Below are 144146 nucleotides of genomic sequence, written 5' to 3'. Positions count from 1 at the left end.
TGAGCACTGCTGTATATCCAAAATGTTAAATGACGCTTTACTAACACTAATGTGTCCGTCATTTTCTCCATAGCATCAGTGATAATACAGTATTAGACTGGATTATATACAATGTAATCTTAGTATTTGACACTTATAATACATCAACTAAAACCATCAAAACTACAACTGCTTTAATAATAATAATAGTAAGTCATGCTGTGATTTGACATAAAAAACGTAATTCATGATCCACTTACTTGATTTTTTAATCATCACTTTTCTTTGGCACTACATTTATTCAACCGCTGAACTACAGTATTCCTACGCACAAGCGCACCTGTATTACGTACACGTATTACGTCCTCACACAACAACACGTCAAAACAGCCGAACTGTCCCTTTAAATCTGGTTCGTATGTGTCAGTTTAGTCAATTTAAAAGCTTAACTTGAAAAGAAACATGAAAATGGAAGCAGGAAACAAGCAAAAAAACATTAAATTTGAGCCACCACAACAAAGAGCCTGGTAATTAACCAGCTTTTTAATTCTCTGGAGAAACTAGAGTGGATGCTTAACATTCATTTGTTTGTGGAATCTGATCAGAAGCCGGTTCAGATCAATTATATGATAAACATATATAAAACAAAACGTCTTCATGAACTGTATTAATCTTGATGACAGCAACTGTTCCCTGTCTGATTTCTCACCCTGAGGCTTAGCTCTCGCTGAACACACTAGAGGATCTACTCAACATAAAGCCCTGAAAACTGCCCAGAGTAACGGTTGAGGTTATTTGATTTCTATCACAATAAAACCACTGGCAAAAATAACATCAAACCAGACGAGAGTGGGAGAACAATTAAAACGGCGTCGGCCAAACGTCCTGTGTAATGATCATGTGTCAGCCCTGAAAAACCACTGGTCCTGTTGTCGGCTGACTTCACAGTGTGGGGGCAGCGCGAGGGTGAAGTGTCAGTGCAGTAAATGTATTAACAGGTTGTTCAGACTGAAAACAGCATTATGTCACAACATCAGAACAAGCTGCTTTGTTGGGACGGTTGTTGCATCAGGTCCCATTGAGACGATGAAATACAATTCAGGAAGTCCAGCTGGAGTAAATAAACCAGTCCCTGCACTGAAGTGAATGAGGGGCAGTTCTGATGTCTGTCTGAACACACACAGACAGACAGACAGACAGACAGACAGACAGACAGACGGAGAATCAGCGACACTGAAAAAAAGCACACACACCTCCACATGTTCGTTACCAGCGTCTGGAAACAACAAGTGGTTTTGGTGCGAAACAGTTGAGACAGACCTGTGACGAGTTTCAGAGCGATGACACAGAGAACGAGGAAAAAACAAGGATCTGTGAGGTTGAACGTTAGACTGGTGATTGGATGACAGATTACAAATACATGTTTTATGAGCTGAGAAACCTCTCTGACGTCAGTGCATCATTTCATACAGTTTCATCTGTTTTTAGCCAAAGCCCAAGAACAGCGAAGCTAATTTGAAAAACATGAAATGTTTGACTAATTAAACTGTAATTAAATGTCTTTGTTTAATAAACAGCTGCTCCACAAACTCTTCATTATTTAAGTCATATTGCTTTTATGGACTTTGTCATATATGTTTTATTGCTTTTATAAAAACACTGTATATTGCTTATTCGTGCAGAATTGTTTTTACACTTTTATTATTGTTTCTTGTATTTTGTGTATTGTGGCCTTTCCTGTATAAATAAAAGTTTGCTGAATAAGTGCGTTCATTCTTTAATTCTATTAATATTTTATACATCCTCCTTTATTTTTGATGACAGATTTGATCATCGTGGATGACACTAGAGATGTTCTGTTTCTTCACAGATGATTCTCTCCAGCTGCTCTTCGCTGGACGGGGGTTTTGCTGCTTTACCTGGTTTTAAAATACCGCGCTCTGACACCTTCAGTACGGTGGCTGACGAGGGAAAACACGCTGCAAACGGCCCAAAACACCAGAAACAAACTGCAAATTCATAAACGATTCAAAAACACATACGAAAATACAAAAGAAATACAACAACAACGGGAACGTGCTGCAAATGAAAAAGCGTGCCGCATAAAACCAAAAGCAAGACAGTAACAGCAAACACACTGCAAATACAGAAACGATGCAACAACAAAAACACACGAACCCCTAAAACAAATGCAATGAAAAGTGCTCCAGGCCTCTAGAGGGAGTTGACGTGGCATCGATGGCGTGTTTTTCTATTATAATGTATTTATTAATATAAACACAATGTAATGTTTTAAAGCAATACATATTCATTTATGACATTTAATGTATTTTTAATAAGTTGCAACAGTTCCTGATCCGTGTTGCAACTCACCCCGAGGACGTCTTTTGGGTTCTTCCATTCAAGTAAATACTGTGAATGATAAGTGATATGTAATCATCTTTAAATAGTATATATATATATGTAGTTTAGAGTTTTAATATAGTTTAGTTGGTCGAGTCTAAACTGTCTCTGAGTAACTGAGAGGAATGCAGAATGTGTTGCAACCGTTCCTCGTGCCAGATGACAGAATGGCGGCGAGAGGCCTCAACCAACAAGTGAATCATAAATGTGGGAATTCTTTCTGGATATGTTTCTGTATGAGGAGGTAAGATGATACAGGGGGAAATGAATGACTCTGCTGATAAGCCCGGGCCCTCCGATGACAGGCTGCGTAAACATACAAACGGCTGATAAATTAACCTTCGGCCCAGTTATCCATCAAAGAGGACGTGAGGAGGAGAGAGTCAGTTGATGGTTTCCTCCTGAGACTCCCTTTTCTTCCATCACTTTTCCCGTCTTCTTTTTCTTCTTCTCCTGCCATAATAACGCCTCTCATTGTTCCCCCCGGCCCACTTCTTCCTCCTCCTTCTATTTCTTGCTTGTTCTCGTCTTGTTCATGGTGAAATTATTACCTGGAACCAGCTGCGGCTCAAGAACAGCCACTCCGCGAATTGCAATATATTCCTTTGATCAAATCACTGGACACAGTATGATACCAATTATAACTTCTCCTTGTGATTAGCTGCAGTGGGCTGAACGAGGAGTAGATGAAGTGGTTCTGTTGGCGAGATACTGTGTGTTGTGTAATGTGTAATGGGTCTGTAAACCGATCAGACACTGAGACTTTCCCACAGCAAACTGTCCACCGAGGTTTCACTGGCACTTTTACCAAACATGACGTGAGATCTGCATCTGTTTGGTCCGATCACTGTCAGCTGTTACTTCTGTAGGTGGCACACAGAGGACGACACGTCATCACATCATCACCATCAGTCTGATTGTGACGCATTCACACGCTTCATGTGCACAACGGACACTGAGACAAAGCTGCAGTAGTAGGTTTTAGTTTGAAACACGCTGACAGACACAGGCCTGACGTGCTGCTTTCAGACGACTGATGAGCTGAAAAGAAAAATGACAAATCAAGTCAGAAAGCTGAGAATGTGATACAATGAAATACATTTAAAAAGCAAAGAAAAAGAAATAAGAAAATTGATAATAAAAGATAAAATATAATAAAGTGACTAATGACTGAAATCCATAGTTTACGTTTAAATATTTCAACACCTAAAAGTGCTGCCAGATGACTCTCAATTAAACTACAGTGAATTAGTGGTTTGTGTTATTTAAAAATGTGCTAAACAACAAGACTAAGAGTTTACAGCCACGCCACAGTAACATGTCTGTGAAGCTGCACTTGTAAATGTTGACATCCGCATGCTAACACCTTGATGTTTAGTGGGTAGCATTTGCTAAACAGCAATAAACATTAAACACAAAGTACAGACTTTTTAAGGTAATTTTTTGTTCTGACAGTGAAGTGAGAGAAAGAGGGGACGACATGCAGCAAAGGGCCGGAGGTCGGACTCGACTCGGACTAAGCCTATGTGGTACATGCTCTACCAGGTGAGCCACCGAGACGCACCTTTCTGGATTTCTGTTGGGTCAAGCATGTTCCCTCACGTCTGGAGAACATGATTTATGATTTATCTGTAGCACCACAAAGCTTCATTTGTTGTGACATATTTTACCTTTATTAAAACAAAGTGCAGCTCCTGCGATTTGAACATTGCTAAATTACTATTTCAATAACATTTCCATCAATTGTTCAGCCCTACATGAGTCATGTGAGAAGGTGTAAATCAATGTGAAACTGCCAATGTGTGGTAGCATACAGTTGGTAGTTGATGGCTGATGTCACAGTACTCCCCCTCCCCAGTCATAAATCCTATGCTTCACATACGTTTGAAACCATTTCCTCAAAAATGTTGAGGTGAGGCACTGATGGGTCCTGTCATGAGATATGGGCCTGAGTGGTTGTTTAGTCTCCCACCTTTCAGCAGACCTCGCAGAACTTCTCAGATGAATGATGAAATGTCTTCAAGCCTTGAACATGCTCATGTTTTATCATGCTCAAGAGATATCACATAACATGGACGACTGACAACCTAAAGGTACCAGCGACATAGTGTTTCTCATCGTGAAATCCACTGTCCTCTTAGAGCCTGTGTCTCTATTGTTACAAACAGAACATTGTTCCTTGCTCTCGTTAGCTTGAGGCTTCTCGCTGCCTGCGCTGAACATGATGTTGGAAGTAATTTTACATCAGCATCTGTTTTGTGCCACGAGACCAGCCAGCACTGTGTGATTAATCCTCGTCGCCATGATGCTTCCCACCGCTCAGCCTGTGAAGTGTTGCCTGCTGGCGGCTTTAACTGTAGCAACAAGGAGGGAAAATGTTGCCATTTATGAAAGCAGGAGGATGTCCCAGCTTTTCCAGTTATGTATTATCTTTCATCTTTGAGTGCTCAGCTTTGACATGTTGCAACAGGAGAACTGCAAGTACCTTTTTCCTATATAGAAGATAATGTTTTCCATTGTTTTCCATCAAGTGTTTTCTTACCTGATATTTTTGCAGGATATAAATTCACTTAACTTCTCTTAGGTGACAGATTCCGTCCGACCTTTTCCTAATATTCCAGTTCTCCATTAACACCCTACAACTCAATTTCGCTCAAAATAAGAATTTTTACAAATATTTCTTACATTGCTATGTAAAGTTTATTATTATTTCAATATTAATAATAAAATTTTGACATTATGTAAACACTAAACACCACAATGAACTGCTATTTGGCATTCGCAGGAAGTCCCCATCCAATATGTATCACTTATTAAGTGATATTTGATAGATTTACAATGCTTGGTAATTTTGGGTAGCAACATGTTCCAGTCGGGAACCGAACCGGCGACCTTTGGATCCGCAGCTTCCTATGCCATACTCTAGTTAAGTGTCTTGTTTGGTCAAGTGTGTCCAATAACTTGTGATGGGCAGCAGAGACACTAGACACTATCAGTTCACTTAATTTCCCTCAATTTATCAAATTTTCCTCTCTTTTCCTTCATACTTCTCCATATATAAAACATATTTATATAAAAATGGACGTAGTCTCCGGGGCTGAAAAGTGAAGCCAAGGCGGAAGTGCTTTAATGTGCAACACCACCGAGGTTCCGCTGGGGGCGGGCTCCAAAAAACTCTGGTTCCAACACACACTCATTATAAAAACACCAACTTCTCTCATGAAATACTCAGTCGATTAATTTTTTCCGGAACTCATTACTGTCTGACGGGCTAAATTCACACTTCTTGTTCAGTGTTCTGGTGGTCCATCTGAAAATAATCACCAAATTAATTAAATATTAGGCCTTAAAAACAGTTATTTAGGGGGCGTGGCTGTTTGATTGATATACCTGGTCTGCAGTGATTGATCGGATGACGCGGCAGGCCGGGAGGTCGATCACCGGAGGATCAGTCACCGGAGGAGAGCTTGTGTTGTGAGCGTTTCGTATTGAATATTATTTTCCCAATATTTGTCCGTGGAAGAATAATTTAGCACCGACAGTTTTGCTGTTAGTTATTTAGTTTTAAAGAGTTTTCTGTTCACAGTAATTATGGCTCATTCTTCGTCACTAACAAACTGGAGAGATGATGATGATATACAGTTTTTTTCGGTAAGTAAATGTTTATTTTCTGAACGTCCTACAGTTTTAATGTGTATGATGCTAGTAAAAAAAGCTAGTTCGTTTATTCCCTACGTGCTTCGACCGGAGAACAGGAGACAGTTAACACTTTGCTAACCTAGCTAGCTAGCTAGCTAACCTAGCTAGCTAGCTAGCTAGGTTAGGGACACACATATAATCCTGACTGAATAATAAAGATTTGATAAGAAACATTACATTTATTGGTGATATGTTAGATACAAATGTCAAGTTGTTTCATATGGACATGTGAAAATTGCCATGTTCTAAGGAAAAATGGCTAAAAATAGTATGTTAATCTTTGTAAGTAGTATTTTCTCATTTAACATCATGGCAAGAGTACTTGACTTAATGGTTTTAAGATTTGGAAACACTTTTGCACATTTTTGTGCCATATGCATCTCATCTAATGTTGCAGACCCAAATGGCACCTGCTTCACAGAATGACTCAGCTATTGTCTATATGGGGAAATAGTGGTATAGCTTTATTGCAGATCAATTTCTGTAAGTGCATGTACATGTGTGTATACATGTCTTGCTATGATTGGGACAAATTTGTGTTTGAAACCATCAGTGTGAGGTTATTGTGGCCAGTTGTGACAGCTTCAAAAGGCTTTTTGAGGGACACCTGCAGTGACTGAGGTCACTGTCGGGATGAGTCTCTAGACATGAATGAAACTGAAAGTAACGTCTTTTGTTCAGATTGAAACATGAGGAATGAAGTACACACACTGAGCAGCAGGCACATTCAAAAGTTCTCCAGGAATGTTCAAGTACTTTTAATGTTATCCTCTACCGGCGGAATCTTCCGTAATTATGTCATCAGTTCTGCTCTTGTTTAACTTTCTGCATGATATAAAAATATGTTCACCTGAATTTTAAAGTGTGTTTTGTCTACGCTAATCAGTCTGCACGAACTTCGTAACGGGATTGGTCGGAGGAGAGAGGAGGAGCCTCCAACTCCACAGTTGGCTTCTCCTATTGGTGCAGCAATGATCCTTCCAGTCGTCACCACAGCTGCGGCCGTTTAAGCATCAGAGGAAGAGAGTTTAAGAGCCGGGCCGCACATCATTAGTGGCGGCTGACGATAGGCAGCTTGCCTCTACCGCCTTTGTGAACATTTGTGTGTAATTTGTGATTTGGTTTTTGATGCTGGTAGTGATTGTTGGGGACTGGGCTAGGTTTAAAATTCTGATTGTTAACACCTGGTTTTATGTTGCTTCTCCTTTCCCCTGGCTGGATCATAACCTAAAGACTGGGAAGACGTTGTGCCATGACTACTTTTATATGCAGACGCTGTGAACTGAAACCTGGCTCTGTGAGCAGTCAGTAAGTGAAATACTCTAAGTAAAATTTCCCGGGCTGTTTTATCTTCTTTTCTTGCAGAAATCAACTGCCTGATACCGGATGTGAGTCCCACAGTGTCGGAGGTTTTACTTTCTCAGCAAAGTGGTTCTACAAAGCATTTATATCTTGATGCTTCATGTGAACAGTGCCACATCTACTGGCCTGAATGCAAAATGAGCAAAATACAAATGTTTTTACATCACAAATTGAATGTAAGTATAAGGGAAAAGCATGATTGTATTTTATATTCCAGGCAAAGATTTATATACTGTCAAAGCAAATCAAAATGTTTTGTATGCGTCAATATGAGTCAAGTTCAGCTCAATGTCTTTGTTTTAACTTAAGTGTCAAAACTAAGTTAGTTTGCAATGTGGGCAAAGAACATGTAGCTTTTACTTTTTTAAATGTCATCTTTGGTGATTGTGCTGTAAAGGTGCAATATAAGATGTGGCCAGAACTTTAGTTTAAAAAGTTCAAAAATGAATTAACACTATCAACAGCGTGTGAAGCAGCCACAGTGACGATGTCATGATCAAGACCTCCATCTGTTGTATTTCAGTTTTCTACTGAAATGAACATGGTCACCAGCCAGCACCGATCTGTCCTGTGTTGTAATACCACTTTGTGACACTAGAGGCTGTGTGAATCAGCGGCGCCTCAAGTCTGCCCTCAGTCCCACGAAGAACAACTTCCGGCAGAGCTTGAAGTTAGCATCACAGAGACACAGGAATCGCTGAACCTCCTAAAAGGCGATATTCATCTGCATCCCGAAGGACCGCTCCCAACAAGAAACCACGTTCAACGACGAAGAAAAGAAGCAACATGAGTAAATCTGGATGTGGGTTTCGGCCGCTGGAGAAGCTCCTGAGAGGAAAGAGATGCGGTTTGATGCCGAGCTCGCAACTTTCCTGTTAGCCCGGTGAGTAGCATCAATGTTAGCTCTTTAAGCTAAAAGTATAATCGGTGCAACGACTGACAAACCGTACCGACAAACATTTCAGGTGGTGATATTGACGTTGTCGACAGACGTTTTAGCGGCTAGTAGGATTGTGTCTGTTGCTCTCGGCTGTTGTCCAGCTAGTGACGTCAGTGACTTTAGGCTCAACTTGTAACTGACTGTAACTTGAGATTGTATGGAGCCAGTAGACCGGGTGAATACACGTTGATCGGTTCACCATGTTGTAACCACTTAAATTACTGTTAGGAGATCAGCCATGATTGAAAGTGCACTAGGTCTTTACATTTCTCAGGAGATTTCAGCATCCCTCTGTCTTTATCAGGACCTGAGCCAGTACAGGTGCAATACCGCCTCCACCTGTCTCTCCAACACAGTGAGGAGGGTCCAGGTGAGTAACATGCTGTCATTCACTACTAAAAGAGACTTTGTCTATACCACTGTGATTAAATCAGGCCCCCATTGTATACATGTTCATATTGGTTATGTATTTTACAGTATATCCATATTTGTATTACTCAGTTTGTTGGTTATATTTTGTGTACATTGAATTGTTATCACACCTCTAGTTGTTTACCCTTTTCCTTGCATTTACATTTTATAATATTCATACTGTTTTTGCATATTCATATCTATCTTCACGATTTAATATACTCACACAACAGACCTCACATGTTTGAATATAAAGAACTTGTATGATCTAAAGGAATTGTCCTATCACATGTTTCTGTCTCAGGACCAGAAGTCCAGTCTAATCACCAGTGATGGACCAGCACCAGCCTTTTCTTCTGCATCTGGCCTCTTCAATCAACAACATTACATCAACACCTTGAGGTATTATCCCTCACATGGCAGATATTGTCTATACTGTGATCTTTTGCACATCCCCTAATCAATACCTTTTGCACATCTTGCCCAGCAGGAGTTTTGTCATTCTAAAACACTTCTGTACATAGTTGTGTAGTATCATTTTCATTGTTTTATTTTTTTTAATATTTGAATGTTGCAGTATTTCACTTTGAGCACCAAGTTTTACAGTTTTGTGCTTTGTATGTGTACACGGACGTTGACAGAAGCTTTTCCTCTTCCAGTGTCTTTGTGTTGCCTCACCACTAATGTTTATTTATTTATATATGAATATCTTCTACTAACTCTTCACATGTACATGTATCATTTGTTCAAATTTATTCAGTCTTTTTATTACAGTATATGCTAAATGAGTTTTAAGTGGATGATTATATCTATGTTCTGAAGTCCTTGGACTGCCTCAAACATTTCATAGTCAAAACAGGAGCTGCTTGACATGTCCTTATTTTTCCTTTTGTGTTTTCATAGGGATCCAGAATCCACCTCGGGCCAGAAACCAGCAAGAAACGGTAAGTCGTGCACATGACTCCACCCCATACATGTGTATATAGGCTCAAATTAGGGTCAAAACGACTGAAGTTGTGAAGTGACCATAAGAAATAATTCCAATGTTTGTAGCTGCAAATCAACATTTAAATCTGCATGAAAAATTCAAGGTTAAAAGTCAAAAGTAGTTTGTGAAATTGCATTTCCACACAGATCATAGTCTAACATTCAAGATGAGCTAAAATGATATTCTGATTATTACATTTAAGTTGTTGTCATATCGAATGCATCAGAAAACAATGTGGATGTGATTATTGGCTTGAATAATACAATTAAAATACTTGTTCGAGCTGTTCGACATTATTTGTGCTTTTGAGAGCGGTGGAAACAGATTGTGAACAGAATCTTGAAACATCATCAACTCTTATGTTTACTCTTTACACATCCAGCTGTTACAGAGCAACATTACCATTCACTTAGAGTCGTGTTCCCGGTCATCGGATCAATCCAGGGTCAATATTCCCGCTCTTTTAGCTCTGTTTTTGGTCTCTTTAGCTGCTAAATGCTTCACTATGTTTGCTAACTGTGTGTGTCTGCGGTTTGCTGCTGAGCAGGTGTTATACAGCAGGTTTTTAGAGATTTTTTTTTTTCTGAGAACAGCTGGCTGCTGTTTTCACACTGACAGAGAGAGAGCGAACCGAAACAGTACAGCCACACAAACACCTCATTGAAAAGCTCCGTTAAACCAAGGGGAGGTGTGGGCGATGATTCTCTGTAGGTTCATCAATACCAGTCCTTTCACCTTGTCACATGAGAGGCATCATAATACATGATGTATAAAAATACTCAAATATCAAGCTTGTTAGATCATCCGACTGAACTTTCTTTTTCTTTCTTTCACATTTCAGATGTGCAGAGGTCTGACAACAACTTACACTTTAAAGTTCTTTCTCAAGTTCTCTTTTATCATTCTTCACAACAGCTCCTGTATTTCTGTCAGTTTACATGTGAACAACAACATGCAAAATCATGCACATTAAACATAAAACACGTTCACTTTTATAAATAAATGTAGAGACTGAAGAAATAAGACTTAACCTACAGAGACATGTCATTTGTTTGTGCTGGATATCACTTGAACCCAGATCTTTATCTCTTTCTTCATGTGCTGCGTGTCTTTGTGACTCTCCTGTGCAAAAGCAAACAGACGCCGGATCACAGTGAACCGGCACTATTTTCTCCGGGCAATAATCATCACATATCGTAGAAACAAATTTACAAATCTACAGTGTTTTTGTAGAAGTAGTAATACCTTACAATACAGTTACAAGATTTTTTTTTTTTAGAAGCTACTAAAGTGTGTGTGCAGCACTGTGACACAAACCTTGGAGATATATTAAAGACGTGACCGGAGAAAAACTTTCGCTCAGGAAACATTTTCCGAGATGAAATTTGTGTCATTGTTAAGGTTGCAACAATAAGTCATGTTATTTGGTCCCTGACAACCACAAGAGCAGCAGCAGCTGGTCTCTGAAGTCCTCACAGCTATTGCCTCACTCATGTGATGACTCAACCACAATAAACCAGATAATAACCGAGAGGATTTAGGGCTGAAGGAGGAGAGGAATGATGAGAGAGGAGAAAGGATTGGGTGGGGTAAAGAGGAACAGACTCAGAGGTGGATGACGATACAGCTGTAAAACAAGAAAAGAGGAAGAGACATGACAGTGTATGTGTCAGTGTAATCTTTTTACCAGAAACACGGGGAGGAACAGGTGGAAAACAGCCAAACAGCCAAACAGCCAGACTTTCTGACTTTACATTTGATTATTACACCGTTCAACACAGATGCAAATGAAAAGAGAAATAATTTCAGCTTTCCTCACAGAAACACAGACGCCATCGTGCAGGATTGAGCTGAAAGAGGTTCAGACATTTCAGTTAAAGGGTGTATGTGGCATTTTCTATATTTTTCTTTTCAACAAATCCCATGAAAAGTCCAGAAGCAGGAATGTTTTTATTCGTCTCTTGATACTGTCTGACTTTCTACCCCGCCTCTGGTCTGCAGCCTACATTTTTTTTCCCCCCAAGCACAAATATACAGTTAAGAAAAAAAAAAGGGCTAAATATTTCCCTAAAACAACTGGGCACTGTAGTTTTTATCAGGCCTTAAATGGTGAATTTGTCGGAGTCTATTTTAAGCTGCAGACTAACACACATTTGCTAAAAGAGTGAGCTAACAAACACGTTTGATGGTATGAATCATATAACAGATACTAAGGTTCAGGTGTAGATGGAAGTTTCATTGACATCAACAACGTGGATGCACCAAAGTAGAAGAAGAGTAGAAGTAGTGGCATGATTTCCATGTCTGCCTTCCTCTTTTAATCACATTGTTTTTGTCAAAACACCCTTTGAACTCCAGTTCGTCCGTCTTTTCCATCTGGTTTGCCGTTTCCCGTATCTCCCACCTCGAGTGTGACTTACATCAAACAGGCAGTCATGTGAGCGGAGGTCAGTGACATTACTCAGTGACACAGTAACGTGGGGTCAGTGAGCATGATGCTGTGAGGCTGGTAGACACATGCCAAGGCCACTGAGAGGGACTGAGCCGACAGCCCACAATTACTATGGATAAATCATCAACAGAAGTTCTGGGGCTCATTATATAACTGAATATAATATATAACTGAACAGACCAAACAACAACAAAACTGACCTGATCAGACCACGTCAGAAACAACGACACAAACACACCGACTAAACTATAAATACAACAAAACAGAGGGATCAGAGAATGAATATATTCTAAAGAAACAAACTCTTTGTTTAGTTTTACTTCCTGTCTCAGTCTTGTGTTTCCCTCCTTGTAAATTGTTTTCTGTCTTTAACTGCTCTTCTGCTCAGGCCTCACATTTACATTTACATTTACCAAACTTGTGAGACGCTGTCATCCAAAGCGACTTGCGAGTCTCTGCAGTCCCCGGGCAGGTGAACACAATACAACAACATATACAACAAGAGAAACACAAACATCATTGATTTCTCTCTGTAGCAACTGTTGTCGTGCATGAACATGTTTTCTGTTCAATAAGTTTGACCTCAGAATAAAGTGAGAAAAAGTGTCTTACACTAACGCTTCACTGCAGCAGGAGACCTTGGTGTAAATACTAGAAATAAATCTGTTCAGTAAGGTGAAGTGCCAGGACATCAGGTGAGGAAGTGCACCCATGTTGGGGTGTGAGAGGTGTTAGGAGAGGAGGTGCTCTTTGAGAGCATGGAGTAGCTTGTTCCACCGTCAGGGAACCACAGACGAGAAACGTCTGGACTGAGACTTCCTTGTGTGCAGCGATGGTGATGGAGGACCACAGTGGCTGAGAAGGAGTTTAAGTAGATGGTGCAGAAGGCAGCGTTAGTGAATCCAGTTTGATTCAGGTGGAACATGGGTAGCCAGTGGAGGCCGATGAGTAGCGGAGTGACCTGTCCCCTTTTAGGCTGATCGAAGACCAGATGTGCCGTTGCATTCATGGCCACCTGTACGGGTTTCACTGTGCGTGAAGAGAGGTCCGCCAGAAAAGCATCGCAGTAGTCGAGTCGGTCTGGACTCTCACAAGAGTCTCACAGGACGTCCCTCCGTCCGGCGGCAGCAGCACTCTGAGAACTGGTGACTGAGAAGACACTGAATTAGAAAAACTTAAAGCAAACTTAACTAAAGACCATCAGTACTAGAGAAACTGAGTACGATGTATGATACAAGCGTTAGGTGTTTGTGCATAAGATAAAAACAACTAAATGAGGAGAAAATGAACAATTTAGTGTCAAACCATAAAGAAAAACTAAGGTGTGTGATGGAAAACGCCGTGTATGGAGATTAAAGTTTTTAAGAAGTCAGTGGGTTTGTATGAGCTAATTTTAACAACGGTTTATGTAAAATATAATTGGGGCTAAAAGGGGAAACAATTGCTTCGGACAGGTTTTTAAAAATAACGAATTGCTCTAATATACCTGCTATGAAGAATCTGATCCTGAGCAGAGGGAGAAGTGCATTTACTCCGGAGTGACATGATGCAGTGTATTCAAATATTCGTGTTCATGGTGGAGGGGATGCAAGTTTTTTCTTTTCCAGAGGCTGAAGTTTGCCAGAAGATAGTTTCATAATAGCAGCATATTTCTGTGGCTTTGTGATCCTACAGTTCTCCAGTACAACATGCAGGGGTGAGAAAATTAGAGGCAAGCGAGAACCCTTTACTTTTTTCTTTTTAGGAGTAGATTTAATTAGAAATCTTGTGAAGTATGCAGGTCATCCATCAGAGGCTGTCGAGGCCCGGGCCTCCCCTCTTCTCCTTCTCCTCCCTGACGCTCACACATTGTACATGTGGAATCTGAGAATGACAAATGGAGCTGGAAACTGTGAGGCAGTCAAACACCCCTGTCACGCCCACACGTCTTAATCTCAGCTCCTCACAGCATCCTCACAACCCTGGTTTCTGTCTTTCAACTGCTACAAGAGGCAGCTGTTAGAGAGAGGGATTAAAATGACTTTTTCTTCTTCTTAAATAAACTTTGGTTTTTGTGTTTTGCTAATATTTGGATGTACATGGCAACAAATCGACGAAGGCCAAACCTCCACTTCTTGTGAGCAGGGCGGTGGGAATATGCATTACTCAAAGATACTGTGATAAGAGACTGTTACGTTAGAGACTTCTGTTTTCCACATTGTGTTCCACCAAAAAAAAACCCTTAAAAGAAAATTTGATGTAATGTCAGCCTGGTGCAGTCCCCATCGATGTGGTCATCATGACTTAATGGGTCAAACCAACTTTGCACTTGCATCCTCTTTTATAGAGATTTTGGGAAATGAACACATACGTATTACAATTCCTCACTGAAAATACTGTCTAACGTGTAATCACACAATCTCCAGGACTGCAAAGCTGAACGCAGCTTCGTCGTAACTTAGTAAAACCACTGGGATCTTTCTCACCTGTGGACTCATCTAGATATTTACAGTTTGATTGATACTGGGCCTGTACTGGTAAGATTCTGCTTCCAGGAAATAGCCAGAGGCTTGCAAGCTAAAGCTCTCAGCTCTGCTTTTATATGTTGCTAAGCTAACTACCTGCCATATAAATGGAAGCACATACCTTAAATACTGTTACAAACTCAAGCAGTACTGTATGACAGTATGTACTGTAAGTTTTGCTAATGCTACATAGCTAACGTTAGCATTAATGGCTGGTTACTTGCCAGTGTTGCAGCTAGCTTCAGCCATTGTTTACAATACAAGAGGTTATAATACGTCCTCTGAGCAGGGTTTCTTCTTCAGGGCAGCCTGGATGTTACAGCGACTTGGTATCGGAAAATGACGGCATGCGCTGACAGGGCCGGGGCTAGCTGGTTAGCATGCTAACCTCAGTAGAAGAAAAGAAGGTATCGAAGTAGAAGCAAAACAAAAGGGTTGCTCTCAGTGACTAGGAATGAAAGTTTGATACTGAACTTGCTGCGTTTCTTCTTGACTGGCAAATAAACTGTTTACGATTTCATTGTGCTCCGGCAGAATAGTTTGGACAGCACATCTGGAAACACCTGTGTGCTGTGAGATTCCTGCCAGTGAAAGACCTTGCTGGAGCGGGATGATTCTTGTCCTGGTGTAAATGTTTAGGTGAAACTGTCACTTCCTCAGCAACCTCAAAGAGCCTTTTGCATTGTACTGTACAGATCTCTACAACAGAGGTTGCAAAGTTAGCATAACCCATATAGTCACATTTATTATAATCACAGCAGGTTGAAATGTCCTGTAATCAGCCACGGCTTGAAGTAGCAAACATCCTCTCTCCACTAAAACCTCACTGACTGTCCAGAAAAGGAAGGATTTCAGATCCTACATTAGATTAAGAGTCTTAATGCGATTACACACAGCCTTTACTCTAAAAGTAGTGTTTCCAGGACCTCCTCCAACACGGCCTGAATCATCGTGTCACAACAGCCCAAGAGAGGTCTGATAAACTACTCCCAAGTGGCCTTCATGGAGGTATTTCCACATTACAGCCGATGTAGCTGATGGATTAGAGGCTGCGAGCTGTCGATGAAGGCCGTCTGACGGATGTCCAGCTCAGCCATTACTGTTGTTTAAGTGAGGCTCCAGTCTGGAAATGTAAATGGATTGATCATCTTACACTGGAAAAGAGCTAGGGTCAATAGTGATTCAGTGATTTTTGTCTCTTTGATGGGACTGCTTGTCTATAAACTGTGATGGATTGTCGCTAACCAGTTAGAGATTACCCATTATTAGAAAATAAATAGATGCTCTTAAGACTGGGTAAATAAGTCTTCAGAGTGGAACCCAGAGGAATCAGTAGCTGTGCTCCAGCTCCATACTACAAGTACACAACATGTACTATGTCTTTATAGTATTGACAACTTACATTACAACACATCTAACCGATACAACTCATAACCTTCAGATGTCTAAGTGTCTAATGCTACCGTCAGTTAAACTTCACAAAGCTACAGCACGACGCCTTTGTAAAGGTTGAACACTTTTTGTTTTTGTTTTCCTGTCTCAGCACGATTTATACGTTATTTTCATTCTGTTTCTCTTCTATGAGTGGAGCATTTCCTTTGAGCATTGCATTGTGGTACAATGGCGCATATCAAGAGCGCACTCAAGGAAAGGTTTTTTGCCAGTATGCACACTGAACTTTATTAGCCCTAGATGACAGTAAGTGCCAGAAGTCTTGAGTATTATTGTCCCTCTGTATGTACCAACTGTGGTATTTTGAGTTTTGAGTGATAAGTGGCTTTTGATTCGATTTGTATTAAATTGGCAAACGTTGCAGTAGAAAATATTTGATTGTTCATTTTTGGTCAGCACTAACAGGAATTTCGCTCAGTTGGTCCTCGCTTTTGGTTCAGACTAAAATAGGCCAACAACTACTGTATTGGTTGGATTGCCATACAGTCCAACCAAGAGGCATTCATGGTCCACAGAGGAAGAAGCCTTCACATGAAGATGACATTGTTTTTTTTAATTTATTTTTGCTATTGCTTTTACATTGTTATCTTCTGTTTTTAACTATGCAGTTCTTAAAGTTTTCACTGTACAGCACCTTATAACCCAGGTTTTGAAAGGTGCTCTCTAAAATAAAATTATTTATTCAGTGAAATAAACCAAAGTCTGCCACATGGATTCGCACAAAAGTCGTACGGATATTCACAGTGCTCCCCCGACTTCTCTTGTGCCACCATGAGGTTGACTTGTGGTTCTGAGTGACATATAACCCCCATCAAAAGATTCATGTTCCCCACAGGATGAATCATAGTCCCTTTGTCGATCTCTCTTCTCCGTCATCCCTCTTTTATCTAACACCATCATCAGATCAGCGTTTCTATTCGTCCGGATCGAACAGTCACCCTCCTCCAACAAAATGCATCATGATGGGAAATAGGACGAACTGTTCAGTTGGAAAACTTACAATTTTCCAGACAGCATGTGGTAGATATGTGTGTTAAACTGAATTATAAACTCTATCCATGATAAATCCAAAGTCTCATACCTTTGCAGATGAGCATGGCCTCATTTGGTTGCCTGCATTTTTTTTTTTTTTTAATGAACCTCTATTTCCTTATTGAGTTACACTTACATGGATGACTGTTAGATGATATCATAAAAGCGGGCTGCACCAGATGTTTAGCATGGCATCTGCACAGGCATTTCTGTGGCTTTACTTCACACAGAACAAATAATGGATCGGGTCTGGCTTTCGTCCGGCGCAGCAGTGAGGTGGGTTATTTTCATCCCCATCTCACCTCGATCTTTCACAGGCATCAAACCTGCGCCAGCTCAACCTCTCACCTGGTGCAAGTGTGTAACTGAACTCCAAAATCCTTGCTCCCAACTCTTCTAGCGTCCTCTCTAGTTTTTGATTCTTGGGTAGTTTGAGGTTTAAGTTTTCACATGACAGAGGGTGTTTAATTTGACGGCAGCACCCATTCTGCAGAGAAATGCAGTCATTGGTCAGTGAGGTATTCTGGATGAAGGCCCTGTGAAACACTTCATTCTGTTCTCATTCTCAGTTTTGTAATTTTGGCAAAGAGGTGGCGCAAATTCAAACATATTACACTTTTCAACACAGTATTTCATAACACTGACATTTATGGCACAGCTATTTCCACCCGTTGTCAAAGTGACGAACAGTGAACAATGATATATAAAGCTAACCGACTGTACAGTGCATGTGAAAGCTGTTTTCACTTTCCGCCACAAAAGACCAGGCGAAGTTTGACTGCCATGGGTTGTTCCAGAGATCTGAGTCCTCTCATAACAGAGAGGCACATGAGGAAAGTGTGAGAGACCAAATTCAACCGTGGCGTCTAAAAAAAAAAAATAATGGGCAGCAGAATAGAATTTGCAAATGCTTGATTTCTACTGCAAAGCAAAAATCAGAGACACCCATTCCTCTGAGAGACTTTTAAGGACTTAAATGTCTCATTGTGATGTTGTACTTTATCTATGTATTTTGTGTTCTGGGCTCCGAGCAGCTCTGTCGTTCTACAAAGAGTTTACAGGCTATTTGAATGTTGGATTTCTTTTCATTTTAAATTAATTTCTTATTTATTCTTGACAGAAAACATCAGTAAAGTGCCACTGTCTCCACATGCAGCTGCTAAAATGGTTAAAGATATTTGTATTTTCTCATTTAGTTTCAGCCTAGACATAGACAACAGACTGACGAATAATTTAATTCAATATCTAATTGTACATACTATATTATTATATTATTTAGCTTTTTTAAGTACTTGATATTGTGTTTTTGCAGTTTTCCTTTCTTTGTGCTGCCACTTTGTTGCTGTAAGTAGAAGGTGTCAGTTTAATGTAATAGTTGCTGGTATAATTTAGATATGACAACCAACAGGTGTTTTCTCTGTCTGGTTTTGCAGGCAGATGTGCATCATGCGTGAAAAATAGGCGAGACGCCGACTCTGTAGATCATAAGAGAGCGTCCGTGGGTCTCACGCAGGCGGTGTGTCCGCTCTGAGTCGTTTACAAAGCCGCCAAAATGAAAGATGTTCCGCAGCCTCCTCACAGCCAGTGTTCCCGAAAGGAATTGAAGCATTTTGAGAACTACGCTCATTTGCTTTCTCTCAAAACAAGAACAACATCACTTTCTCTGTGCAGTACCGAGTCGGGACATGGCTAGGCTAGCTAGCATAAAGTCTGGAAGCAGGTGGAAACTATGAGCTCAAATTAGGGTCAAAAAGATGTTGAGCTTGTAAAGTGTTCACAAGTAATTCCAATGTTTGAGGTTGTAAATGTGGTTTGTACACCTGTAGAATAAATAAAAGTCTGTACCTGTCTAGAAATGTTGACCTTGTCTTTACATCTGAATCTGATTGGACAAAGGCAGTCCAATCACAAAGCGGAGTAAAACTGTCCAATCAGAGAGCAAATGGTTCGTTACTTACATCTCTGCCGCAGGTCCTGAAAGGTGTGGTCATTTTCAAGATGGCCGCTGACCTCTCCTCGCCTGGTAGCTCTATGAAGTTGCCCATGTCCTGCTAAAGACCGAATTTTGAAAAGTCAGTATTTATGCTAAGCTAGGCTAACCGCCCACCTCTGTATGTAACACAGCGGTATTAATATTCTCATCTCACTCTCATTAAGGAAGAGAATAAGTGTACTTCCCACAATAATTAACTATAACGAACTGTTACATTCCAATAACAATAAAAAGAAACACATTTCTAAGGATGGATTCAAACAGAGATTTGTGAGCACCATAGTTTGGAATTGGTAAATTTAATAGAGAGTGTATATCAGTGCAAACAGTTGGCCACTGGAAGCTTTAGTTTGAAACTATTTGCATGTGTTTTCAAAAACTCACATCAATCAAACGCTAGTTGACACAACAGCATCAGTTTCCATATTCAGTGTTTTGTCTTTTGGCAGAGCCTCAGAAAAAAAAAAAACCAAAAACCTTCAAATGTTACATCTTCACATAAATGTCCGTACGCAATATGTGGTCAAACATGATTCCCAGAAACGTCTGGCTGACAGGACAGGAGGGAGGTTGCATGTGAATCTGAAAGCATCACCTGTAACAGATTAACTTCCCTGGCGAATGTGATCGATGCATAATCTTTACTGAAGAGGAACAAAGCTCTTCACAAAATGTATTGAATGTCAGTGAACAATGAAATGATGAGCTTCAGTCTCTTTATTAGTTCATAATTTAGACTATGACAAACATCACAAAGGAGAAATTAATTATCAATCAGAACTGAATTTGTACCTGCAGCCACAAATTATATTTTACTTATATTTGCAACAGTTCATGCATTTTGCTGCATGCCCACAGAAAAAAACTAATATCAGTTTAAGTGTTCACTTTATTTTGAATATTTTCATCACTTCATCATCATTGCCATCAAACTGTGAACTTTGTGAATCGTTAAATTACCGCATCACTACGTACACTAAGCGTAAGTGCGCCTTCTCCTTCCTCTTGTAATTTTTACTAGCTGTTAGCATAAGTTCCCACTGCCCCCTTTCCCCAATCTCCCTTCTTCTCTTCTCCTGTGCACCAGCATGAACGCCCCTTGTTGCTGATTGGCTGGAAGTGTTGCGTTACTCGGCCCGAGCCGCTTTGTTTATTTCTCATTCACAAAGCCGGGGTTGTGTACAGACGGCTAGCAGACCACGAGGAGATACGGATTAGCTTCGCTTACCACATCTTTAATTAATATCCACTATGAACACGTGTCCCAGTAACGACTGTGCAGGAGATGATTGTTGTCTCCCGCAGCCTGATGATGAGACCCCCAGAGAAGCTATGAAATCACTGTCAGGCCTGAATTACATTTTCATTAGTGAATAATGTTCTTGGATTGACTCGCTAACATTACAAAAGAGAAATGTATTTCCAAAACACATTAATGACTTTGACTGTCAGGTGTTGTGTGAACTGAGGTCGCGGGTTAATTCTTATCCGTAATTACCTCTCACGTCTCTCTCTCTCTGTGTTGGACCATCGTCTGTCCTGGACCCTCTCTCCTTCTCCTGCCTCGTTCCAGATGTTTTGGATCTGGATCTTCGTCCTCCAGGAGTCTCAGCCTCGTCCTTGTCTCTCTCCCTCTGTGTGTGTTTGTTTTCTTCTCCTGCCCGTGTGAATGATGTGCTTGGATTTGCCTCTTGTATGTTTGTGTAGTTTGTGTGGCGGAGAGGAGGTCGTCTGTCTCTCCCTGTAGTTTCTTCCATTTTTAATCCAGTTTTTTTCAGACTTCTTTTAGGGAGTATTTCCTCGTCTGATTCGAGAGTGTCATAACGTTGATCGTAAAACCCCTTGATTTGTGATATTGAGCTTTATAAAGAAATTGCGAGGACTCCCACAGCACCGCAGTGAGGCCTCCAGAGATGAGCTGCCATAGAGACTGCTGCTTGGAAAATATCAGCAGACAAAGATCCATTAAACCTCGTGCTGAGTGGAATCCTTGGAGAGGATCAGGTTCTCTCTGCAAGTGATGATAAGTGAGTCAACTGAAAAAGCCTCGTCTAATACCACATGTGTTGCACAAGATTGTGCAACGGTTATTAGTAATTTAGATTGGAAGAAATATCGCAGGACACACTGTATGGAAGTTTGTTTTAGTTATGAAAATGTGCAGCAGCTGCTCATCTCAGCTTCTACTAATGTACAGTATGTCTGTACTATATGGATAATGTGATCAATATAAGTTAGAACTCCATGTTTCAATGAGGAACCGTATCTCAAACGTGCGTAGGATTTCTGCCTCAGCAAACAAACTGATAACATGTCCCCCACTTATTCCAACAGGCTTTTTCAGCATGAAGATCTACAGTAAACGGCGCTGTGCACAACATCGTGCTATCATGTTAAAGTGAGTCCTGTCAGACTAAACTATTTGGAACGAGGCTACATTTGCCGTGACAGTGATATATTGCAGAATGTGGTGGAATGATGAGGGGGTAACTTGAGATTTCCCACACATGCAGACAGACGTGCATTCACATGCACTGCTCACACACACACACACACACACACACACACACACACACACCCGTACTACCTCCATGTTTAATACCACATGCATTAGGTAATCCCGTGTGCCAGGCCTCTGGGGGACGTTGCAGTTAACATAATATTGGTCGGCGGGCGTATTGACAACCCGACGAAGTCTGTGAAGAAATGGCAAAGTGAAGCTGAAGGCTCACGACCTCCTCTCATTATCAATTAGAGCAGATACAGCTCAGAGAACAGACAGTCGCATCGTGAACAGTGTCTCTGGGGTTTGTGTGCAGGGGCTGAGGGGAGTGAGGGGTTTCATGTTGACAGCCATGACTTCATCCTTTAGAGTTTGGCCCCGTCTGCATCTCCAGTCAGTGTGAAAGAGCTTGGAGGAGGAACTGCATTTCTCTGCCGGCGCTTAAGAATGCAGCGGTGTTGAGCTCATCCAAAGTTAATAAAAAGAAGAGAAAAGAAAAGTCATATGTGAAACTTTCTGCTGCTCGTAGTCGAAGGAAACCTCGGAGGAGAGACGGGGGAATGTGGTGCAGCACATTGCTGTAGAAATCTGAGCTAACTGAGTGAAAACTCTCCTTTCCTGGAAAAGTCTTGGTCAAGTGCCTGTTGAGAGTCGGTCTCACCTGCCATTCGAGCTTCACCTGCTGGATTTGGATCTTAGTGCCAAATTAACCCATTAAGACTGAGTGTGACGTACACGTGTAGCATATGATGTCGTCGTTTTTTAACACATGTGACTGATGAAATGTGGTTCTGCAAAAGTCGGGTCAGGAAGGTGAAATCTATTATGGGAAACAACCTGAGCGAAGCCTGAACCTGAAACCTTTGGCTTATATTTTAAATCATTGCCTTTACCTTAATATTCATTGACGTTTTTAAAAAAATCAATAAACTTTTAAAAAGGTTTAACTGAACTGAGAAAATGTTGACAATTGCGGGGTTTTTATTTTTCAGCCATAACCAGTTTCAAAGGCAAAGGCAATGATTTACAATAAAAGTCAAAGGTTTAAGGTCTTAAATGGTTTTTATTTATTGTTTCTATCTGTTTCCGAGGCTGAACAATAAAAGTTTTTACTGAACAGAAAACCCTCAGGTTTTAGGAGGTTGTGTTTAAACAGTGCTTCGGTTTAAATGAGTTAAAATCTTCATTGTGGTGAGATTATACTCCAAGAGAAGTGACAATAGCAAGTATTATAACTCACAACTTTAAACTGGTGTTTGGCCTCTGATTTAAAACAGAACAGACTCGATGCAGCTCACTCAGCACTTCACAAACCCGCCGATCAACAAACACTAAGTTTAATCGTGTAAGAGAATCGTTTCTGTGCTTCTGCTGCAGCAGCTTTGCCACCATATGAAATCTGAGTTCTGCTGTGGTCAGCGGAGTGGTTTCCATGATTTGGGGCCCCGGCTTTTGCCCATTTCTTTAGAGCCACAACCACTTGTTCCTGCGTTCACTTCTTGCTTTAGAAGTTGTCTTTGTGGTTCACCATAACCCCGGACTACAAATCCCCGGCTCCTTGAATAAACTACTGCTGAAATACGTCCATAAGACATGTTTGGTGTTGGGCTTCACCTCGGTGGAAGCTTTTCTCTAACGTGCTTCATTTACTACGTCTGCAACCAAATAACATGTTCCCATATGACACAAGAGTTTGATTCTTTAGCTTTGATCAGCAATTTGTTGATGATACTGGAGTGGATCCAGATGCTTGTTCACTCACACTTGATGCAGTCTGGCAGAGTTCATGTGAAGAACCTTTAAACAAGGAGACCCCGTTATTGGCTCCAGCGCCTGGGAACACACTGTTCACAGATTCCTAAAGTGTGAAGGTTTGAAATCTTAACTAAATATTAAATATAAATACTGAATATAAATGTTAAATATAATCCTAAATCTTGGACTAATACCTAACCCTTTCTAAATGTTAACTCTAAATATTTTATTAAACGCTTTATCTAAATCTAAATGTTTAATGTTAAAATATTTACATTTAGGATCTACAGTATGTTTAACACTTAGGTTTGACTTCAAAAGTCAACATTTAGGATTTAGCTAAAATATTTACATTTAGAATTTATATTAATCTAAATCCTAAATGTAAATATTTTACCACGTAGTTTGTCTAAATGTTGAATCTAAATCGTAAATGTGATGCTTGTGGAAACCAATATTTATGTATGCAAATTAATGTTAAAAAATAAAAATAAAAACACTGGGAAGCGTCATCTAATTGCCATTCTTTGGCACAGTGTAGTACCCAGGCTTAATTATAATAGTTGGTAGATATGTTTAAATAATGCTCAACTCATTGATGATCAGTTACGATTGTGACCTCCTTTAAGATCTGCAGAAGAAACGAGGAGATTTCCAACGGGTCTCCGTACAAACAGTTCAGAAGTATTATACCAGCTCTCAGCAGCTAGCTTAGCCCCGCTAACTGCACACAGCGCTCCACAGGTCCTGTCCACTACAGGATACAAACCCTCCGACTCCAAACAAAACCAGGGGACTCCTAGATGTGGGATTATTAGTGCGTAGCTCGTTGGATAAAAAAGAGATTTAAATGAGACAACTTTTGAGTTAACCTAAACGCCCACAGCCGCTGTGCCAAGCTAACCTGTCCCCAAACAGTCTGACACGTACAAGAGTTCCCAGAAATTACAATATAATCTTCACGCCCCTGGACATTAATCCTAACAATAACTTTTCTTCTTTTTCTTTCTTTCCTTTGCAGGGTTGGCTCAACACTGTCGGGGTCAGGCATTTCATTCCAGTCAAGTTCCGACTCCTCCTTTACATGTGGTTTACATCTTTTTTTTAACCATGAAATGTAAAAAATTCGATTAAAACTTGTGCAACAATTTAAGTACAGTATAGAAAGAAAATAAAAAAAGCTGAACCTGCCACGGCCAAAAGTGCCGGTATATGGTTTTACTTTGGATCCAGTTCAGTTCCCATCCCAGTTGAGTAAGTGGTCCAGTGTGTGGCATGAGGCGGCTTTGAAGACGTTAGTGATTAATGGTCTGTGTGAAAGTCCTCTGCTGAGCCGCTTACATCACTCTCTGTTTCTCTCTCCAACACGACACCTGATACCTTGTCAAACCAAAAAGATCATGTCACCAGCATCAGAGTCTAGTGTTTCATATGTTTCAGATCTTTGATCCGATGCTGTCACACTGAAAACAGACTCTGTGGATAGCATGAGAACACCCGTCATAAAAACAGCCTTTTACTGCTCGTGCGTATGCAGGCTTGACCACATGTTTTCCTTGCTCCACCGTGTTGTTAAAATGCTGTGACACACACACACACACACACACACACACACACACACACACTCATGGTATGAGCATTGCTGTACTGTGTGCGCACATTTCCTCTAGAAAGCATTACGTAATACAATCAGCCCTGTGATTTAGGTAGTCAAACCAAAATGTTCTCAGTTTTTGGCAAAGCAGAGAAAAAGAGGTCACTATAAATGTGATTGATACTAACCATAACAATACCTAAATAAACGGCCGAGGTTTGGCTGTAGACGGTTGTCTGAACCGAAGATAGATGAGGTTTAATCCTGCTGAGTGATAATGGAGCGGAGGAGTGGGAGGAGCAGACTGGTTAGAGAGCTCAGACAGCCAAGACAAGGAATTCATCTTCACTAAGTGAAGTACAAGAGTTTGTGGTGTTACATTAAAAAGTTTGATACTATCAAGGCTTTAAAAATTTCAAGGAGTAGTATTGAAGATCAAAAAATCATTGTCATTTGATGCCAAGTTTCGATACCTAATGAGTAAATCTCATCAGTGTCAGTGAGCCAATCAGCACGCAGCGTGCTTGGACCAACATCTAATAATACTGGTTAAATTCCGAGTTAAACAGGTATGTAAAGCAAGTAGGTATTGGAATGAAATAATAGCCTCATCTTCCATGTCTTCTGCGTGGATCATCGACGGGTGAAGCTGCAGCTTTAGCCTCAGTCGTTAAGCACATCAACTTGATGATGCTAAAGACCCATTTTGCAAGATTTGTGTTTTTAATTGAGTTGATTAGGTCGAAACAAGGACAGCATTTTTAAGCCAGCACTGAAAGTGCCAAAAAACTACAGTTCCTCTAATGGCCACTAGAGTCTGGCTCCAACAGTGAGTCGATCCCCATAGACTCCCATGTTAAAGTCCAACTTTACAGCTGAAATAAACATGTTTAGCCTGGTACAAAGAACTGTTTTGGTCTCTAGAGTTAATTTTTATTAAAGTTAGTATTAAAGTTATGTATAATTGAGGGTGTGGCCTCTTTGGGTGAGCGTACCCTGTACCCATTTTTGAATTAGCTGGGAGTTACGGGCAGAGTGAGGCACTGCCAAGATGGCGACGGCGGAGCAGCTCACTCTGAGCAGCTCACTCTGAGCTTCAAAACCACTTTGATAGAAACCTGTGGATAATGTCACAAAGGCTACGTCCATCTTTTTTTTTTTTTATTTTACAGTCTATTGCTAACTCTAATGTTAGCTTAATTAGCTAGTTAGCTACAGCTGATCAAAAACGGTTGTGACAGTTTATGTAGGCGGGCTAGAAATGAGCAGTTTGCTTTTGTTGACCTCTGTCTCATATTATTGTGACATTCAAACTTAAGTGCTAAGTGTTTCAGTTTAAGTGGTTATCATTTTAAACTGTCAATGTGCTGTGAGAAAAGACGTAGGAATGGAAAGAAAGAAGACATTTTATGGCTTAATTTCTGTCAGTGTCTTCTGTGTGTGTGTGTGTGTGTGTGTGTGTGTGTGTGTGTGTGTGTGTGCGTGCTTCTGCTCCACCTGGCTGACTTTGCTGTGAGACCGTCCTCTGAGGCGCTGCCTCCCCTCCGAGAGGTTCATCAGCGTGAGCTGAGGCGAACCACTCTAGTGTAAACTTGTTAAGCAAACACAGTGTGTTGTGATTAAAACCATGCTGTCTCACTCCACGCCTGTAGAGGATAACAACAGTCAGCGTTATTACAGCTGAGGAGCAGCTCTCGCTCTCCTGATTCCCTCTTCTTTTTTTTTTTTTTACTCCTTTAACTTTTAATAATAATTTCTCACAATTTCCTCTTCACTCACTTCTCTCTCCAGTACGCCTGGTTCACAGTTTGACGAGGCTGTGGCTGCGGGCCAGAGCAGAGGCCGCTCTCTGGGATCAAAGCCTATTGGCATCTTCAACGGATTCCTGCCATCCATTGATTCCATCTCCTTCAGATAACAAAAGGCGTTTCTGTTGTGCAAGAGCAAGCAAGCATTTAAAATGTGCAAAGTCTCGGCGGGCAAGTGAATCACTCATTGTTGGTGTCTTCGGCAGGACAGCAGGCCGGATCCCCAAAGATGCTGCTCTCACTTTTTCATCAACTTGACCTTTTCTAAGCAGCTGGGATTTGGTGTAGCATTGCTGAATATATATATGTGTGTGTGTGTGTGTGTGTTCAGCAGCTACATGAATACGATAGTTTATCCTTGTGGTATTCACAACATTTTAATAGAGATTGTAAAACTGTTACTACAGACATGAAAACTATAAAACCAAGAGCAGTGGACTGTAAAGAACCGCTGCCGCTGTCAGTTTTTTTTAAACATGCTGCTTTTCATTACAGCCAAGACGATTGCTGAAACATTAGGTGAGCAGCTAACTAAGCCCAGCCCTTATTTTGCAAAGTTTCCATGGCAACTTAAATCTACGTTGGCCCTGGAAAAACCCCAATTTAGTCCTCATTACAATTTTTTTTTCTTTGAGGGGAGGAAAGAGAAGGAAGAAGTGAGAGGAGAAGGATACATAGGGACTAATGTCTCTTTAGATGATCTTGAAGACAGATCAGATTGGAAAGGATAAGTTAAACTGAGACATACTGACAACTGTATTATGCAGTCTGCATGGCCTTATGTAAAAGACTCATGATTTCATATGTGTTTGAAGTGTGTGTGTGTGTGTGTGTGTGTGTGTGTGTGTGTGTGTGTGTGTGTGTGTTTGTGTGTGTGACTGGCAGCGGCTGCCTCACTACATCCTGTGATAAGACATAATTAAAACCACACACTGCTGAAATCACGCAGGCTGTGGTCTGAGTGTATATTACAGAACCTAATCTCCGGTTGAAGACTCTCAATCCTTCACTTTGAAACAAGATTGGTCCAGGGACGTGACACTGCCCATAAATTCTTGCGGCTGGAATCTTCACTGTTAACCCCACATTGACAGCCCTGATCCTCTAGATTTATTGATTTAAACCACGGCCTCTCTGCCTCCGGAGGAAGGACTCCTGTCTGACCGGGGGCCGAGGTTTAGATACGACGACACGAGGCGCCACAGAGATGAGCTAAAGCTGTTTGTGTTGACTTTGAAGCCTCACATGCAAGCCTCACTGTACCATGTAAGGTTGTAATTAGCGATAGAGAGGAGATAAATCACAAGCAAATATCCAAGTGAAATATCTGAATCAATCTTGTGAAACATATGGCTCTTCTACCACAAACTGACTTGGAGTAAATATCAGCCACCATTAGCTGTAAGACCTTTTGACCCCATTCATACCTAAGCTGGAATTATGCCTCTTAAATACACCTAAATGTCTGCGAAGAGACAGGTGCCAGGTCACAGAGAAGCCACCACACAACAGCATCTCATGCAGACCAGTGCATATTGTAAAGAAAGCTGATGTGTTGATATAATGGATATGAAAAAAATGTATCATAATAAAAGTTTTATGTTCATGTATAAAAGTAACAGCCACGGGAAAATCTCCAAACAGCCACTGTTCACATTCACATATGTGCAGCCTGTAGAAGCACGTTTCAGCTGTTAGCCACTTCATGGATCAGGCAGCTATCCGATGAAATGAAATCTGATTGCTCATTTTCATTCCAGGTGTTGTAAAAGTGTAAATGCATCCGACTCTCTCGGATGAATGAGAAGTCTTTATTCCTCCCACAGGAGCCACGGTCTGAACACTGAAATAAGTCCTGTCACCATGTTAGCATGCTAACATTAGCAGTTAGCTCTAAGCACCTCTGTGTCAAAGAGTTGCTCGTATGGCTGTAGACTCTTAGTCTTCTTTTTTAATAATAATGACAATGATAACTTTATTTATATTGCACTTTTCAAAAGCAAGTAAAAAGTCAAATAAAAAGTGCTTTACTTAGACACAAAACAAAAAATCCCAGATCAATGTTAAATAAATAAGAAATAAACACAGTTACACTAAAACTACTAGTATTGGTATTAGAAATGCAGATACTGCCTAAAATACTGTATCGGTTATTGATGAGTACATAAGGCAGTTTTTCCCCAGGAATAAATTCTTCCCTGCTTTAAAGCAGTGGCCTACACAGAAAGTTGTGCTGTGCAGCAACTGGCAACTACTGTTTTAGAGCAGCGCAGAAGAATTGATGTTCCTGTGAATACTGTTACAGTAGCCATTAGCATAGTGTCAGCAATTTGTCAACACTTTACTCTGGAAAGTCCAGTTAAAATGCAACATGTTCAGTATGAAAGGCTTTAATTTTGAGGGGTGGCACTATAGTGGTAGGACAACTAATGTAACGCAATGGTATTGGATCAGTACTTGGTATCGGCCGATACACAAGTTCAGGTATAACATCTCTAACTAAAACACACAAAAAAGCATAGAACAATAAAACAGTTCAAAAGAATTAAACTCTAAAATAATAAGTTTTGAGGAGAGATTTAAAGACAATGCTCCTGCCTCATTCTGGCGTTCTCGGCAAGATACCGTTTTCTATGGCAACTCAAAAAGCTAAATGTACTGGTGGGTTATTTCATGTACTATTACAGAGACAATCATGAGTCTTTTCACTTTGGTAAAAAATAAAATAAACAAATGTACAATTGCAGATGCCAGCGTTAGATGCAATGTTGGCACTGGGAAGCAGAAAGAAGTTTGCCACATGTGCATTACCACCGTCTGGACTGGAGTGGAGCTTACACCCATTTGCATGCAGCCTGGGTAAACTAATATGGCTGCAATTCTGTTTGTACTCTGGCTAACAGAGACATATGTGGTGTGTAAAAAAAGCTGTATCTGCATCTAAACTTGGATTTATATTCCTCTTTACCAAAAAAGGTAGTAGAGATGAATTCTCTAATACTGTATATATATATATATATATATATGTTTTTTTTATATGCTTCTTCTTTCCATTTTGGGCATAATTATCTGTTTTTCTCTTTCATTGCTTTGCTGTCTCTCCATCACCTTCTCTTACAGCCCCAGTGAGATTGTCATTCTACCACTAAACTAACACTGCATTTACATTGACATTATTTACTTTACTAAAGACATAAACAGGACATATGTTGCTGGGACTGAACCTGAGACTTAGCAGGTATAGTATTGGACAGTTTCTGTAAATTCACATGTACACTGCCTAGCACCGCCATTTGTCGGAATAACACATTAACACATGAAACGCCCGACCCCTAAAAGCACCAGGCGTCAAACAATTCCCATTCCCAGCTTGGAAAAATCTGTCTCTTGCTGCTCATAATGGAATAACTTCAAGGGAATGGGGGTTGCTAACAGGAGCTATAGGTACTCGGAAAAAGCCCAGAATCATTTGTCACCCCAGGGATCCTCTCAAAGACCTCTGAGCTGTAGCTGCTTAGCCTAAAATGGTGTTGGTGGAAAGGCTGTGGTCAAGATTAACATGAATCCATATGGCAAGTTTCATTCCCTGGAGATGGCTCTGGAAATGTGACCATGTTGAAGAAGAACATGGTGCATTGGAAACATAGAGTCCATCTTGTTCTATTGTATCTTATACTGCATACTTTAGTGAATGGAAGTTCATTTCCATTCTTTCTTGAATTGAGTGCATTTCCACAAAGAGCCTCTGTTAAACAGGTGGTGATCTGGATGTATTTTCTGATGCTTGGCTTTGCAGATGAACTTCACACTCAGTTGTTTTCAGCCCTCCACATGCATTTAATTCTGCAACGCTGGTCATTCTGACTTTGCGGCTCAGTCAATGTAAAGAAAGGCCAACTTAAAGCCTCAGAGATTCCCATGGACTGAGAAACATTAACCCTTCATGCTCATTAGCCTCGTGAGTGGGGTCTGAATAGGTGGAGAAGGGGGGCCAGGGGGGAAGGGGGTGCAGGGAGGTCGAAATCCACTCAGCTCTTGGCACAGGTTAGTGTCAACTGCTGTGTTGTTGTGTAAATCAGATAATGTGATTTCTGGACAAGAGCTCTCTTCACACAGTGGCAGCCCACTGTGAGGTAAAACTCTTTAAGATGGACTCCAAGAGTGTGATTTTCTAAATACACTGGACCGGATCTCCCATTCAATAGAGACCTGGTCCATTCAGGATGCGTCCAAGTCCATTAAAAACTCAAACACTGATGACACAGGAAGACACTGCAGGTCCCTGCTCCTTTACTCTCTAATGTAATGAAATGTGTGGAGGAGCTGTGCAGGCCGGTGGAACAGAATAGTAATGGCTGACTTAACTTGGTTGATATAATTTCCAGACTCATTCACATCAATCATTTTATTAATGCAGTGTCGCATACATCGTGTCACGCCTTTCCATGAACTAGTCCAGACTGCACACTAATTGTTTTTTTTATTAGGATTATTTCAAACCACTTGTGTGAATCATGACTCTTTAAAGCTACTGCACCTTTCCACACTCGTCATTATAAACACGTTACATAGATAAATGTTGTCCAAACTATAACAATATGCAGACATGAATGATTTTTCCAATAAGTGCAATGGTCCAACTATAAAGAAAAATCATCTTGTGTTATTTTGAATATTTATGTGGTGAATGTGTCAATAGAGAACATTAGACAGACATTGTTGGCAAGAGTTTAAAAGTTTTGGAAATTAGATTTTTAACATTAATATAGCAGCAGATAGCAGATATAGTTTAGTAATGGTGTCCTCAGCAGAGAAAAAGTCACAACCTCTCTGTGTGCATTGTAATCTGAGCTTCTCTGTTCTTTGTTTTGGTAGCATATATAAATTAAAAAAAATTAACAATAAAGTAATATATTTACAATACAAATGTGAAGAAATGTAATAGAAAAATACAAATACATTCAAACTATTAAATATAGATTAAATTAAAAAAAAATATATATATATAATGCTTTTTTTTAAGTAAGCTATCACTAGCTGGTTTATGTGACAAGTTAAAAGATTAATTCACTGTTGGTCTGTTTTAAGTTTAAAAATATAGTGAATTCATGTTCTGAGATTAAAATTCTGCGATAAGGTTAAAAAGATGCTAAAGATGAAAAATGCTGAAAAAGTATTTAATTAATTCAATGTTTATTTCATTCTTTATTGTTAAAAGTTAATATATAATAGTATTATTGGTGATCCACAAAGTGGTCTTAATTTGCTAGTCTGACATCGATTGCTTTTGTCTCCTCCCACATTGGTTACCAAGGGAACAGCGGTGTTTTCCTCACTCCAGTAAACATTCTCATCCAGGGAACAGTAATCTATCAATCGTGGGATTATTTCTCGTCGTTTCTCAGGTATGTTGTCGGTAATTTAATCTTCTTAAATCGTAGCCATAATTTCCTTATTCGAGTTCAAGTGTCGAGATAAGGTGTTGGCGATGTTTTGCGTAAGTTAGCGTGACGTATTACAGAGCTGGATAAAGTGTGTGTGTTAGCCAAGTTAGCTAACACACACACACTTGTTAGCTTGTTAGCTAAATTCAACCCCTAACTGCGCCTAGTTCTTCTGCCGTTTTGTACACAAATGTGAATGTTTTTTTACACAGTTGTTTATATATATTGTGTAGTTTTTATATATTGTGTGAGAGTTGCTGAGTTGTAGCTATATGTTGTTTACAAGTAACGCCAGAGAAAATGAGAATTATGTCTCACAGAAATACACTATGCTGTTATAATGTTAATGAGGCTGTGTACTCAACTCAAACCAACCTGCTTGTAGATGTGTTTGTTTGTAAATTGTGTACATATTCGATTATTCATTCGAGTAAATGCTCTCATAGAGGAAACATTATCCTATCACTCATGATTATTTCTTCCTGTTTATCAGGGGCTCAACACTGTCAGCATTGATGTGCACGACCGGTCCTCAGGGTGCCAGTGAGCTACGGTGCTGCTGGTGATGTAATACATACATATTATTATTCAGTCATTATTTTAGTCGCTCAATGACAGTTCTCTCTCTAAATGTAATGATTAAATTATTTTTTAATATTAATATCTTCTAAATTTCATTTCATTTGGTTCAGTAGAAAAATATTGTGTATGTTTTTTGCACTTTGTTAAAAAAAATATGATTGTGATGTACACAAAGGAGAATTATATAAGAACTGAATGAATTACATATTATATAAAAATTTTTTATGATGCACTTAAAATTTTCAATAAGAATTAAGAATCCTACTGGTAATTATTGTAGAGAGGAAAGAACATAAATAAGAATATTAGTAAGGTAGATCCAATAGTAAATATATATTTCCAATAGGACTGAAAATTCAAATGAAAAAATATAAATTTCCAAAGGACTGGGAAAATTCTTATAGAATCAAACATATTTCCTATTGCGTGGATAGAATACCCTGTAGGATCCTAAAGTATTCTATTGGGAGAGGTGCAGAGTTTTTGACTAGGGCTTCTCACGGCAATGCTAGCATGGGCTAATGGTTGTGGCTGGTTTGTTTTTTTGTTGGCTCTTGTGTACACAAGATAACTTTATTCAGTTGAGCTTCTTGTTGTGTGTTTAGTGTCCGCTGTCTCTTGGCTTCGTGACACCTTGCTGACTGAGAACATGAAGGGACGGGAGGAGGGGGTGTTGTGGCTGAACGGAGGTCGGAGGTGTGTCTGACTGAAGCATTTGTTTTGGTGTGAGATGCTGTTGGTCTAGTGTGAAATCTAGTAGCAGTGACGATCATTTACAGAACCTTTAAAATGCACAATGTAACTTTGAAATAATTTAATGTAAAATGTGTTATTTTAACATAAACATTTGAGGCTAATTAGTGAGTAATGCAGTGTTATATATTATGAAATAAACATCCAGAGTGTCTTAGCAACAACTTTGCTTCTGGCTGTTTTCCATGTCTGGTGTTTACTGACTGAACAAATTAGGCAGTGAAAGACTTTTGCAAGTTAGCCTCTTAATTACTAAAACACTGCGCTGAACCTCAAACTTGAGCAAATGATAATTTTCCTGTCAACAGTTCAGATCATAACTCAGTGTAACCTGGACACTCCCATACAAAACCATATAAATACACTCAATCCTCCCAGCTTGTATGTTTCTCCACCCAACTCCTCCAGTTTTCCATCCACCTAATTTAGGAGCCAATGAGAGAGACAGGAGGCTGTACCTTTGGTTATTTGTTCAAACAGTTATAATGAAATATGTTTATATATTTTTCTTAAAAGCAGTTGCCTGTGCTCATAATAGTTTATAGGATTAGTGTATTATGTATTATGTACTTAATCCCCTTGGTGTGTTCTTGTGGATCTCTCCCTCCCTCTCTGGTGAATTTACTGTGTGTGTGTGTGTGTGTGTGTGTGTGTGTGTGTGTGTGTGTGTGTGTGTGTGTGTGTGTAATGAGCTGCATGTGAGCCTCTATTTGGCTGAGTGAATGATTGTGTGATTGAGTGTGTTGATTGTTCCAGGGAGCTGATTGGTGCCAGACTGACAGCTACAGTTTTAAAGGCCAGCATGCTGTGGCTAACACTTTTCAAAAACTTAATAACTTACAGTATCATGCACATATTTGTAGGAGGAAGTTGTGTGTTGATGCCACATAACACCACAAGAATGTTTTAGTGGAGAGGTTTAAAGGAGGTATTTGTAAGTTTTGCTATTGCTACATAGCTAACATTAGCATTAACAGCTGTTTACTTACCAGTCTAGACAACAACTCCTCCAACCTGAACAACCAGACAGGTCATTTGTTCCAACCCTCTAATACGACCCTTAGGAGTGTCGCCCGAAATAGGACTCCTACGGTGGCAAGTGTACCAGACCTTGGTTGTCATGGTTACAATAATAAACACACGGACTGTACCGACAGCAGTGTACCTACATTCATCGCCATGGTTACGATAATAAACGCTCCTGGCCAGGTTAGGTTTAGGAAAAGATCGTAATTTGGGTTAAAATAAATGCTCCCTCAACATTAGACAATCTTTGTCGTCATGGTTACAATAATAACAACATGTCGAACTGTCATGGATAATAGAAACAACATTAACTGTTACCTTTACTACTGCTACTTTTCTTCTGTGTCATATTCCTGTTTGGTCACATCCATCCGCCACAACCTCCTCCAACCGAGAATCTCTCCTTATACTACGTCACTGGACTTTTTCCTTTGCTCCTGTCATAAGTACTACAGCCACTAGATGTCGCCTAACAACAAATCATAGTAATAATTATAATAATAATGGCTCATAATGACCTGCAGCACAAACGACCCGTCGGCATATTTTTTACAGGCCAGTCTAGAAGAAACGTTGTGAGTTCAGCATCAAACTTCATCCCTTTATTCACCAACAGCTGTCTCCAGAGGTGGAAAACAGCACCAATGTTAAATCTTGTCTCTATCATGTCTTTTCTTCTACTGAAGTTAGCACGCTAACCAGCTAGTCCCGGCCAATTTCGTCATTTAAAGTTGTAGCACTGCTCAAAGGGCGTATTATAACCTTTTGTCTTTTAAACGCAACGATGACCAAGTTCTTGTCAGGCGACAAGCACCACCACCTGCTCCTGGCAAGAAGCCATGTTTGGTGGCCGAGAATACTTACAAATAGATGGATCGGTTCAGCAAAGTATATGATAGCAGCATGAATGATAATGGTTCACATCCCATCTTCTACCAACATGACAGTAATGTTTTCAAAACATTAACCTGCAGTTAATCTTTTAAGTAACCTTAACTAAGTATATTTAGTTGCCTGATCTCCTTTGAGTTGCTTTTGGAAAACACTGAAAAGTAATGTTCATTTTATTAAGAGAGACCGAACACCCATCCAAGTCTTTCCCAGCCTAGGTTCATTAATCTCTATCCATCCCCCCTCCCTGCTTGTTTAACCAATCCACCCAAGATGTCATCATGTAACTTCATCTTTTCAACTTCCCCCAGAAAGATGCGCCAACAAATCACTGAACCCATCGCACAAGGTCTGCTCTTTTATCTTTCACTCAGCAACCAGGAGTTATAGGATGTGTCATCATTAAAGTGCACACAGCCATCCTCATATTTATTAACCCAGCCTGTCTGTGTTGCCTCATCCCAGAGGACACCACAGGGAAGCCAAAAGAAAGATCTAACACTGATGAGTCACTGCTGCCGTTTGTGCGCACATACAATTTCATTTATGCAAATCTACAGCATCTCATTTAGCAGAGATTAGATTCTCTTCTCTTTGTGTTTCAGGCTGACAACTGTGTTTTGGATATTTATCATGATGACGAGAGAATTGTGTTCGTGTTTTCAGCAAACTGCCCTCACAGGCTGCACTGACTGACTGGATATTATAGATTTCTTTTAAAGAAAAAGGGGCACAAAACAACAAAACACATCTGGTTTACAGGTTTAGTGGTTTTGGCTTTTCAGGTGAAATGGAATTCAGAGCATCTGGATATTTCGTTTAGTTGAATATTTACAGAGCAAGACACCATAAACTTCTACAAACTCACATGCTGATAAATATTTACAAAGTGCTAGTGAGCTTGAGACAGAGCATCCTAATGAACGGAAAAGGCTGGAGAGTCTGTATTTTGTTTATTGTCAGCAAATCACAAGAAAAGACCAAAAACCAACAGTATGCAGGTTTGTGTCTCGCCCAGGGTTTGTTTACACAGATTAAACTAAAATTATCCTTTGAGCTGCCATTAGAATAATATTAACCGCATCAAAACTACAAAGAGCAAAATTAACATTGTGCAAAATCATTTTTTGCTAAGGTTAAAATCTTGAAAACACCTACTGAGAATGTGTCAGATTCACCAGACATTTGTCAGAAATGGGAATGAAAAAGGACTTTTCTTGACTCACATCAACTGTACAGAAAATCGGCTAATTTGGATAAATATCTGGCTAGAGTACCTCGAATACTTCCTCTGTATGTATGGTTAATCCGATGTGGAGACAGCTCTTGGTGAGTAAAGGAAATCGCAACATTTCTTCTAAACTTGTAAGTCTTACAGCTGCTAATGCGAAAGTTGACAGTGTAGGGATAGCAAAACTTACAAATAGCTCCTTTTTAAACTTTTTCTTCCACAGGGAAATAGTCTTGGATCTTACTTTGTTTTCAGAACTGTGACCTTTTTCATCCCACTTGAGTTTTAGGCCTAATCTGTTTATCTTACTGTAAATCAGCAGATAACAGGGATGTAAACAGGGTGATGTTTTACAAAATGTTTAATTTTGCAAATACGTGGCCTTCGAATCACCTCTCACCTGGGGTTAATAAAGTTAAAGAGGCACTCCATCGATTTTATATAGGACCATCAGTTAACTAGTAATGGTTAGTTCTCTTTACCTTGTGGAAACAGTTTCATGTCGTGACTCATCCACATTTTCCAACCACAAATATTGATTTTAGTACCTTCAAACCTGCACGTAGGTCAAATCCTCGGGGTGAGGGCGTCCAAATCTGAAAGACATCTGTCCAACAATGCGTCAGGTTCACTGGGCAGGCGCTGGCCAAGCTGGGTGTGTTATTACAGTACAGCTGCGATAACAGAGCTTGAATCAGCAGAATACCAAAGTGGATGAATGACTGTTCATCGGTCATGCTTCAGCTGGAGAAGACTGTCTCATCTAATGTAAAGAGAGACTGCAGGCGCAGCAGAAATCTTATGTAACAGATACTGCAGGAGCACAGGGAGACGTTCAGGAGACAACAGATATCCGTAACGTCCTTATTGTCTTAATGTAAAAGATCTGAATAATAGAAACTTTCACAGACAGATCATCAATCATGATTCAGCATATGGGTATAATCTCATATATATACTTTATTTTATACTGCTAGATGAATGTATACATAGTATACAATACAAAAGACAACTGATGAAAATAACATTATCTGTACATGATGTAAAAGAAAAAAAACTGTACAAAACCATCTTTTAGATGGTATAACTGCTGGTCCCTCTGAACCAAAACAAACTGGGGATTAAGACTGAAGGGTTTTCTGTTAAATGTTAAGACTCATCACCTTTAAGTACAAAGAGTTATCTATCATCATTTTGTGATGTCTGATGGATTTTTACCAAATATTTTTAAGACTGTCGATTAATTTGAACTCCACATATTTCCAGGTGTGTTGGAGATGTTCATCAAAACAACAAAATGCAACGCCAGGATGTAAAGTACAACAATATCTGTTTGGTGGTTGATTGTGTTTTAAAGTGGATTTTACCTTTAATTTCACTATGGGTATGTTTCATGGGGAATACCTACTGAGCATATAGATATTTGGTAAAGTGGTTTTATGCTGCTAAGAGTGGTTTGAGAAATCTATACGGATATTTTGATACTTCCTGGTCGAGAAAACTAGTGAGAAATGTTGGTCACATTTAGGGCTGGCCATCGTTCGTAAATATTGGATATTGGTACTGACACCAATTCCAGTTCTTAATCATATTTAACATACTCAATTTTATCAACTCCTTTTTACAAAAAGAAAATTACACACTCAAACGTTTGTAGTGTTCGTGTAAATAAACAACCAATCACCAGCGTTATTAGATCTAGGTCCAAGCATGCTTCATGCTCATTGGCTCACTGACGCTGATGAGATTTACTCATTTATTCCTTAGGTATCAGATGACAAGACATTTTTTGATTCTTAATAGTATGAAACTAATTTGGTTGGGCATAAAAGTATTAAAGTTCGTTATACAGCGCTAATCACAATTTACCACACCTCGTCATGACGTCTTCAAATTGCTTCTTTTGTCCAACAAACAGTTCAAAACCCAAAGATATTCAATTAACCATCACATCAAAGAGACACAAGCAGCAAAACCTTCACAGTTCAGAAGCTGGAACCAGTGAAGTTTTGACTTGAACATTACTCACTAAAGCCACCCTTTGATTATCATTCATTTCCTGTTGACAGATTAATCGATTGGTGGACTAACTTTTTACAGCCATCTTTAAAGCCTCCAGCCGCAGGAGGTGGGAGCTTTAACAGTCAGGAGAACATTTGAAGGTGATGACAGAAATGTAGCGCAATGGTTCTTTGAGTAAAGCCATACTTCTGTCCAGCTCATGCAGAGACGTGTCTCTCACAAAACTAAGGCTTTGTAGAAGGTTATAACTCTTTGGCAACACAGAACAAACAGTTGAGCAGAACGGGCAAAGACGCATTAGGATTGCACCATAACAACAGCCTACATTTACTGTAAAGACGATGCTAACATCTTAATTCTGACTCAACTAATTTACCTTTTATAAAAAAATATTTTAAGATTTTTGGTCTCTAGTAAAATTCAGGGATTCTTTGTTATTGATCCAATTGATAAAGACTGTTTCAAGTGTGTAGGATATAATGTTGACTGTCATGTTGGAAGCTTGTAAAGCCATTTTTTTTTAAGATGAACTGACTCTGAATGGCAGACCTCAGCCGATAGCACCGAATCAAGAAAAATAAACAAAGAAAGATGCAAGAACTGCAATCAGGTCTTGAACATGGCAGATACAGTACTGTGTTTCACATATCGATTAGTTCCCCAGTGAAATGAGAAAAATGTCAGTTCACAGATATCAGCACAGTGTGAGTCTCACAGACTTTCATCCATCCTTAACTTGGAATTTCATCCTCTGCATGTGTAGAAATGATGTTTGTGTGCAGATGTGTGTGATCACTGTCTCTGCATCTTTCTGCTCTGTGTACACTTCACACAGGCATCATGTCGTCGTTCCTGGTCGAGGTAGACTAACCGAAAGTCAAACCTGCCACAGATGGTTTGACAGTTTACGAGCAGACAGCTTTTCGTCTTTATTTTCATGTAAACATGATGGGGGAGGATCCTCTCTATCTCCACTGGGTTTCCCCTGCAACTACAGTCAGACTGAAGTTGAGAGTATTTCTACCCAACACAGCGAAACAATCACTGTTACGCTGATTTGGGCTAAAGGTCGTGTCAAATCATCAGTTTGACTTCCAAAGATAAGTCCATGGGCCGCTTAAGTTCTGCTCTAACATGGTTTTAGGTTGCACAGGTCCAGTTCCTGAGGCTTCCTCCTTCCAGAGCAGTGCTCTCTGGGTAGATTCCCACCATTCTCGGTCATGCAGCGCACTGGCCGCCTTTTAAAGCCCCTTCCACAGGACTTGGAGCAGTGAGACCAGGTGCCAACATCCCACATGGGGCATGGATCCCCACATGCTCTGACTGCTGCAGGCCTGTCAGCACTGTCGCAATCCACTGCAGGACGCCCCTCCATGCTCTGGCACTGCACCAGCCTCTTCTGGAGACCGCTGCCACAAGTCACCGTGCATAATTCCCAACTTCCTGTCACCCAGTGACTAACTGGCCTCTTACCCATCACCTGCTTCTTCGCTTCTACTTTGTTGCTATCAACTAAGACGCTGTTCTGCGCTTTGATGCTTCTCTCCTCTTTCTGCAGAGTTTTCTCCTCCTTGCTCTCCTTGGAGATGTAGAAAGAGTAGCGCACCCTGGGTGGAGTCATCTTCCCCACAGAGAGCACCTCCACAGTCAGAGGCTCCTGCAGGGGTCTGGTGGCCTGCAGAATCTCCACGGACGTGGAGGTGCCGCTGTACCGCAGCAGGCTGCCCTTCACCAGCAGGTCGCGCTCCACAGCCGACACCACGTAGTTGCCGTTCAGGAGGTACTTCCCGTAGCGATTCTTCACAGCTAAGTAGTTTTCATCACTGACCATTCCTCGATAGCCGCGCTGACGGATGTCAATGTTGGAGGCTCCTGCTGGCAGCATCACCACGAAGTTGTAGCCATGACTGGAGAGGAAGAGTGGAGATGTAAAATATTAATTATGCTATACATTATACATCAACACCAATGCATTAAGGCAAAGTAATAGTAGATATTATCCCTTCAGGATGTAAAATCTTGCCAGTATCACTTTGCATTGTGTAATGCAACAAAGTAATGAAGATGATTTCCTGCCAAATCCAGGATGTTTTGGTGGGAAACATGAAATTGATTTTACATGAGTGTTCTGTACTAAAAAAACACTGTGACATTTTGGTCCAGATATGGTCATATCATATATCACATATGGTTGACTCATGAACAGAGATGTTCATGCTCCAGTGATTCCTTTATGCATTTAGCTTTTACTCTGGGCTTCATTTTTACCTCACTGATCTTTCTTAGTTGTGTCTTTGAGTGATCTTAGCTGGGCGCCCACTTCTAGGGAGAGTAGCCACAGAAGTAAATCATCTCCATTTATAGACAATGATTTGGAAGAGCCAGAATAGCTTCGGCCTTCCTAAGAGCATGCTGATTATAAATGACAAAAGTCTTTTACTGGACAGGCTGAGCTTTTAATACCACACTACAATGCAAAAAGATGAAACAGATCCAGTCTGCTGTCCCGAAATGTTTGTAAGTATCTACCCGGGAGATTTCAGAGCCTAGCTGATGTAGGACAGTGGGGGATTTCCTGAAATCAACAATCATGTTCTTTGTTTTGGTAACATTAAGCTGAAGGAATGACTGTTGGCACCATGAAGTGCACCATGACCCTGTTTCTGCTCCTGTAAGACGCTGACGATCTCTGTATCCTCAGCAACTTTTATAATGTTCGAAACTCTGCGGAGAACCAGATATACATTGTATATCTGTGGAAGTGAGGTCTAAACGTAAATACCAATATACAGGCGCTCTTATATTCCCAGAGAGGACAGACATCGGCCTGTAGTTCCTCATCTTTGTTTCAGTGACTGCAAATTTGCCAAGACAATAGCAGGGAGAGGAGTACGATTTCTTCACTGTAGTTTCTTTACGTGTCGCTGCACGCCTCCCCTCTGGCCCTGTCTCCTGTTTGAAGGCCCTTGATCGTTGCGTCCTGCTTTAAAACTCTGGTCGTCCCGAGGATGAAATATGTTTTAAATTTACTTCTTCAATCTTGTCATTATCATTACTTTGTTCATTTAACAAAAAGAAAACCCCTAAACATAAACCTAATAATAAAATATAGTCGACCTCCACATTGACCTTTTCCAGCGCTTGAAATGTGCCGATGGACTTACACAGGTTTGGTGAACATCCCTGAGACCTTCTTGCAGCCCTGGTTGTCTCCACCACACACACCACACTTGTCAAACTTCTTGTTGGAGTCCAGCTTGCCATCGCAGCCCGCCTTGATGCATTTTCCCTGAACACATACGGCTGAGGTGTCAGGAGAGCAGGGCGTCCCATCCACAACCTGCAGGGTGTGAGGTTTTAGAGATTACATCATGCTGGGCTGATGTCATTGGGTTATATGTGAGTAGGAGCAACAGTAAGAGAGTAGAAAGAGAGAGCAAGACAGACGTTTTTTACTCCCAGTCTCCAAAAAAACAGTTAGAGCAGAGAGAGTGTGCAGTGTCCATGAGTGTAAACGAGATATGGCCTTGTGTTGCTGCTACATACTTGTTTTCATGCTGGTTGCATAAATAGTAGCTGACTAGCCACAGCTGTGAAGTGATACTATCCCTGCATGTTTCCCTTTCTCACCACTCCATCCATCCTGCAGCAGCAGCCACCAACACAGCACCACTCACCGCTGTGCCGCCGATGGATCTAGCTGTTACTTATTGCATTGTGGATAAGAGCCAAATCACACTAGGCAAATAGTTACTGTAAACACAGAGCGCCTCAATAAATGCTTCAATTTCACCTCCCATGAGGCTTTGACTCACGACGGGGTGTTCAATGACAAGGAGTTCAGATTTCATTAGCGAGCACAAAAGCAGCTCAGAATATTGAGAGAATTTCCCAAAGTCACGTCTCATGTTTTTAGGCAGACCTAAGGACATTTTTATTCGTAGCAGCATGATGGAAGCTGACAGAGCTGCTGTCTACAGGCCACATGCAGCCACATTCACAACACAGCCAGCAATTACCAGGCTCAAATGAGCCTCGGGTAATTATGATTGGCTGGTAATTTGAAAGCAGTGAATAGATTTGCCTTTCTCTACTTTATGAACACATCCCGTCTACAGGGTTATCTAGTAAACTTAATTTATGTTCTTGAACTTGTTGCACTTTTTCAGTGATTAGAAAAAGTGAACTATGATTGAGCCTACGTCCCACTACCTTGTGTTTATTTTAAAAAACAAAAATGACCTCCGTCCAGATGACCGGTTTAGTTCCGCATCAGAAACTATGACCATCCACGTACACGGGGTATGCATGAGCTGATGTAAACAGGAAGCAGATTATCTACTCTGCAGTTGATTAGTTGCACAAAATACAACAAATGAGAAACAGCAAAAACAGTTTTAGCAGTAAAATGCAGAATTTAACTGCACAACAGCTGCTAGCAAAGACAAGTAACTCTTGTATTTCATTATTCATGTTGCTTTCATGACTCGTAGTCAAAGCTGATAACCGGGGGTGTCTTCAAGTTCAAACAGGGACAGCAGCATTTCCAAAAGACTCAGTTTTAGGGCCTGGAAAACTAGCGAAAATGTAGCAAAACTAATGCGTATTGAAACTAAAACGTAGTAGCCTGTATGTAGCCTCAAACGGATACAATCTGATGTTTGATATCAGAAATGATTAAGTGTAAATAGTAAGTCGGACACACCTTCGGAGCGAGGACGTAGAAGTACCCAGTCCCGTTAGCGCGGCAGATGAGCTTGCATTTGTCCTTGGGAGAGATGCCTGAATACTTGGGTACCCAGACCACAGATGACCCCAGCCGGTTGGTGTTCAGGTTTAAGCCATTGAACGCCTCACATTGCTCCTCACGGAAACTCTTACCTGGAGGTGGAGAAAAACAACCATAGAGTAGATTGACAACTCCTCGAGGGATCGTGATTAGTTAGCATGTCTAAGCTAATCAGGCTTTCTGTTCTTGTATATGCATTTTACAATAATAATAACACGGGCAATTAAAAGGCGTCTTATTGGGTGTGTTTTGCAAATGTAATGTAATCAATTTTCCAAAAAACCAATGTAGCATGTAAGTCGACCATTTAATTTGAGACATTTTGAAAACTTATAGCTTTCCATTAAAGTGACAAAAACAAGCTTAACTAAGAGACCGACTAATATAGTTTGCAGGTCTTTTAAACTGAGAACAAATAAACTGACTTCTCTATAGATCTAATCCATGTTGCAAGTAAATTTGTATGATGAATTTAAACTTTTCATAACATTGTGAAACATTGTGCTCCCTCAAAAATCTGAATGAATGATGCCCTTTGTGTGTCTTCCTGTGTGAACACACTCAAACAGAGATGAGTGTACCTGTGTCAGGGCAGGGGTTGAGGTTACAGGAGCGATATTTGATGCGAAGGCCGTAGCAGTATTTGCCTCCGTTCTCAGGGACCGGGTTGTCGCACTGTCTCTTGGCGAGCTGAACTCCTCCACCACAGCTTCGGGAACACTCTCCAAACGCACCCCACTTCCCCCACCGGCCGTCCACCTGCGAGGGACAGTGGTCCATCAGTTGTGCTCATAAAAAGTGACCAAGAAGGACTGATGGGTCAACACTCACCTTGATGTGCATGGTAGTGTTCTTGTCAGTGCAGGCTCCTCGGTAGCAGACCTTGCTGTTGCCACAGCTGGTGCCGTCCGCCCAGGGAAAGTGTCGGGTCTGACAGACCAGTTGTCCACGGGCCTTCCCAGTGCACCACAGTTTGGAGCAGGGCTGCATGTACGGGCAGGGTTTGGAGGCGTGACCAAAGGCTAGCTCACACTGACGGTGCAGGCTGTAGCTGGAGCCAGGCAGATTATCAGGGAGAGACAGCTGCCTCTGAGGCTGGTCCAGCAGGCAGTCTCCTGTGAAACAAACCAACAGCACGGCCATAAATCAGACTGCAGCTGCATTCCCTCATATGGATATTAAAATCGAGGTGACTTAATGACTAAAATCTGGAAGTGTGTTCAAATATCCTTCCATCTGAAGCCACCATGACCAGAGTTTTCTGAGGCCTTTGGTTGCAGCCTTTTTAATCATTGACTGTTTTGATTTCCAGCATCATCCCTGTTTCCAGCAGCAGCTGTTTTCAGTTTATAGAACAAAAGCTCTAACAAACCGACTGTATGCTACCAGTCAGCAGACAGACAACGTTAGTGACTAGCTGGTGAACATTTAGAAACGTAAAAGCAAGAAACTTCCCTCAGGAAATAAATAAAGAACAGATTAATATTGACACAAGCTACACAGTCCAGACAAAAGCCAAACAAATAGTTATGTTTAGTCATATGCATATACATGATTACTCATGTGCATACGTTTTCTCTGCTGGCAAATGTGGTTTCTTGCCAGGAGCAGGTGGTGGTGATTGTTGCTTGACAAGAGCTTTAGGTGTCATTGTGTTCACAAGATAAGAGGTTATAATACGTCCTGTGAGCAGCGCTACATCGTCAGGGTAGATAGAAAAGTGACAAGATGGGCGGGGCTAACTGGTTAGTGTGCTAATTAAGAAAAGATGTGATAGAGACAACAGTTAACATTGGCGTTGCTTTCCACCTCTGGAGACAGATGTTGGTGAGTAAAGGAATAAAGTTTGATACTGAACTCACAATGTTTCTTCCAGACTCGTATGTAAACAGCTGTTAATGCTAACGTTAGCTATGTAGCAATAGCAAAAACTTACAAATAGCTCCTTTAAAGTTGGTATTTAAGTTTCTCTTTACACGCACACACACAAAATTTGATGATGAACAAATTTATATGAACTTTATACATTATTTGTGCAGTACTATAATCTATCAGATCATGAAATTTTAAAAGAGCAAGTTCAGCATCAAACTTGATTCCTTTACTCACCAACAGCTGTCTACAGAGGTGGAAGGCAACTCTCTTGATTAGCTTTTATTTGTATCACATCTAATGAAGTTAGAATGCTAGCCAGTTAGCTACAGCCAGGCTGCCCTGTCTTGTCACTTTCCGATAGGGAGTCACTGTAGCGTCCACTCTACCCTGAAGAAGTCGCGCTGCTCACAGGACGTATTATAACCTCTTGTACTGTAAACACAACAATGGCGGAAGCTCTTGGACTGGTCACTAAACAGCTGTTAATGCTAATGTTGGCTAAATTAAAACTTACAAATAGCTCCTGTTATGTCCACTTATGATCTGATGTGATGATATTTCTTCCTGTAGTATAAGAACTGGATTTTTTTACATTTTGTTTGTATTTCGTCATATTTCTAAGCAATAGATGATGTACGGAACAATAACTGAGCAGTACAGGACCACTCCTATCAATCTAATTGGTTAGATTTTTTTGCTGATCTCTTCCTCTTCGGTGTTTGATTTTTCTCTGGTGGTATCTTCAGTAATTTTAAAAGGTTTAGAGCCATTAGTGTTCCTTGATCTGCACCATGTCCAGTCCATCAATATGAAAATAATATGAATCAACTAAAAGGGTAACGCGAACTTGTTATCATCTTGTGGGAAGAACATGAACTGTATCATCTTCCTGATATCACGTCTCAAAATCAATTTTGCTCTTTAAAAATATTCATTGCAAGGATGGTCAGGGAAGTTCATGTAAGGTAATGACTGCAGGTTTTACAAGTCTGTATGATTTATAGTATTAAAGCAATATTCAAAAATAACTGTACAATATGAACAACGACAGATATCATTTGATCATATAAATAATGCATGAATGAGTTTAAAGCAGTTAATGCTATATGATCAATAACTTTGTCTTCAGTCTGTAGAAAAAGCAGAGATAGCTCCATGTGAGAGAGGACAGGCACCTGTTTAGATTAAGCAAATTACTCATGTAGCAGAGACAGTGGTGTTGCTTTCTGAAGTGAGAGGTCTGTTTTAGTGGAGGTGATGAACTGGTGTGTTTAATTCCGTCTATTACACACAATCCACTTGCAGTCACTTATGGGAGTTTACACTCAGGCAGGAAAAACTTGGCGAAAAGGAGCTACTGAGGAGATGATATATTAAAACATTTATTAATGTTGATAGTAGAAGAAGGAAAAGTACTAGGATATACGCAGTTCTTTTCCTTTTCAAGTGTATTTGTGTATTATTCATTGCAGTCGATTCCATTAATATAACAAATACTTTCCTAGTCCCATCCACTGATGCAGATGCTGGATATCTGGAAACAACATCACAGTAAGGCAGAATATACCCAGATATTCAACAATCTGACCAGCAGACAACATAATCCACTTTATTAGTTTTTCATTCTCCAACACTTCACAAAGCTTTGCTGTAATCTTCTCTGAGAAGCTGAGAGCTGCGTCACTTTGAGTTTACTGGATTGGAAACAGGATTTCTGGAGACGGATCCAGAGCTCTGATCCCATGTGAGGTATTTTAGCAACAGTATCAGAAGTTTTAATGTGTTTTAGATCGATTATTCCATCATTGTACCGTGAACAATATGCCCTTTCGTTCAACATGACATGGCAACTGCTGTACAGATGCCTACTAACCAAAATTTCCTGATTTTCCAGGGGAAATATCCTCAACTAAATGTATGAAACCTCCGAGAAGCAACAAGCTTGTTGCAATTTCCCTTGAAATCTTGCAAAGCCCCTTTCATGTGAGACAAAGCTCAAACGGATACATGAACATTTAGCAAGATATAAACAGTATCCTGATTCAAGAGACATTGCTTGTTTCAATTCCCTTTGGATGTTAGCAGAGCTTTAGTAATCTGAGATGCAACTAAGTATTAATTATAACTCTCAGATGAACGTACCTAAAGATGCTAATGGGATCTTAATACAAGAGAAATCTTACAGCCAAAATCACCAGCCACAACCAAGTTTGAGTTAAATATTCTTCAGTTCAATATCCTGCAAAAAACAGCGTCCAACAACTTCAAACCCTGACATAGTGGACCACCGAGGAAGTGGGCAGCAGCAGATGCATGAAACGCCATGATCGCTTACTCCTTAATAAGTTGTCCGAAATTAGATGCACCAGCGACGTCAGGTCAGAGTAGCAGTGAGGAAGGGTCAGAATGTAATGTGATGTACACCTGAATGATTATGACTGGCTGTTATTAGCTACACAGCTGTGACTGTAAAGGATACTTCAAAGCCAGTCAGTCAATTCAAGAGTGACTTTAGTGCTCTATGCTTCATTTTCTTCATACAAGAGAAATATTTTTGTCCTTCAGTCATACTACTGAAATAATCAGTATAACTGTGATAAATTAGAGCCAAGGTCTGTTTCTTGTGGGTTAGATTACTACCAGCTGACAGCGTGAAGCCTGGACAGAATTAGTGGTCCATCTGAGTCCAGAGACATATACAGGAAGTGTTTACTAACCGTGACCTCTGTCCAGGAACTCGGTAATGATGGCGGCGCTGCACACAGACCAGGGTCGGCTCCTGTCAATCTGAATCAGCGTGGGAGACATCATGTGGTTGTCCTTTAGTTTCCCAAATACCTCCTCACATGCTTTCACATTGTCGTGGGGCATGTTGAAGACGTGGCCTGGGGTGGGGGGGGGTGGTGGGAACAGAGACAAGAAGGTCACGGCTGTTGTTAGAGTCAAGTAGGTCTATTTACAGTCACACCGTGATTTAAAACACGATAAGGAGTTAGTAACAATTGCCTGGTAGACGCAGTGAAGTTTCTGTGGTGATGACACTGAAATATGCATCTGTTAACTCTGTGTTAGGCAAAGTGGACTCAAATTGGACTGGTTTGAAGCTAATATCATAGCAGACAGGAATGCATGTATGCATGGGAATATACAGCGTGGCATACGTCCATGTTCTAAAGCTGGACTGATGGTGGGGGGGGGGATTTGGTTCCCAAGGAATTTGTGTCCTTCCCTAAATATGAACATGAAGTACTTTCCAAAAGAAAAAAAAACAGACTGTTCAATCATGGGGACAGGATCATGTTGAGGGGAAATTGTGTAATTACTTAACATACATGAGGTTAGTGTAAACCAATGCCTCTCTTGGGGCCTCAAGAGTTACTTGTGCATCTGGTCTGAGGCAGGAGTCCTGCTTCTTTTACAGACCCCACAACCGCTGATTATTAAAAATGTGAAAGAACAAGTCACTTGTATTATTAACAGGGTTAGCATTAGCAGTGAGTAAAACTACATGTATTTTAATGCTATCTATTAAACTGCATCAGAAAACAGGTTAGCAGTGTTCAACTTTAGCTCTTTTTCCATTTTAAAATCTCACATATATATCAGACTAAATCACAAACTCCTGAGGAATAAAAAAGTATGTATTGTCAGTTAAGTTGCTGTAAATTCATTACTTTAAGCTGTACTGGACACACAAATCAAATCAGTATAATCTCATAATTCAGGTCCATGAAACAGCTAATGTAATATCAATCATCAGTTATCAGTCTCTTGTCTGTGGGGCTCAGTTAGAAGAAAAACTATAACATAACAGTTTCAATGCAGTTATATGGTTTTTTTCTTGAAAAATAACAGTTTGTTCATCTGTTTATCCTGTTATATCCTATTATGGCATCTTTTTGGTTTTGGTTTCTGACACGTTGGAGCCAAACCTGGCAACCTCACTGGGACATCAGGACTTGATAAAACTTGATAATCTGCACACAGTTACCAGACATAGCTGTTGATTCTCAGGCAAAACTCAAGGCATGTAACTTCCCCTAAAACCACAAACAATCATTTTACATTTCTCTTTCTGCACATAAAAAGATGCACCATATAAATGAGTTGGCTTTTAAAGACGTTATAAACTTTGGATAAAGCAGGGTAACTGTTAAGCTAAGCTAACCATGTCCTTGCTCCAGCTCCTTAATTAATACACAGACATGAGAGTGGTATCAAACTTCCCATTTCACTCTTGGAAATCTAAACTTTCGTTTGGAAGACCCAGAGATCTGCTAGTTTTGATTCTGCTCGCCTGATTAGGGGCTGATTTACAAATGAACATCAGGTAAATGTAATTAAATAGCTGGTAGGACTGAAACCCTGCAGTGTTCTGGGATCAGGACTGAGAACCACAGCCGTATAGATCACAAGAAAGTTGCAAAGCCCTCCAGGCAGGCCGGTTTGCACACTGATTATGTGTGTATACGTCCGTCAAAGCAGACTGCATAATTCCTCTGACACTTTAAGTTAAGGTTATATGCAGCTCTTGCCTTGAGCGCATCTCACTCTGAGGCCTGCTACAGCTCAGGTGTGTATTAGCATAAATCCAGAATGCATAGTATGAAAGTTCAGCCCCTGCCAATCAACTGACCGAGTTCGTGGGCCGTCGTGAAAGCGGAGGGCAAGCCGTCGTCCTCGATGACAGAGCAGCTCCTCTTCGGGTCACACATGGTCCCGACGTCAGCCATCCCAAGTGTATCACAGGTTGTGGACCCACAAAGATCCTGGTGACACACAGAGAGATAAGGGTTAATTTTTTCTTTATTGTCATAGGAAGCATGAAAAATCAGATCGGACTCATGTTCCAAACATGCTTTGTGTGGTTGCAGCATTAATAGACCATAGAAGGCACTAATACAAAGCACATGGCACATGGGTTTGCTTATTGCTGCTCTGCTCTCAAAATATATTGCGGCACAAGGTCAGGGGAGATAGCCCATTACAGATTTCCCCTCGGTGTTTGGATAAGGGGTAAGACGTAAGGAGATAGTTTGGGAGGTCTAGATGAGTCCCACCTGCAGCTCAGGGTAAAGGGAAACCATGTCAACTCCACTCTGCACTACAGCTTAGTCTTTATGACTTAATGGCTAATTCTTGCTGTTTACTCTTTTCCCCTTGGGGTACTTCCACTTTTGCTAATTTTCCTGGCCTTGTCAGACATAAACTTCAAAACGCCTTAAAAAAACATCCATACTTGTCATGTCATGGTGCTGTGGTTATTTTTTAAGCCTCCCCAGCAATAGCAATGGCTGTTGGGACCGGTCGGTCGGTCGGTCGGTCGGTCGGTCGGTCGGTTGGTCCACCACTTTGGTACAGACTGAAATACCTCAGCAGATGTTGGATGGGATCCAAGGAAATTTTGTACATTTTCTTCAATGATGAATCCCATTGACTACAGTGATCTCTTGACTTTTCCTCTAGCGCCATCATGATGTTTGTGGTTTTGAGTGAATTGTTGAATTTGTTTAGACATCAGGAGGAATTGTAATAACTTCGGTGGTCCCTTAGCTTATTATCTAGCACCACCTACCTACATGACATTATCCTCAGCTGTACTTTGTGTTTTGTGCAAATTAACAAATGTTAGCGTTTTTACACTCTAAACTGATAAGGTAAACATTACACATGCTAAAGGTTAGCATGTTACCATTGTTTTTGTGATCATGTTAGCATTAAGCTCAAAGCAGCAGTGGTCCTCAGTACATCACATACAGCTAACATAGCTGTAGACTCTTAGCATGTTAGCATTTTACACACTAAACTAATATGGTGAACACTAGAGCATGTTGGCATTGTTTTTTCTGAGCATGTTAGCATGCTGACATTAGCATTTAGCTCAAAGCCCCAGTGGTCCTAAGTAGATGTGCAGCCTCACAAGCAGCTAGCATAACTGTAACCTCATAGTCTTGTCACTCAACATCATAGGAAAAGTTACAAGCCTTTTCCCTCTCACACAAGTCATTATTAATGGAATATTGGCCACGGCTCATTGGTTTTAAGGACGACTGATGCTTTGCTGCATCCCGTGGCTCTCTGGGTGTATCTAACATTTATTTTATTTCTGTTTGGATCTTTCTGGTCAGGGACTGTGTTATTATGTTTCATCAAAAATAACTTTCTTGTTCTTTTGTAGTGTTCAAAGTAAATCAGAAAACACTGTGGTTGATGAACTTGTTAACCCAGTGTTTCAGTGAGGCCCTGGGATGCCAGAAGCGATTTCTGCCAGCCATGTGTATTCCACACCACTTGCTCTCCGTAACCTATTACAAGATTTTTTCCAACGCAGCAGCTGCGCTCATTGTGCCCTACAAGGACAACAACACTGGACATGGACTTTCCTATATATAAGTGGCTTCAGTGTAAATGAGGGATCTTTCCCGTCACTGGGATGATTGTTCAGTCGTTCTGACCTTGAAGTGTTTTTATATGTTGCTGTGCAGTGAAGGAGAGAGGTTGTGTATCAGATGGCCAGCCGGAGCCAAAAACTGGACCTAATTGAAAGCAGGCAGCAACAGCGAGACGTCAGAGAGAAGTTAGTGACTGTGGAGAAAGATTTACTCGTCAGCGGTCACAGCTCTGGTGGCCACATGGGATTATCTCACAGTTGTGGCTATGCTGAGAGCTTCAGATAGTGTCAGCTCACATCAGCTCGAATGAAGGAGAAATTTGGATTCTAGTATTTTTATAAAACGCTTTGGTCTTTATGAAGGTTCTTTATGAAGGCAGACAATGACCCAGTTATTATTCTGTAGAGGCAGAGGTGAGGTCTTTCATGGAAAGAACTGGCTCAGTTGATCTTTTCCAGTGACTCATTGAAGCAGCTAACACAGAACTAAATGAAGGGCATTGAACAGCTGTGATAGATAACACACTGGTTCACAGATGGATCAGTGAATGGGTGCAACGGTCACAGGTCAAGTGGAGAAAGTGACCACAAAGATGCAAAACGACTGCAAAGAGACACAAAATGAACCCAAAAAGATGCACAATGAACACAAAACGACAACAATGATCACAGTGTAAACACAAAGAGATGCCAGATGAGTTGTTTCTGCATGGCTGAGTCTTGTGGTTCACCTGTACAGACTACAAATGTCATTTTGTGTCCCTTTCAGTCTGGCTGTCTTTCTCATATCTCTGTGCCCAGGACCCTTTATCTTATAATCTGTCTGTGCACATGTATGAGTGCAGCATGTCTGTTCTCTTCCTTGTACCAGCCACTGTATTAGATGAGTTCAGAGTTTGATGGAGCTCCCTCCTCCTCCCCTGCTGCTGCTGCTGCTTACCTGCTTGGTGAAGAGTATGGCCGTGTCCCAGTACTCAGGATGCTTGTCATTGTGTTTGTTCAGCTTCTTCTGCCAGGAGCAGAAGTTGCGCAGAGTCAGAGCGGCATTAGTGGAAACCTTGGGTACCTTGTCGGCTTCATTCAGCACCATGAAGCCCACCACCACTATGTTTATGGAGTTGAAAATGCTGGGGTGTTTGTACAGCCTGGCTGCCACTGACATCAGGGTCAGGAGGTAATGCTTCAGGTCGTCCCCGTGAAATTTAGCCATAGACTCATCCGCCACCACGAGCACCTCCACAAATCTGGGGATGGAGGCAAACCTCTTGGATCTCCCCAAGGTTTTCAGCACAGTTTCAGTTAAGCCATCGTTATCCAGTTCACTCATGTACTTGTATTTCTCCAGGGAAGCGGTGGAGCTGGTGTCAGGTGCAACTCCACACCTGCTGGTGAAGTTGCCTCCTGAGTGCGCAGCGCGTCTCCTGCGGCGGATGACATGCGTCCTGTCCAAAGAGTTTCTAAATCCTGCTGCGTCTTCAGTCCTGTCCTGGCTGATGAAATACTCCATGCCTTTATAGTAGAACCCCCCGTGGAGACCTTTGCACAGGCTGAGCGCGGCAAAGGAGTCTGGATCTGTGTTGACATCACCGGAGTAGAAGCATTCCCTGAGGTCGGAGGTGTTGGATGCTAAGGAGCCGCTCTCAGGAGGGAAGGTTCCCAGTGCAAGGAAGCTAGAATCCGGCGCGAGGTGCAGGTAAAATTCCTCTTTGAACGCATTTAGTTTAATAACGATCTGTCTTTCATTCACCTGCTCCGCGCGCCGGTGCAGATGCTTTTCATCCTCTTGGTGATCCACGCGAACAGGTGTGAAGAAATCTACCTCCATGCAAAATGTTAGTTTCAGATAAAGAATGAATTTTATAAAAACAATGAAATAATGAATTAGTGCAGCCATCTCTGCTCCTGCACGGGAAAAGTCCTGACTGGAACTCAGCTGCGGTGCGTTCGCGTGCAGTGAGAAGTTGTGCGCAATGGCAGCGCCGCTTGTGCGTCCTCACAGAACTAAGCACCTTCACTGGCGTCCAGCTGCTGTCCCATCCTGCACCGTCTCCACTCTGGACACCAACTTCTCTGAGCAGCTGCGCTTTAAAGTCGCGCACAAACACTGACGGTGATCACTGATGTCAACTGAGACCTGAACGTGTGCGCGCGCGCGCGCTAGAGAGAGAGGGAGCTCATTGGTCATAGCGTCTCGGTTTGCGCTGCAGACTGCAGCCACTTGTAACTCTCCAAATATTATTGTTGCTGTACAGCATGTGTGACAGGAACTGGAGCATCAGCCCCCCTCCCACCGCCCAGCCTCACTGAGAGGGGGACACACAAGCAGCAAAAGGCAACACGCACGCGCGCGCGCACATACACAGACTGGTTTAATTTGGAGGTTTTAAGATAAGATAGTCTTTTATTAGTCCCACACAGGGGAAATTACTGTGTCACAGCAACAAGAAACAAAAACAATACAAGAAACAACAACTGCAAAATGTCAATAATAAATACTTCGAAAGATGAATGATAGATAATAATACAATATTTACATTTCGTCATTCATTTCAAACGAATGTGTCTGCACCATAAACTTAAACCTCATAACTGTAAACTTAATGAAGGAACACATCTCCACAAATCTCTCATGTCCTTTTATTTATGTGGATATTTCTTCTTTTCATTTTCTTTCCTTTTCAAAACATCAAATTTTACCTTCTTATCAAACTCAACATAAACACTGTCATGCAAACGCAAATGTAATTTTCTCTGCGCATCGTCCTGCAGAGGACAGAGACAAAGAGGGAAACGCAAACTTAAAGCAAAGGCAAAGAGCGACACCTGTTTGCGCCTGAAATCTGCTGGAGCATCATCGTGTCTGTGCGCGCGGATAAGTTCGTAATGTTCTGGCGCCATCTGCCGGTTAATGCGCTAAACTGCGTCTCCAGGATCATTTTTATTGATGAAAGTTCTCACATTCCTCGCGCACAGGCTCAATAAAAGTCATTTACATTGCGCCGGACAGAACATGAGTCCAGTCTTCAGCCTGTTAGAATAATCTTCTGTAGCACCGTGAATGTAATGCAGCTTTTATTGTACAAAGAAATATTTATAAATATAAAAATGTTTCATATCTGCAGCATTTAATTTTACTCACATTTGGTTCTTTGATTTTATTGAACTTTTGATTAAAGAAAGAGGTTTATTGGAGGCATTGCTCCTTTATAAGTGAAGTGTGATTTTAACAAATTCACTGAAAATTATTCAAATGTTTTTGGGTAAAGAGCACGTGAAGAAAATAGATCTTATAGGTTTCTCCATGTTGAGCAAAAACACACAATTAAATGATAATATTCTTCTTATTGTCTGGCTCTAATGTGATTATACCTTTCTCACACACAGCGCCTGTCAGTGTCAAACGGGGGTCTTTTGTGCAGGGATAAAGCAGAACACCCAGTGTGTGTGTGTGTGTGTGTGTGTGTGTGTGTGTGTGTGTGTGTGTGTGTGTGTGTGTGTGTGTGTGTGTCCGAAATAACTCGGAGTAGCGGACTTCCAGCTATGCATAGTATTGATGTCCTGCCGCTGCTATATAGCCCGCTGGGTTAATAATAGGAACGCGGTTGTCAGGCTATTTCGGAAGGGGGGAGTGTCGACCTATTCTCATTGGATCCGTTTTATCCGCCAGTTTCTCCTGAAGTGCGAGTGGGAGGAGAATTTCCAGGATATCAAAAATAAACCCCCTCATGTCCAAGGAAGAGCAGAAAGTATAAATACCACCGATATGTCCAGACTGCAGCGGTGCTGGTGAGTGGTACAACAAGACTTGAGCTTGGCTCTGGGAATTAGAAACGACTCAGACAGACTGAAATTAAATACCAGACACATTTGACTGAGACTGGTTTTATGTTTTTACAGCACCGGAAAATCTCTTTTAATTTGAAGAGATCTCTGATTTTGAGAAGTTTCTCTTTCGCCCGGGGAAGACGCGCCACTTTCCAGAGATAAAGGACTTAATAACATTGTGATCAACTCCCTCTGCAGAAGATGTGTCCCACTGTGCGTTTGATCGTTTTATCCATGTGCGTAATGAACGCGGCGCTTTCCGCTCCGTTTGAATCAGAGGATGTTGTACCTGTGCGGATTAGAGTCAGTGGCCGCTTTTGGAAAAGAAGCGAGGAGCTGCCGAGGTTTGTCCTCAGCGCGTTTGGCAAGGACTTGACTCTAAATCTTATACCGGACACCAGCTTCATCGCTCCTTCCTTCACCATACAGCGTATCAGAGCCAGAGATGTTGGCGCTTTACGCAGCGCCTCAGGTGCCAAACCTGTCCCGGACACAGATCTCCAGAAACTCATGAGCCAGACAGAGGACAGTGAAGGCCAGCTGAGGGGCTGCTTTTACTCTGGGAACGTAGATAACGATCAGAACTCGGTTGTGGCAGTCAGTTTGTGCTCCGGCATCTTTGGCTCCTTCATCACGGAGGGCAAAGAGTATTTGATTGAGCCCAAACTCAGCGGCAGCCTGGGGCCAGACTCCGCCGAGCAGCTGCATGTCATCAGGAGGAGGACATTCACCAGAAGCCCCAGTGTTTCCCTCCTGTTTGATCATGCGGCGGAGAAGCACAATGGGGAAAGTTTTACGCACGGGGACGGTGACGCACAGAGGGAACCTCGCCGGAGACGCTTTGTTTCCGCGCCACGGTTCATAGAGACCCTGGTGGTAGCTGACTCAACCATGACCCACTTCTATGGAGATGAAATAAAGGTCAGACACGATGAAATCATTCTTTCCTGCACACACAGTTGATAGGAACCTAAACACACCTTAGTTTAATTTCGCAACTGTCCCATAAACAAAATCCAGCAGACGTCATCTGTTTTTTTTTCTCCTTCTTTATTTCCACCATCCCTCCCGCTCAGTCAGGATTCACAGCCTAGGAAATATAAGGCAGGGATTTGTTTTTCCTTGCTGCTTCATAAAAATGTTGGGAGCTGGGGAGGAAACCGGTGGGCTCCCTGTTTTCCACAGGCTGAGAAAGAGGTCAGGGAACAGAAATGCAAGCAATGCTGAACCACATTCCTCAGGACTTGGTCATGATTTGGCAGCAAATCTTCAGCATCATCCAGGGAAGATTCACAGGGCTTACAATATCTGTTATGCTCCGTCTTATAAATCCATTAAATCCTGCTGCAAACATTCAATATTTAAATTCAGCAGAATCTAATGGATGGTGTCTTTAAATGACAGATCTCCTGAAATAATCTTCCATAACAATATCAATCCTTTGGTTGTGACCAAAGACATTTATTTACTTTAAAAAAGTAGGACAATCTGTGATCCTGCCACAATCTGCAGCAGCCAGATTCTAGTCTGTTTGTGCTTAAAAAGCTCCTCAGCTGCCAAACACTCAGCCTCAAACCACAGTCAGTCACAGGCAACCAGGCACCAGAGACAAGTGGACGAAAGTTACGGACAGGTTCATTTTAACATTCATTCATGTCACCCTGGTTCGTCTATGATGCAAGGATGGTTTGTGAGTGCTTCGGATAGAGAAAACAAACACGTCGGGTGTGTTTACAGCACATGTGGAAAATCTGTTTATGTGAGAATATCATCCCCCTCTGGATGTTCTCTAGATAAAATATCAAGAGGACATTCATTATGATTTACAAGCTGTCCACTAAGACACAAACCCTGCCCATCCCAACCTCCCACAACACAATCATCCCCAACTAAACTATTTGGAGGCAGCTCTTTATAAACAAAGGGATTCTTACTGAATTCTTCACATAGAAGAAGACATTAAGGTATAAAATAACACTTTTTTAACAGTTTAGTCAGAAAACTGTTCTCCAACAGCAGCAGCAGAGACACAAGGCACAAATACACATAATAATAACAAATAATTACAATACAAGACAGAAATATGCAGCACTCCATGCTTTAAGTTCCAATGACGTCTCTTTTTGAGTCAAGTTTCCATTTTAAGAGGCACAGTAATTCCTGTACATGAGTAATGATGCACACGGTTATTTCTGTAAGAAAATTTTATTCATGCTCTCGTACTATGACTAATGCTTCAGTTAGCCACTGCTGTAGCGCAGTGTAATGCAGTTTCTTAATTACTTAGTCATCTTTATTTTGTTTAAAACACAGTCAAAATCAAATCAAAACAAAACAAAACAAAACAAAACAACAACCTTAAAGAGGAACCTCAGCCAATGTAAGCCATGGAAATTGCTCTTTTCATTTGCATGTGTGAGAAGAGGTGGTGTGTGATGGAGCCCAGCTGAAACATCAGCGGTATTGGCCACTTCTAGCTCATTGCAGATACTGTATATATTTGTCGGCCAAGAGATTGCAGCACATGATAAGATCACAGCTATGTTTTGAATTATTTAGAAACACTGTCAGCGGCAGAAAGGTCCTGTTTAGTACATATCTCAGTCACAGCTCTTTAATAACCAATTCTACATGTCCCCTAAAAAATGTTTATGTAACACTGGTCTCAAAAAATATAATTCAGTTTGGTTCTAGTTTGTGCAGAGATGGAGTTGCCCAGATATTTCAAACTATGACCTCAAATATAATGAAAATCTGGACTGCACATGCTCCAATCACGGCATTGTAAGATGTCATATTTAAAAAATGTTCCAGATTCTTTCAAGAGCCTAACATAGATACAGTATCTTTTGATTCTTGGTGTTGTGGTGCGGTACATTTGGCTTTAACTATGCCCTCAAGTTCTTTAAATGGCTTGTGAGTAAAAGTTTTTGTTCATGGAGGTTTCAAGTTTTTAAATGTCCTGGTTCTCCTCTTTCTCAGCACTACATTCTGACCCTGATGTCCATGGCAGCCCAGCTGTACAAGCACCCCAGCATAAAGAACTCAGTGAACATAGTGGTGGTGAAGATGTTGGTGGTGGAGGACGAGGATGTTGGCCCGGAGGTCTCCAGTAACGGAGGCGTGGCTCTGAGGAATTTTTGCTCCTGGCAGCAGCTCTTCAATCCACCGAGCCAGAGACACCCAGAGCACTACGACACGGCCATGCTGTTCACTAGAGAGGTGAGGGATGAGTACAGATGTGGTTTACAGCTGCAGGACGGTTGTCGAGGCCTCTGCAATAAAACCCAGCATCATCTGCATAAAACGTTGTAAATATATGATGTATATATATGACGTGGTGATAAGAATGTGATGACCTTTGCCTGAGTTTCAGCTTGAAGGTTCAGCTAGACAAAAAGCTTTCAACTCAAGGTCCACTTATTAGCTTCTTTCTGGAGCTTTCATCTGCGACCCACAGTCTTCTTGGATGGAGTTTGCTCAGTTATCACAGAGACTTCATCACTGAAACAACAGTGACCCTAACCCTAACCTTGGACAAGAGACTGAATTAACACTGGAAACATCAACTTATCTGAATACCGGACCAAACCCAAACCCAGTTCCAATACCTGGGTCACGTGATAACAACTGAGCCATCTCAGTTTTAAAGAGCAAACTTCATCTACAGAGGAAGACTGTGAGATGTAGTTGAAATCGCTGGGGGAAAAAAGCTAATAAAAGGATCTTGTGTTAAATTTGATGGAATATTCATGCAGATTTAAAACAGCCGTGGCCCGAGAACGGATCCCTGGGGGACACCACATTTATGGAAAGTTTTATTGTAGAGTTTTGGCTCCTGGAAATGCTGAATTCTTATAATATTTGGGCATGAACTGTAATTTAGAGCTGCATTAATGAATCTTTTTATATAAACAATGGGTCATGAAGAAAGAAGACACTTTTTTGGTTATGCCTTTCCACTCTCAGCAGCTGCAGGAACCTCTTTTTAGCGAGAAAACTCTATAAAACATAAACTGGCTGTTTGTCCAGCACCAAATGGAAAACAAGTTAGTAAGTAACTAGCTCTCAAACATTTGGGAGGGGCAGATATATTTCAAGAACTAAAAGAAGAGTGAATATTGGACTTATGTTTGTCAGCTCACCAGAAACACAGTTCAAAATTAATATTAATGTTTCTCTGTGTCGGGCGCAACAGTCAGTTTAGTTTGGCTAACACATAAGCTGTAAAAATCTTAAGCTTATTGTGGAGCTCTGCCCCCAAGTGGCAGAAAAAACAAAGAAAATAAGATGAATGCAGCTTGAAAACACAAGTATTAACAACAAAATATCTAAACACTGGAATCAAGCTACAAGAGGGACGGTGATCATGATAGATAACAGTGATCAGGTTTCTCTTCAAAGCATCGAACAGTACATACAATGTTGTGAGCTATTTACAATATATTACTAGAATGTAAAATCAATTCACCCACGATATTCTGGAATATTTTGTTCTCCAACCCAGCAAGGATGAGTCATGAATTAAACCCTGGTGGAATTCAGTGTCGGGCCAGCTGCGGCGCATGCTGCGGTATTAGAGGCATCACCCTCCACCACACAACCATTCCTTAAAACCAGATGTGTTTTATAGCAACACAGGTGAATTTTTGAGGCAATTTACTTGTAATGTGGAGGAGGTCCCAGCTGAAATGGGCAGGTTCTTGTCATATAGTATATTGCTCTTAACACGTGTGAGACTAGAAACAAGATGAGGTCAAGAAAATGGATTGTAGAGATGGAGTTAGCTGTAATCTTTTCCAAGCAGTTCACAAGTCCTTGGGGTTTGATATGTGATTGGCTTGTTCTGCTGTATTTGGCTGCTGTCTTTCATCTGGTGCGAGCATGTGGACAAGGTGTTAGCAGACAATACATCAGGGGAGTGCCCTGGTTGCAGCTTGATATTTATTGGTTTACTGAATGACGTTAGCGTGTAAGTCTGACCCCGGATCAGGGGAAATGATGATGAGAACATATGGGATTCTGCAGTCTTGTTGAAGCAGCATTCGATCTGAGGGGAAAAAAAAAAACCACCGTTCAAGCCAAACCTGCTTTGTGTTTGTTTTTCCATTTCCGCGGAGATATGCTTTGAAATGTAGAAGATGGAAGGATGAGCTAACTTTAGTGCCCCCACAAATCAGCCCAGACACGATGACGACACTCTAAACGGTCAGGGGTTGAGTGTGCAGCCGGGTAAAGAGTTGAAACCAACAGTCAGTGGAGAGAGCTGCCACTGGTGCTGGATGCTGTGAAAGTCAGAATCTACCCTCCGCTGTGTGTAGTGGAAACATTTTTCTCATGGATTTTTGTGGTTTTATACTGTATGTGTGTGTTTGTATGTCTGTCTGCTTTGACCCACACATCTCGCTTTGTGTGTGTGAGTGCGAGTGTGTTTGTACATGAGTGACAGATGCTGTTGTGGAACGTGATGTACAAACACACGCTGGGCTGCATTCAACTGCTGCTCCAAGTCCAGATGTGTTTTGAATCACAGAGGGCTCTGCCTTGTGGGGTTTTTTTTTTTGTTTTTTTTTGTGGGGGGGCTGAGGCGAAGCCACGGACGCGTCGGTCTCCGTCCTCCACAGCCAGACGTCTTCTCGAACAGGGGAAAGTTTCTGATAGACCACACTATTCTTTTTCCCACACCACAGCTCCGGACAGCTGCGAGCTGCAGATATTTATTTGCTGTGTTTTACGACGGAAACACTGAGCAACGTGTTTTTGATTTGTTTCTTTAAAAATGGCAGAAAAAACAACTGGACATACAGTAAATAGACGGTGAAGGCTCACCATCCTGCGTGATTAATATACCAGTCTCTCAGAGCTGCCCAAACACTTACTATATTTATTATATGACAGAATAATGTCTTTAACTCCTCAATCGTCCAGTCTGCCAGATGTTTCTGAGCAAACAGTCACTGTGCTTCCTTTTAACAACATTGTCCATGTATGAAACCCCAGATAAAGTCTGTTCTCCACAGTGTCGTTGTCACAAATTGTTTGATTACAGCTGATTCTACATGACGAGAACTAAACCTGAATTGATTTGAATGAAATAGTTTGATTGGATCCGCTACAAGTATGCATTTTTTTTTTTTTTTTTTTTATTAGTTTCAGTGGAAAAATCTTGGTGTTCCATGACATTAAAGCTGTTTGGCAGCAGCGCAGAGATTGAGAAGAGGCTGAGTGAACGCAGCTCTTGTTTCTGAGTGGTGTGTCACTGCTGATCATTAAGGTGGCGCATGGCTTTTACGGTTAATGGTGGGTTGTGTCTCATGTTCCCCTGGTGTTCCACAGGTAGATACCAATTGTATGTCAATATATAATATATATAGATACATATTACGTTAAATATACAAATAAATACATAACTAATAAATAAAAATAGCATTTTCTAACACACATTAGCATCAATCAAATTTTGTCGAAGGCCAACTCCCTGAGCTAGCCGTGCACGGCTAATGCATAGATGAAATAAAGAATAAGAAATCTAAAGACTATAAAATAAAGCAGTTTGCTCATAGAATGACTGTCCAGAGGCAGATTTGTCTGCAGCACACATTCTAGCATTGCACGCCGCTTTTATTTTTAACCACATCCCATCTTTGACTTCTGTCAGCTGGCTAGCTAATGTGAGAAGGTAATCTCGTAGCAATGATAAATGCTAAACAAGCATATACACAAAGCTAGCTCCACAGGCAGCAAGAAAGGACCTAGAAACAACCAACATCACTGGTTGATAATCCAGCAGCCTCCTCACACAGTGAAGTTTAGCATTACAAGAATTGTATTTGTAATATTAGCTTGTATGAAAATCCTGCTCGTTCCTCATGATATAGCAGTGACTGGATACCTGCCAGGTGCGTGATATTAAAGTTAGAGCGGACAGCAGTGTAAACTCCTGACACGGGATTTAATCAGGATCATCGATCAGCCGCGCAGGATCACACAAAGAGACTGCACGTCGTTTTAAACTGTGGAAAGTTACAGCCGTAACAACATGATAAATTTTCCATCCAAAGCAATAAGTCTGCTCCTCTGTCAGCTGTCACAAACTGAAACACATCAGACGCAGAGCGGCTGGAAAACATTAGCAACATTCATTAAACAGCTTTAAACACACAATGAGCTGTTTTACATTAGAATTGGAATTTTGTTTCAGTGCAAAACCGTCACTGGAGTCAATAACCAGTGATATACCATGAGTGTGATGCATGTAAGAATCATCATGTGTAGGTGGGGATGGCGTGTTGCACTATAACACCAGCGCTAAACTGATTTCATGCGCCGTATTCCAGTCAATCAGCAGAGATATACCACTAGTCAAAGAGCCATACTACTAAGAACTGACCACCTTTTGACCTCGTGCTCCATTTTCTTCAGTGTTTGCTGTGTTTGTGTTGCAGGACATCTGCGGACAGAAGAGCTGCGACACGCTGGGCGTGGCCGACGTCGGGACGATGTGCGACCCCAAGAGAAGCTGCTCAGTCATCGAAGACAACGGCCTCCAAGCCGCCTTCACAGCTGCACATGAGCTCGGTTAGATCGAGTTTTATTGCTGTGTGTTTGTGTGTGTGTGTGTGTGTGTGTGTGTGTGTGTGTGTGTGTGTGTGTGTGTGTGTGTGTGGGTGGGCTTTATGGAAAAAACAAAACATCACATCCTTATCACCACGTCCTCTCCCACTGCAGGTCACGTGTTGAGCATGCCTCACGACGACTCCAAGACCTGCGAGAGGCTGTTCGGGGACCTGGGAGGACATCACCTGATGGCCCCTCTGTTTGTCAGCCTCAACAAGACGGCGCCGTGGTCGCCCTGCAGCGCTCTCTACATCACAGAGTTCTTCGACAACGGACACGGTAGGAAATATTTCAGGACACTGCGGCTCTGTTACCAGTTGAATAAAACATGCTCTTCTTCCTCTCCTGCTCCGACTACAGCTTCCCTGCTCAAACATGTCACTCCCTTCAAATTATGGGTTTATCTTGCCCGGGATTTCCACCTCTTCTCTTTCCACATCCTCCTCTTCTCACTCTTTCCCTTTTGTGTTCCTCTCTCTCTCTCCCCGCCTCGTGCCGTGCATCTTGTATTGTTTGTATCCTTGCTAGACCTATCAGTGAACCTTCTTTCCCACTGAGTCATACTATGGACCTCTTCCTGTTCTCCACCTCCGCAGCCAAAAGCAACAGCTGGTGTCAGCAAAATATGCTCTTTATCAGTTGGAAAATGTCTCCAACGAAAACTCATGTGGCTGAGAATGTTCATACCGAACTGTGCATGTCATTGACAACTCCAGACAAGAGCTTATTGAATGTAATAAAGAATCATTAGTGGAACAATGAATAAATTCAGATTTAGAATAGCTGTCAAATGTCCAGATTCAGAGCACTGGCCTGCCTATAAAAAAATTTAAATTACTTGTTTTTATATTCGGGACACAACTTTCCCTGAATGTTTTTCCACTGGTGTCACGCCACACACAAAGAGCAACACATTCACCATTGTCCCACTGCTGCCATTGTCGAGTTCAGACTCTCCATAAATCACAATATCATTAGTCTCATACAGTGTTGCTTTGTGTTGCGAGCGCAGGGGACTGTCTGCTGGACGTCCCAGAGAGCACCATGCCTTTACCAAGAGAGCTTCCGGGCACCAAGTACAGCCTGGACCAGCAGTGCCAGCAGACCTTCGGAGAGGAGTTCATCCACTGCCCCAACACGTCAGACAGTGAAGTCTGCAGCCAGCTGTGGTGTCAGGAGGACGGGACGCCGCAGTGCACCACCAAGAACGGCAGCCTGCCCTGGGCTGACGGCACTTCCTGTGGCCTCAACGGGACCTGTCTCCATGGAGCCTGCATGGCAACCCAAGAGGTGATGAAGCCACTGGTAAGAAAATTGTGTTTTTCTTCCACTGTGTTCATTTTGAAGGAAAAAATAAAAAATTATGTTGGTAATAAAACCACCCACTGTTCAACTCGTTGGTCCGGTATGACCAGTAGCTTATGGTGGCTAGTGCTAGCTAATGTTAGCAAACGTAGCTGCGTAACTGACATTAATGAGACAGTTCACTGACTTTATGACTCTTCACTTCTTGAATTGTCAATTATGAAAACAGTTTCCACCGTTGCTCAAAAGTTACATGGTCTTTACATCTGCAAGAGTCAATATTGGTTTGAACGACAAACCTACAGAGATTGATCAGCTGATTTTGCAGCGATTTAGAATATTTTCTAATGAAGTGTTGGAAACAAAATCGATCTAGAAGGAGAGAGAATATACACTGGACTTACATTCATCAGATATCCAGAAACACGACTCCAGAATAATGCTAATGTTGCTACTTCCCTTTTGATGCAACGACCATATCAAGCTCATAACGCCGTAATGTGATGTGTAGTAACGTGTACATAAAGATGGACGACGTGTCTCCACTTCCTCCCGCTGTGCAAAAATGAAGGTTAGCAGGAGTTCAGACCAATGAACAGCCCTCTGCTGAAGCAGTGCAGGCGGCTGCGTTGATGGCGGCGTGTTGTTTAAAAAGGTTCCAACAGGGACAAATACGATCTCTTGAGTCAAGTTGCAGTAAGAGATTATGTGTTTAAACACTTATCAGACTCCAAAACACTGCACAGCGGTTTGTTATACTTACTGACAGGATTTCATAAATGGAAAGTTGCCACGGTGCCAACTTCACAATCGCAAGGTAAATACAATTCAACCAGGAACCAAATCCAGGCAATGACAGAGAGACTGTGTATTAAAAGGGAGGTAGCTTTGGAAAATACACTGCTGAGACCTTGTATTAGCTTTACACAGAGCGAGGACTGTGGACTTTGTCACAGAAAGAGCAGGACGAATCATCACATCAACCAAAAACTGTTTCAGTTGTTTTCAGAGCAACTTGAAGAGCTGTGAAGTCACAACAACACGTTGCTCTTCCAGAGTAGCTGTCAATCATTTCTGACCACATTAACCTTGAACGCATGTAACACGATGTCGATGCATTCACACTCTGCGGACTTCATGTACATGCTGTTTGGTGCTGCGTGCTGATGGTGTGTGTTTTGCTCGCTGCTGAGAACCAACTGCAGGTTTTGATGAGTCACTTCCTTTGAAGTTCAAACCTCATTTTTCTCAGAAACAGTGTGAACGAACTTGTAGTCGTGAAACTCGTGAGTCAGCAACTTTTGAAACAATCTCCCACCACAGATATAATCATAATTAGATCTGTGATTTCTTTAGGCCTGATAGAGTTTCATGTTTTGTGTTACAACATTAATGACACCGGTTATTATCTTAAATTAACTGTGAGCTAATTTGCGTTCTGCCCAGATCAATATCTGGTTTAAAATTATAATTGTAAATTTGAACTTAATCAAAGTTCTTTCTTGACCTTGAAAACAGCAGCTGGAGAAGTTGTGTAATATTGTTGAAAGGGACCTTGAGGTAAAACTGTTTGGTCATCTGTTTTTTTCTGAGGTAAAGACTGAACGTTCATGCTCGACTTTTAAGCCAATCGTGATGAGAAGTCCCGAAAGCGCCAAGAAAAATGGAAATTTAAACGTCTACAATTGCAAAAACAATTGGGCAGAAGAAAACTGTGTGACACAACTGAAAGCTGCAGTTTAACAATCTCAACAATTTGTTTGATTCAGACTTTATTTTCCTTTTTAACCAACAACCCAAAGAACTAATGCAAAAAGCTGCTTTAAAAATCTTGTGTTTTAGGAGAAGACTTTCAGCTTAAACTACTAAAAAGTAATAAATACAAAGAACTTTTCAGTACTGCAGCTTTGTGCAGTTTTAAGTAGAAATACATGAATGAAAGTTCAGGCTGAAAGAACATATTACAGCATTAAATCCAGCTGCTTCCTTTAAAGAACGTTTTTACGTCTCAGAGTTTTATTTTAGCTTGATTGCCTTGATATCTTCTCCTCGTGTTTATAATGACACATCTGTTTATGAATTGTGATGTTAGCTGCTCCAAACTCAGAAAACATCTGGAAAGGACACCCATGATAGCAAACACACGCCCATATATCCTGCACACACACACACACACACACACACACTTACTTTCATACTTTAGCCTCACAAAGCTGCAGCATGGCAGGTTCCCCCAGCGGTGAGTGACACATGTGGCGGGAACATGGGTCGAGGCAGACAGCAGGCGCGTGCCGAACTCCAGCTCAGATCTGGGCTGGAGGCGCGGCACGCCAACACACTGTGCGGCCTCAAACCCAGAAGCCCAGACTGTGGTTTTGGACCGAGCAGCTGAGATTGCCTTTGGCACCGAGCTCTAACCAAATACTCTGAATGCTCTTTTTTTTTTTTTCCCCCTCTTTTCTCGCTCGTGTTGTACCGCAGGTGGTTGTGGACGGCGGCTGGAGCTCGTGGGGACCGTGGCAGCAGTGCTCCAGAACATGTGGAGGCGGGGTGGAGTTCTCCTACAGGGAGTGCACCGACCCCGTGCCTCAGAACGGAGGGAAGTACTGTGAGGGCCAGAGGGTCCAGTACCAGTCCTGCAACACGCTGCCCTGCCACAACAGTGAAGGTGAGGATCAGCACACACCTGAGGCTGCTGATAGTCTATATGATATAAACTGATCCTTTGTAATATTTTGCTATTTTATAATAATGATATTAATAATCTTTATTTATACAGAAACTACGTTACAAAGTGCTTGAAAAAGAGCAGATAAAACTATAAAAACAATCAGGTGTAATTTTAAATAAATGTAACAAACGTTTTTGAACCAAATACAAACATTCAGTGTTTTGACCAGACTTTTATTCATTTGACAAAGTAGAAATAATGACAAAAATCATCATTCACCAATCATCATCATCCTCGTCATCATCATGCTCATGGAATCAATTTACCTCCCACCTTCAGGCAGACAGTATAATATTACATTTCTCACAACTGAAACTAATTAGTGGTATTTTTGTTTGATTAATGACTTAGCAGTTGAATTTTATCAATATATTTTCTGATTAAATTTGTATTGTTCAACTAATTGACTTATTGTTTCGGCTCTTAGACCGGAACACATCCAGTATATCAGCCTGATATACAGGTTACTGCAAACAATCAATCATAACATCATTCAAATATTTGACCAATATTGAAATATAAATACAGACTTATTCACTTATATTATTAACATATATTAATTATATTATATATAATAAAAGTTTTATTATTAACTTAGTTGATTGTAGGGTTATTTTATAGTTCTGGTAGGTAGAGATTTTACTTTGAAAATGATTTGTTATTATATTTTGAAGAGCTTCCTGTTATCTGATCTGTTGTACACGACCTCGTGTTTGACCCCCAGGGAAGAGTTTCAGAGAGGAGCAGTGTGAGAAGTACAACAGCCTCCACTACCTGGACTTCAACGGCAACATGAAACAGTGGATACCCAAGTACGCCGGCGTTTCCCCCAGAGACAGGTGTAAGCTGTTCTGCAGGGCCAGAGGCAGCAGCGAGTTTAAGGTGTTCGAATCCAAGGTACAGTGTCTGCGCTCGACGCCACAGCTCCAACACAACCATGTTACACATGACGTGTTCCAGCTCTGATACGATCTGATGCTTTCCCATCAAAGTGAAACTATTTCTTCAAATTCAGTTTTGTTTGTCAGTGACATGTAGATCTTACATGGCACAGCAGGAGTCTGGCAGTTTGTTTAGGTGTTTTCAGTTGCATCTCATGGTCTTCATCAGTGGGTGGAGCTTTAAAATCAGGTCTTGCACAATCAGGATGTTTCCTAATTGTATCCTGTAACCTTTCATCCACTGATGAAAACTGTAACCTGTTATTGAAAGCTCTGGAAAAAGCTTGTAAAAACTTTAAGTTAAACCTTTTTGCAGTTGTCCTTGTGACAACGTTGCACCTGTATGTGTAGAATCAACACCCTCTTGTTGTGTCGACGCAGGTGATCGATGGGACGACCTGCGGCCCAGACACCACATCGGTGTGTGTGCAAGGCCAGTGTGTGAAGGCGGGCTGCGACCAGGTGATCGGATCCAACAGGAGAGTGGATAAGTGTGGAGTGTGTGGAGGAAGCGGGCTCACCTGCAGAAAGATCACAGGCTCCTACAACAAAGCAACGTAAGTGGTGTAAAAATAGAAAAATGTAGTTACACTGAATATTCACTGAAGTGCACGTCTTCATTTCCTTGCTCTACAGTTGCAGAGCAGGAGAGTGCAGAGAGGGTTTTGATATCAAGTTGTGAGAGTGTTGATCTCTGAGTGAATCAAGACTGTGGCAGAGAAACCATCACTTCCTCTTGCTTGCTTATCTTGATGTTAATATTTTGAAGCTATGAGAGCATAAACATATTACGGCCTGGTTCTGTCTATAAGTGTATCTTCCATATGACAGAACTAGGCTAACTGTTTTCTTTATGCTAAGCTAGGCTAACTTCCTCCCAGTTCCAGCCATGCACTTAAAGCTCCATATTTTCCTCTTCCCATGTGTTTTATTTAAGTGTTGATCCATAAGAAGATATATTTGTGGTTTTTTGTGACATCACAAAGTTCCAGAAGTCCTGACGGCTGGTTTTAAGGTTCAGTTTCTGAATACAGGCTGTGTGCATTTCTCTGTGGACTGAGGCTTTGATACTTTCACAGTATTAATATAGAACCTAGACCTGCTTTTATCCATTTTCTATTCTGTCTCTTGAAAGAAAACATTTTCCAAAAATTTTAAATCAGTTTAAGGCAAAACAAAGTCTATTCATGATCAAAACAAAGTTCTGTCTTTTCTCTACCAGATACGGATACAGTGACATTGTGACAATTCCCATTGGCGCCACAAACATCGACATCAAGCAGCGGAGCCACAGAGGGATCAAACATGACGGGAACTACCTGGCGATAAAGAGAGAGAGCGGTGGTTACATCCTCAACGGTAACTTCTCTGTGTCCACGGTGGAGCAGGACATCCCTGTGCTCGGTGCCGTGCTGAAGTACAGCGGCTCCTCCACCACGCTGGAGAGGATCCAGAGCTTCAGGCAGCTGAAGGAAACCATCACCGTCCAACTCCTGGCCACCGCTGGCGACGCCAACCTGCCTAAGGTCAAATACACCTTTTTCATCCCGAGAGATGTGACCTTCAATAAATCCAAGGAGAGGAAGGGCTCGTCGCTGTCGTTGCATATGATTCAGCCCTTCGGCGTGCCTGACTGGGTGCTGGGGGAGTGGTCTGAGTGCTCCAAGAGCTGCGGCTCCGGGTGGTCCAGGAGGAACGTTGAATGCCGAGACAGTGCAGGCATCCTCTCCAGCCAGTGCGACAAAGACCTGAAACCTGTGGACATCAGGGCTTGTGGGGACGCGCCGTGTCCCATGTGGCAGTTGGGACCTTGGTCCGCCTGCTCACGAACTTGTGGCCAGGGCGAGCGCCGCCGCAGCGTCCTCTGCATAGACTACACTGGGAAGACTGCTGAGCCAGAGAAGTGCGACCCGAACAAAATCCCAGAGCCGGTCTACGGAGAATGTCTCAACCAGGAGTGCTTATGAAGAACATGAGTACAGTGAACTCTCCCGCTTTGGTCTGACTGCACTTACCAACCATGGATGGATTACTGAGCAGTCATGCTGGGCTCAGGCACCGGGGCCCCCGGGGCCCCCGGGGGTCAGGGGACATAATGACTACAGAGAGACACGAAATGACCACAAACAAATATAAAACAAACTATCTGCAGAGTTGCAAAACAACCACAAAGAGACACAGGATGAGTACGAACAGATATTAAATGACAACAAAGAGATGCAAAACAACCACAAAGAAGCAAAATGACAAACAACATCTCTGAGTCGTTCTTTTGTGTCAGTGGCCCACTGTCTCATAATCCGTCCATGTTACCAACTGGTCACATCGAGTCACATCAAGGGCATTTGCCTGAATTTTTTGCTTTGTCATCTTTTGTTGACATTTGACAACCACTATAAACAATGGAAATCTACCTCATGTGATGTTTGTATAGATGCTAGATGAAGGTGCTGTGTGTGTGTTTTCTCCAGAATGAGAAGTTTTTCTAGTTCCGCTTTCAACACAAACGCCCTGTTGGGATAACGTTTGGTAACACCTGCAGTTTGTCTTGGTGAGTTAGCTGTCTGTTTAAAGTGGGGCTAGAACAACGGCACGAAACCTGCTGTCAAACACCAGCACAGTGTAAATATACCTCCATTCAATCCCCTATAAAGCTTTGATCAAGCCATTTACCTGTTATTGAGGTAGGTCCATATGATTGAGGCGCTGGGATTCAAGCCTTGTGGAAATGTGCTTCTGTTTTGATTCCTTATCTTTTATGCACACATACCAAGATGTGACTGTGATGAAGATGTCATGTTTTTATCCTGAAACTTAGCATTGTTGAAATATGCAAAAAAAACAAACATCCACTGACGCTAAAACCTGACAATATTTTGGACTTTAAAATGAGGCCTAAATCACAATAAACAGTTTGAATTGGAGAACTGCACGTGTAGAATTTATAGAAATGAACAGAATTTGAGTTTTACATGATGTGTAAAGATTTTAGTTTAGATACCGACTGGTCGTTCCCGACCAGAACAACCCACGACAGAGACTTTCCCTCTGCCCTGTAGTTGAACTTTAGCCTTTTCCCAGGTGCATTATGATGCAGTGGAGACGAATAGCGGTACAAACAATTTGCAATGCAACAAATGTTCCTTTGGAGGAGTTATTACTAAGTTAAATTATTAGCTTACTATCTATCGTGTATATGAAAAAATAACATTGATTTTATTCATTTTCAGACTTTTATTTGTTAAACCCTCACAGTTGTTTTCAGACTCTGGTATGTATATTTGATTTCTTCATTCCTGTTGTTAATTTACAGTATGTTATAAAACAAAAGAGATGAAGTATTAGGCCTATATCCCTTCAGTGAAGGACCATACTATTTTATTATTACAGCTTCCTTTTTAAGCTATTTATTTTTGTAAAGTTTTTACCTTGGACATGTAATTAAAATGGCAAATGCTGCTGTCTTTGAGATTTTTGTCATAAAAATGGTCAAATAAACACATTTATGTCAGTACGTTGCTCTCCTTTACTGATCCTTATCCTCAGTGACAAACAAGAGGCAACAGTTCCTCAAACGTCTGCATCCAAAACTGTAAAAACCAGATTGTTGTTTCCAGAACGGTGAGTACACATACTTGAAAATGTCCCATAAATTCCAAACAAACATTGAAGTTTTCCATGTTTTCCACAGCGCTCGTTTAGACCGTTACGGGACACTAAACCCGACCGCCGAAGACCAGACTAATGGAATTCTTTTACGTAGGTGGGTCGACTGCTTTTAACAGCTGGGTGCGGCAGATTTCATTGCACGTTTTACTAACTCAAACCCCTTAAGATGCTCAGTAAAATCCTCCCACATTGGAATAGTTTCTCTGCTCAGACATCTGAAATAAAGGGAGAAAATACTCAGTAGCTGTGGTTAGGGAGGAACCTCCGTTTAACAGGCAACAGCTGTAACTTAACAATGTCCTATTTTTGATGTCAGTCGTGTTCTATTCGCAGCTGTCTGAGCTCGGCGGACGTGAAAATCATGATGGGTTACAAATACCGGAGTGGCCGTAATATCATTCACAGAATTTGGTTTGGTTTGGATCGTTGACAACGTACCAATGTATTTATAAAATACAACATATCAGACTTTAAATCTGTTTCCATCCTGGTGTTCTCACAGTTCAACAAGCTTCATGGAAATGGAAAAAATGAGTTTGATGTCTGACATTAAGAAATATTAGAAAATAGAAACAGCTATTAAATCTTTCATTGCCACTTCCACCTGCCCTGCAGTGACCCCACCCCTTCCTGTCTTTCCAGTCGCCTGATTCCCCCACACCCACCCGCTGACCTTTTCCCCTTTCCCTCATCAGCTCCCTGGTGAACACCGATCAGACACAACAGTGAATAACGCTGATTATCTTGCTACAGCGGCACCTGTCAATGGGGTGGGATGTATTAAGCCTCAATTAAACATGAACAGCTGCAGACAGCGCGGACACATAGTTGTTCTTATTATACTACTCTCTAGTCCACTTGGAGGACGCTCGCACAGTCGGTGCCCTTGTAGTGTAGCGTACACGTACGTGCACACAGAGCCTTGTTTACACCCTCTAACGATGACATATTTGTCACTCAAACCTTCGCGTACTTGCGGATGAAGAAAGTATAACACTATCCTTTTTATAGGACTCTCTCGTCTGCTTGGAGGACACATTAACAGTCGGTGCCCTTGTACTATAACAGCCACAAATGTCCACACACAGCCTTGTGTACACTCTCTGATGACGCACTTCACGTCACTCAGACCCTAACAGACTCTTGTGTGCTTGCGGATGCAGATAGTACAACACCAGCCTTCAGCAGCACGTCAGCAGTCAGTTCTTGAGCTTGACTTGTTGGAATCAGGAAAGACGACCGGGTTGGAACATCTCCAAAACTGCAGGTGTGCAGTGGTTGGTACCTACCAAAAGTGGTCCAAGGAGGGACGACTGTTAAACTGGCGTTAGGGTAATGGGCCCCCGAGGGGAGTGAAGGCTGGCCCGTCTGGCCCGAATCCCACAGAGCTGGAACTGGAGCAGTGGAGGAAAGTGTCCTGGTCTGATGAATCACGTTTTCTGTTCATGTGGACGGACGGGTGCATGTGCGTCATTTACCTGAAGAACAGATGGCACCAGGATGTTCTGCTCGTCTAACAAAAGAAAGCCTGGGATAATAAACAAACTGGCTACCCTGACATCACGGTAATGTCTCTGATGTCACGAAGAAAACAAATCCATGTGTTTTGATGAAGGTAGCCTATCAGTGATAACTCCAGATGTTTGTGCCTGAACTGACAGCTGTCAAATTCAATGGGCTCCATTAAAGCAGTGAAGGAGCGACCTGCTGAGTCATCATACATACTGTTATGTGCTCTGAATGTTGTGTAATGGTATATGTGAAAGGCTCATATTAAAAACAGATATTAACTGACAGATGATGGCGACATGACACAGAACAGAAGTTGAATAAAGTTAAAGTAATAATAATTATTCTAAAATTATTATTATTTTCTATAAATATTATATGGCGAAATCTGACCCTACAGGGGCGGCAGCAAACGTCTTACCTAGAGCACTGGTTCTCGAACTTTTGAGGCGACTAAAACTGACACAAATGAGACTACAGACCCCAGTTTGATAAGATTTTTGCTTTTAGATGTTTTATCACAGAAAGTGTTTGAAACCCATGAACCAAAATACTCATGCATTCTTTCATTATGTTAATTAGGGACAGAATTATAGTGAAAATAATCAATTCCCCTTTTTGCTGGGAATCCCTAGGAACCCCCTCAAGGATCCCTGGGGGTTCCCAGACTCATGAAGTCTCATGGCCTTTTATTCAGGTGTCAAAGAGTTGAGTAAGTTGAAAAAAATGTATATTAAATTCAGAATCCATTTGAAAATATAAGTAAATGATAATATGAGGGAAAAATGTATGGACAGCACATATAACAGATCTGCAGTTCTGATTAGATTAACATGTCTATAGAAAGTCATATTGGTGCATGTGAATTAATATAAACTGTGGGAATTCCTGAGCAGCATGTGAGTTGTGTTGTACATGTCGCTAAATGTGACACTTCCTGTTTCTTACAGTACAGTACAGTGGAGGGGTGCGCGTTGCATTGTGGGGATACAAATACAGCGCAGAAAGAACAGCGGGGAGCACAAAGGAATTAAAACACAGCACCTCGAAAACTTTAAATGCCCGCGCGGTGTGATGTGAATTCGTGCGAGCGTTGTTTAAACTGTGAGGTTTGGCGGATGGCAGGCGGACAACTGCCCGAGAAACACAAGGAATGTGAGTGAGCGGAGGGGAGCAGCAGGGCGAACCGCTGTCTCCGACTATCGCTGCTTTTTGTCAGCTGAGCTGTTCGCATCCCGAGGCCCAGCCGTTACCTCAGGCCTCAACTCAGAAGGTAAATTCCCTTCATACAGTCTGTGTGATTACGGTAACCCCACGTTGTACGCTCGTATCGGGCTGCTTTGTCGTCTAAGCATCGATAAGAGCAAACGGAGCGACTATTAGCGCCGTGTTGCGTTGGCTAGCGCTAGCTTGATAGCTAACGGCGGTTAGCTAATGTGCAGCAGCTGCGTCGATGTGTGCGGGGTTATCCACGGTCAAACCCGGAATGTGGCTGAACCGGCTTCAAAATAAATGGGGTAAAAAAAAAGATTTATTTCTGCCACTTGGTCATAAAACTTTTCTTTTGAATTGTGTATTGTAATGTTGTATTTATGTACAAATGAACCGGAATGGAAAAATGCTGAACACAATACAGGATAAGAATAGAGCTGTTTTTAAGATAACGTACGGGTCTAATCAGGTGATGAGAATAAATAATGGGTTTTATTTTCTTATTTTAATTTATACTACAGAAATTGTAACTACATCTTAATATGTGTAGGTAATAAAAGTATCTGATTAAAAAAAGAAAATGATTTAAATGTAATATTGAGATAAAAGATGTTGCAGGATTCATCTGTCTTTTATTTTGACAGTTGAAATCGGATGTGCTTTTCATCTCCTGGCTGCCTTGACCTATTAACTTGACACTGTTAGCTAGTGCTAAACTGTGATTGTAGGAAACATATTTGTTTAGCAGATACTTTCCCCCCTCTTCCTTACATACACACATGCTTTCTTGTTTTCTGTCAGCTCTCTGCAGTCTCTTCCTGTCAAGTGTCTGTGGTCACTTTTTCATATGTGATGTAAACAGAGTGAAAGTAACACAGGCCTGCACCACGGAGCGAGATAAGTGGGTTATCCAGATGTGTTTGGGCTTAACTCGGGCTTCAACGGAGGAGATCACCATGGTGACCTGTGATGGAGCAGGTTAACTTCAGTCAATCAGATTAACACCTGTCAATAGCCCGACTGTTGACCAATCAGATCACTGGAAAACCTGATTTAACATTCCCACAGGATCCTGACAAAGATGTTTACAAAAAAGTATTAAACAATAAAAACTTCTAACAAGCAAAATACAAAATGACAGTTATAGCAGCATTTTAATTGCACAAAGATTCTTCCACTCCTGTCATAATTCTTACAATAAACATGATTTTACATTCATATTCTACAACTGAAGCTCTTAATAACACAAGGAGACGTTGTGATAATAATTGGAAATAAAAACTTTGCCTTCTTGTATTTTTTTTTTAGAAAAATATTCCACACACTTAAATATTGCGATTTATGTGCATCACATATTCATAAAAGTTTGTTTATTACCAGACAAAAAATACTCACACTATATTAAATATATATTATATAAAAATTCACTTAACTAAATGAAATAGCCTTAACCTTACTTTGATAATTTGAAATTATTTCTAGTGTTGCATGAATGCACTTGTAACTAAATAGGTAAACCTGGAGTTAACTGAGCCAGTTGATAACTAGCTTCATGATACAGGTGATCCAGGCTTAGTGAAGCCAGGTGACCCAAAGAGAGCCAGACCAATATGAACTCGCTTTGTGGTACAGGCCCTGAGGATGCGTATCCTCCAACCTGACACTGCTGTGATGTAAATAGTTACCGTCTTTGCCGATCCGCTGCAGGTCAGCTGACGATCTTAAAGCGACTCTAGAGATCAAATCTACGAGAGTGACAGACTGAAAAAAGACTGCTCATGAAGCTGTGGGATTCTACTTTATTCAATCTGTCCCTGCCCGGTAGATAACGCTAAGCTAGCCAGCTGTGTGCAGATGTCTGGCTGACGTCTCTTCAATACAAACAGTGGAGATGAATTAGTGAGCAGACTTTCAGTTCCTGACCTGTCTGTTCTCAAAGCGACCATTAAAGTGAATGTGGTGTACTTGGTTTAAGCATCTGCTGACAGTCCACGCGCAGCTGTAGCGTTTATTTTTGAAAATGTGCATAACGATGACGCCCTTGTAAGTGGTGCAGGTCTTTTTTTATATTCTTGCTCAGCTGTTTTTCACTGAACTAGTCTAAACGTATCATGTTTTAGTTGTTTTGCATTTGCCAAGGAAAATAAATTCTTGTTCCACAGTTTTATAACCGGGAAATTTGTGCACTTTACACAGTTTTATATTCAAGCAAGCAACAGTGTAGTTCACCTGTTGAACAATGGGAAGATCAGTGAAGATATCCAGCCCTGAAAACTAGAATACACTGTAGAAACACAAATTATTTCCAAATATCAGCGTAAAACTCAGGACATATTATAAAGGAAAACTATCGGGAATGAAAGAATCTTTGTGCAGTGAAAATTCAATAATTCAATAATCGTCTTTATGAATTCATTTAGTGAGATAAACTAAAACCAGAGTGAATTTATTTATATAAAATAACTATTGCCTTTTATTAATATTATTTGTAAACTCTTTTGTCCCTGTTGGGATACCATAGGAATTATTACTCCTGTTTGTCTGGTGATCTGATCGGTCATTAATTGGGCTGTTGACAGGTTCTGATTCTCTGAAGTTCCCTACAGCAGCGTAGGTTACCATGGCGATCTGCCTCGGTTAAAAGTGAGCCAGCTACGTGATACCAGATAACCAGAGATAAGCCCAAAGACAGCTGGATAACACAATAAATCCTGCTCTGTGGTTCAGGCTCCTGCTCTATCACCATCATAAATATTTTTGTGGCAAATTTTTTATTTTATTTTTTAGCGTTGCTGATTTTTAGTTACATAACTGTTGATCTATCAGTTGATCTATGAGCGTATAAAATGTCCCAGTTGTGTCTTCAAATGGCTTATTTTGTCTGACAAAGCAAAATGCTCAGTGCACAGTGAAGTGAAAGTGAAAGAGCCAACAAATCCTCACATTTGTGAAGCTTCAGCCAAGAAAAGGTTTTATATTTATCGATGAAAATATCATGAAATAGTCACTGTCAGGATTTTCTGTCCATTGAATCTATTGATGAAGCTTTGCAGTGAGGCACGTAGGAGATAAATGTAATCATACAGGTGTATTTGATGCACTGCATGACCTTTAAGATGTAAAATGGTCTTTAATTTGACCAAGGACTTATCAACAAGTTATAAGACATTAATTTAGATCATTAGATAAAGTAAAATGTTTTTGGTTTTACTTTTTTCTTCACTGAAGAATTGTCGAATCTTCTCTTAAAGATGTAATTTGTATCAGAGGTCAAAGTTTTATTGAAATCATTGTGACATTTGATTTTTAAACATCACCTCTTTGTCAAGTTCATCTACTCTTACATCAGGAAGAAGTTGATAGAGATAATGTAGACGAAAAATTTCCTTCAGGAGACAGTGTGGCCGTATGAAAACCCCTTGGTGGACTCTTTTCTATTAGCGCTGTTTGCTGGTTCAGACTAGGAACTCTCTTGTTGCACCACCGAAGCCCAGGTCTATAATTCACTTTGCCTTCACTGGGCCAACATAGCCCAAGAGTATTTTCCTTTGGTGTGTGTGTGTCTGTGTGTGTTTGTGTGTGTGTGTGTGTGTGTGTGTGTGTGTGTGAGAGAGAGAGAAGGGGAGTGCGCTCTCCCTGCGAGAGCCCCTTCACTTGAGCTTTTGTTTGATGGAAAATCTCATGCCTCAAAGAATCCACATGTCTCACAGACAGCTGCTGAGCATCCTGTAGTGCACTGGCCTCCACATGGGTCTGGCTCGCATCGCTGCGCATCTGCTTTGATTGTTGTTACATAACTTGGCATTTTGTCCCCCATGCCCCCACCTTTCCTTCCCCCCAGAGCTCAGAGAGCACCGTAGTATTTCTCCCTTACCTACACCCACTGCCTTCCACAGTGAAACTGACTTTTTTCACACTTTATTTACTGTGGATCTGGTGTTTTGTGTCGTGTGACATCTGAGTTTTCTCTCTGAACTTGGTGATTTCTGATGAAGTGTTAGTTAGGTAATCATTGGACACATAGGTATTGTTATATACACTAACGATGACACTTTTCCCACCAGAAATAGATCTTTGACTCCTGAAATACTTTTACAAACTGAAGTCGGTTTTTTTTTTTCACCTCTCCCTGCAGGACGCATTTCCTGTACAGAGTCAGGACCTGACTCCAACATGGGGGTCAAGACCTTCACCCACAGCTCGACCTCCCACAGCCAGGAGATGCTGGAGAAGCTCAACGCTTTACGCAACGAGGGTCACTTGTGTGATGTCACCATCCGCGTCCAAGACAAGCTCTTCTTGGCTCACAAAGTGGTGCTCGCCTGCTGCAGTGAATTCTTCCGCTCCAAACTGGTGGGCCGGCCGGAGGAGGAGGACAAGTTTGTGTTGGACCTCCATCATGTGACTGTTAGCGGCTTCGCGCCTCTGTTGGAGTACGCCTACACGTCGACCCTCTCCATCAGCACGGAGAACATCATCGACGTCTTGGCGGCTGCAAGCTACATGCAGATGTTTGCTGTGGCGAGCACGTGTTCCGAGTTCATGAAGTCAAGTATTCTGTGGAGCCCGGGCAACAACAACAACAACAACAACATGACGGCAGACAAACCGCACGAAACAGCACAAGAGAGCGCCTCGTCTAACTGCGCCCTGACGCCTCTGGACGGCAGCGTGTCGCCGGTGTCGTCGGACTGCAGCGTGATGGAGAGAAACGTTCCTATCTGCCGCGAGTCCCGACGGAAACGCAAGAGCTTTGTAACAATGGCGTCACCTGAGAGTCCGCTCAAATGCACTACACAGATCGTCACCACCTCCCCTCAGATCCCCAACCCCTCCCCCTCATTCTCAGACAGCACAGCCCAGCCCGTGGAGTCCTCCCTGGCCTTCCCATGGACGTTCCCGTTCGGCATCGACCGGAGGTTCCACTCGGACAAATCGAAGCTCCCGGAGAGCCCTCGCTGTTTAGAGCAGGGCGCTCCGGCGACCTCGGAGGTGGTGGTGGGCCGGCGGCTCAGCGACTTCCTGACGTGCGAGAGCTCCAAGGCGGTGTCGTCGCCCGTGCCGGCAGAAGAAGAAGACGTGAGGGTGAAGGTGGAGCGTCTCAGTGATGAGGAGGTTCAGGAGGCGTCCTCTCAACCGGTCAGTGCCTCCCAGAGCTCGATGAGTGACCAGCAGACGGTGCCGGGGAGTGAGCAGGTCCAGGAGGAGCTCCTCATCAGTCCACAGTCCTCTTCTATAGGTGGGGTGTTAAGAATTACTTCTTCATGGGTGTATTAAAGACACATCACTGTTACTGTATCTACCAGTGTTATAATAGAGGCTGCGTCCTGATCCAGTTAACACAGCGTCACTTTGTAAGACACACAATCAACCTGCTTCACCCACCAGCAGGATTTTTATGTGTATTGGTGTCAGCAAAAAAAAAAAGGAAAGTGGTCAGCAGCATCAACCCTTGAATAACGGATTAGTCTTCAAACGCCTCCAGTATACTTTTTAATTCTTCTGCTGTCAGAAATTCAGTAGACAGCTACCATATGATTTTCTGTTTGTTCGTCCTCTCAGGGTCGATGGATGAGGGAGTGTCTGAGGGCTTGCCGTCAATGCAGAGCACCTCTAACGCTGGAGGACACGCAGAAGATGACGAAAGGTATCACGCTTTGTTACAACTTGCAGCGAGGCGAGTCACAGGCAGCGAGAGAATATATAGACCTAGAGATCATTAGTGGGTGTCTGGGCCACACCTGGATAGGTAATAAATTTAGACGTCTTGTTGAAGACATGATGCACATTAATATGTGAGAGCATCCCACAGCTCGTGTCTTTAAATGACCAGAACCACGATAAAAAGATATTTTTTGAGAAGAGACAAAGAAAGTATTCGATTTGATTCTCTGTGTGGTTGTGTTTCAGGCTGGAGGGTATTCAGTACCCGTACCACCTCTACATCAGCCCTTCAGCCCGACCCGGCACCAACGGCCCTGACCGGCCCTTTCAGTGTCCCACCTGCGGAGTCCGATTCACACGCATTCAAAATCTGAAGCAGCACATGCTCATACACTCCGGTAGGTGAAACGGGGGGAAAAGAAACTTTGAAAAGATTCATTCCCAGTCGATGTTTTTGACACTGATCAACAGAAACAGTGTTGAACAGATACTGTTGGTTGTCTGGTGAGCTCACTTCTCTGGAAACTCCACACCCTAAGATTTCTTTTTTTCTGCAATCGACTCTTTATAATCACTCGGGGCAGTTTATCAGATTTGTTGCAGCTTTCACAGAAAGCTTTATAAAACTTTTTCACATTTAGCACTGTCCAACATCTGTAAACACACTTTTATGTTTAAAATCAGTGGCGTCTCACCTCAAGGTGCATCACAGTAAAAAATAGTAAAAGGTTTTTGCTTTTATGTTTTTATTATATCCAAATAACATCGACTGTGAGCCAGTAAAAAAAAAAGGGGGGGGGGGCAGTGAAAAGGGTGTAAGCATTTATAGTCGGTGTATCTTACATATTAGGACATTGCGAGAAAAGTTTTGAAACGCTGCCTGTTGTAAGATGTTTTGGATGTTCTGTCCTCGCTTATTTTTAGATCATGTAGAAATTGTACAAATTACCACGTTGGCAATCTTTACCCACATGACAAAACTGTTGGATTTAATCTTGCATCTTGAATGTTTAGTTACATCAGATGTTATTAAGTGAGATTGTAAAAAAGTGGAATTTGCAGCCTGAAATAGAAAAAGTACAAAATAAAAAGCTGCTCAGGTCAGAAAAGTTTAGCTGTTGTAGCTGTGTTTGTGGGCCGTTGTGTTTGTCGTTGGTGTGTTGTTATTCCTGTGGAGAAAGATAAACATGTCAGTGTTTTTACGACCTGTGAAAAGTGCAGTTACACGAGCTCTAAAACCTCTACGTCTAAAGGCCAAAAAGAAAAAGAATTTCGGCCTGTTGTTGACAACAAAATAACAAGTTGTCCATTGTTGATTTATCTTCGAATAGTATCAACTGACCTGCAAAGGAAGATACTTGAAATGTTAATAACACCGTGTATAAATCATGTGTAATCAGATGGAATTATATTTCACATACGAAACAACCCAAATGAAGAATTTGGTGACTTTTGTCTCAGTGGAATCACCTCTGAGACGTCTTCAGCCTTTAGCTGGAGTCTGTCTGTGGAAGTTTTAAATCATTTTCTACGACTTAGTGAGAGTCAGACCTGTTTATAAAAGGCCAGACAGTTTGAAGTGCACATCAGAAAAACATGAGCCATGAAATCTGCTGAACTCTGCGCAAACCTGTCAAGATAGAGCTGGAGCACAGGTCTGTGAGTGGAGAAACCGGCTCCTAAGACCAGACAATAAAGGTCTGTGGATATAAGGGTAGATGAGTGACTATCAGCTACAACACAATAAACTGTGGGAAAAGTGTAAATATGTTTGAATGGATGTTTTAAAGTGGGTGTTTCCTTTTTAAAAGGCAGTGAAATTAATTCTGTACCATTCAACTCATTCATAATAAAAGCAGCTTGTTTTACAGACGAGGGTTGAATCATTTTGACGTCTCTCCTCTGCTCGGCTCAGAGGACGTTCTTTTAGGGGAAGACCAGATTTAAATGTATAAACAAAGTGAAGCATGAGTCAGTCTGAAGCGCTCAGCGATTAGCTGATGCAACACCAGGGAAAGCCTCAGAAATATGTAAACCTGTATTCTGACCTGAAATGAGGCTGGAATGTGTCTCACTGAATCTGTTTTGGCAGAGAGTTTGTGGGACTTAATATTTCTTATCAAATTAACGTTTTAAAAGAATATTTAAGGGGCTGAGTTACATATTTGTCATTTAGCTAAATTACCACCTAATTGTTTTGTTGCTTTTCTGTAGAAGTGGAAAGTTAAATTTGAGATAAAAGAGATTCATTAAACTTTTAATGCTGGATTTAAACACGAACTGGAATTCACATAGAGAGTTGTTATTATCAGTGGATCTGCTAACAGTAGCACGTCAGCCAACAGAGGTCTAAATAAAAGGTGAAATGACACTGGGCATCTTTACTTTCCAACACCTTGTATATAACTTAGTGATGAATGGATGAAACTTTTTGTTCCGGGCATTCTGGGAAACGCTGATTAGGAAAACAGTTGAGGCTCCCTCCCCACCTCACCTCATGCACACTTGGATTGTAACACTTGAGTGATGCTAATGTACAGATGGGCTAAGCTTTGGTTTTCTCCTCCTCCCTCAGGCATTAAGCCTTTCCAGTGTGACCGCTGTGGGAAAAAGTTCACACGGGCCTACTCCCTAAAGATGCATCGGCTGAAGCACGAAGGTAAACGCTGTTTCCGGTGCCAGATTTGTAGCGCCACATTCACGTCCTTCGGTGAATATAAGCACCACATGAGGGTCTCCCGACACATAATCCGCAAGCCGCGGATTTACGAGTGCAAAACGTGCGGCGCCATGTTCACCAACTCTGGCAATTTAATTGTACACCTGAGGAGTCTGAACCATGAGGCATCCGAACTAGCAAACTACTTCCAGAGCAGGTGAGAAGTCCGGGGGCGCTGACCCCCATCATTTACTCAGATCTCACCTGGATCAGAAAATAAACTACGGTTTAGATTCTCATACCTGAGCTTCATTTGATCGTTTTTTCCTTGTGTAGGTTTGTTTTTGAGATGACTGCAGGTGATTTGAATGCTCAGATCAAGTGTACCTGAAGTATTTGGCTGTATTTTCTGGGGAGTTTGAATTTCACTCACTTAAAGGGATATTTACACATGAAATTTGGGAAACGTGCTCCTTCATTTTCTTCCGTGGAGTGGGAGGATTGATAGCACCCTCATATCTGTGCAGTAAAAATGCAGCAGCAGCATTATAACAGCAAGAACAAACTGTCTACCTGCTTCTTTTAAAGCTCACTAATTAACATGTATCTCATTTGTTTAATCCGCACAAAAACTGAAGTGTAAAAATGCCAGTTCATTGTTCTGCAGGGGGGTTGTGTGTCTGTTCTTCGCCTCTGTGAATTTGGCGTTTTTACACTTGTGTTTTTGGATGAAACAAACGTGATGTAACGTGTTAACTCCTGATCTTTAGAGGTGATAGTCGGTGGGTTTTGTTTCCTCTGAACAGACCCAGACGAGCTGTTTCCCCTGTTTCATATTTACCGTTCAGACATGAGTGGAATCAATCGTCTCTAACTGGCGCCAAGAAATGGAATAAACACATTTCCCCAAAAATGCTGAACTATTCCTTTTAACATTGATCACTGAGAGGAGATGGTAAATATCTGAAGCACGTTCTGGCTGTTTATGGACAAAACTCCATGAGATGTGAGGATGAAGTGGGAATTCAAATGCCAAAGCACCGTACACAACTTCAGTGTTGTTTAAAACTTGTGTTCTCAAATGTTTTGGTCCCGTAAAAACACAACTCTGATCATTTAGTCATCTCTGTTTGTTTCTATATGAATGGATTTTCCTTCACCAAATAGAGAGGGCTGTTTGTTTTTATCAGAAGCCCGGCCCACAAAGCCTCGTGAAAGTCTGAACACAGTGTCTTTATGGAGTCGAAGTGTGTTTTTACTTCCCAGACTTTTCCACTTCTTAATCAACTCAAGTCCTCACAGGTCAGCAGGACTCAAACGGGCCATTGACTCCTCAAAAGTTTTATAGTAGAAGGTCTACGTCTGAGATCATGACAGTATGGAAAATTCTCTGGCAACCCAGTCAGTCTCTTAACTCCCATCCTCAGTCTTCACATAAAAAGATATGTTAACTACACTGTATGTTTTTGTCTCAGCTGCTGGTTTCCAGATTCAGCTGTTGTCTGTGTCACAGAGTCACACTCCACCATAACTGTTTATTCTGGATTATGAGCTCTGTTCCCGCTGTTGGTCTCTGCATGATAAATGTAGTTACATCCATGGTCACACGTGCGCTCACACATTTTAAAGAGCCTCTGTTATAGGAGTCCAAGTGTAGTTCTCTGTAATGAAAACCCAGCCACGCTTAGATTATGTTAAAATAATATTTAAAAAGCAACGCTCTTGACAATTTCTATAAATCCACTTTCATGTCGTTAATTTGTATTGACATGTCTTCTGGTTTACCTGCGTTCAACACATTGGACACATATAGAAGCAAATCAATGCCAAAATAATAATAATAATAATAATAATGATAATAATAATAAACAACTGAACACCACAATTTTAAATTTTTCTGAATTAATGTCGTCTGAATTTCCCTTTCCGAAATCCTCAATAGTCAAAAAGTTGCTCCCTTCAAGCTGGATTTGCTTTTCATTGGTTGCGATCTGAATTTTATATCTTGAATTTCTGGATAGATCTGAGTTGAGCTTATTAAAATTAAGCAATTTTGAATACAGCTTTTGAATGTTAGGCATGTGAATCTAAATTTTTGGAACCCTAAATTATAAATAAATGAAAATTGAAAATTGAATTGCACAACCTCAAATCGACTATTGAGGATTTCACAGAGTGAAATTCTTGAAGATACACTCTAATATTTCGGTGGTATTTAAATGTTATTGAATTTCAAAATTCAGTCGGTGATTCAAATTATTTTGGTAATGACTTACTTCCATTCATATCAAGAAACAATCCAACGCTCTTATAGACCAACCGAAAGGTTGTTTGTGATGCACTGTAGCGTTGTGAGATATTTCTGTGTGAATTATACGCACGGAAAGTGGGAAACTTTAGATATCATCACAAAATAAGAAACTGCTTTTGTAATAAAATACATCAGCTTGTGATCTCAAGAAAACAAACTTATTATGTCAATCATAGGAAAACATTAAAATATGGTCATTATTCATGTCCTCTCTGGGCCTCCGTAGACGTGCCATAAAGATGTTCAGTGCAGCTACAGTGGAGATTTAGAGCAGAAATAAAATCAGGAATGTAGATCCTTGGCAGTAGATTCATTGCAGATAGATTTTCTGGTGATTGACGAATTGATGGATCGATTTATGATTTCATCTTTAACGATAATCCAGAAATATATTTTATTTTCAGTAAAGCCTCCTTCTCTGTTACTTAGATTTATCATGATTAGGGAAAACGTTCTAAACGTCCAAACTCAGTTTCAGCTCAACACCAGAATCTGATAAATGCATTTTGTTATTTCCCAAAGTTAAAGATGGAAACTTTAAATGTCACTCTGTTGTTGCCTGATGTGACGTCAGACGTTCATGTGTCGTTTACCTCAGAAACTTGTGTTGAGGCAGCAAATAACAGGACAGTGAACTCAACGTCTTCTCTTCATCCTTGCAGTGATTTCCTCGTGCCCGACTACCTGAGCCAGGTACAGGAGGAGGAGGAGGTGCTGGGAGTCCAGTATGAGCTGGAGGAGTCCCAGCATCACCCCGTCTACCCGGTCAGCACCTCCACCTCCACCACCACTGCCGCCTCGTCCTCCTCCTCAGTCCAGATGCCCGTCATCTCCCAGGTCTCCTCCTCTACCCAGAATTGCGAGAGTTCCTCCGGCTTCCTTTCACCTGAGCCCCTGGATCCCCTGGAAGCCCCAGCCTCCCTCAAGATGGACGCTGACGAGACGGCAGCCATGACAGAGGAGACCAAGATGGACAACAGTGTGGGGGGCAGTTCCCCAGAGGTGTTTGAAGAAGAGCAGCAGCAGCAGCAGCAGCAGCAGCAGCAGCAGCAGCATGCCCAGGCCAAGGAGCTGGTTTCCATTACCATAGAATGATTCAAGTCTTCTACTTGCCCATCATGTCTTATTTTGCAGCCATGTCATATGGGAACATCTGTTGGGACGCCATGACGGCTTAAAGGGACGACTCGGACACGGTGAAGCTTCGTCGTGTGAAGCCATCAAGACGCCATGATCGAAGTTACCTGAAGACTTCAGTTGCCTTAGTGTTGCTTTCCACTTGCAACTCAGATGCACTTATTTGATTTCATGTTTTACACCAAACCAAATTCAGCAAAGTAAATGATCATTTTCTTTGTTTATATTATAATTTCTTGAACTTGACTGAAGCAGTTTCCTTGTTGGCGACATGAGATTTCACTAGATCATAAAATCTGGGTTCAGTTCATCCCCAGACCTGAATTTCAAAATAGTATTTATCACCCGGGAAAGCAAGTGAACAGTATTTTTTAAGAGTAGTTTTACAGAAGGTTGTTTTGTTTTTTTTCCCATATGACGTGAATGCAGCGCTAGCTAAAGTCATTTCTGTCTTAGCCAATTTGAGGTCTGTTAAATCCAAGCCTTGTCCTATTTTTGGAAAGTGCCTGAGTTCCCATTTTAACAAGGTAACCTGTAGAGGAAGAAGAGGTCTTGACTTTGCCAACGGCGACAAATCAAGTCTTTGCAAACTGAGCTAAAGAAAAAAAAAACTTGTATTTCATTTGTAGTGATAATGCTAGTTTGTATGGGCAGAGACTGTGTTATTCCTTCAGTGCCGTCGCTATAGGCAAACTGTTCAATGTCTATATTATCTATATTGCAATAGCTTGTACTGTAGTTTTACTATTTGAATGCTGTGTAAGTTGGGTGTTGTGAAATATGACATGTCAGGTGTGTGCGTGCATTTCTTTTTATCAATATGAACACAGTACATTTCATTTTTAAATGTTTAAAACTTGAAATTATATTGACAGAGTATTCCCTTTAGATGTTTGTGCGGTTTATGATTTTTCTGACCTACGACAAGTATTTTCTTTCCTTTTTTTTTTTTTTTCACGTTCGATGAACACTGTTGTTACATCAAAGCTAAACTTGAGGAGTTTAGAAAAACTCAGATCAGCACTGATGCATCTTTTTAAAAACAAAAAAATCCAAACAAATAATGACAAAATATGTAAAAAAAAAAAAAAAAAAAAAAAGGAATAAGAATTTAAAATTTGAAGTTACAAGGTTTCCTCACAGCCGCAGTGTTGAAGTCCCACATGGGCTCTAAGATATGAGATATGGTAATGTAGCATTTCATCCTAGCTGAAGTTAGGCCTGCTTAATGTCAAACAGCGTTTTAAACCCAGTTTGTTATTGATATCTGATTATGGCTTTCAACCTCTGGTCGTCCTGATTTACCAAGGTACACTGCTGATGTTCTAAGATGTTGCATGACTGTTACAGTGATGTCTCATTTCGGTACACCATGATTGTCTTTTTCAACGTTTCATCCTCGTGAGACTTTGTGGGTGAAACACCAAGAATATTACGTTGACCCCCAAAGTGTGGACTGACCACCAGCATCCTCTCTCTTGTTTTGTTTTTTTTACTGAAGTTGTCACAAATTTTAAAGCTACTTTGTGAAAATTTCCCTGACTAAAATTTTGAAATTTACTGTACGCCTGCATCCAGGGAAGCAGGAAGTGATACACACAGATGATGGTGGCTGTCTGTGATGGCCTGTGTTCAGTCAGAACAGATTTTAAGGACGTTGGGTGTTTATGTGATAATATTGCTTTGGAAGCAATGGGAGCGTGTTGGTGTGAATGCAAATACTGTGAGTGGAATCATTATAAATGATGACTTAAACATGTTGTGTCAGGCAAGAGCCGATAACACAGTTTGGCAGTTTGTTACTAATTTCATCGACGTTTTATTTTATGCTGATTTTGGGTCAAACCTCCGGCTCCTGTTTCCTGTGTCGTGCCAACATGGTTGTAATTTTGTACTTAGACATTGTTGTGCCTGTATTTTTGAGAAGATAATGACGCCCATGGTGACGATCCATGAGTTGAATGCTACTGACTGTGAGTGGGTTTCTCGTTCAGTGAAATCTTTCTGTTGCCCCCCCCCTCAGAATCGTACTTATGGCCCACGTTTGGGATTATCACAGCAGGATGTAAGCCCTCACACGCAGGGTTGATTGTAAATGCAAAGGTGAATATTGCTGTGATAAGGGCATCAATATTACAGTGTCCTGACCATTGAAATCCACTGAGAGCTGTCTTAATAAGAGCCCCCCCCCCCCTGTGCCATCCTATCAGACACTTTTTAGAAGTTGTGCCATTTGCCCTTTTTGTCTGGGTACAAATCAAGCTTTTTTCCTCCAGGACCAAATGTCCTCTATGTCATTGGGGATTTGCCATGGCAATCAGTAACTGCACATAATAAAATACAGATAATCATTTTGAGTGGTCCATGCTATTTAGCAAAGGGGGTCCCGCTGTCTCGCCCCTGAAAACACTGTATGATGTTGTGCATTTAAGAGGCTAGCCTTAGTAAATGGACCTATTAACTCTAGTTGCACAATATCGAAATTCAAAAAAAAAAAAAAAAAAAAGTTTTCTATTCTCCATTTGTACGTCATGCTTTTTTTCATCTGTTGTGTTCGGTGTCTGTATTCAAACAACGTTTTTATAATGAAATGCTGCTGTTTGTTGAAACGCAAAGTGCCCAAAATATTTTTGTGAACCAATGGTGTGCAATAAATGGACAGGTGGTGTTTTAAAAGTTTTAATTTTGTCTTTGGAATGATGAATTATATATATATACATACATACATATATATATATATATATATATATATATAAAAAGAATGTACCATTTTGTTTTATTCAAATGTGACTGAAGGTAGGCAAGGACCCCATTTGATCTGTGAAACAAGGAACAAGGCTTTGATATCAAGTGACTGGTTCTGTTCAGTTTCTGTTTGTTTCTGAAGCTGCATGTTCATATCGTTGTGTGAAGTGGAGAGCATGTCTCCAGGTGGCGATGCGTTCTGTCAAGGCCTTATTTGTTGACGACTCTTCATCCAGCATAGCTTCGATCTGTTGTTCAGCATGCCCTTCTTCTTTTCTGTACGTTTTTCCCTTTTTATGTGCAATGTTTTAAAAATATCTCGATTATATACAGGACATGCCTTTTCAATGTACACTTGATGTTGTATACGTTTTCCAGTCCTTATGGTTTTATTTAAAAGTAGGAAAATATAAGAAAAAAAAAAACATGGTAGCTCTTCATAATGGCATATATATTTTTGGTGACTTTTGTATGGGTGCTGTTTCATGGCATCTTTGGATATTCTTGTTAAATGTGAATAGAACAGCATAGTCTGGGAGTATGGGGGGCCTTGGTAGTCTTCACTTTGTGACTGTCTGCAGTGTGTGTATATGTATATATATATATATAAATATACAGTATATACACTCATACTATGTTGCGTATTCTTTATACTGTAGGCTACTTGATTACAACCTGCTTTGAGACAGATGTTGTATTTTGTGTCTTTGATACTGTATTTAAACTGTAGTTCGGAGAAACTGTACAAAAACATCCCAGATAGTAACACAACCTGCACAGTGATAAGGGAGAACTGATGTTTGTGGTGTTGAGTGTTTTAACTGGATCATATTCCACAGTTGGCTTTTAAAAACTGACAAGACCACTCTGTATTTTAGGGTTTATGGTTGTTCTGAATCTTTACTAGTGCTCTGGCTTTGCAGTCCTGTTGTTATTAAAAGAGTCGTTTTTTGTAAAAGTATAAAATGTAAATAAAAAAACTAAAAGTCAGAATAAGTCTAAAACTTGTCTGAAGTTGTTTTTTGTCACTGTAATATCTTTAAGTTTACTTAAAATTAATTTCAGCACATTTATTCCTTGTAATACACAACTTTACTAATATGTTCTACAACATCACAGAGCAAAGGTTATTTATAACATCATTAACAAAGAGAATTTATAATTAGATTTTTGTAATTATATACTCATAGATTCTCAGTAAACTAGTACAAACCAGTTGACACACAGTCGACCTGGAGCTGTCGGGGCCCTGAGAGCTCTCTGCCCGTTTTACACAGTTGGAAATATATTATTTCAGAAAATGTGGGACTAAAACAAGCTATATGGTTCAAAATATTTTTTTTGTCTTTGCCTAATAAAATTCATAATTGATAACAAATAACTAGGAGATACTTTATGCAAGAACGATGAAAATCATTATATCCCTTCTACATTTAGTCAAAAACACCTGTGTGAAATGTGAAAGCCTCCAGGCCGAGCCTTATGGGAGCTGTTGACTTTTTACCCTTTGTCACTGAAGTCCTCAAACTTGTGGAAAAAGGCTCCAAATGACCACATTGTGCTTTTACTCTTTAATTTGTAACATTGAAAAACATACTGAAGTATTTTGATGCCTAAAAAACCTTTTTACATCATTAAAAACAGTGTTGATACTTGTTTTTCTCATCCATTTTCCTCAGCTGTGAGGTGGGACAGTTTTACAGCTTTACAGCCAATCAGCATTTGCTCAGAAGAGCCCAGCCCCCCTACCTTTAATTCATTGGACAGCGCAAATGCCTGTCTTCGAGCTAGAATGATTGACAGAGGCGGCAGCCAATAGCAGCGCATTCTACGACTAGTAGAAGCTCGTCATTGGGTCTATCATTAAGGTACGCGCGCTGTCTTTACCGGAAGTTCCCGAACGGAAGTTTGAAGGGAGACCGCCAATTTGTCGGCAGTTAGCTAACCATGGATGAAGCTAACACAATCTAGCCAAAGCCAAGAGGCCGGAAGGACGGAAGTGATGGGAGTTGTCGCTCGACAGACTCAATGGACTTCACCATTTGGAATACTTTTATGGAAAACTCTTTTTATTTTATTTTTTGATGTGTGGACCCTTTCGGATTTAAGGAGTACAAACAATCGAGGAATGGACAAAAAGACGGACTTCGCGACTTTCAAAAGGTAGGGAGTTAACACCTGTCGCCATCTTGCTGATATGTGATGCTGGTACATTATATGTTTGTACTCATGGTCGCTGTAAAATTAACGGATCTAAGGAGGTGTAGCTTGACAGCAATTACTGAAATCTCTTAATTAGTATTCAGACACTTTGTCTGTCATTCCAAACTTTGGTCAGGTGCGTCCTGTTTGCTTTAATTGGATGTGTCTAGAAGTTGATTGGAGTCACCTGTGATGGACATTCGTTTAGAAAGCCACACACCTGTGTATGAAAGGTCCAACAGGTCACTCTGTATTGTCAGGAGCTGCTTCCCAGTTGGCTTTTGGTTCTGTTTCTCAGCTTTATTCACATACAAGTTAAACTACAGCTCATATAAACAGCCATGTGTTTCTGTTGGTAGTGACTGTTAATTCAGTTTAGACTCTGTCCCAGAAATAGGGGGTTATGCTGCTATAATGTGGCATTACTTATTCAATTCAAAATAAATTTAATCTTCAGTCATTTGCACAATAAGGCATAAAAATCTCAGCAGTCCACAGATGGACTGAGTCCAGTAAACATAGCTGCTACCTTTAGTGGCACCACTGTCTCTAGTAAAACAAAGGCTCAGCCAGGACAAAATGTTTTTACTGCTAATCATGTGCTGTCACAGTGAGCAGCCTCTGAGCACTACATCTGTTTCTTCTTCCTTTGATTTTTGTTGATGAAACCTGAGTTCTCTCTTTCTCTGATTTGATGACTGCTGCCGCCAAAGCTAACTGTGTTTTTCTCTAATTTATAACAAAAAGAAAAACCCACCCTTGCTGTGTCTGTAAACATAGATCCTTGTGTGGTATTTAGAAATAGAGATGTTACATAATTCAATATATTTGTATATTTAAAAAAAAAGAAAAAGATTGTTTCAATACTTAAAACTTAAATTCCACTTTGTCTGTGGCCCTTACACAAAAATGCTGAAGCTACAGCATTTAGTGAGGGTTTATAGGATTAATGAAACAGCTTTAAACCTGAAATATACTCAGAACAGGTTAGGAAGATGCACTATCGACCATATTGGAAAAAAACATACATGAATACATACTTTTTTAGAGTGGTTTGAAAATGGGGGCGGCAATGTGGTGGCCCAGTTCAGTATTTCACAGGGATTATGTCCTTATTGGATGATTCTGCACCGTGTGGTCTGCACTGGCTCTAGTCAGACTAGTGGTGCTAAAATAGCCATTTGGCTTTTGGTTGCTCTTTTTGCTGCATTATTTCCTCCTGTGATGTCATCATTTCCCTTCCTATGTGCTTGGCATTTGATTATGGAAAGTTTTGTAGGTTGCATCGTTGCCGAGTAGTTTGTTATAAATGTTGAATTGGAGTCCCGTCTGTTTTCGTAAACCCTCTTTGTTCCCAGACTGCTCTAAATAGATGGCAACCGCAATGAGCATATGCAGAGTCAGTCTACACATTAGCAACTTGGTTTCTGGCTACTTTGCAAGCTTCTGTTAGAGCTTTCGACTGTGCTAGTTGTGCTGAACATGGCGGATCACAACTTTCAGCCTTTTACTGTCATGAAACCTCCATTTTCCTGTTTTACAACAGCAAACCAGACAAGATTACCCTGATGGTCCGGGGACACGACATTGGCAGTAATTAATAACGTGTTTTTCTTACCGGCACCATTATCTTTCCCTGAACATAAACAAGTGTTATAAGCCGAACCTTAACCTCACCTTCAGCATATTTAATTCACTTTAATGTATCTGTATTTTTAGAACATCACAATACTGGTATGTTACAAACGCATCACTTTTTAGTGTCCCCTGGAAACACTTGTTGTCGTTGTGGTCCGTGCTACTTGCAGTGCATTTGTGTATTTGGTTGTGTTGTGAGTATTTTCAGCTCGTGTTGTCAAATTAATTAAAATGTTTTCTGCATTTATTTGTGTTTTCTTAAGTTGCAGTGCGCTGAGCTCTCAGGGCCACCGTACAAAATTCCTAAAGAGTATAAATTGGTCTTGAATTTCTTTGGATTAACTTCATCATTGATAAGTGTTTTTGGTTTTGGAAAAATGAACAGTTATTGCTTCAACAGTTGTCTGGAATAACTCGCACAGTAGAATCATTAATAAATAAACTAGTCATTATGAATTTATCGCTTTTCTAAAGCCACATTCATCTCATAAAAAACAAGAAGGGAGTATTTATTTGACGGAAGCATCATTAACATGTGGCATAAATCTGGTTTATATCTGTTTCGTAAACAACTTTTTTTTTTTTTTTTTTAATATTCCTGGAAATCTGTGATGAAGAAGACACAGAGATTGGTGCTATTGAAGCTGAAGCTAATCTATTCCATCATACAGAGCCAGAGCTTTGTTGCTGTTGGCCTCTGGTCGGTTGAGAGAAAATTCATCCCAGCACTCCCAACTTGTGTTTTCCAAGATGAAGGCAATTACCTAAAGTTTAGAGAAGAAAATAGTGTTTTTATTATGTAATGAATATAAAATAGAATATTTCTTCCCTCGCTGTCATTTCTGTGCAAATATATTTGATAGAAATACTCTGCAGAGTGTTTTCAGCAGCTGCAACCTGTTACTGATGAAAGACTGAAACAAAAGGTGCAGCCTCTCTGCTGGGAAAAGACAGGTGGATGAATGTGAATTACTGGGAGCCATCCTTCACCCCCTCTGCTCCCCTCTGCATGTGTTGCCTCCATTGCAGCCCCGTTGCGTAACCGCGGCGGGCTCTTACTCGGTTCCTTGTAAACTTTTACTGCAGAGCCAAACATGTTTTTGCAGATGCATTTACGGCTTGTTTACATTTCGTGCTTATCTGTTGGACGTGCACGGCCCGAGGGGAGTTTCAGACGAACCGGATACAGCAGTTTGTGAGGAGAGTGATAATGCTGTGCTGCGCTTTCGTGCCAGGAAAAATAAAACACACTGCATGACTAATACACGTCATACATTCCTAATCAATGGAGGGGTTGGATTCAATGGAATATTCCACAAATCACATCCTTGCCAGATTCATTAGGCTTTTGTATCCACAGAAAATAATAGTTAGACGTTCAAACTCCTGCGTTTCAGAAGTGACCCCAGGACCTGGGTAATGTTACCGGCCATTCATGCGGCTGACATCTTGCAGTTATGCCAAAAGTGAATACATTTGTTCCATTATTTTCCAACATCCAAGGACAGTGATGACAGCTGTCTGAAAAGCATCGACCAGTGTTTCTCCCCTCGCCACAGCTCGCTGCATGTCCGTCCACCAGCAGCTCCACGCCACCAAATACCTGCTAATAGAAGCAACAAGAAAATCAGTTCCCGCAGCATTTTCCATCAGTTTCCATTCATTTCTGATGAGCTTCTCGGCACTTGACTTGATGTTTTTGATTCTTTCCACTACAGCTCAGACTTTAATCTGCTCTCAGGTTTTGGAAAAGCCTCGTTTTAGCCAGACATGGAACATCCAGCCTTCATTCCAGTGTAAATTCCTCTGGGTCACGTGACGTCCCTCAGTGTAGTGGACTGAGGAAGGAAGAGGAGGTAAACATGTGAGAGGGGCTGTCCACACGGCTTGTAGCAATTAACCACGGGCTTACACCTTACCCTGCTGCTCCACCCTGTAATCACAGCTGCTAAAGACACACACTTTGATAAATGTCCGTCAGCGCATTAACATCGCAGCGGCCAAAGCAAAGCTGGTCTTATATTGTTTCATGGGGCAGGAGCTCGAAGTAAATGACTTTGTCTTTTTGAATTTCAAACAACAGAAAGACATTGACAGAAACATCAGATAATATATTGATTAACTTCATCAACAACGTCTCTTAGTACTCTTCATGCTGTGTGTCTGATCGTGATGTTCCCGATTAGAGCTGAACGATAAGCAAAGAAAATAATATTGTCGTTGTTTTTGGCAGATACTGCAGAACAATCATTTTTATGTTTCACTGGAAAAAAATATGAAAATGATGATGTGATTAATATTTTTCTTTTGTTGGGGCTTGTACTAAACAAACATGTTCCCTCTTACATGTGAGGAATATGATTTCAGTTGTTTTGACACATTTTACATTTATCAATAAAATGTGCAGCTCCTGGGATTTGGAGATTGCACTTGGCCATATTGAGATTTCGATAATATTGATTAATTGTTGATACTGTGATGTTTCAGTGAAGCAGCATGTGAGTTCTGTGATGCCTTTTTGTAGCTGAGTATCTCTATGAATTACAGAGTGAAACGCATCTTTAGTTTAATGTGGATGTGTGGAGTTTGCATCCTTTCACAGACGTGCAGTTACTGTTTGCTTCTTTGAGCCATGCTACTGCCTGTTATTGAGTTGGTTATTGAAAGGATGACCCTATTGATCAGCTCTTGATCATTATCAGCTGATTTTCAAAAAAAAATATGCTTCTAGTCACGGGTCACCTGTGGTTTATAACCTGGTGTCTGCGGCGCCTCCAAAACAACGACCTGTCGGCCGTGTGGAACAAAGTGTGTGAGACTGATATAATGTGCGCCATCTGCAGCGCATGACAAAAATAATCGTTATCAGCCGATCTCACTCACAGATGATCGGTATCAGTATTGGCAGCAATAAAAACGTGATCATATGCATCGACACATAAATGCTTCAGAGCTTAATCTGGGGTTTCGCTGGATCGTCGAGTTCTCCTCTCTGGTGATTGGGCGACTGTTTGGATGGATTTAAGCCCCTCATTATTTGTGTCTCTTTCCCTCTGAGCTCTTACTGCTGCTCACGCAAACTACCCAGCGTCTCCTCTGTTTGTCACAAACATAATTATACAAGATTACAGTATTACAAAACACTTTCTGAATGCAGGGATAGGCAAGATGGCTTGAATTTGCAGTGGTCAGTGTAAAAGCTTTCAATTACAGTTGAGTGATAGTAAGGAGTAAAACATATTTATTTATATGAAAATGTTCCAGGTTTTTGACTTGAAAAATCTTTTTCAGCTACTGTTTCCAACATTTATCCTCCCACCTGCCTGTCCTGAGGCCAGGAGCACATTTTCCAACAGTATCAGACAGCTATCCAGTCAGTTACATAACAGAATCAACCTTTAATGCACGTCTTGGTCACCGTACAGCCACGGTGGTTGCAACCTCGACTTCCTGCTGAAGTCCTGGGAAGCTGGCTTCCTGCCCCCAGACTCATTTCACACGCAGAAGGTAGAACCATCAGAGCAGCCGTCTGCTGTGGGATGGGACTCCACACATTTCTGCTTTAACTTATGTGACACAGATTTATTGTTTTAAAAGAATCAGTTTGAAACTGCTCTGTCTGGACTCCTGTAATTGACCCATACAAGGGGGATGGTCCGGTGCTTTACCCCTGCAGTGTTAAGTCCGAGCTGGAGATTTGTGTGTTTGTATAACAGCAGTGGCCGGACAGCGTTTACGAGATACTTCAAAGCTTTCATTCACCACTGCATGTCATTTTCTTTTCTTTTTTTATCTTAAATTTGATTTTCATTTAGTTTTATTTGCCACTTCTCTCAGTTTTCCTTCTGTAAATTCATGGCACTTATCCAGTCAGCCAATCAGGTGGCTGCAGTGTGATGTATAAAATCCTGCAGATACAGGTCAGGAGCTTCAGTGGATACTTCTGGTTTATTTACCAGAAATATTATTCTGTAAAAACTGCCTGATTTCTGGTGCTGAGAAAGTTTGTGATGGAAAAGTAATCATACTGTTTCCATAGTTACCAGCCAGGTTGTTACACTTCCTGTCCAGTCAGGTTTTCAGTGTAAAAGCATGCTCTATACCTGTCGTATTTTATGTGGATAAATGAGGATAATCTAAGATGTATTCATTAGTTTTTCTTCTGCGTTTGGATTGTGTTTTGTCCTTCAGGCTGATATGCAGAAACACTGCCTGGTGTAACTTCCCTGGGAAACTAGAAAACAGGCATTAATGATGTAGTAAGCTGCAGGCCTGGTGGAGTACAGTGACAGTGCCTGTGGTGTTTGAGGGGATTCAGCTTCAGATGAAACCGTCTCTGTACGTCACTGCTGCTGCATCTCGTCCTTTGTTCTGCAGATGTTTGGCAATTTAAGCGTCTTAAATGGCAGAAATCTTTTGGAACATTGCACTGATGTTTTTGTGTTGTAGAGTAAGACATGCTTTATCAGGCTGTCTAATAGTACTCGCAGCTCCTTATGTAAGCTTGATTTATAAATGATTTGGCTCTTAGAGGTTCCTTTCTGCTGTCACACTGTACAGTTTGATTAACAGGACCTGGTCTTAAAAACAAATCCTGTTCATGTGAGTGTGTGTGTGTGTGTGTGTGTGTGTGTGTGTGTGTGAGTGTTTGGGTGACCTGTGGAGCCTTTTCCTTGCGAACTGGCAGCGTTTCCCAGCAGTGTATTCCTTCATACCGCTGCCTTATATGGTCTCTCATCAGCAGGTTATGGGCTCATTGTCTTCCTGCCTTCACACTCCACATAGACGGGGCTTCACACAGTCGGGAGCGTCAACGTTAGAGCTCTGCAGAACTTGGACCGGCTGCACGCTGCAGCATAACATCACTACCTGTCACTTACTGTTCCAGGCGTAATGCTGAACTCGCTTTGTTTTGATGACTCTGGGTGTTCATTTGCAAAAATGTCACCGGGCCTTCGCCAGATCCTCTCCTCGGAGGAATGGGGAAAAATGATTCTGCAGGCATGAGTAAACTTTGGCAAAAGCTTTACGAGGGTTCACGTGTATATTTGTGTGTAACTGCTCTACGCAGCCTCAGAAATGGAGACCAGTGGACTCGTTCTGAGACATGTCTGTCTTATTTAATTCTTTCCAGAGTCTTTAATGTCAGCACTATTCGCTTTCTTAGATGAAATCATCCATTTATCTCAGTGCAGAAGAAAAAAACATCCCCTGGGCTCCAGCAGCAGAAGACGTTTCATCACTCAAACTAAAAGCTTCATTAATTCAACTTGATAGTGGCGGTGAGCTGGGGGTGCAGATATTTAATGTAGAAACCACCTGTTCAAGAGGACGCCCTCACGTCCTCAGGTGATGTCATGTAAGTAATTGAAAAGAGAAATCCAGTCTAATGCGTACTGAGCCTAATACCTAATATATTTTATATAGTCCACAGAAACTCTTTGAAACATTTTAACTTTATTGAACAATGAGCTGCACTGATGCATAAAAGCAAACCCAATCCACCCAGTATGGTACCAGTAATCCAGTGTGTAAGGGAGCAGGCCTTTTCCAGTAAACCCCCCCCCCCCCAACCTGCTGTGGAGTATCACTTACATTAAAGAACAGAGCTGACATTTATTTAGTCGTTTTACTGCCCAGCACTCTGTGTCCCAGCAGTGTCTCCATTAATGCTGATGCTGCTGAGCAGAGTGATACAGAGGCCTGGAGCCCTGGGAAACACAGTGGAGCAGAAAAGCACTTGTTGGATGCAGATGGTTTTTACTGACACAGAGACAGATCGAGGTCGAGATGAATGTTCGTTTAAGTCCCCAGGAGACTGAATGACACGAGGATATATATGACAGGTCTGTACTGTATGAAGTCTGACTGGTCACATCTGCATTAATGGTCTTTATAGTTTGTAAATCTGCACAGTCAGTATTCTGTTTCAAGGTAACTGATCTAGTCTCTTTTTTATCCTGGTTCCCTCAATGTGAAGTTTTCAAACTTTCACTGTTGTCACTGACTGTTCAGAGTAAACACAGTCCTACTCTCAACAGGACGGTAAAAAGTTCAGGCGTTATACTTATTATATAACACTATTTGTATTATTCAATTAATATTAAATTTAGTTTGCCCTACCACAGTTTCACGTATATAACCACATATAACCAAGGCTTATAGTGCTCAGTCTCTATACATTAAAGCAGATGCAGCGCAGCATTAGCTTCAGGTGATTGTAAGTTCAGTATTCACTGTTCTGGCTTTACTTTGGTCTCCACCAACCAACCAACCAACCAACCAACCAAAACACAGATTTAAAAGACAATAAAATGCTCCATGGATCTGAGGGGAACTTCAGTGTTGGGTGATTGATATTCTGCAGGTTCGGCTCCATCCACACTGACACATTCCAGTTCTAAAACAGAATATTTTAGTGATTCGTTCAGTATCGATTACAATTACGTTTCCTTTTAAAACATATTTGCTGTTGTATTTACACGTCGTTTCTGACAGGGTCGAATAAGATATCTGAACCTCCCCCGTTGTTTGTTTATTTAATCCATCTCCAACATTTATTTAAAACCACTGACTTGACCAAAACACGTGTTGAGTCACTAGATTTACTGGATAAAGAGCCAGTTTATGGCAGTGGACACACATGCACAACTTTTATTTGACTTTGACAACCAAAAACATTCACGGTAAATTAAAGCTGTTAACCTAACAGTGTATCTGGAGAGAATGAATCACTTGTTTTCTCACTATGAGAGATAGCTGGCACGCGTCTGCACATGTGAGCATAAAGTCATGAATTCAGTCACGTCTTTGCTATGCAAAAGAAAAAAAAAGCAATAACATTTATTTTCTCTTTTTGTTTTTTTTTGTTTTTTTTGGCAAGTTCAACCTGAAAAAAAACGGACACTGGTTTTGTAGATTCTCAACATTTGAGTAACTAATTCTGTAACCAGAGGATTATTTTTAATCGCTCGCTAGCAGCTGTGTCTGCAGATACAGAATGAAACATAAAGAAAATGAAACCGTTGAATCCTGATTCCTGTCATAACCCGTGAAGGTTTCCACGAGTAGGTGGCAAATAACGTGAAGTTACATAAGCTGAAGAGGAAAGGCTGTAGAGAAATAAAAGTTTGACGGTTTCACTTTATGTCCTCTCGAGGCATCTGCACATGTGAAAGCACCGTTAAATTCCTGTTTCATCTCAGTGATCAGACCACATGGTGTGAATAACAGTCTGTTTCAGCATCTGTACCTCAGAGCTGCACAAACAAGGCACCTGAACGCACCTGCTGCTGGTTCATGAGCTGACTGGTAAAAGACTTTTAGCTGTGGTAAACCAGAATCATCAAAATGATTCCTACTCAGTGTATCGTAGAATTAAAATGAGTTATTATTAATTATGCTGTCATTATGGGATGTCAGGGGGCCGAACTGAGAGGGTTGGTTGTCCGTCTGTACGTCCGTCGTGTTCTCGTGGACACGATATCTCAGTATCGCCTGGAAGGAACTTCTTCAAATTTTGCACAAACATTCACTTGGACTCAACGATGAACTGATTAGATTTTGGTGGCTAAAGGGCAAAGGTCAAGTTCATGGTGACCTCTCAAAACAGTTTTTAGCCATTACTCAAGACAAATAGTTCATATTTTATATGACTCTTGATAAACAGGGATGTAACCTGACACTAGTCTGAGTGGAGGAGGCAGACAACCACGAGGAGGTGATTCTAGTTTTTTAATACCTTCATTTGATAGGGAAAGTGGAAAGAGAGACAGGAAATACAGGAGAGAGAGTGGGGGAGAGGCGCTCAGTAAAGGGTCCGACCGGTCGGGAATCAAACCGGGTACCAGGGATGCCGAGTCAGTACACACCCTAACCACTCGGCCATTACTCAGTCCACTACTTTTAAAGCTTTATATCTTTGAGCCTGAAGGTTGGTGGTTCGATTCCCAGCGCCCCCAGGCTGCATTTCGAGGCGTCTTAAATACTGGACCCCCAAATTACCCCGGGTTGTATATAGTATATATTGTACTGCTTGTATTATTTAGTAGTAATGTGTTAACCTCATCTGCTGTCGGAAAGTTATTTGTCATGATTCTTCTGTTTCTGTGGAACGACGGAGGAGAATGAGTTGAGCATGAAGTCATAGCTTTTACTGACGTTACTGTAAATGAATCAAGCCTCAAAAAAAAAAAAAAAAGACAATAAAACCCACAATAGTCTGTTTCACTAGAGTGGAGTCTGTTAGCATTTCTCTCATCAGCAGAGGTTTCCAGTGCTGGGGGGGTGGCGGGGGTGTAGGGATCAAACTGATGACTCACAACTGAGCTATTCAAAGTAATTTCCAAGAATGTGTTATTCTTGTAACAATACTGGGATGAGGTCCTTGGCTACGCTGCTCTCAAAATCGTATTTGTGATCTATTGTTTTCAGCTGTTGCTAAGGACACTATCTCTGCCTGACAGCGACTCTGACGTCAAACGCTGGTCTCATCCTCCCAAATAATCTTAGCAGAGATCTCACAGGTACCGGCTGGATAGTTTATCCCGCTCAGGCGTGCGTGTGTGACAAAGCGACGGTCTGCTTTTTCACTTTGCGGCGTCGTCATTTCATTCACATTCTGTGACGCGTTCACTTCCCCCGAGCTGCGAGTGTATTCAACCAGCTCACATATGTGTTGAAAGTAGGCTCTCCCCAGGATGACAGATTTGTGACATTAGGCACGTGCTGCAGATATTAAAGGCATGCTTTCACTTTTTCCCTCATTAGTGTTGCAGCCATTGTCTGCAACGGCTGCGTTTCATTTCGAGACGAGGTTGAAATTTATAGGACCGATATTTGGAGCATATAAGGATTTTCTTTAAGCGTCGCAGTGATTTCCAACCCACCAACCAACCATCAGAAAAGGGGTCTGGAGCAGTTCTTTCCATTCTTTCATGGCAAAGTCTTTCCATTGCATTTCTGGGAAGTCATGGAAAAGCCGACCTGACAGCAGTGACAGTAAAACGCCTCTGACACCTGTGACATTTTCCAGTAGTCCCGGTGTCAGCCAGCACATGTGGCCAATTTGTGGGGGCTAGAACCTGCATATGATTTTCAGGGAACATGGACGGGCACTTTTCATCTTGATAGCTCACTGAGAATGTGAATGAATTCTCCACACGTGGCCGAACGTAACGAAGCCTGAAGTAAACATGATGATTTGATCTGATTCTCCAGTTGGTTTAATCAGATTTAAACGTCTTGGGGAACAAATCCAGAGGTGGTTAATTACTGTGCTCTCCTTCAGTGATGCAGGATAATTAGTAATTATCTCTAAATACTCATAGTAATAATTATAATAATGATAATGATGATGATGATAATAATGATATTTTTTTGTTTCTCAGCTGCTTCTGAATACTTTCACGTCAAACAACCAAACACAAGCATAAAACTTCAAGTTATATTTAAGACTCTTTTCACATGTGAATATCCTTTTCATGGTATTACACGCCAAAGTTAATTCCTAATAATATAATTAATTCAGTTAATGAAACTTGAACAAATGGATGGATGGATTAACCAATTAAAAATGATTTAATTAAATTAACTTAATTAGATAAACCCTAAATTGACAGGTAGCACAGTTAGTAACATTTCAAAAGATTATTAAGATTCAACTGTTTCACTAACCGTAACCCCAACTGTTAAACGTTAGCCAACGCTAGCATTAACAGCTAAATACTTACCAGTGACCAGGCTAACTGGGCAGCATGCTAACCTCAGGGGGGAAAAAGAAGTGATAGAAATAGAAGCTTCTTTCCACCTCTGGAAACAGCTGTTGGTGAGTAAACGAACGAAGTTTGAAGTCGTGTTTCTTCTAGACTGGGAAGTAAACAGCAGTTAATGCTAACGTTAGCTATGTAGCAATAGCAAAACTTACAATTAGCTCCTTTTAATGGTTTACTAATTGTCGGTTGAATATTTGTTTATACATTTTTTTTTTTTTTTATACATTAGTGTTATACATTAGACACAACTGAATTCAATGCTTTTCATGACTTTTTAAAACCTGAAGAAACCACTCATACTTTTTAAGATATCCACTAGTTTCATCCTCTTCACACTCAGTGGTTTAAATCATCCTCATCATCCCCAAGAAACTTTTTTATTCGAACTTTAAACCAGTCACCAGATTTTTTGTACATGATGGTGTTATTCTGCTTCTTCATACCTCTCATAGTTTTCCAGTCAGATCTTCTTAAATCTGTTGGTAATTTTTACATTTCAGCTGACAGCTCATCCACTGACTCACTCCCCACAACTGATACTTTAACTATTTACGGTGCACTTAAAACCACCTCTGGCGCTTCGACTTCATTTGCTTTCATTGTTTATAGTTCAGCTGCCATTTCAACTGCTGTCACATACCAGCTCAGACCTCAACTATTTACAGTGCACTTTATCTCTGGCACTTCGGCTTCAGCTGAAATTTCACTTGCGTTCGTCGTTTGGAGTTAAACTGATTTTCATTTCATACTCTTTAGAAAAGATAGTTCAACTGTTTTCACTGCTCAAGCTGCCCACAGGACGATTTACTCTCAACTAAAGTTTAAACTGCTTTAACTTCAACTCACACTTCAGCTGCTTTAACTCCCATTTAACATCTCAAATGCAAACAGCTATTACTCCAAGACATTTTAACCTATTTACATGTTTTTGTCTTTCTAACTTTGAGTGAAAAAGGCACAAGAGAAGGTCATTTTAACGCTTATTTAATATTTAATCCTATTTTTAATCTTACAATAATAAAAGAACCGAGATGGTCAGACTGACTAACATTTCTGATGCAGACCAACATTTGAAACCAGCTCGCAGAGATAGTGGAGGTATGTGGAAGGGGCTTTCAGAGTAGTATTTACTAGCAGATTTACAGGTCCTGTAATGAGCACAGTTAAAGTTCATGTTCCTAAAAGCAGCACGGCACATGTTCTACAGGGATGCAGTTGCATAGTAAGCTATTTTGTGTTTTTGAGCAAACAGCAGTGTGTGTTTAGTTTTTTTTTTTCTGACTGTAAATGCAGAAGCTTCCCAGTGATTTGTGGAAGACGCAGGGAACAGTTCGAGATGGTCGAGCTGCAGCGTCAATATATCAACAGTAAAAACTGTTAGAAAAGAATGAAAGGATGATTTTCCTTTGGAAGAAAGGTCTCTTCTTGCCAAGACGTCTGTCTTATGAGTACACTCAGTTTAAGTGTTTTGCATAATATGAACGTTTTTCCATATAACCAATGCTGTATTCTGAAGTCAACGTCCACCCGGTCAAAGCAGGTTTGTACCTGGGTTTCTGGGTCAGCAGTTGTACCTCATAAATAAACCCCCCCACCCCCCCCTCATGTGACATGTTAAGGTCGCTCTGCGTTGGCTGTTCAACAATAATGTCACATATTTGTGTTGCAGAAAATGAGCCACTGTGTCATTCTTTGGCAGCTATGAGTTAAAAAAAAAAAAAAAAAAAAAGGTTAGCTCAAATTGATCCATCAATCAGACTGTCTGCAGAGAGCTCTGCTTGTTGTCCTGGCTGATAAGTGCAGTGCAGGGGGAGAGGAGGAGGGGTAATGAGCCTGGGTCTGGATCCCTCCTCATCTCAGGAATGTGTGCAGGTTCCTCTCCAAAAGTGCTGACGTCAGGAGTGGCCTTGGATTAAAAACAGCCGGTTTATAATAAAGATGATGAGCAGATAGGCTGTGTATACAGCTGATCTGCTTAAAGGCTCAGCTCAGGTATGTCCACTATAGCAGAGCCAGCTCTATGGTTTGAGAACAACATTTAAGTTCACCTCTTGTCTAAGGAACTGTCAGTGAGGTATTATATAATAAGTAAATTTATTTGTAAGCCTGAACAAAGGCTTTAATTGTCAGGGTGTTTTATAGCAGCTTTAGATGAAGACATGCTGACTTTTGTTCCTGTAACTGAGAAGCTTGTATTTTCTGAGTAAAGAAAATCACTATCATGTGTTTTTGTATTGTGTAAAATCAGTAAGTCAGTGATGTTCACTGCATCTCAGCATCTTTCAGTTCGTCTGCACTTCTGTCCCCTGAGTTCATTAAAACCCCAGAAAGCAACCTTGGCTGCGTGAACAGGTTTCATTGAGAACAATTTTCTACTGAAGCAATAATATAATAATAATAATAATAATAATATTCGATACTTCCTTCATCGTCAGCAAATCCCATGTCTGATGTATCTTATTCCTCTGCACCACAGAGCTCCATAGTCGAGCTATTGAAAGGTGATGATTTGTCAGTGTTGTGTTTACACTGCCCCCAAGTGGCCAAGAAATCTGTTCTGGCCGGTTTAGGAAGTCAATGGAGTTATCGTTTCACAAAATCTTATTTTTTTTTTAATCTTTTTTTATTCCACATGGAACGCATGACAGAAGCTCTGTCACAATCTCAACATTTCTTAAAGCTTCACTTCCTTTTTAACTTATAATTTTACGCTAAAATTTTTTACAGTTTTGTTATTTTAGTTTTATGTTTCAAAGTTTCAGGACATCAGACGTCTAGATTATTTTAATTTCGACTGTCGACAGCCGCTAGCTTAATTTGTGTTTAGCCTGTTGGCTAAGTTTTCCGGCTACACAGATTCCTTCTCTGTGGATTTTAAGCTTTTATTAATATATATAATATTAGTTTTGATGAAGTTGCTTTGCCCTCAATGATTTTGGAATTTAAATAAATACAGATTATTAGGTGTAGAAATATAAATGTTTGTTATCATTAAAGAGACTAAAGAGACTCTGTCTTGTCTACATACCAGAAAGCTCACATAAGAAATTAAATGAATTAGTTTTTTAACAGTTTAAGCTCTTTTAAACCGTTTTACTTCTTACCGAGATATTTTACAGAATCAAATTTGCTTTTCCTGAAACATGATTTCAGTAAAGCAGCAGCAGTTCTTCCTCCTTCTTCTCTGAGCAGCATTTCAATGCATCAATAGAAACAGCCACACCCGCTTAAAACACACACACACACACACACACACACACACACACACACACACACTTAAGTAAACATCTGTACACACTGTACCCTGGACCGCAGAAGCACCTGCACCTGTTGAGGACCACTTGCAGGTCCACACAGGTGAGTAAACCAAACACGCATATCTGAGGGAAGACAATGTACATAAAGGAGTGATTTAAGCAAACGTTGGTTTCTGTTTTCTTTTAATCCTGCGTGTCAGCTCATGCGGGGAGAGAGAAGTCGACTGACAGGCCCACCTCTCTGTGCTTCTGCACCACAAATGAATTGAAGTTGTCAGTTCTGCTTCTGTCAGCCAAGAAGTTATGAAATGCAGTCATCCTGGGCCTATATGTTTTCATTCATGAGGTAAGTTTGGAAAGCAAACACCCAAGCTCGCGCGCAAGAGGACAGAATAAGGAGAGGGTTAATGATGCCTGCTGCAGTGAAAAGAGAAATACTTAGTGTACTGAGACTGAATCAACATTTGAACTTCTTCAATCAAGAGAGCAGACAGCCAACGCCTGCCCCCACTGTGCAGACTCCTTACCTTACATAAGTCAGGGCCCGAAGACACATCTGGAAATCAACATCAGGCCTCGGAGTGCCCATGGCAAAAGGCTTCTCAAATAGACCACACATTGTACATCAGTTTGGTTTGGACATATTCTTTTTCAATCTTGCAGGCCTCACTTCATATGTCACTGCTTTCCACATTTTATTTCTCTCCTGGCTGTTCTGCAAAGCATCAAATGAACAAAACCTCATCGACAGATGCAAACCTGCTGACGACAGACTATTAGCTGTAATATTGCCTCAGGTGTTCCAGCGCTGACGCATTCAATATTACACCTGGAGAGAATTTAAGACTCAAACACCTAATTCTTGTATCAGCTCAAATAGTTTAGCAACATTAGTAGGTGTAAAGAAATCCAGGAAAGAGGGAATAAAAGTTCATGTGAAGCTCTGGACGAATGTTGAAATTGAAGTTTAGACAACATGCAGGATTCAGGATTCAAACGAGCACAGAAGAGCTTTAAATATGTAACTTTTCCATATTTAAATGTCTAAAAGCAACTAGACATATGTTATATATGTTAATAAGTTGTGTTCTTACATTATCCCAAATGTCTCTGGCACTTTTCAGGCTTAGAGAAATACGTGATTTCAGTCACGTGTCAGTGTTGTGGTTGCCTGCCAGAAGATCAAAATAGATTTTTATCCAGTTTTAAGTCACATTTTTAACATATACTTTTTAAATCTTGGTCGTTTTCAACTATATATTTGACTGGATGAAGGATTTAAATCATCAGATGTCTGGATCTTAAGTTGTTAGAGGAAAAAGCAGAGTAAATCCTGTGTTTGTCAAACAGCGTCAGTGAATCACTGATATTTAAAGTGAAACTGCTTTATTCAGTGTTTTAATCCCCTGGTCCGTTTGTTATGGAGAGGAGGACACCTCGGTGAATAATTCATCTGCTGGTAAAAACCTCCTGAATGTCTGGTTCATAAGTTATCAGAGAAACATTCAAAACAAAGGTCAGCATCAATCTCAGCTCCAACTCTTCCCTGATGTCGGTGAAACTCTGACTTTGAATGTGAAACTGTTTTATTCAATGTTTTAAACTTTTTATAATCACATGGTCTGTTTGTTCTGGAGAGGAGGAGACATAAAAACCTCCTGAACCAGTGACACTGGAGGTGGAGAAACCAGGTGACGCTGACGACAATGGTGGTAAAGACTACGAGTCGCCCAGCGCCGACTTTTGTTATTGTTGTGACTCAGAAACCCCAAGTGGCAGAAGTTAACATCCTGTGCATTTAAGTGTTTCATTCATCTCAAAGATAAGGTTTTCTGTTTCTATAAAGTTAAGGAAACACCAACATATTATCACCTTTTTTAAAGTTGCTGTTGTTAATGTGTTTATTTCCACGTCCAGCAGATACACAGCAACATTATTATTCACTCTCATTGTAGCTAAACGCTCCAGCTAGTCGGTAACCTGTTACCTGTCAGCCGTTTGGTGATGGGACGGTGAAGTACTTTAGGTTTTATCAGAGCTTTAAAATAAAACCAAAACAATGTCTGCCTTTGTTGCCCCCCCCCCCCCCCCCCCCCCCCGGGTGGTGTTATTGACAGAGAGCATCACATAGACTGGACCAAGGTTCACTGGGACCTTGTGATCAGCTCATTAGTGAGACTTCGTCAGTGTTGTTGGAAACAAGTCCTGGTCAACGGATCAGGCCACTATTCATGCTACTGTCGTGTGTGTGTGTGTGTTGGTGTGTGTGTGTGTGTGTGTGTGTGTGTGTGTGTGTGTGTGTGACTCCATTCAAAGAGACTGAAGCTGTGAAAACTGCTTTGCCTCAGAAACTGGGAGAAAGACGTTTTCACACGTGAAGTGAAAAGGCGATATTTATGGTGTGTGTGTGTGTGTGTTCTGCTTACTGCACTTTCTACCTCTCCGTGTCTCCCTCCCACACACACAAACCAACACAAAACACACACTGCTCCTCCACATTCCTACAGTTCTTACATTAATTCTGCTTATGTCTTTCTGACGAACCTGCAGCGTCTGCTGATGTCTGGCCGCACCGCATGCCAACCTCTGGGCCCGACAGCACGTTGGCCTGTCTGTGAACTGAGGGGCAGCTTCTGTCTGTGAGCGCGGCCTGGCTGGTACTGTACACTGCGATCCAGACTAGAGGAGTCACGGGGTGAATATAAACATTTGCGTCTGCCTTTAATCCCCTAATTAGGCCAAAGTGGGTGTATGAGACTGGGATGATCTCGTCTGGCTGCAGGAGTTTCATGAGATGAGCAAAGTGTTGCGGGAGAAAATATATTGTCAGTGGACGAGATAACATAAATACCAGGGGTCGTTTTTCTTCATCGGGTGTTAATTAGGAAGCAGGAATGATCTGAAGGAGAAACAAAGCTACATTATCATTCAATCACAGTTTTGTTTCTGTCTATACCTTGCAAATATAAGTCCATTATCCTATTGTTAGCTTTAGTCTGCAGCAACTCCTGAGGGAAAATATCAGCTGTTCACCAGCTAGCTGCTAACTTTGTCTGCTCTTTGGTGCTGGGGAGATCAGTATCAGTTTGTCTGAGGCTACGTCCACACAACTATATGTATGTGTGACCAGGTGTAAACAGGAAGTAGATGGTTGACTCTGCAGTTCATCAGGCGCACAAAATATTATGAACAAAGAACGTATTAAATGCAGTTGTAGCGTTAAAATGCAGATTTTGACTGAACAACAGCTGCTAGCAAAAACAACAAGGTCATAAAAGCTTGTCATTTGTTATTCATGTCACTTTCACCACTGGTAGTCGAGGCTGATAATACCAGTCCAGACGACAACACAACCCCAGAGTTTTCCAACTAAAACGTGTCCAGCAGCGTTTCCAAAGGTCTCGAGTCGTGTGGACGGCAAGGAAATGTAGGAATAGAGAAAACGTAGTAGTGTGGACGTAGCCTGAGCGTGTTGAAGGAAGTAGCTGCCTGCAGCTTTATACAGAGAGGATTAAAAGTAATCAGAAGGTTGATGGTTCGATCCCCGGCTGTTCCATCAGTGTGTGAATGTGTGAGTGAATGGTACGTATTGTAAAGCACTTTGGGTGGTAGAAACTACCAGCAAAGCGCTATGTAAGTGCATTTACCATTTACTGTAGTACCGAAACAATTAGCTAAAAGAGGCTAAAAGCTGTGTATCGGACCGTTACAGCTTATTGTCGGCTGCCACTCCTTTCACATCACCAAGTCTTGTGATTCACTGTAGGAATGGTAGAAATATTTCTTAGTGGAGCTCTGAACTTGCATCAGTCACGTCTTGACTGTGGAGACCTGGACTAAATTAGAAAAGATGAATACCAGCTATGCTAGTTCTTGTTATTAAGAGTATGTGCACACAGCTCTCCACTTGCCTGAGGGATGCTCAGAAAAGATAGAACTGAGCACAAAAAGCCAATATTTTGAAAAGTAAAAACAAATGGATTCACAAACAGAACCAGTTCTCAGGGACCAAAATTTTAAAGCAACAGTGGTTGAAGAGAAGAAGCTGCAGGTTACATCATAGATATAAACTCCAGGAATCACCTCCACTGAGTTTTCTTCATACATGTGAAAACTCTCAGAAACAGTTTACTGCAGAAGCCCCATTCTGTTGACTTGGTTGTTCCCGTCAGTTATCTTGGTGGATTTGTTGGTGGTCTACAAACACTTTTAAGGGATCGGTGCACTCAAACTCTGATCGTCCTTTAAGAAGTCATTCATTTAATTCAAGGGTTAGGGTTAAATCTACGACTACTCCAAACCATAGACTCTGAATAAATATGGACGTAGCCTCTGTGACATCACGCACAGGTTTCCAAAGAGCAGTTTTGAAGCTCAGAGTGAGCTGATCCGCCGTCGCCATCTTGGCAGTGCCTAACTCCGCCCCCAGCTCCCAGCTAATCCAAAAATTTGCGAAGCAGCCACACCCTGAATTATACATAACTTTAAGCCTTAATAAATAATTGTAACCCCCTGTACAGGTGTCATGAAGGAGGAAATTAGCTTTAGAGACCGAAACTGTTTTTGTACCAGGCTGTAAACATGTTTATTTCTGCTGTGAAGTTGGACATTTCAATATGGGGACTGACTCACTGTTGGAGCCAGACTCTAGTGGTCATTTGAAGACCATGTTGACTTGCTCCAAACCATTTCTAATAAAGTTAATATAAGTACATCTATTTTTAAAAAAAAGCCACATTAATCTAAAACTAGGTTTAACCCAGCCCTGTGTGTCCACTCTCAGCTGGGAGACAGTTCTGGATGCTTCCCGTACAATACTGTAGGGAAGCAGCTGTGAACTGCTTTTTATTGGAGGGAAGGTTAACCAAACGCGCATTAGCCAAACCGACCAGTTAGTCCTCATTCTTTCTGCCTTGTTGCTTGTAAAAACCAATACTTACAACCGATGAAGCATCAATCCTGACCATGTTTATTCTTGAGGATGAGAACTGGGGTTTTTTTTTTATTTTTTTATTGTTGCCCCTTGAGGCCAATTGGGGAAAAACAGCTCGTTCAGCTGCAGCTGTAATGATCCCGATGCGGTTTGACTTCAAAGGCTTCAAGGAGGAAGACGAAGGGCTTGGTTTGGCAAACGCAGGTCTGGTTAGCTTTCCTACCTCCAGTAAAGAGGCAGCACGCAGCCACTTCCCGAAGCTTACGGGGGCAAGGCTTAAACCCTGTCTGAGGAAACCACAGTGGAGGGTATTAACTGTAGAGTAACTAAATCCCTATTGAAAACACTACAGCAAAGGTGGGGGTCATATTAGGTTGAATGACGCGCGGTTTGCGGTTTGCAGTTTGTCTGTGTCGTGCTGCATCTCTGTTGCACCTGCACCTGGAGCCACATCTGTTCGCCGCCTCAGGTAGCCGACTGGTTGTTGTGATTGCCTCAGAGTTCAAATCCTTTTTCCGGGAGGACTTCACATTACTCTGTCTACTCCTGCACATCTTGTCACCATGAAGGGAATAAAACTGAAGACAGGCAGCAGCCTATCATTCATGTCTCCATCATAGTCCCTGTAAATTTAATGTTGCTGTGCAGCGGTATCGGCACTGTCAGTATTTCCCCACCGGCTTGATAAGGTTCTCTCCAGCGGTCTGGTTTACCTCATATTTCCATCTCTCCTTGCTTCCTCCTCCTCCGGCTTAAATAACGTGTCCTGCTCACTCTCACTCCTGCACATTTAAAAAGAGAAATTGTTTATAAAGTGCTGAAGAAAGGGATTAGATTCCCTTCACCTTAATATCTTTCCATGTGCTTGTCCAAGAGCTGCGAAGCCTACTGTAATATATCACCACTTGAATGTTAGAGTACACCAGCTGTCCTCTGCTGCTGGAATTAATTGGTTTTGGTTTAATGAGTACATTTCCATTTTACTGTAATGTGACAGAATGTGTTACTGATGGAGAAGTGTGACATCAGGTTATCGTGGCTCAGTATTGATTCTCACTCCAACCCATATTTGGTGACACTGACCATTCGAACAGCGACGAGTTTAAATCATTAACGTAAAGACGCAACATGATGTCGATGTTCAGAGAAATGATAACGTGAGATTCGTGTGAGTTATCCTGCTTGTGCCGGAGTGATGCGAGTATCTGTGCAGGCAGGGCCTGAATAAACATTTATATTACCCCACTCAGCAAAACACATCTTCCAGACTCTTTGAAGAATTTAAAGTATTTCTCTCGAGTGTGACGAAGCACTATAATTTCCAAGAAAAAGCGAGTGGCTTGGGCTCAGAGACATACCAAAGCTTTACAAGCTGGAATTTAGTTTTATGAGAATAATCCCTATATGTGCATGATACGCACAGGAACCCACAAAGAATCCTCTCCAACACGGCTTCCTCCTCTGTCCGAGACAGAAGACTCTGTCCTCTGGAAAATTCCACTCGCCGCTCCAAGACCATGTCCTGCGATAAGAAAACCTGTTATTCATGACGGTGACAGAGGAAATAATGGGATGGGATTTTTTTTTTTCTTCATTTTTTTAAGAGGCTGAGAATCCCAAATGAGTCATAAAGTTTACAAGGTCCTGCTTGTGTTGTTATATAATTTAGATAGATATTCTCACAATATTTTATCTTCTTTTTTTTCAAACAGTAAGAAAGAAATCAGACTTTTGGAAACGACAGCAGGACTGTTGTTCCTCAACATCAGCTCAGTCTTATGTAACGGGTAACAGTGGAAAAGGAAGGACACCCTCAGGAGCGTCGCTTTCTAACAAGGGAGTAAAAACTGTAGACGGTCTAGTGCAAAATTATTTCTCAAGGTGATGGGAATATCTTTCTCATCGGGCCAATCAATATTTATATTGATATTTATGTTGCAGTGGGAAAAGAAGCACTGAGAGTAAACGTTGGAATTCCTACAATATAAAAATACTCAGTTACAACTGAAGGTTTTGTTTTAAAAATGTTTGTAAAAGCAGCTGTAAGCAATATCTTTATATTAACAATGGATGACATGTATGTGAAAGGTGTTGATTGTACTAACATACCCAAAGAGGAGTACCCCCCCCACACACACACACACACACACACACACACACACACAAACAAACACACCGACTATTTTATCTTCTTTCAGCTCATTGTTTGTGTTTAGTGTCGCCGCCCTCATCAGCCTGTTTTCAGTAAACTAGCTGTGATAAACTCCCTCCTCCCTCCTCGCACTACGACAGACACAGTTAGCAACTAGCTGCTAAACAAAAAAAGAATTAAAGTTATTACAGGTTTAGATTAATATTTAAGTATCAAGGTAAAAAAATCCTCATTATCCGCATTACACATCATTTTAATGAGTCTTAGAGGTTCAGACTGCGACTGTCCCTGGTTTGAGGTTCGAGAATCTCTCTCTGATAACATGATTAAAGATGGACGACTCCCCTGTATTCTCACGCCTGTATTTTAATTATGAGGCTGCAGTTTGTTGGTTTAGCTCAGCAATAACGGTTGGATAGGTGGATCTGTTTTTAAACATGGCATTAACATGAACGTGGAAGGAACGTGGTCCCAGACCTTAAGACCTGATATTAACACGACAAACCATTTCTATAATCTGCTGGTAGTTTAATCTAAAGCATTGCATCATATTTAATGAGCTGTTCATATAAATGAAGGAGCAGAAATACAAAATATGTAAAAAAAAAATATCTGCAAAGTAACAAAAGCTATGAAACTATTAGAGTAAAAAGTGCAAAATATTCCCTTTTAATATTAAACCGACATGTAAACATTGAACCGTAAATCTTCTCTGTTTGTGATTGTTGCTGATTTCTCGTCTTAAAGTCTCTAAAATCATCTTGACCATCATCAGACGCTGTTCTCATCTTGTTATGAGCAGTAAAGTCAGTAGGAATATTATAATGACAGTCGTCTCAGAGGCAGCGTTGGTAGTTGAGATGCAGCAGAGTCGTATGAGTAGACGGAGGCTGGCCGATTTCCAGTTTCCAATAAAAAGCTCAGGCTGATATATCAGCCTGACCTGAGCACAGTCTGTTCTCTGTTGACAGTGGAGACTAACAGCAGCAGAGGAGATGTGTGATCAGACCAAGCCTGTGATAAATCATGACTCAGCAGTGTAGCATGATAAGTAAAAGCTGTTTGAACAAGCCCACATGACAGAGGGATGAGAGACACTGTATTCCTGCTCCTCCTGCTCGCTCTCTGATCGAATATGTGTTTACTCTATAGATCCACGAGGGTAGAAAAGTCTAAAAGTCTTTTCGACTTCTCACAGTCCAGTTATTGATTTCCTCTTTCTCAACCATGTTTACTTATTACATTTAAAGGTATTTTCAGTTTATTTGTTCTTCTCTCTCTAAGTGCTGTGTCAGTCAAACGCCTCTGACTTCACCTGTCTCTTACTGCCCTCTGGTGGATAAAGAGGAAAGTGACTCGGCTGTCATGACTGAAGGAATCCACTGGAGGTCAGTCTGCAGCCACACAACACTTGTTAATGGACACACAAGTCGCTGCTACTCTTTCTTTCTTTACAAGGTTCATTAATTGAGTTTAAGTTCTGAACTGAACAAATAAAAACCCTGTAAAAGTTTTTGTGTTAACTCAACCCCCGAGCATCAAGTTGTCAAAATATAAACTTAAACCTGCACAAATCACAGATTGAATCACAAATCAAAATGGCAAAAGTGACTGTTTATGGAGATTGCAAAAAAAGAAATTAAATTTGATAAAACTCTACTGTTATTTTTAGTGCCTATAAAATGTAACATCCCCTTTTTTGAAGGTTTGATTTTTTTGTCTATATTTTTCACAGTGATCAACAGAAACAGATTTCTACAGGGTGACCTAAAACTGTAAGTATTCATCCCCTTTAAGGAAACACACCTTAATCATCACCGGTGCACCATCTGGTCACATGACTTCTGAAACCTCGGTTAGTTGACTAGAGATCACCTGTGTGCAGTCAAAGGGTTTCAGATGGTTATAGCAGACTGCCAGAAACCTGTGTAATGTTAGATTTACACAGGGATATCAATACCCAGGTTTTGCATGTGTGGTGTCATGTTCTTTGCACAGATCCCAGATAAGGACGTTAACAGGGACACAAGTGTACAAGAGCAGAAGATGAGTAAAGTTGAATTATCATTAATGTTGAGACACAAAGGGATAAAGCAACATGTGTATAAACAGAGACACAGCAGAAGATAGAATTAAAACAAAAGTAAGAGTAAATGAAACCAGAGTAGAGTTCGTACATCAGGTGTGAAGATACAGAGTAAACTTTGAATATGTAGTTCGGTCTTTATGTCGTCATGTCTTGAAAAGAAAACAGAAGGTGCACGTGACTAATGTGGCTGCTGATACAGCAACACCGTCACTTTATAATGCGTCATCCACTTGCAACCAGATTATGGTGACGTTCACACAATGAGCAGCAACTCTGTAAAAATGTGACGATGTTAAAGATGCACATTTAATCCGGGTTATTGATGCTCGGAGCAGAACTCTACCTGCAGCAGTGGATGTTGAAACGCGGTCACAGTCACAGTCGGCCTCTGTGTGGCGCTGTAGTTACACTTTGAACATTCAGCTTTCTGATGCAGTGGAATGTCTCACTGTCGGTCACCGTGAATATGTGACGCAATCCAACATTCAGGAGCTTGTGTTGAGCAACTCTCTGCAAAGTCCGCCCTCACAGAATAATATAATGAAGAGACATGAAATGAACCCGTCAGTGAGCAACGCTGAAGCATGTTAACATGTGACTTCTGCTGTTTTTAGTGTTAATGCACAAAAATGAAAATATGAACGTGTGTTTTGAGCCGTGCATTCAGCTTTTCTTATTTAGTTTGGACTTTTAGATCATGAAAACTCACATTGTTGATGTTAATGTATGTGTTTTATTTCATAAAGTAAAACCTGGTAAGCTGGTGGTTATATTAAGTTCTTTAGTTTTAGTTTTAAAGTTTTTTAATTCTATTTGAACCCTCTGTGTATTTTATTCTACACAGTCGGACGTTGTTTCCGTGTTTACAAGCTGAGATAGAAAAGCCTTGATGGTGTAATCACTGTTGTGTTGTATTAGCCGCACACAGAGGGAGCATGGGGTCACATGGAGACATCAGAGCACATCTGGACAGCCCCATCCTCTCAGCAGCAGAGTGAGACTGTGCAGCTCAGTGGGATCTCTTCCTTCCTCTTCTGTCCCAGATGTCCGTTGCAGAGGAGAGCTGTGCATCCCTCTTATCTCTGAGTCATTAACTGATAAAAACTCCACACAGCAGTCTGCACACATAACATCATCCCTTTGAAAAAAAAAAAAAAAGTACACAGTGTCACAATCCAGCTATTGACAAGGAAGTCGGCTGCTGTAATTCAGTGTAAATACCAGGCAGGACTCAAACGTGCCATGTTGATGTGGAAACACTGGTCACTGTGGTGGACGGTGGAAAGTGTTTTTTTGTGTGAAATTCTCCTTCACTTTCCCTCTGTAAAGTCTGACTGGATGAACGTGCTGGGTCAAAGGTTGCAAGTATTAATAATAATAATAATAATAATGATCATTCACATTTGGGATGTTTTAACTGTGGAGATCAAACTTCACACAAATATAAATAATAGCTGATAAAAAAATAGCAAACAAATAGCTCCAGATATAAAGTATGTTTTAAGTAACATGACATTAGAATAATGTAAAGTACATCGTAAGATAACATGGTTTAAAATTAAATTTTCAGAGGATCTGGAAAATAATCCATTTACTAATCGTATTCCAGAGCTTTCAGTCGGATCTCGTGGCTTCATGTGGTCATTTAGATCATAATATGAACTGTAACCTGGATTCATGGACGTCATCTCTGTACTTCCATGGATGGATTAATGAATGGGCCCCGGGGCCTCAGGGGGTCAGGGGGTCAGGGGACTCTGCTGCATTGATGTTATAGCAGTAAAAGAAGTTGATGGAAGAGTATCTCTGCTTTCAGACAGTATAACCTGCATCACATATTTCATTATAATATTTTCTGTTGTGTTGTGTGAAATCTGTGGATCTCGTGTCAGAGGTTTAAACAGCCTCTTAATCTGCAACATGGGCAAAACAAAAGGTTCAGTTTTCAATCGGCAGCTGGACTTGACAGTTACAGTTAACCTGCAAAAAGCTGCTGAAACAGACTCAAAATGACTAACGCCACCCAGTAGGAGGGGCCCTTTCACATGTCTGTGCCCAGGGGCCTATTAACTACTGATCTGTCCCTCTGTGTTTCTACATGTCTGAGGCTGAAACCAGAACTCATTTTCATTTGTGATTATTTAACTTCCCGATGTGAATTTTAGGAATGAATGTTTAAATCTGACCCACAGTTCAAAACCCAAAGATCTTAGAGTTACAATATTAACCCAAGAAACTAACGAGAGAATGGTTGTCAACCTAAATATTGTTGATTTGATCTTATGTCTAACAAACTGATTATTGACTAATTGTTTCAGCACTTTATTCAAGATGTTAAAATAAAGAAATGTTCGAATACTGACAAATCAACACTAACTAGGTGTGTATATAGAGTCAATGAAATGTAATAATAATAATCTTTATTTATACAGCACTTTTCAAAAACTACATCACAAAGTGCTTGACAAAGACAGAAGAAAATAGAATCAATAACTCAAAGAGAAGAAAAACAAATAAAACAATTAAAACAGTTTAATAGTAATATAATGAACAACAGTTAATGTAGTTGAGACAAATCAGATGAAACAATGAACATCATTCAGAGCCCTGCAGGCCACTGTTAGCAGCTAACTTAGCTGCTTTTAGCTAAAACAACCACAACAAACATAATGCTTTCAAACTGCAGACAGAGGTCTGCTACTGTGTCTGCAAACCTAATGACATCCCATCAGCCTAATGTGTTTGTGCTAATTAGCAAAGACATGCTAATGAGTGTTTGGCATAATTAGCAAATGTTAGGTGGCTAACACACTCAACTAAGATAGTGACCTTACAGTAAACATTAGAGCCTGTCTGCATCAGCTGGTTAACATGGTCATTGTCAACATGTTAACATGCTGATGTTAGCATTTAGCTCAGAGCAGCACTGTGCCTTATGCAGCTCCACAGTGAGGCTTGTCAAGTGTTTAAAAACTCTACGTCTTAAGGAGAATATATAATATATAATAATTATAGTAATAAACTCTATTTATGCTGCACATTTCTCAACAGTTACAAAGTGCTTTACAGAAAGAAAAAGGGGAATTAAAACAACATGAATATACATGAAGATATAGATTGTCCGTATCATGGGAAAATAAAAACAACAACATATAAAACTTTCATAAAAGCCTCCCGATAAAGAAGGTTTAAAAGACACTAAAGATGTAGCCTGTCGGATTTCGATTGGTTTGCGCCCGGACCTTTAGTCACCAGCCAAGACCTCGGAGTAGGTAAAATAAATGAGCAGATGCAGCCTGTGTTGTGTCGCAGTATTGGGAAGTTATTTAGTTTAATAAAAAGCTGTTCTGTAGCTGCAGTAGCACACTGAGCTCCTATACACTCCCGCACATCTTCCTCCCTGGTCGGTGCCTGGTGTCTACGTTAGCGCCTGGGCGGGTGACGGTTCTGGCAGGGACCCGGGTGTGTTCTGCTTGTGGTGGCTTCTGTAGCCTGGAGCCACAAGTCTTCAGCAGAGACGTGGCTGCAGAGCTCTGGGGAAACTCCACAGGCCCTGATTGTTTTCATTTGCAAACTTGACAGTGACTCAATCGATATGACTTGAGGCGCTTTTCTCAACAGAGACACAAAAGGCACCGTGCCACTTATTCCTCGTACTCCTGTAAACAACCTTTGAGGTGTAATGTTGTTGGAGTTCCCCCTTTAACTAAGTCCAACTGCCTTCACGTCCTCCAACATGATGTACTGACACATGGCTGCAACAATAAAAGAGAGAGAGAAAGAAATCATGTGCAGATACGAGGCTGAAACATGATGTTTCTGAAGATGTGCTTGATGTTGTCGACACAAAAGACCAAAGGTATCAAGAGGAGGAGCGTCTAGTCAGCCGAGGGAGTGATATCAAATGCGTAACGTAAACAAACAAACAAACACTGAGATAAGAGATTTAATCTTGCATAATCAGAGGTCAAGGCTTTAAAAATATATGCTCGACACGATTTCTTTTATTATTCATAAACTTTTCCTCTTTCATTTTTAGTCAAAGTGCTGAATTCTGGCTCTAATGTCGACAGAATAAAAGACTCTTGAGTCGCATTAATCATTTGCTCAAACACAAAAGACTTAATGAGATAATTTAAGACCATTTAAGAACAACAGAGAAAACCTTTAAGATTTAATAAGAGAAAAGGCAAAGTTCCACAGTTTTATTAAACTTCTTTAATTGCTTATTGATAAATTACAAACTCACAATCTCCAAAGGTTTTTTGAAATTAAATTAAAAGACTCAGTTTCACAAAAGAGGGTTAAGAACTTTTCAGATTTGTTTTTTCTTTTTTCTTTTGGGTTCATCAACTCATCGGATGTTTTCGAAGGAAATATCTCGTGTAAAAGAGGAAGATAGAATCTGAAATGAAATCTGATGTAAATTACAATAATATTTTATATGTAATTTTAGTCTTGAAGTCACTGAGGTTTTTCAATGTGTCATATGAATTGTTTGAGTCTGACAGTGGCACCAGACTGTTATTAAATCTGTCCTTAAATCTTGATCCCTCTCAGTGACAGGGTTTTAATTCTTACTAGCCCGTATATAAACTGCACTCCTCACTTTTAATGTGCAGATTTATAAACCCCTCGGAGCAGACAGGTTTGCAAGAGGATGAGCAGAATGCATTTAGAAAAGCCAGAGCACGTATTGATCATATATGTTCACTCAGTCACTTCAATTACACACACAAGAACGAAGGAGGGTTTACATTTGCTTGTTTTCCTGATTCCTGGAAGGGCGTTTGAACTACTTCTTTCTGTAGGTTGTATAATTCTGGGACGTTATATTAGACCATTCAGTCTCTTTATCAAGCACCTGTTGCCGTGTGTGTTCAGGTTAATGAATATACAACTGGAGGGTTTTTGATAATCTGCATGTGGGGTGGGGGTGGGGTTCTTCAATAGGCCCCCCAGAGTCTAGGATCACACTGAGGGAGATGTTTTGTTTTCCATTTATATGAATGATTTAGCTTCAGATTAAAGCTTCTATCTCGGGAGTTGAAGTTGATGATTGTTCTTATTAAACACAGGTGATGTAGATTTAGAGCAGCAGATAATCTTGTATATGGAAGATATTGTTTTATGACTAAAGCTTGAAACTTTCTCCACTGCTTCTATAAACCATGAGGTTTATTTTCAGACGTGGAGACGGTTCAGATGTGACCTCTGGGACAGGGCGGAGCCTCCTGGAGAAATGAGTGTGGTTCAGACCAAACTAGCATGCTAGCCTCTGTCCGCTAATGTGCTAGCTAGTCATATAATCCCATATAACATGCAAGCTATAGCTACCTTAACACCTATCTTTTGCAGTCTTGGTGCTCCAAGCAAAATAACGTCACATAGCCAGAGCAGCAAATTAGCATCTTAATTAAACAATAATGCAATTTAGGCAAAGATATACATGATTATAATGGAGAGTAATGGGGCAAAAACTGGAAAAATCCAATGCTGAATTCACGGACGTCTCGAGGTCACCAGAGGTCAGATACAAATTGCCTCCATGTCTGAAATTAAACCTCTGCTATTTTTTATGCTGAAACTTTTATGCTTTAGTCATAAAATGCAGTTGTTTTCCCACCAAGACAAAACATGGAACATTTTAGACTAACTTCAGCTGTTTTTGATTTTTGTCCAATCCGCTGATCACAACAAATATCCTGGCTTGACGCTGAACGAGCAGATGACGTGGAACTGTGACTCCAGATTCATACACAGCTCGTGTGAGCGTTAAAACAACATTTGCATTTATTTAATATTCCTCTGTGACATATTGCTCAGTGGGACCTGCCGCCCCTCGCTCAGCTGTCTCACTACTCACCGACCACCGCCTGGAATTGAGAGATGACTTGTCCGTTCACTCTCCACGGCGTCCTCGTCTTCTAACGTAATACCTCTGTCTCCCACTTTCTCTCAGAGAGAGCAGAACGCAGAGGTTCAGGGGAGCGAGTGGAGAATAGTTCATGGATCGCAGATGGCGTCGTTCTGACAGATTAAAAAACGTTAGAAAAGTAAAATGTCAAATTTAAATTGGCAAATACACCCGGGCGCGCCCTCCTACATAGAGATTGTGTGTGGGGAAACCCCGCAGTACAGATACGTTAATAACCTTGCTTCATTAAAAACTTGCTCATTAGCAAAATAAAACTTCTGGCCCAACATACTCCCGGGTCCTCAGCCCATATACTTCCACATCTGGGCAGATTCCAGCTGTTATCCTGAGGTATTGACGGACAGCTGAAAGAAAAGAATTGGTCCAGATGTGGAGGTAGCATCTGACAATCGTGCTGTGTACGGGCCAGATTCGGGCCGTGGAACCGGGCGTATATATCAGTGTGTCACAGTTACAGGAAGCTGAATGTGCTCCTGAGCTTGGTGGTTCTGTTGTGCAGCAGGTCACTGTTTACCTTGTTCACGCTCACTGTGTCAGTTTACCTGCGCCAGGTGAATAAGGCGACCACCACCTGTGAGTCAGAGCAACATTAAACATATTGGATGATCAGTGTGTCGGAAGCTCTGTTTAAAAGAGTCACACCAAACTGCATGCAAATCCACGCAGGCATAAACTGTGCCACTCTAATGTTTCGTTTATCTCACTGTTGTCGGTGTCTCTATGAACTGGAGCGCGGCCCAGTGAGACCGGGTTCAGTCTTTATCATGCCGGCATCACACAGAATGGGGAAACTCATGTAAATGTTTGTTGATGCCGTTCACGTTTTCCACTCCAGGGTCTCGGTGAGAAGACTAAACACCGCGGTTCAGCCAGGAAACATTTTGTTTCAGCGCCAGACACAAACTGTTTAGCTGAACCGAGAGCGCCTCCAGCTTTTCTCCCGTCTCCTTCCAACCCAAGGTCGAGATGATTCATTTGTTTTTAGTTTGCTCACAGTGTTTTATACAAATTTCAGCACATCCGTTCGAGTACAGAATTACACAATAATTTTTTTTTTATGCAAAAAATTTCTCTTTTTTTTTTTTTAATATTCATTTTTGGCAGGAGGCTTCAGAGTCGTTTCTCAACTGTCGGACCTGGGATGCAAACCCTCGGCTCGCAGTCACGAGAAGATGCTCTGGTTATTTCTGAGCTGCATGTTTTATTTACTCCAGAGAGAAAACAGAAAACCAGCAGAGAGAAAACTCCCTGCAGCTACAAATCAAAATGTGGAAACAATACATCCTTTTTAAAAATTTGGGTGCTGAGCGGGGGCTCGTGGAGGAGTGGCACGCTGCTTCCCAGTCTCTCTTCCACGCTCCTGATGCTTCCTAACCCCCTAATCTTGACTGCAGATGCAAATAGTCTAAAAAACGTCCCTACCAAACATTTGCATTTAAACAAATAGATAAAGGTCATTTTGAAAAGCTGCCTCCTCATGACTGCAGTGTGAGGTGGCATGTTCCATGTGTCCCTGCCCTCCTGACAGCCTGGTTAAAGCTCCCACCGTGGCACGCCACTCCACTCAGTATGGTGCTGCACACTGGGATTTAACTACTGTAGGCAAATACAGCAGAGGGACAACAGAGAGGCCTGTGTGTGTATGAGTGTGTGTGCATGAGTGTGTGTGTGCATCAGACTGCTCAACAGCATCATGGACGCAGGTGAGACACATTTATTTATATACTAACAGCTGTCTTTGTAATGTTTGAGAGAGTTTACTGCAAGAATATTATTTTTTAACCTGTTGAACATCTGATTTTTTTAAAAATTATATTAATAATTGCATGAGAAAAATTAATAGAAACTTTTTTTTTTTTAAATGTGTGACAACTTAATTTAAATTTAGTCAATAATTAGAAGATTTCTGTGCCTGATAAATCAAGAGTTTTCTTTGCTGATGTTGATTTCCTATAAGAACCAGGTCAGTTTAGTGTCTGTGATGCAAAAAACATATAGGACAAAGTAATATGTCATAAAACATATTCTAAATACAGTTACTCTATTGCTTTTAATATCAAGCACTTGTAAGCTAATTAATATCATGCATAATGTATATTTGAACATGGAATAATAGCGTACTGGATGATATTGAGTCTTTTTGAGTTTAGTTTTTTTTTTTTTTACATCTCATATTTTCAAGAATCTCACTGGCCGAGCAAAGTTGGGGGCTTATCTAAAAGATCCATTCAAAAAGCTGAGATCTTTTACATAAAGTTTTTTGCATGCAATATCCGTTTGCATAATAAAGTTTGCATTTTCATTGAGTTTATGCCTCTGCTTCCCAGGAATGTCCCCAAATCACACCAGCACACCTTTCAGATTTGTGACAACCAACATAAATTATGCTATTATTATTACTATCATCATTATTATTACTATCATCATTATTATTATTATCATTATTAATGCATGCGATATTGGTCATCTTAATTTAAGTGCTTAATTAACCCTCCGGCCTGTGTGAGCGGGTGTTTGGAGTAAATTGCGTCTTTTTAGCTGTCCATTTGCATCGACCAAACCAAAGGCAATTTCCATGACATTTACACACCAATCCCAAAGAGTCATTCACGTATATGCATAAAACTGTGAAACATTCAAATGAACACACATTTGTGGGGATGGATGAAAATTTGTATGAAGTTGTGTTACAGTCAAACTCTGTCGAATGTTCTTCAAATGTGTTTTTTTGTTTGTTTTTTTTTCTCCGTTGTGTCCAGAATATTCGAAGAGAGTTTACCAAGGCGTCCGAGTCAAGCACACGGTCAAAGACCTGCTGGCGGAGAAGAGGTCCAGGCAGACCACCGGGACCAGATACAGTGTGAGTGTCTAAGCCGCTCTGCTTTTGTCCGTCTCGTCTCTTCCCACTTCATTTTTCTCCCAAACCAAACAGCACGACCACAGTTGACATTCTGTTGGGAGCACAATTAAGAGGTCGGCTTTTACAAATCTCCCCTCCTTGTTTACACTCTGGCTTGTTTTGTGGAGTAACGATCCATGGTGGATCCATTGACCACCTGTCCCCCCCCGCCCCACCCCCCCACCTCTGTCTCCGCTCCCCTCGAGTGCTCGCAAAGCCAATCTGTAAATAGCTGAGCACGGCGTGTGTGGAGAGAAACACAAAGCGCCAAGTCCCATGTCGACCTCACAAAAGAGCACTGACACAATGCTCGCAATGGCGACGGTCATGATCTCCCAAAAAACTGCCCCGAGGTTGGAGGCGGGGGCGTGGTGGGAGGGTTGAGGTGGACAGGCAGCGCAGAGAGACAGAGAAAGGGGGCATGTGTAGGAGGCTGCCTATGCAAAGTTTAATCCACACACACCTGCCAGCTGACATTGTCCTCCGCTGTGTACAGGCCGCAGACAAACCTCCTATTGTTGTCTGAGAAACGCACATCAACACACACTCTAACACACATACACACAGTCAGAGAAATCAAACTTTAGACGTCTGCGTGCACAAGCAAGACTGGCTTTTCATTTTCCACATGCTGCCAGTCAAAAGGCTTTTTACAGAACAGGTTCATTGTTTGGTTTCTGTTCAGCATCGGCATGTCCACTCTGTAGATAAGCTAACGACTCGGGAGGAAGACAAAGAGAAAATACCATCAGATGCAACAAAACCTCCCCTCCTCTCATGCAACGCTGGTCATGATGATTCCAGCTCAGGACTTTACGTGTGACAAAGAGATCACAACCACGAGATCCTGTGAGAAACAAGACGACAAGAAAACCACAGTAACTTGTTAATTCCTCCTGTTTTCACAGCGATCAGCTTTTACATTAAAACTGGTGACTGGTTTTAATGTTGTGACTGATCTTTTTTTTTTTGACTGGTTCAAGCCGTGAAGACGTGGAAATAAATTCAACGTACACTGGGCACGTGCGAGCCGGTGTAAACAGGAAGTAGATTGTCAGAAGTCCACACTTGTATTTTAACATTCATGTTGCTCCCACCACTGGAAGCCGAGGCTGATGAGACCCAATCAGGGCGACTGTTGGCGTTTACGTCATCGTTTCTTAAGGTCTCTGTTTTTGCCCTTCCAGAATAAAACACAACCCTCAGGATTTCAAATTAAAACGCGTACAGCAGTGATTCCAAAAGTCTGTTCTTGTTTTTCTTCTGGAAACTCGTAGCAAAGGAGATGAGTTTTGAACCCAAATCGTTTTGGTGTGGATGTAGCCCGTGTTTCCTCTGGGTGCTCTGGTTTCCTCCCACAGTCCAAAGACGTGCAGATTAGATTAATTGACGACTCTAACTTTCCCGTAAGTGTGAACGGTTGTTTGTCTCTATGAGAAAGTGGCGACCTGTCCAGGGAGCGCCCTCCCCCGGTGTCCAGCCCTCCTGCGACCCTCAGAGGATAAGCAGTCGTGCTAATGGATGAAGTTTAGGTCCAGATTTGTCTTGTAGCTTCATTCTCTGACATTAAGGACAAGGCTGATCTTATTCTACAGACTTGTATCATCAAATCCCTCAAGAAGAGGGAAACCAGTGTGTGACAGAGCTTATTCCTCTGTATTTCGACTGCACAACATCACATATTCATGGCTAAATGGGATTAGCTTTTAGCAAATGAAAGCTTTTATATCTCACCTGTGTCACTAGAGGCCAGTGGGGCGTTATTATTGGATTTTAGTCTTTTCATGGGATTTGTTGACGATGAAAAATAATTGGGAAAAATGCAAAACTTTATCCTTTTTTAAATCTGCTTCTTTTTGTGAGCAACTGTTGTGCATTTCACTGAACGGTGCAGCAGCAGAATATTGTCGCTGCGTCTCATCTTGAAACGCATGCAAACAGTGTGTGATGCATGCAGGAGCAGGAGCAGCAGCAGGAGGCTGGAGAGGAGTGTGTCTCTGTCAGGGGTCAGTGAGTCCACAGGTGAGACAACAACAGCAGCAGCAGCTAGTCTCTGCTTTACTCTGGAAAATAGGAACAACGACATCGCTAACTGTTGGAGTGATAAAAAATACAGACTTCAAACTCCATCAATATTTTACAGTTGATTCCAATTTGCATCTATACTGTTGAATGCTATTTTAATTCCCAACTGCCCTACATCAGATATTTTCAAAATAAAGTGAACAAAATGCAGCATTAAAGTGACACTGTACAATTTTGAAAAAAAAAAAGAAACACAAACACATTATTTCTTTTTACAAATTCAAATTGAATTGATAAGCAATAAAAAAACAACCTTGATCAATTCAATACACAGAGTGGCTGTGCTGCTACAGTCTTAGTAGTTTTTATGATAAAGTAGTTCCACATCTGTATGAAGTCTAACCGACTCATACTGTATTTGAAAGGCCGTTCTTCCACCGCGCTGCTTTGTAAATGCAGGACTAGACAGGTGACTAATTAAAACTGTCTTGGTAAGATGTCGCTGCTTCAGGTGCAAGTGTCTGGACTCTACTGGAGGATGAACACCTTTCTCTTCCTCTCATCTGACCACATCACCTGTCTCCACATCGCTGTAGACCAGCCGCCTTTTGTAATGAGGGTTTATACGCTGCAGCCGTGCTGTAACATCCCTCTGTGTGTAACTGTGGATGGACTGTTGTGTCCGACAGTCTGATCACGTGCTGCATTGATAATCTCCGTCACCTGAGGAGGAGCTGCTCTTCTGTTTCTCTTTACGTATCTCGCTAATGCACGAGCATCACACGATGTCCGGCCATGTTTACGGACGTCTCTACCCCACAGATCTAAATGCAGATGTCACTTTAGTCACCGTTCCCATGGAAACGGCAGCCAGTTGATCGGCCTCAGCCATACGATCAACCCTCTTTCACGGTCCCTCAGATCTTTTCCTCTTCACATCTCTGTATAAAATCAGACTCAACTCTTCCTGCTCAGCATTTTAAAACATGCAGCAGAGAATGATGGGATATCAGCTGCTTAATTGTACCATGCAGTGAGGAAGTGTGGAAGCATCTGCACTCATTATGTTTCTCCACTCATTTACTCAGGTTTAAACTGTAGTTCGTGACCCGTCTGTATCTGTCCTGCGTCTCAGCACCTTTTGCACGCACTGTTTACTTGTATGTTTATAAATGGTGCTTTAAGCCCTAATGATGGACAAAGACGCACAATAACTAAAGCCGTCCACCTCTTTACGTTCGCTGATGCTTCTCTTTTATCACTGAGAATAAAGGGCCATTGAGAGAGAAGAGCAAACTGTGACCACAGAGTGAGTCTCTTCGTGTCGGGACACGGAGAAAGTCAGAGTGACAATATAAAGATCCTGCATTATTTCACTTCATCGGCTTCTCTTCACTGGGAACGTTTCTGTTTAAGGTGGACTGCCCAAACATGCTGCTGTTACATAAATGATCCGGCACCGTGAGAACCGAAGGTGTGTGATGAAGAAAGCTCGAGTGACGCATCTCTGGGTGAATGTTAATGATGAGCAACAAGAGCTGTAATGATTCACGTGCTCCGATAAAATAACAATTAATGGAACTGAAACAAAAAAACCAAACAAAATCCTGAAAAATTAAGATCATGTTGAATACGAATGAGTTTAGAGGAAGTGCAGCTGAAGCAGTAGAGCGAGAAGTCTGGTCTGTGGGAATATTATAAAATATGCATGTGGATGTTCACTTAGTAAAGGATGAAACAGATGCGACTCTTTAAAATATCATGTAACAGGTAGTGGGAATATGAGGAATAAAAGAGTGTTTTGCATAGGAAGGAAGAGTTTTTTTATTTCTGTGAAATAACTCCATCATTATCCTCACCCCCAACCCCCCAACCCCACCTCTCCTCCACCACAAACACACACACTCGCTCTGTGCGACTGCCTGAGTTTGAGTGAGCAGATTTCCATACACAGCCTTCAGAGATGCACTGAGCCATACCTGGGCCACATGAGGAAGTCTTGGCACTGGCAAATCACATTCAAATTCTGCCCTCAAAATTTGTTTGCCTCCCAGCCAACGCTGGCTTAATATCAACTCTTTCATGCTAGCAATATGCAAACGAGCCTGTCAAACCTCGTCTGTGTGTCCCTGCACTCTGCTCCTCTGCGACGCTGCTTTTAGAGCAGAAACAGACTGAGACTCAAACTATTTGTGTCGTTGGTAAAAATAAAGACGCACGCATCTTAATGAAACATCAAATCTATTCTCTATTCAAGATGATATGAGAGAGATGAATTGGCAAACAGGATGGATCATTCCCTGCAGGTGTAAAGTATCCATAGAACTAGATTTTTCCAACAAGAAAAATTAATTTTGGGGGAATAAATTAGGAAGTTGTAGGTTTAAATATTTGAGCTGGAACATGCTGAGAAAACGATAAAATAAGACAAAAACATGTATTATAGCACAGTTCTTCAATCTCTTCTGGATTGTAAGAGTCCAGCGTTAGTGAATCATTAAATGTGAATTTGATCATTTATTTTCAAGAGCCTAGAGAGAGATTCAAATTGCTAATAATATTATGATTTATATATGTTTTAAGAATTTAAAGAATTCATAATATTTATTAAACGGATATCGGTGTACCAGCGTTACAAGTCTGGCCCTTAGGAGAAAAAACAGTTGTTCATCGAGTGTGATGAATAAACATTTAGACATAAAATAAAAAACAGCCTTGATCAAGCGTGCCGACTCACTTACAGGGAAGTATAAGAGTAACAAGTGATTAAATGACTAATGACACGTAACACATTCTCCGAGCAGGAATAACCACCAGAGATAATGATTAACTTTATGTCTGATCTATTCCTCATTGTTTTTTTTTTGTTTTGTTTTTTTTAAACTTTGGATGATTGTATTATGATTTAGTTCTCAACTGTTTCGGGTTGTGACCTTTTGAATGAAGCAACATGTCCTTTCACCGAGCGCAATTTAGTGCAGCAAAAATATTTCTTTCACTGCTCTTTATCCTGTTTATCATCACTCGACCCCTCACATGAATCGTGACCTTGTGTGGGTGTCGAGCCACATGTTGGGGACCACTGCATTATAATCTAAAGAAACTATATTGTGATATTGCTGTGTGAGGTAGATATATTGTCCTTTGACTGTAATATATGGCCACAGAGAGTAGGAAGTAAGAGCTGCACGTTCTACTGTTATTTACTCTGTATTATTTACTCTTGTGCTTATTCCTGGGCCTGTACTCTCGCCTCTTTCAGCTGCCGATCTTGTTTTTCCGTTGCTTGTTGTGTGGATTGCCCACATTGTCCTCTGTAGTCCACACATCTCTGTATATCCCTATTTGTCATGTTAAATTTAATTTTACAAAATTGGTCACAAGAAAAGTGAGCGAAATAGGAGCAGTGATTTCAGTAGGGAGAGTACTCAAAGATTTTCTTTCTTGCATTTTATGTTTATGGCAATAATTGCAATAGTCCACTGGTGATGATTTGAATTAAACAAATCAGGAAAAAACTGTTATTTATTTGTGAATGGAGGTGACCTGAAGGACACCACAAGGACAGTCTGACTGTTTATGTGAATGTCCAAGAGATTTCTGAATGTATAATGTGTAAAAATCTAGACATAGTTAATTCTGAATGAAATTTTATATCATTTCGTTATTTGAAAATAGGAAGGATATGTGCTATTTCATTTTCATTTAATGAAGGAGCCCCAAAGTCTTCATTTTTAGATAAATAACAAATTATTAAATAAACATCTATGTGGATATATTGTGTAAAATATAGCTATAAATGAACAATGATTTGCAGAATAATTTAAATGATTTTTAAAAATCAACTAAATGTTTTTTCATCATTCATACTTTCAAAATAATTTCTTGTAAGACATTTTTATTTCACACCACCACATGTAATTATGTATTATTAATAATACTAATAATACTACTACTACTAATAATAATAATAATTAATATTATTATATATATTTTTTTAATTTTAAGGAAAATAACGGCTGTAATACATTTAAAAACGTGCATCTTAAAATAAGTAGCTTAATTTTACAAAAATTAAATAAAAACTTTAACTTTCAACACTAATTTCTCCCACTGACTCAAATCGCTATGATTGGCTGAGTAGCATCACGTGACCAGTGAAGCGCTGTAACGGTTAGAAAAGCTACAACGGTTAAAATAGAAACTCCGTCAGAAATAAATAATTCTCAGTTATTTCTAGGTTGTAGCTCCGGTTTCGGATAGGGCAGCGTCCGGGTACGGGTCCGGGTCCGGACCACCGTCCCGCCTAATAACGACCTTGGCTCTAGCTGGTTGATTCAGAATAACGTTGTCGTCGCTGTAGCTAACGGGAGCTAACTAGCTAAACCTGCTAGCAGCTGTTGAACTTGCTAGCCTGAGAGACGCAGGAGCTACAGGATTATATGGAAGGTGACACTATGAAATTAAATTTAACATGAAATAAAAGTGTTATTGTTATTTATGCAATATTGTTATTTATGCAATATTCATACTCTGTTAACCTTTTCTAATTTTACAGCAGTTATTATATATTCTGAAATGTTAGTCTGAAGAAGTCTGTCACTTTAAAATATGTATTTGTCCTTTTTTAAAGTATTTTTAGTGAGGGTTTTTTGCTGAAATTTTATGTTTGTTATTTGTTTATTTTCAATTTAAGTAAAAAGGTGTTATTGGGGAAAATGCCATTATTATTTATTATAATTCTTACATGTAAGAAAGAAATAAGCACTTTCACTCCATTCCTCTGATGATCTACACTTTCACACATAACTAAAATACCATCCGGTTTGCATGGCTCACTAAAAGTCTAATTTCTGTGCCACAGGGAGGATCGACCACTCCACCTTCATTTGTCCAGATGCCAGGTGAGAACTGCAGACATCAAAGATCTCCATCATTCACTCCTCGCTGCCTGCAACATTAATCTGTCAACACAGTCCCCATCAGCACTATCATTATTACTATACTTAATACTTGGAGGACCCCAGTCAGCATTTTGACTCTGCTGTCTGCACAAGAATCTGGGAGGTGTAAACACTGTGGTTAGACAGAGCAGGCTGCCAATAATCACTGTCATTCACCGCTGCTGTGGTGAAGATGAGGATCTGATTTATATTGTTCTCTGCAGGGTCTCACATGCTGCCCAGCTACTACGGCATGAGGCGTCCCTTCATCTCCGACTCAGACTTCTGTCCGTCCACCAAGCAGTTTTCCCCCGACGTCTACTCCTCCACCCTGGGCGGTAAACCTCTGGGCTGCGATCCCTCCTCAATGACCAGCTACTCTTCCCTCATTGACAGCTACTACCCAGAGGCCTTTGGGGATTACCGCAGCGCTGCCACCTTCTCCAGCTCTGGAGGGTCCTTCCTGCCCTCGTCAGCCCTCTCATCCCTGCTGCCCCCCTTCAGTGGAGAGTCCTCACATCTGTTTCTGGTAGGATTCGGGATCAGGATTTGTGTTTGTGTATGACATACAGAAATGAAGACTGAAACGACGGTCATGGTCATGACTGGCAGGGATTCAGCAACGTTTTTTTCATTTACCACGTCATTGGTTTAGCAAGTGAGGAGTGTGTGTGCAAAGTGAGAGCCCTACAGGAAATGAGAGGAACTGCAGGTTACATGAGTATTTTGGATTAAAGTAAAATTAGCACAGAGTTAGAAGTCCACTGGTTCCTCCTCTGTCTTAAAACAATAGTCATGTTCCCATATTAACACTGAAACATTCCTCCTGTCCATACTGGACATTAGGAAATCTCTTCCCATACCTACTCCAGTCCTGATTCAGTGAGCATCTTCCAAAGTCCTTCGTGTCCATGTCCCTGCTCTGCAGCTTAACCAGGAAATAGTGGCCAGGGAAAAACAGAGGGGGAAGTTTAGACTGAAAACAGTGTAACAGTGGAAGATATCCACTTCATCCATCTAACTCAGACTAAAGATAAACTCCTGAATACATTTTGCACAGAAGACTCCCATGACTCCCACTGATAAAGGGATCTCTTCTATGAACAGGAAGAAAACCTGTTTTAATGTTCATATGTGAACCTGACTATTGTGTAACTACCTGTAATGCTGACCTTTAAAACCTACTGCATGCTGGGAAAAACAGAAAAACAGTGGAGTTCAGATAGTTTACTTCTCAAATGCAAATCTGCTGCTGCAGCTCAGCTCTTTTTACTGCTAAAACAGCTGTTAGTGATTTTCTGCTTCACATTTCTTGGTTCTTTAGTGTGTTCTTATATAATTTTTATATTTATGAGATGGTGACAGAGCAGCTCATTATACACCACGTCAGTTTTAAATGTCAGGTTTTATTAGTAGATGTACTGTGTTGTACATTGATAACAGAAGCATCAAAGCTGCTGTACTCGCTGAGGTGTGTGTGTGTGTGCGCGCGCACGCGGAAAGTGAAAGTAAAATGTGACCTCTGTGAGTTTGAGCTGACAGGTTGTAAAAACCTGGACGGACACGATGATGCTTCTGTTCGTTTGGCTCCTTACAGGAACTAGACTCTTATGTAGAGGTGGTGTTTGACACACATGGATCCAGGTGTTTCAGTTACAGTCAGAGCTTGCTGTGCTGACGGTCTATCAGCACACTGTGAACCAGGGTTTGAAAAGTGTGACAGTAAAGCTGCAGATTAACGAGCTGCCCGTAAAGCTGAGGGGAGCTGAGCATTCACATGGAAATTCTCTGTAGGTTCATCAGTACAATAGAGGTGGTGTTGTCTGATGTCAGAGAGGAAACTGATGAATGAATGATTCATCCTCTCCTCTCTTTTCCTGCCTCAGAGAGACTCGTGGGAACAGTCGGTTCCAGAGCCAGTATCCCAGGTGGACGCTCTCTGTGCGGACAGCCTGGCCCCCGTCAGCGTCCCGCCCTCCATGCCCAGCCCAGAGCCCCCGGGTAGCCCCTCCCAGTACCGGTCCACCAGCCGAGGCTCCTCCATGGGCTCCGTGTCCAGCAGCCAGCCCTACACGCTGCACCCCCTGGAGGACACCCACTACCACCCTTTAACCACCAGCAGCTCCTACCCCGTCCCCTCCTCCTCCTTCCCCTGTCCTCCCTACATGAGCAGCTCCGCCAGCGACCTGGTGTCCAAGATGGTGACGGAGGAGGCCGACGGCCACGGCAGCCTCCCGCCCACCGGCGAGGCTCAAGGCTCCTGGGTAAAAGAGGACGGGGTGAACTCCTGGTCGCCCTACGAGATCAGGAGGGCCTACTGACGGATGACTTGCTCACCTGGAGGTTTCGCAGACACTTAAACCAGGAACCCAACGAGCACATGAGAGGTGTTTGTAGATACGTGTTCAGTGCGTTTCCAGAGTATCGGTGTGTCGATATTACAGCCTGATCCAATGGAAGTCCCTGCTTATTTCTAAGAAACAAAAAAAACTAAACAAAAAAAGTCTTTTTGTATAATTTATATGAAAAAGGGGTGAGAAATAACTCTAAACTCTCTAACCCTCAAACTGAAAATAAACAACAACAGTTAATAAAATAGGACAGTCTCGTTCATGGTGTAAGATATGAGGATTTGTGGTTGTTGTAAAACCATGTGACCATGAACTTACATGGTTCTTGAACCACAGTGAGCACTTCTGCAGTTACCAGTGGGCTGTGGGGTAATCTGACAAGATGAAATAATAATTCAGTAAAATGTACAGTATAAATATGTTAACATGTTTCTGTTTAGGTGAAAATACAGGTAGGATCTCAGATTAGTGCGACGCTGATATTTACTGTCCATATAACCAATAAACCAGCAGCTACAACAGGCCAGCGCACAGGACCCCAGCCTGAGCACAGACGGCAAGAGACACGGTTGAAATAACGGATGAATAGTTCAGATGTCGAGTTTCACACCAAACAAGTCACTGATTTAACACCTGGATCCACATCCAAGAAGATTATTGGTTCTTTTTTAAAGGAGCTTGTCAGATATACTTTAGTACAGAGTCTGTGAGTGGATGTCATTCATGTGGAACAATTAAAATAAAACAAAGAGCTGCTGTGGATAGAATTAAATTCTGTTGGAGGGGCCTGGATCCTCTGACACTTTACTTTAACCCCCCTCTCTTTATCACTCAAACAGCACTGTAAACATTTAATAACAGGTCACACTGTTACACAACTTAAAACTCTTAAAACTCTCTAATGAATGTTCATTATACATAAATACATAAATCTATCACTTCCTTATTTGTGTTTATTACCATTAAAAATGTTACTGAATCACTTACACTTGCTTTATGTTGGGTTAATATATATGAATATCAAAATAAGATGCACTTATTAATATTGCTTACAATGATTTTATTGTGTGTAATAAACCATGTAATTAAATTTAAATGATATGTTTACATAATGAGTGAATTTAAAGGGTGTGGCACTTAATGTATTAATTATACAAATGTATTTGAAACTACAGAACACATGATTACATATTATTAAAACTATATATTATCAAACATTCATTAACTATGATTACTTCAGTTAATAGGCATTAACATTAATAAACACTTATGAATATGTTTACAGCTACTCTACAGTGTCTTACAGTGTATTAATATAGATGGAAAAAAATGGGGGTTAAAATAAAGTGTAAACCCAAAATTCCTTCTTATTCATCAAACTTTATCAAACAAACAACTGACAAAAACATGGATCACATCTGTTCAACTTTATTATTTAAAACACTTTCAACATGTTCAACATTTGTACAATTGTAATTGTCAGTGAGCGCCATGTTTTCTATTTTCTTTAGCTTGAAATCAGCTGCAGTCAAAGTGCAGCCCAATACTGAATCAACCATCTTTACACCGTGTGTGTGTGTGTATATAATGTGTGTATATATAACAGTACTGTCCAGAATTTAATACAAAAGGGATTTGGACGAAGGCTTTAATATAGAGCAGTTAAACTGAGGCGGAGGGAGAGGTCGTTCTGGTGTTTGACCACTAGGTGGAGCCACTGCACCGCTGCTGCAGCAGGGAGCAGGGATGAAGAAGTGTTGCAGAGACAAGAGGGACTTAGTGAGAAGTGTTTGAGATGAGAACAGGACTTTTAAAGTTACAACATGAAACAAACCCGCAGCTGATGTTGATCTAGATGATGGAGTGGAAACAGTGGCTCTACCACTGCTGCTCTAATTCATTATAGTGGTTAAGAAAAGTCATGAAAACGACATTAATAACTTAAGATTTAATGATAAACATTTAACCAGAGACCAAAGAAACCTGCAGCTAATGTTTTCTTCACGGACTGAGGACAGTAAATCTGCTGCTGCTGCTGTAACTAATAATAGCGTTGCTATAATAAGAAAAGTCATACTAACAACAACATTAATAACACTAAGATCTAATGAGTCACATTTAACCAGAGACCAAACAAACCAGCAGCTGCTGCTGATCATGGCACGTCTTCTCCACGGAGCGTGGACAGTAACTCTGCTGCTGCTGTAACTAATAACAGACATCATATAATTAGGAAAGTCATAATAAAGATAATAACACTAAGATCTAATGAAAAACGTTTAACCAGCTGCAGAGACCTAACTGCCCCAGATGTTCACAGCTGGATTAATATGAAACATTTAAAAATGAATCAAATTGTTTGTGATTTGCTGCAATTTCGAATAAACGAATCACTTCTAATGTTTTTCCCACATTTTAAAACGTACTAAAAGTGAATGGCAGCATTTACAGGCTGATGTGAACGTGTTGCTGCTGTGTGATGCACAGACAGTTCCTAAAACAGCCTTTTATAAGTGATTAAAACAAATATATTTCAGTTTAAATCAGCTGTGAAACAGTTTAGATGCAGGAGAATTGGTGCTGTTTTTAAATGTTAATACACATGTTATTAAACTGAGGATTTTCACTGGGAAAATCCTCATTATTGTGGATGAAATTGAGCTTTTTAAGAATTAAAAGTGTGTGAAACGTGATGTTCGGAGGAGCGGGGAGCAGCAGAGTCGTCCCCCTGCAGCCTTCAGCAGGTGAGTGCTCAGCACCGGAGCCTGCAAAGGCCTGCAGTGCCAAAGATGGCTGCTGTCCTTTGCCACGCCCACTTCTCTCTCAATTTTATGTTTTTCTCTGAAAAAAAGCTTAAAAATATGTTTCAAAGTATCGCTGGCATGAAGGGGGACCTCAGTGAACGTGTGGCCGCAGATAGGAGCCGAATTGCGGCGTTAAAGTTGCGTATATGAGGCACCCAGTGCTGTAGTGCTTAATGAGGGGGTGTGATGCCCTGATATTGTAAATGGAGGATAAAATTAATAAAAGTATGGTTTCTTTTTGGCCAAAGTATAAAATACTAATATATTACATTAAAGTGGAGCTTATATAATGTCCATGCGTAGTGATTTTTATTGAAAAATCGATATAACTCCGTTGCCTCTGAATATTCAAATTGAAAGTAACGCGCAATCAAATCATTGTCAAATCATTGAGTTCTAGGGGTTTTAAATAGTAGGCATGGAGGGAGAAAATCTCAAACTAATATGTTCACAGCTATATTACAATATTATTGTATGCTCTGACCCTGCTGTAAGACTTTTGTGTTGAGATTTTTTTAGACTTTTGCACAAATTTCGTTCTTGGCCATTTTGCTGAGGCAGAAAAGGACGTTGTGGAGTCCCTCAGGTCTTCTCCAGAGATCCTCTCTTCATCTTTGTCATCATGTCTGGTGAGTTTCAAGTCGGATTTTCATCTGGAAATCATTTTGCAGCCTTTTTTCCTGTTAGACAGAAAAGAGAAAAGAGAAAAATGGAAAGTTTAGTGTCAAAACTGAGAACACAGCAGAGTCACATGTAATATCAGCAGCTTTTTTTCCCTTTAAATGTGGATTTCATTAGAGTTTTATGTGATTTATAAAATGAGAAAGAGTGACATTAAACTTGAGGTGGTTAATGTGTAGTTTAATGCCACCTGTCTCCCTGTTGCTGGGTGGATCAACAGTTGCCTTTTCTCCATTCAAACTCTCCTGCTCAGCTTTAGCGACTTTTACAGATTCATGATATGTTTCATTTTTGTGATCACTTGTATTAACACACGTCAGGACATGTACACGATCATTGTCAAAGACATTTTTATAAAGATAATTACTGTGGATCTGACATTTCTGCCGTATCTACACCGGGTTGCTCTTTGCGTAACAGGACGTTGTGAGTAACCGCGTTAGAGTGGGATGTGTCTGCCGTGTGATTTTGGCCCACTATTTGCCACATTTAAGACAAATCATGAAGTAGCATTTAGCTGTATGAATATTTATCAGATGAGGTTTCGTAGTCGAGGCTTCGTCTCTTATCAAATCGCATTTTTCAGGCGGATCGCCACTCCTGGTGCTTTACATTACGCCTTTGGGTCTAAATTACGCGCACCTATACGAGGCGTTCTCTGCGCGTCCCTTAATCAAGCTTCACCTATAGGAAAAATAAGCCGGAATTCCCTGTAAAAGTGCCACAACATTTCACTGTTTCATACCGAAAGAGGGGGCATGTGGGGGTTTTAATAAAGTGGCAGAGAGCGCAGAGGAGTGGGTTTGAATTATAAACAATGCGTCGGTGAAAATTTCCTCCAGAAAACAGCAATCGGATCAAACTGAAGCTCGATGAATCCAACTTTTCCTGAACGACCGGAGGCAGGAACATGGCGCTCAGATGCGTAAACATCTGCCTGTTTTCACGGAGAGCTGCGGAGTCTCTTCACCGACACAAACTTTACTTTGAAATCGACTCATATAATATATCTGTGTGCCTCAGATCAGCCGCTTCGAAGCGTTTATTAAGAGAAGTTTTAGTCTTTAGTCACGGATCGCTTCGCGGACTCGTTCCTGCTCTTTGTTTGTGCCTTTTACGCGGTCGCCCCGAGCGCCCTTTATCCAGCTTTAACACACGATCCCTCGCGTCTTTCACCCTCCACATCGACCCGGTTCCAGCAGCCAAACATTCAATCTACCACATCTGCGTTTATGATCAAAAATACTCACTTACGGTGGCGCATTTTGTGTCGATTTCCTTTGTTCCTGGTCTCGGACGGAGGGCGTCTCGGTAGCTCGGAGCACACACAGGAGGGCAGTGACGGCGGAATAGGAAACAGACCGAGCCCTGGCCGGGGGGACTGGGGGGCTCTGGGGTCGGGAGAAGCGGTGGAAAACACCCAGAGCTTGAGCGTGAAAAATGCGCTTTTACGCACAGATTTCTCCGACAAACCTTTTCCAAACTGAAGCACCACAAATAATAATACACAGAATCACTCATTTATTGTTTATTATAACATGTTGTGTTTTTGTCACTGACGTTTTCCACCTGGAAATAAAAATCACATTCCGCACTTGATTAGGATGAAATGTGACGACAGAATCATTTCAGGGAGAAACTGCGATTAAAATGAAAAAAAAAAACAAAAAAAAAACAAGATGGATGACATTTGATTTTTATGTTTTGAGTTTGAGGGAAGAAAAGACAGCGTGGAGTGGGAGCACGTGGAGGAGGGGCTGAGCGGTGGGGTGGAGAGGAGAGGAGTCATTGTCTGTTACTGTCTGCTGAGGTGGGCGGTGTTTAGTAAACATGTTCTCTTTCACACAGACAAGCCGAGAGTGTACCAGGGCGTCCGCGTGAAGACCACTGTCAAAGAGCTGCTGCAGAGGCACAGAGCCCGCGAGGCCAACAGTAAAAAACCCAAAACGGTAAAAACCTGCCCCCCCCCCCCCCCCCCCCCCCTCCATGACACCCTGACTGTCACTGTTGTTTCACTGTCAGACAAAGCAGAAGAAAGAAAAACACACACTCACTGTGCAAAGCAGTAAACTGCCCCTGTAAATGATTGACTGTCCCAGTAGCAAATAAAACGAAATGTAACGAAACGAAGTCACAATCACGCGCATTCACACAAGTACACACACACACACACACACACACACACACACACACACACACACACTGACACACACATTTGCAAGAAGTAAAAAAAAAAAAACAGAAAATAATGAAGGAAAGTGTCTTTCAAAGTCAAATGTTCTGATAAAAATATCTAATCCCTCCTCCTCCTCCTCCAGATATCCCAGGCTTGTCTGGAGCTTCAGGATCTTTGCGCGTCCACTTTGCCAAGTAAGTTTAACCAGCAACAACATCCAAGTCCAGTGTTAAATAAATCCAGTGAAGCTACAGCAGCAAGTGAATCCAGCCTGACCTGAATCTGACAGAAATCACAGACACCTGCAGCTTGTAAATTCAAGTCTAAATGTTCCTGCAGAGATCCAGACTCAAAAATCCAGCCTGAACCATAACTACACAACTACAACTCCAACACACTAAACTGAAGCAGATGAAGAAGTTGGATTAAAATAAACGAAGCAAAGTGAAAAGCACACGTGCAGCCTCAGTCATGACCCGTTACTAACATGGAAAAGCAATCCTAGTCAACTATTGACAGCTCCAATCCAAAAGTGCAGGGTCCCTACTTATAAACGAGGCAACAGTTAAATGTGTTGGCTGATGGTGTTATGACATCACTCTCTGAACTTATAGGCCTATTTAAATATCCTGAGGTCTGTTCCCACGCGGAGGCTGCACCGTGTCCACTGCGCTCGTGCAGATTGATTTGGCCAAAAAAAGAAAAAAAGAAAAGAAGAAGAAAAAAAAAAGAACATATATAAACTTTTAATTTGAAATTCAACGTAAATCCAGAGCGTGTCCTCAGATTTTAACACTGCTTTAAATATAGGAGAGGTTCATATATATGTCAGGGGGAGGGGGGTCGGGGGGGGGATCTAATTAACCTGCAGCCTATGATGTCATTTCACCTGTGTATTTACTTATTGAATATTTATCATCTCATTTTCAGACTTCGTCCCGTCACCTCGCTATGTGGACCCTCCTCCCGCCGCCACCACCACCATCACCACCATCACACCAGCGGACGCGAGCAGCAGCTGTGGTGCGCGAGCCCTCCAGCTGCGCACCGCCCAGTACCCGGTCCCTGCCGCTGATAGCGCGTGCAACACCACCCAGATGCAGGGGGACACGTTTAACGACATCCAGCAGCAGTTTGGGGACGTGATGTTGCCCGGCAACTGCTACAGTAACAGCAACAACAACAACAGCAACAACAACAACATCGGCGGCGGCGGCAGCGGCTACAACACCTCCCTGCCTCCCCCTCCTGCCTTCCCGCTGCCCTGGTGCCACGGTCTCTCCTCAGATGCGGATTACTATGGGAATGGGATGGTAGGTTTCTGACACTCACCAAACTCCATTTTAAAAAAACGGTGTTTTTAAGAAAATTGCATTTTCTTAATTATAAACAAACACGATTTCACCTCAGTCCTCGTGTAGAGAGTCGTGTTGTTCATCCGGCTGCTGGTCAATCTACAATTCTTTACACTCTTCATATTAATAAAGTAATAGTCAGTTTGATAAACAGGATTATGCAGAATAAGAGAGTGGTTTAAGAGCTTTTGTAAACGCCTTAAATCGTGATCTTAGAATACTGAATAATGTGACAGGCAGTGTCACAGTTTGTGGTTTTGGAGTGGAGGTTTGGCAGAGCAGTTTGTCCTCAGCAGAGACTTGTCAGGTCTTGAACTCCACATGTAATGTGATTATTGTATATTTATGTGGCCTACAGGTACATTTAGAGCAGCCCGGCTAAAGTTTGATTTGTTTGTGATTAAAGGAGAATAACAGGCAACAGAAAAGCTGCATAAGTTTAAATAAAGTCAGTTTAGTCGTGCACACATCAGTGGAGGAGCGTTGTTATTTAATAAAAGCAGAATTCACATTGAAAGCTGAAACAAAAACACCACTCACAGGCGTCCCTGCTGAGCCTGTAGTGTCAGTTTGATGTCCATCACATGACACCAAAAAAATTAATCCTCCATGTCTTCTTCTTCTTCCTCTTCTTCTTCTTCTTCTTCTTCTTCTCTCCCAGGCTCCTTGCTCCTCCCCAGAGTTGCTGAAGCTCTGCAGCCCCGTGGATCACAACAGCTACTCGCCGCAGGACTCTTTCTCCTCCTCCTCCTCCTCCTGCTACGACTCGCCCACCAGGATGGAGTCCAGCTACCACGGCTTCCCCTCAGAGCACTACCACTACCAACACTGCACCCTCCAGGACTGTTACTGCCTGCCCCACTGTTGGCCGGGGCAGCAGGAGAGCTACTCTGCCCCCGAGTTCACGCCGTACTACACCCCCACAGACTATCCCTACGCCTGTCCCGTGGAGGAGAACTATTTCAAGAGGGATTTGCAGATGAGCTCTGAGATGTGTTACAATGTGCTATGATGAGACTCGCTGTCTCCTCGCTGTAAATACGATCCCCTTTGCTTTTCAGTGTGCTGTTGTTGGCTTGTGCTTTGGTGGAGTGAAGATGATGAATGCTGAATGGATGGAAAAGCTGATATTTTTGTATTGATTACTGTTTTGTTTTTTTTTTACTATTAAGATTTATTTTCATACACATAACTTGTTGCAGAACTAAATAAAAACACGTTGAACTCACCAACAGTGTTTCTCATGTTTATTTACTAAGTAAAAAGTCGAGCCGCGCAATTAATCGAATCCACAATATCCAAATCACAGGAGTTTGTTTGATAAAGGTGAAATGTGTCACAATATTCTTGTGCATCGTTAGCACCATTAGCAATCTGGTGCTACAGAGCCCTCCACCTACAAATCATATTCTCCAGACGTAAAGGAACGTGTTTGTTTGGAACAAGAGCCGACAAACATCCCATCATCATCCTTTTAATATATTTTTTCTGTGAAAACGAAAATGCAAAAACATTTTAAACTGAAGTCATAATCGCAATATGATTTTGTTTTTGTTTTGCATATCGTGCAGCACCAGCAAAAAGCAGAGCGTGGCATCATGACGACCGAACTCACAGCCGCTGTGTCGGTGTCGGTTTTCTGTTCAGTCATGGTCTCAGTCAAGTTCATACGGATCTGGTCCTGCAGGTTCACACTCTACACACTGATCCTCCATGTTGTCTAACGCCAGCTGTCCTTCCTTTCACAGACTGATCAACACGTGGGTCTGACTGAGCTGTGATGCAACGCCTTGCTCTGACTTACAGGTCACCTGCGGAGACGCCGGGTCGACCACAGGTGAAGGGGAACAGATTTTTGTGAAGCATCAATCATTTTGGGTAAATCTTCTTTTTATTTCCAACAAAATGTCAAAACCAAAAGCTTTAACAGACACAAGAAGCTCGTTGTTACGTAAAACACAGAAGACGCGTGACGTCCTCGGAGGAAAGCTGCAGCACGTCTCCGTCACATGTCTGTCTCCCTCTCTCAGCTGCTCGAGCCACGAGACGTTCGACTTGCTCAAACTTGAGCTGCGATAATGAGACTGTGAAGGTTTCTTAATGAATGCTCTCTTTATTCTTCAGGCTTCTGTGGAAACTTCTCAAGCTGTCTCTCTATCAGAAACATATCATCCCAACATATAGGACAGATATATTTACACATGCTTCCTGTTTGCTCTCAGCCAGCGAGGACATTAAGTGTTTGGTCAATGACATGGACAGGAAACAGAAGACACACTGATAATACTCAGATAAAAAGGAGATTTTAATTCCCTCTGTATGAGCACAAGGTTTGGCCTGAGGAACAAAGAAAGACTTGGATCAGCAGCGTCGTTAAATTGAGTTTTGAAGCAAATTCTGAAACTTTTTTAAACAAGAAAAAGAAGAAAAGAAAATCAAAATAAAATGGATTTAGCGTTTCATACCTGTAAAAAGGTTTGAAACATCTAGATCATAATTTAAAGAGATAAAATGAACAGTTGAATTAATAAATAAAAATGTGACTTTTAAAATACTACAAAAAAAAATGTACAAAGTTTGGTTAAAAAACTTCTCAAATGTACAAATCAATTCTGATTGATATTTAAACATCATTATATTTATTGTTAATCAAACAGCAGATTTCACCTGCTGCTTTCCACCTGAGCAGGTAAACACAGATTCATGGCTCCAGGATCTGTGAAGTCCTGATCACAGCAGCCAGACTCAGTAGTTTCTGTCAATACCATATATTTACATGACAATGCGACACCACACAGCGCCGGCAGCGAGTCTCCACATGAGCTTTGCTATAAATGATAAATCGGATCATGGTTTCACATGCAAACGAGGATCACGCTCCGGCACTTTAGGGAGGTAAACCGCAGTTTAACCCTTTTCATGGGCGAATAAACTGTAACACAAAGAGAGAGATGCTCATTCTTTCACTGTGCAAAGAGTCGAATCATCTTTCTGAATTTGTTTAACCTCCTTTTTATTTATTGTTGTTTTTATTGACACGTTTCCACATCAGCATCAAAACCACACAAACACATCTCCCCACTGTTTCCATCACTCTCTCAGTTTCATACTTTGTTTTGTAGCTATGTTAAATTGCATTTTCCCTATTAAATAATTAACTAAATAAACAAGTAAAAACTAAACACACACAGCAGAGGAGGGAGACGTAAGATTTAAGTTAATAAGTTATAGGAGATATTAATGGTCCATCAGTATTGATTGTGTATCGATTGAAAGCAGAAGAACAACTCATTTGAATTCTTGATGTTCTCCTTTAACTGTTGGACCTTTTTCATTTTTACAGAATTCACATATTAAACGTTTCTTTACATAAAAATAAAATTCTGCTTCTGTGACGATTCACACTTTAACTCTAAACTTATTATAGCTGATGTCACTGCCACAGGCTCAGAGATCCTCCTGTCACCTGCCATAATCAACTATAAATGATGATGGAATCAATAATCAATATCAATAGATGTCACATATAAATCAGGTCACTCAAAGGTATGATTTATCGTTACCATAGAAACGCAGCAAAACACCATGCATCATCCCAAACAACAACTTATTGTGTTTCAGCTTTTTATCAGATCGACTCTTTAAATGTTTTATTGATCTGACTGAACAGAAGAAATTCTCCACATGTGTAAAAGAAAATTAACTAGATCCACCCCCCCCCCCCCC

At 41.1% G+C, this 144146-nt stretch overlaps 5 protein-coding genes and 2 long non-coding RNA genes across 8 annotated transcripts; 5 read left to right on the top strand and 2 right to left on the bottom strand.

Annotated features, from left to right (window-relative positions):
• The first annotated feature begins 8721 nt into the window (after positions 1-8721).
• Positions 8722-10786, top strand: LOC111671328 (uncharacterized). The gene is made up of 4 exons (XR_002761923.2): positions 8722-8753; positions 9099-9196; positions 9698-9738; positions 10624-10786. It is a non-coding gene; the product is annotated as an uncharacterized LOC111671328 (long non-coding RNA).
• A 26956-nt stretch (positions 10787-37742) lies between these two features.
• LOC111671360 (A disintegrin and metalloproteinase with thrombospondin motifs 15-like) lies at positions 37743-54080 on the bottom strand. The gene is made up of 8 exons (XM_023428477.2): positions 52820-54080; positions 50125-50257; positions 48206-48373; positions 44445-44728; positions 44195-44372; positions 43530-43705; positions 41989-42164; positions 37743-40731 (listed from the first exon to the last, which is right to left on the bottom strand). The coding sequence occupies exons 1-8, from the start codon at positions 53771-53773 to the stop codon at positions 39954-39956; spliced, it is 2847 nt and encodes a 948-aa protein (XP_023284245.1). The 5' UTR covers positions 53774-54080; the 3' UTR covers positions 37743-39953.
• A 1541-nt stretch (positions 54081-55621) lies between these two features.
• LOC111671357 (A disintegrin and metalloproteinase with thrombospondin motifs 8) lies at positions 55622-71812 on the top strand. Its single transcript, XM_023428472.2, has 9 exons — positions 55622-56625; positions 58687-58926; positions 63150-63282; positions 63433-63600; positions 64334-64626; positions 67108-67294; positions 68082-68254; positions 68680-68855; positions 69521-71812. Exons 1-9 carry the CDS (start codon positions 55906-55908, stop codon positions 70263-70265), a joined length of 2835 nt encoding a protein of 944 aa, XP_023284240.1. The 5' UTR covers positions 55622-55905; the 3' UTR covers positions 70266-71812.
• Positions 71813-74436: 2624 nt separating this feature from the next.
• zbtb44 (zinc finger and BTB domain containing 44) lies at positions 74437-90208 on the top strand. 2 transcript variants are annotated; one of them, XM_023428468.2, is made up of 6 exons: positions 74437-74749; positions 78824-79927; positions 80251-80335; positions 80599-80750; positions 82928-83228; positions 85985-90208. In XM_023428468.2, exons 2-6 carry the CDS (start codon positions 78862-78864, stop codon positions 86415-86417), a joined length of 2037 nt encoding a protein of 678 aa, XP_023284236.1. In that variant the 5' UTR covers positions 74437-74749; positions 78824-78861; the 3' UTR covers positions 86418-90208. The 2 variants fall into 2 exon arrangements, with proteins under 2 accessions (XP_023284236.1, XP_023284235.1); XM_023428467.2 differs by having other exon boundaries at positions 74437-74993.
• Positions 90209-122703: 32495 nt separating this feature from the next.
• Positions 122704-134975, top strand: pou2af2a (POU class 2 homeobox associating factor 2a). The gene is made up of 5 exons (XM_023428482.2): positions 122704-122889; positions 123946-124046; positions 130975-131014; positions 131278-131582; positions 132940-134975. Exons 1-5 carry the CDS (start codon positions 122880-122882, stop codon positions 133372-133374), a joined length of 891 nt encoding a protein of 296 aa, XP_023284250.1. The 5' UTR covers positions 122704-122879; the 3' UTR covers positions 133375-134975.
• Positions 134817-138748, bottom strand: LOC147817853 (uncharacterized). The gene is made up of 2 exons (XR_015438612.1): positions 138140-138748; positions 134817-136888 (listed from the first exon to the last, which is right to left on the bottom strand). It is a non-coding gene; the product is annotated as an uncharacterized LOC147817853 (long non-coding RNA).
• On the top strand, positions 134872-141648 carry pou2af3 (POU class 2 homeobox associating factor 3). Its single transcript, XM_087179900.1, has 5 exons — positions 134872-136837; positions 138738-138838; positions 139208-139259; positions 139996-140378; positions 141082-141648. Exons 1-5 carry the CDS (start codon positions 136831-136833, stop codon positions 141430-141432), a joined length of 894 nt encoding a protein of 297 aa, XP_087036026.1. The 5' UTR covers positions 134872-136830; the 3' UTR covers positions 141433-141648.
• The last annotated feature ends 2498 nt before the right edge of the window (positions 141649-144146 follow it).

Source organism: Seriola lalandi, unplaced genomic scaffold (genome assembly GCF_002814215.2).
Source record: "Seriola lalandi dorsalis isolate HSWRI2012SDOR001 ecotype SW California unplaced genomic scaffold, Sedor1 jcf7180002054875, whole genome shotgun sequence".
Lineage (NCBI taxonomy): Eukaryota > Metazoa > Chordata > Actinopteri > Carangiformes > Carangidae > Seriola > Seriola lalandi.
This window is presented reverse-complemented; position numbering and strand designations above follow the sequence as displayed.

What these genes read in the sequence shown, in the direction of transcription:
- LOC111671357 (XM_023428472.2), top strand. Translation starts at nt 55,906, where the DNA reads ATGTGTCCCACTGTGCGTTTGATCGTTTTATCCATGTGCGTAATGAAC. An exon ending in CACAGCTGCACATGAGCTCG is followed by an intron (nt 63,283 to 63,432) that starts GTTAGATCGAGT and finishes CTCCCACTGCAG; the next exon opens with GTCACGTGTTGAGCATGCCT. An exon ending in GTTCTTCGACAACGGACACG is followed by an intron (nt 63,601 to 64,333) that starts GTAGGAAATATT and finishes TTGCGAGCGCAG; the next exon opens with GGGACTGTCTGCTGGACGTC.
- LOC111671360 (XM_023428477.2), bottom strand. Translation starts at nt 53,773, where the DNA reads ATGGCTGCACTAATTCATTATTTCATTGTTTTTATAAAATTCATTCTT. An exon ending in GTTCCTGGACAGAGGTCACG is followed by an intron (nt 44,729 to 48,205) that starts GTTAGTAAACAC and finishes TTTGTTTCACAG; the next exon opens with GAGACTGCCTGCTGGACCAG. An exon ending in TCTACGTCCTCGCTCCGAAG is followed by an intron (nt 42,165 to 43,529) that starts GTGTGTCCGACT and finishes CACACCCTGCAG; the next exon opens with GTTGTGGATGGGACGCCCTG.
- pou2af3 (XM_087179900.1), top strand. An exon ending in TTGCGCGTCCACTTTGCCAA is followed by an intron (nt 139,260 to 139,995) that starts GTAAGTTTAACC and finishes TCTCATTTTCAG; the next exon opens with ACTTCGTCCCGTCACCTCGC. An exon ending in ATTACTATGGGAATGGGATG is followed by an intron (nt 140,379 to 141,081) that starts GTAGGTTTCTGA and finishes CTTCTCTCCCAG; the next exon opens with GCTCCTTGCTCCTCCCCAGA.
- pou2af2a (XM_023428482.2), top strand. An exon ending in CCACCGGGACCAGATACAGT is followed by an intron (nt 124,047 to 130,974) that starts GTGAGTGTCTAA and finishes TCTGTGCCACAG; the next exon opens with GGAGGATCGACCACTCCACC. An exon ending in TTCATTTGTCCAGATGCCAG is followed by an intron (nt 131,015 to 131,277) that starts GTGAGAACTGCA and finishes TGTTCTCTGCAG; the next exon opens with GGTCTCACATGCTGCCCAGC.
- zbtb44 (XM_023428467.2), top strand. Translation starts at nt 74,930, where the DNA reads ATGTGTGCGGGGTTATCCACGGTCAAACCCGGAATGTGGCTGAACCGG. An exon ending in TCCACAGTCCTCTTCTATAG is followed by an intron (nt 79,928 to 80,250) that starts GTGGGGTGTTAA and finishes TCGTCCTCTCAG; the next exon opens with GGTCGATGGATGAGGGAGTG. An exon ending in GCAAACTACTTCCAGAGCAG is followed by an intron (nt 83,229 to 85,984) that starts GTGAGAAGTCCG and finishes TCATCCTTGCAG; the next exon opens with TGATTTCCTCGTGCCCGACT.